Genomic DNA, 141,066 nt, shown 5'->3' with positions numbered 1-141,066 from the left:
ACTCCAAACAGCTCCATCAAATGGGTTTATGTTACAAAAGGGTTAATTTTGGTTGACTATCAAATAATAGGAATGCATCTTTCCCCAAAAGAAGGAAACTGAAGACTTCTCTTTTTATAACATTTGCCTATATACTCAAGCTGTCGAATCCTTTTGTGTCCAGGGTTCAAATTCTAAATTGGGAAGAATATTGGAGGCTGCATTCCAGCGGCTGATAGAAATAAGGATACAGCCAAGGATAAAAAAGGTAGTAACTGTTCCTACCAGGTCTGCAAACCAGAGTTTAATACTACATGCGTCTGCTGAGGAGTAAATCCCAATGCAACACATAGTGCAATTCCATGGAACAGCTACTTGGCTTGCAAAGCATAGCTCAGTTTCCTGGCCTGCAAAACACAGGTATGCAGCAACCCTCCTGGCCTGCAAAGCTTAGCTCAAGTCAACACAACACTCCTGTAAAGCACAACTCGGTTCCATGGCACTGCTTTCTGGCTTGCAAAGCACAGCTCCGTTCCACATAGCATGGATCAGTTTAATGCAACAACTTTCCCTCCTGTGAAGCATAGTTCGGTTTTTGTTCTGTTCTGCAGTACACAGTTCAGTTCTATGAAAGAGCTTCTTGGCTTGCAAAGCACAGCTCAGTTCCATGCAGCAGCTCTCCTGCCCTGCATAGCATGGATCAGTTATTCTCTGCAGCTTCTCCCTTGCAAAGCACAGCTCAGTTCCACCCTGAAGCTTGCCTGCCCTGCAAAACACAGCTCAGTTCCACGGAACAACTTTCTGGCTTGCAAAGCACAGCCTAATTCCACATTGTAGCTTTCCTGGCCTGAAAAGCATGAATCAGCTTCATGTGACACCTTTCCCCGTTGCAAGACATAGCTCACTTTCATTCAACAACTTTTCTATCTGACAACACATAGCTCAGTTCTACGAAACAGCTTCTTGGCTTGCAAAGCACAGCTCAGTCCCACACAGCAGTTTTCTGGGCCTGCAAAGCATGGATCAGTTCTACATAACCCTGCAAAGAACAGTTCAGTTCTACTCGGTAGCTTTTCCGCCCCACAAAATCCCAGCTTGGTTCAATGGAACAGCTTCCTGGCCTGCAAAGCATAGATCAGTTTCATATGGCAATTTCCCCTCCTACAAAACATAGCTCTCTTTCACCCAGTAGCTTCCCCGGTCCGCAAAGCATAGCGTATAGAATCGTAGAATCATAGAGTTCGAAGAGACAGCAAGGGCCATCCAGTCCAACCCCATTCTGCCATGCAGGAACTCTCAATCAAAGCATCCCCATTGACAGATGGCCATCCAGCCTCTGCTTAAAGACCTCCAAGGAAGGAGACCACCATAATCTCCGAGGAAGGAGTTTGTTCCACTGTCGAACAGCCCTTACTCTCAGGAAGGTCCTCCTAATGTTGAGGTGGAATCTCTTTTCCTGCAGCTTGCATCCATTGTTCCGGGTCCTGTTCTCTGGAGCAGCAGAAAACAAGCTTGCTCCCTCCTCAATATGACATCCCTTCAAATATTTAAACAGGGCTATCATATCACCTCTTAGCCTTCTCTTCTCCAGGCTAAACATCCCCAGCTCCCTAAGTCCTTCCTCATAGGGCATGGTTTCCAGACCCTTCACCATTTTAGTCGCCCTCCTTTGGACACATGGCTCCAGTTTCTCAATGTCCTTTCTGAATTGTGGCGCCCAGAACTGGACGCAAAATTCCAGGTGGATCCTGACCAAAGCAGAATAGAGTGGCACTATTACTTCCCTTGATCTAGACACTATACTTCTATTGATGCAGCCTAAAATCGCATTGGCCTTTTTAGCTGCTGTGTCGCACTGTTGACTCATGTTCAACTTGTGGTCTACCTGGACTCCCAGATCCCTTTCACACGTAGTTTCATTCAGCCAGGTGTCACCCATCCTATATCTGTGCATTTCATTTTTCTGCCCTAAGTGCAGTACCTTACATTTCTCCGTGTTGAAGTTCATTTTGTTAGCTTTGGCCCAGCTTTCTAGTCTATTCAGGTCATTTTGAATTTTGATCCTGTCCTCTGGAGTATTAGCTACTCCTCCTAATTTGGTGTCATCTGCAAATTTGCTAAGTATGCCCCAAATTCTTTCATCCAAGTCATTGATAAAGATGTTGAATAGCACTGGCCCCAGGACAGAGCCCTGTGGGACCCCACTGGTCACTTCTCTCCAGGATGAAAAGGAGCCATTGCTGAGCATCCTTTGGGTTCGGCCAGTCAACCAATTACAAATCCATGCAACAGTTGCCTTGTCTAGCCCACATTCTACAAGTTTGTTTGCAAGAATAACATTGCACCAGCACTTCCATGCTGCAACTTTCTCAACTTAAAACACACGCTTCAGTTCAATGGAACAGCTTCCTGGCCTACAAAGCACAGCTCAGCTCCACACATCAGCTTTCCAGGCTTGCAAAGCAAAGCCCAGCTCTATGCAACAAAGGTTTCTGGCTTCTGTGACCAACAATCCCCTTTTAAAAGATGGTCTAAACCCCTGCCCCATGTTTAATATAAAATGCGACACTGCTTTTGGCAGTCTATGTGACCCCAGGAGTCACAATTAAGGGGAACCGACAAATTGGAAAGGGCTGGGAGGTGAATTTATTGATGATGTTATTAATTCTGTTCTTTTATTAATGATATTATATAATTATCCCATAACCATTCTGAATAGTCATAGAATAGTCATAGAATCATAGAGCTGGAAGAGACCGCAAGGGCCATTCAATCCAACCTCCTGCCATGCAAGATATTATAGAATGCTATTATAGAATATTAATGATATTATAGATATTAATTATTTCTATTAACTTATTAATCGTAGTATTAAGGCTATAAATCGATTGATTAAATCATATTATTATGATTTATCAGTGATGTTACAAGCATCTCATTCTGTGAGAAAGGTGTAAATAAACTAATAAAGACTCTATTAATGTATTGATGTTATTACTAACCCTATTATTATATTAATTCTCTTATTTTATTAAGGCTGTTACCCATTCTGCTTTAATTAACTCTATCGATTTATTGATAATATTATTATTATATATTATATATTATTTATTCATTTATTTTTATCCCGTCTTTCTCCCAAAGTGGGACCCAAGGCAGCTAACAACGTATATAAACCATGACAATTAAACTTGTACAATTAAAATTGTACTATCTCTGTTCACTTATTTATTATCTCGTTTATGAATCCTTTGGTGGAAAGGACGTTATAAATGAACGTTGTTGTTGTTCTATTCGTTCTATATTATATTACTTGAGATCACATACCGTTTCTCTAAATGCACAAAGCGAATGAAGCACCTGCGTATGCGCCTCCCTTACGGAAGAAGTGCTGCTGCAATGTTATTTTTAATGTTTTAAAATGCAACGCAAAACGCACAGTGACCCCCACATACCTGGCCCTGGATCTCTGGAAATCTGTCCCTGCGCATGTCCTGATCACATGCCATGTCCATATACACACACATACACACATACACACATATGCAACACCCCTTCAGCAGAGTAGCAAAGACAGAGAGAAAATGAAGCAGAGAGAAATGCCATTATGCCAGGCTTCAGTGTAATGCAAGAGCCAAGCTTGCCAGGGGGCAGCAACTCTCCATGACAAACTGATCTCCAATCCAGGATCAATTAACCCCCTCCTGGCCATGGCTAAAGCAATCGCCTTTGAACCCTGTTGGGTCCAGATTGCATTGGTCTCAAGAAAGAGGGATTAGATTATATACAGACCAGACATCAAGACACAATGCAACTGCAAATACATGCACACACACATATACACTGCAAATTGCACTTGCAAATATATACTGTATATAGGGTCTAAATTGCATTGGCCTTAAGAAAGAGGGATTCATATATGGAGAGACCAGACATCAAGACATAATGCAATTGCAAATATATGCGCGCACACACATATATTGCAAATTGGAATTGGAATTGCATATATCTATATCTATATCTATATATATGTATAGGGTCTAAATTGCATTGGCCTCAAAGAAGAGGGATTAGTTTAGACAGGCATCAAGATATAAGATAATGGCAATACACACACACACACATTATTTATATATATGCTGGGTCTGGATTGCAAGGAAGAGGGATTCTTTTATATACAGATAGGCATCAAGACACAACACAATTGCAAACACACATACACATATATATATTGCAAACTGCATTTGCATATATGGGTCTAAATTGCACTGGCCTCAAAGAATATACAGAGAGAAATCAAGACATAACACAACTGCATATATATATATATATATATATATATACACATACACACACATACACACACACACACACACACACACACGTTAAGTCTAGATTGCATTGGGCTCAAGGAAAAAGGGTTAGTTTATATACAGACAGGCACCAAAACAGAACATAGTTGCAAACACACACACATATACATGTATGTATACACACACACACACACACACACACACACACACGCATGCATCTATAGCTAGAAAGACATGGCAATTGTTTCCCAGGGGGTTGAATCTTGCCCAGCTGTTGCTGTCAAAAGCCTTAAAAACACACAAACACACAAAATGGGGGTGGCAAAAGAAAGAAAGAAAGAAAGAAAGAAAGAAAGAAAGAAAGAAAAGAGATTGCCTGTAGGCCAGAGAAAGAAATTACAGCAATGAAAGGAGAGGAAGGATGGAGGAAATAGAAATCAAAAGGAGGAGAGGCCAATGGGGAAAGAAAGGACCAGGAAGAGAGAGGGAAGGAAGAATGGGCTGTATTTGCAACAAAGAAAGAACCCCCCCCCCCAATCCTTGATCCACCCCTTCATTTGCCATTGATGGGGAAAGGGAAGGGGAACAGAAAGGGAAGCCTTGGGGGGGGGGTGTTGTTGTGGCACATGGGAACTGCAGTAAAAGTTGGGGTGGGGATTGGAGGGGGAATCCCAACACAACTCTTTGTTGTGTGTAGGCAATGTATGTGTGTGTGTGGGGGGGGGGCGGTTGTAAGGATGAAAGGGGTGCAGGGTTCAAAGTTTGGGTGGGAAGAAAGAGAGAGAGGGAGAGAAGAAGGGAGGAATTAAAGGAAGAGAAAGGAAGTAGGAAGGGAAGAGAGGGAGGGAGGGAGAAGAGGAGGAAGGGAGGAAAGAGGGAGGAGGGAGAGAAAGAAGGGAGGGAGGGAGAGAGGGGAGAAAGAAAGGGAAGAGAGAGGGAGGAAGTAGGAAGGGAAGAAAGGGAAGGAGGGAGGAAGAAGAGGAGGGAGGGAGGGAGAAGAGGAGGAGGGAAGGAAAGAAGGAAGGAAGGAAGGAAGGAAGGGGGAGGAGGGAGAGAAAGAGGGAGGGAGAAGGGAGGGAGGGTAGGAAGAAAGGGAAGAGAGAGGGAGGAAGTAGGAATGGAAGAAAGGGAGGGAGGAAGGAGGGAGGGAAGGAAGGAAGGAAGGAAAAGAGGGAGGGGGAAGGGAAGAGGGAGGGAGGGAGAAAGAAAGAAAGAGAGAGAGGGAGGGAGGGAGGGAGGGAGGGAGGGAGGGAGGAGGGGAAAAGAGAAAAGGAGAGAAGGAAAGGTGGGAGGGAGCCAGGGGGGAGGAAGAGGAAAGGTAAGGGAGGGACCAAAGGGAGGAAGAAAGGGAAGAGAGAGGGAGGAAGTAGGAAAGAAAGGAAGGGAGGGGAGGGAGGACTAGATGGGGAGAGGGAGGGGAAAATGTAATGAAAAAAGGTGAACACACACACACACACACACACACACACACATGGCTTGTGGGAAAATATAGGTGGGAGGGTGGGGGAAAACGATTTAGTCTTGGAGTCCAAAGGAAGGGAGGCGAGCAAATGGTGTATCTGTATCATCATCATCATCATCATCATCCTTCTCCTGATGATTGTTGTTGTCGTGAAGAGGGTTGAGAGAGTGAAGACGAAGAGGGGGAGGGGGAGCCTGAGGAGGGAGGGGTCTTTCTTTTTTAAAAGGCAGCTGAGATATTTGGGGGGGAGGAGAGAGAAAAGGGGAGCATCTGGGGATGAAAAGAGGCGTTGGAAAGGGAAAGGGAGGCGGGGGTGAGGCTGGGGAGGGGGTGTTCAAGGGGGGTGTCTTGGACTTGGGGGGGAGGAGGAGAGCCTGGGGGGGGCTGACCTTTGTGCATGCCGGTGTAGCGGTCCTTGAGGACGGTGAGCTCGTAGATCTGCCCGAACTGCTCGAAGAGGGGCTTGAGGTCCTTCTCCTCGAGGTTGCGGGGGATCTGGCCCACGAAGAGCTTGATGGCGTCGAGATCCTTCATGCCCCCCTCGGGCTGTTCCCCTCCTCCGCCTCCTCCTCCGCCTCCTCCTCCTCCTCCGTTGCTCATAGGGGAGGCGCGGGGGGGCGGCTGGGGGGGCGGTTGGGGCTGGGCTGGGCGCCTGGGCGCGCTGGCCGGCAGTTTGGCCATGCCCCGGGGCCCCCGCGCAGGAAGGAGCCAGCCAGAGGAGGAGGCTCAGGCCGAGGAGGGATGCTGAGGATGCTGAGGATGCAGGCGAACAGCCCGTGATTGGCAGGCGGAGCAGCAACGGCGGCGGCAGCAGCAGCAGCAGCAGGAGGACCACAAAGGGAGGCTGCTCGGCAGCGACGCCGCCTGGCCAGGAACGAAACTGCAGGGAGGCTAACAGGGGAGAAGAAGAAGAAGAGTGTCTGGTGTGTGTCTGAGAGAGAGAAAGCATGAGTGTGTGTGTGAGAAAGTGTGTGTATGTTGTGTGTGTGTGTGTGTATGTGTGTGAAAGCATGTGTGTAAGAGAAAGTGTGTGTGTGTGCAAGAGTGTGTGTAAAAGTGTGCGTATTGTGTCTGTGAGAGTAACCATGTATGTGTATGCAAAAGGAAAAGTGTGTGTATTACGTGTGTGTGTGAGAGACAGAGAAAGTGTGTGTGTGCGAAAGAGAAAGTGTGTGTATTGTGTGTGTATGTGAGACAGAGAAAGTGTGTGTGTGAAAGAGAAAATGTGTCTTGTGTGTGAGAGAGAGAAAGCATGTAAGTGTGTGTGTGTGTGTGTGTGTGTAAAGGTGTGTCTGTGAAATAGTAACCATGTATGTGTATATGAAAGAGAAAGTGTGTGTATTGTGTATGTGAATGTGTGTGTGTGTGTGAGAGAGAGTAACCATGTATGTGTATATGAAAGAGAAAGTGTGTGTATTGTGTATGTGAGTGTGTGTGTGTGTGTGAGAGAGAGAGTAACCATGTATGTGTGTGTGAAAGAGAAAGTGTGTACTCTGTGAGAGGGAGGGAGGAAGAGAAAAAGTGTGTGTGTGAAAGAGAAAGCATGTGTGTGGGTAAATGAAAGTGTGTGTTTGTGTGTGTGAAAGAGGGAGTCTTTGTGAGAAAGAGAGGGAGGTGTGTGTGAGAGAGAGATAGTGTCTATGTGTGCATGTCTGTGTAAAAAGAGGGAGAGTAGGGGTGTGTGAAAGAAAGTATGTGAGGAAGTGTGTGTGCATGTGTCTGTGTGAGAGCGAATACCATCAGAACCAACCCACAATGGTATACCTTTAGTGACCATTGATGCAGCCAGTAGCAACAACAACAACAACAACAACAACTCCTTACTCGCATCTCCCAATAAGTCCCAGCCAGGAAAGCAATGCAACCATGTTCCAGGTATTTCCAAATTCTGGTAATGATCCATGGATTCATCGAAGAAAACCCCATGACAGGTCCACCTTAGAGTCGCCAAAAGTCAGAAATGAAGGCACACAATGATAACAAAATCAACACCATCAAACTATAGGGTTTGGGATATTTTTTAAAGAGTTCACCATTTTGGTCATCTAAGCTCCCACGGTTATAGACAACATTGTTGTCTAGTAGGCAGAGCGACATTCCCCTTAAAATTATCTTCAGCTCTGGACCTTAAAGGAATTTCTATTATAGGGGAAATGCTCCTATACATAGTTTCTCACACACCACACAGAAAACAACAAAACACTGGTAAGGTATCCCATAAGAAGCCAACCTGTTGCCATTGTGGCATTTCCAGATGCAATATCTGAACTGACCACTTGGGGGAACCTGAGAGCCAGCTCAGGAAGCTCCTCCTAATGTTGAGGTGGAATCTCTTTTCCTGGGGCTTGCATCCATTGCTCCATGCCCTTGTCTCTGGAGCAGCAGAAAACAAGCTTGCTCCATTCTCTCTCTTCTCCAGGCTAAACATAGCCAGCTCCATAAGATGCTCCTCATAACACTTTAGTTTCCAGACCTTTCAACATTTTGGTCACTCTCTTTGGGACGCTCTCAACCTTCTCAACATCCTTTTTGAATTGCGTTTCCTAGAACTGGACACAGGGTTATTCCAACTGAGGCCTCACCAAAGCAGAACAGAGTGGCACTATTACTTCCCTCGATCTAGACACTATACTTCTATCGATGCAGCCTAGAATCGTGTTGGCCTTTTTAGCTGCCACATCACACTGTTGACTCATGTTCAACTTGTCTACTAGGACTCCTAGATCCCTTTCACATGTCATCTTAAGCTAGGTGTCCCCCCATCCTCTGTGTGTGTGTGTGTGTGTGTGTGTGTGTGTGTGTATACACATTTCATTTTTGCTACCTAAGTGCAATACCTTACATTTCTCAGTGTTGAAATTCATTTTGTTAGTTTTGGCCCAGCTTCCTAATCTATTCAGGTCATTTTGAATCCTGATCCTCTCCTCCAGGGTATTAGTTACTCCTCCAGATTTGGTGTCATCTGCAAATTTGAAAAGCAGGACCTCTATTCCTTCATCCAAATCATTGCTAAAGATGTTGACTAGCCCTGGGCCCAGGAGAGAACCCCATTGGCACCTTTGCTTGAGCAGAAAACAAAACTCTGCTTCCGCTGATCCTACTAGTAGCTGTTTGAATCTGCTTACAACAAGCAACATGAAAAGCAACTACCTTTAGCATCCCTTACTGAACATGTGTGAAGTGCAAAACAGAAAGGGAGACCAAGCATGTTTAAAAAAAAGCTATAGACCTGTATGTTTTGGCCACCAAAAATAGAATAAAGGAAGCTCCAGCTTATCTGGTGGGTTAGTGACTGGATGGCTGTCATAAAGTGGAATTGGTTGAACAGTGGAACCCAGGTTTTTCAGCTTGCCAACAGTGTCTGGCCACTGAAAACATAAGCAACACACTATGGCCTGCAGCCTCACAAATTGGACATATTGGCCTGTTACAGACTGCCAAAATAAAGCTGCTTCGGGTCTCTTTGGAGATATGCTGTTTAAATGATGGATGCATCCTAAGAATCCGGAAGCTGCACCAAAAGCTGCACTCCAGTGCTTAGGAATGGAGTGTGGCTTTGGCACGACTTCCGGACTCTTAGGACCCATGCATCATTTAAACAGCATACCTCCAAAGAGACCCAAAGCAGCTTTATTTTGGCAGCCTGTAACAGGCCATTGGATTGCAAAGGAAGTATCTTTGTTGAGATGCAAATGGATGTTAAATTTCCTGGACTCTGAAAATCTCCCAGTTGCCCAAGAAATGGCTCTCCATACCATCTTAACTATCTCCTGCTTGATTCATCACACCTTTCATGGTGAAGAAGTGGCACAGTGGTTAAATGCCACAAGGTTGCGAGTTCAAGACCAGCAAAAGGGCCCAAGCTCGACTCAGGCTTGCATCCTTCCGAGGAGGGAGCTAAAATGAGGACCCAGAATGTTGGGGGCAAATTAGCTTACTTGCTAATTAGCTTACTTGCTGTTCACCGCTATGATCTTTGGAATAGCGGTATATAAATAAAACAAATTATTATTAATTAAGAAGCTGGCGAAGCTTCGGAAGCTTGCAACATGTTTATTGTGCATTTTGGTTGGCCCAATAAAAACATCACTGTTTGGTGAATTTTTGACTGAACACTATACATCAGTGATGTAGACTTGAGTTGACTGATTCGGACTCAAAGTCGCTTGTATGAATTGGACTCAATTCGATAACAAATGATTCATGAAAGGACTTGAGACTCAACGTTAAGACTCAGTGGCAGAGGCTTGGAGAAAAAGACTTGAATGCATCACTGACTTTTGAATGTGTGCAAAAGCAAAATTAGCATACTATATATATCTATATATGCAAAAGTGTGTGAGTGAGCCTTGTAGGCAAGAACCGGTGAAAGAGCGGAACCACTGTCAAATTAGTGGAACCTCTCTGCGATTTGCAAGCGTCAAAAAGTTGTCAGAAAGCTGATGAAAGGAAAAGTCATCCCTGGAAACCTTCAAGTCGTCTCAAGGAGATTGAAAACATTTTTGAGACCTGGCGTTTTCATTGCACACGGGCGCATGGTTAGTTTCAAAGGAAAATCTGGCTGAAACGTGTCGATCCGCTTTACTCTTCCGTGGAGGACTGTCAGAAAGTGGAACCGGTTGACAAGTGGACCCTCTCCCTATTTTTTCCATGTTACTTCTACCTTCGGTACAGACTCGTATTCTTCTTTGAGATCACCGATGGAGAGAACTACAACATTTTAGGTCGCCTTTTTAAAGCACGCATGCATGCAAACTCCAATTCTGGAATTGGTAGCTTTGTGAGATGTATAGCCTTCTCTTTCACAGAGCTCTGGTGCCATGGCAAACCAAACTTTGGGAGGATGCACTGTCCCAAGCGACACAGCAGCTAATAGCCATTGCCATTGGGATAAAAAGCTGCACAATAAATTAACTGAACGACAAACATTTTGCAAGGCCCTTTTTAAATCCTTTCCTACCCATTAGCAAATTTGATGAAAAATGAACCGGTATTTAAGAGTAGCCATTTTTGAGGGGGGGAAAAGGGCATCCAATTTGCTAATGGGAACCAGGATTTACGACGGTCGGCGTCCCACATTCTTCTTTTGGGCTCTTACAGACTTCCAAACATTGGTTTCGCTCCCCGGTTGAAATCCCTCCTCCCGGCTTTGGCTAAGTAGATATTAATACACTGCCCCATTTATTTATATTATCTGCACACAGCAGATAGCATGTGCTTTTTCTCTTTTTGCTGGAGGGGATGATTACAACTTTATATGGATTTGATCCAGAAATGCTAAAGGACAAACCTTTTCATTTATAGACTCAGAACCGGAAAATATATTTGCTGAACATGGATGTGTGTGTGTGTGTGTCATTTTATCAAGCTTTCATATAACTTATAAAATCACAATCTTTGAGTTTTGCAGGGCTTTGTATTATAACATGTTATAACTTATTATTATTATTATTATTATTATTATTATTATTATTATTATTATTATTATTATTATTATTATTATATTCATGCTCCAGGCTCGTATCTATCTCTACATTTGGAGCCATTACATCACATTGGTTCTCTGTGTTGTGAATATACTGGAATCATTTCCATTTGTAAGATGCCTCGAGTCTCAATCTTCAGGAAAAGGCAAGATACCATTATCATCATCATCATCATCATCGAGAAACCTGTGAAAATTCAGCAGGCAGCCATTCCTGAAGGTTGTTGTGTTCCTTCAAGTCATTTCTGACTTATGGCGACCTTACGGTGCACCTATCCTGGGGCTTTCTTGGCCAGTTTTTAGAGGACCTTTACCTATGCCTTCCTCTGAGGCTGAGAGAGCGTGACTTGCCCATTTCCATGGCTGAGCAGGGATTCGAACCCTGGTATCATAGAGTCCTAGTTGCAAACCGCTACACCACACTGACTCTTCCTGAAGGTGCCCACATAGAAACACAGCCCACTGGTTAATTCCCTGCCTCTCATTTGCCCGCCTGTGGGGCAAAATCCGTCTTAAAACACACAGAGAGAAACACACTTAAGCCAGGGTTCAGCCTGAACCAGAAGTCCTGAAATCAAAGCCCAACAAGTAGAAAGAGAAACCTCTTAGTAGTTCTCTTTAATTTACATGTGCATGTTTTGTTTTTAAAAAAAGAAACCCAAAACATAAACCAATACCTCCTTTTCAAGTTCTCCATTTGACAGGCGGGCCCCAAACCTTAAGACCATACCCCAGAGTTCCTGCTCACCCCCACCACAAAGCTATGGCACACATCGCTTGCTTCTTCAATAGCAGCTTTGCATTTATGGAAATGTCTTTGTCCAGAGAGGGGAAGGCGAAGGAGGAGGAGAGAGGAGAAAAGAAATCACCATCCATTGTTGGATTATTCTGGAAGGAGTGACAGGTACCTACGGTTCTGTCCCGAGGGAGGAGTGGAAAGAGAGATGCGGGTTTGCAAAAATGCCAGGGAGTTGAGTGTTGTTGTTCTTTAAAAAATTGCAGTGTTTGCTCCCCACTCCAGTGTAGCGAAACAGGGCAGGAACGGGGGAACCCAGGGCAGCAGCAGCCATTGCAAGGAGAACCAGGCAGCCTTGACAGACTCATTCCAGCAGCAGCTCTGCTTTTTCTTCTTTTCACTGCTGCTTGGATTTGAGAGATAACCGCTGCACCAGTTTATAGAGAAGACCAAAATGCTAAAACAAAAAGGCAGGAAGGAGGGGAGAAAGGAAGTAAAAATGTAAACGGAAGTTGTAGGATCTTAGCTGGTTTACCGTTGTGTACCTTCAAGCCATTTCTGACTTATGCCAACCCTATCATGGGCTTTATTCCCATGTTCCTTCAGAGAGGGTTTCTCATTTCCATCCTCTGAGGCTCAGAGAGTGTGACCTGTCTCCAGTGGGTTTACATGTCCGAGCTAGGATTCGAACCCTGGTCTCCAGAATCCTAGTCCTGCTTGTACTGCAGCCACTCACTCACAAACCATAAGGTTGCGAGTTCAGTACCAGCCAGGACTCAGGCTTGACTCAGGCTTTCATCCTTCTGAGATTGCTAAAATGAGTACCCAGCTTGTTGGGAGCAATTAGCTTACAGTTGTAAACTGCTTAGAGACTGCTTAGGTGGTATGGAGCGGTATATAATAGCTGCTGCTATTGCTAGTCCAATGCTCAAACCATGCACCACACTGTCTCTAGCTGGGTTCCACTGGACCACACTTTAAATCAGGGCTGCGAAGAGGACGCAGCCCCATAGGGCCAAAATAAAATAATCATCATCATCATTGTGGGCACTGCAGTCCCAAACTTTCTAGTAACTTCTGATCCCAAGCATTTCAGATACAGGAGATTCAGCCTGCATCATTTGTTTTCAACAAAGTTTTTTTTTTAAAATGTAGTAGGCTACCAATCTGTAGTAGGCTACCAACTCACTTGGACGGCAACGTAAGCCACCCCGAGGTATGCTGCTATGCAGAGAGCCAGGAGGAGGTCAAAGATGGCAGGCTTCACTCTGAAAGAACAAAAGCCACATTCACACATGCAAACACCTAACATTTGTTGCTGTAGCTGTTATGGGTCTTCAGGTCCAGTCTTACCTATATGCATTCATTATTTGCTTCAGCTGGTCGTAGAAAACGAACTCGGGATCCCTGTTTGTCATAAAGCAGAGAAACAAAACAAAATGAAAGCCTTCTCTTGGTGGTCAAAAACAATTTGGCATTTCTTGGGCAATCACACAAAGCAGCGGGCTACAAGGAACCTAGCATAGGCTGCCTTAGGCAGACAGACCTGGTGTGTCTGACTGAGCATTACTTTCTCGTTGAAGACTTCATACCAGCCTTCCTTCCTAGACTTTGTCTTGACTGACAAAAGGGAACTGAATCCAGATTCACAGAAGTATCTTTGTTGCATCCCTTAAAATTCCATCTCACAGAATCATAGAGTTGGAAGAGATCTCAAGGGCCATCGTCCAAATCACTGCCATGCAGGAAAACACAATCAAAGCACCCCCAAGAGATGCCCGTCCAGCCACTCACACCCTCTGGGTACCCCTGTTCTAAACCAACCTTGATCCTTGATTCACCAGCATGGTATACTAAGTCTTTCCTGGTGTGGCTAAAAAGAAACAATTCCCCATCAACAGCCCTCCTCCACCATCCTCACCGCTTGTCCGCCTTCACGTGATGCTGCTTGACATCTTTCAGGTAGCGGCTCATGTAATACTCTAGTGTGTTGATGAAAGTGCTGTCCCTGTCAATCAGCTGGGCAGCCCTTGGCTGGCTGGTGAGCCAGTCCATCACCGCCTCCATTTGCTCCTGCTGGATCTGCTGCAGAAGGAGAAATGCAGAGGCAGTTGGACCGTTCTGGGCAAGTCCAAGCCCACACTGCATTCCCTCTGTCTCCTTCCCACAGTGCCCAACCGACTCCCTCCTCTCTTGCTAGGCAACGCTTACCATCTGTTCTGTGAATATCTGGAGGCTGGCAGGCACTCCCTAGTGGAAAAAAGGGAAGACAGGAAGACAACAGTGAAGGCTGGAAATGATTCCCACATTTCTCTCTCCCCTTTTAAGTTTTCTAGGTGCTTCACAAAGACCTTCTGTGCCTCAGGGCTTAGAGTCAAACAAACACAACTCAGAGGGGAAAATGTAAGCAGAAGGAAAATTAAAACCAAACATACACTCAAGCATCCCTTCTTAAACCTCCACAGAGGGTCTTACCAGCAGGCCTGCAAAAAAATTGTTGCATGTATAGGAATGGGTCTATTTAGTGTTTCAACCAGCCAATGGAGGAGGACAGAACCTGCTCATGGCTAAGACTGGCACAGTCCCGGCTTACAATGTAAAGTGTTAAATGTTGCAAGATGCGCAGGAGTCATTCTTTTATATCTCCCGAGACATCAGATTCCATGGTTGTCTCCCAGTTTCTCTCTTATGTCAGCCTAAATCCTTTCCACAGGTTGCAGAAAGAAGTATCCAGCACCCTCTTGCACAAGACCTTTGCCTTTATATGAGCTAAAGTGCCCTGAGTGAAAGCTAGGCTACCTTCTTCCTTAGTGGTTCAGGAACAGCCAGGAGCCGAAGAGGCACATGTCATGTTCCTGTTGCCATTTGGACAGGGACAGCAAAGGGAGAATTGAGGTATTTTGCTTGCTGTGGAAAGGAGCAGCCTGTGGGACAATTTGGAGGGGGGAATTAGCCTCTTTCCCCTCACACAATTGCCCACTCCAATATACAATAATGAACAGGTTGGCCATAAGCCAAACTGGTCTCTTTACAAAGACAATGGAATAGGTCCTACAGTTTCACCTCTCCTTGAGCCTGAAGGGTCAACAGATGAGCATTTTGGGAAGGGAGGAACCAAAGAAGGCAACAGAGACCATCCCCCAATAAACCAGTACAAAGTGGCCAGGAAGACATTCATTTATTTACAGTATTTCTATCCAGCCCCATATCATTAGATCATAGAATCATAGAGTTGGAAGAGACCACAAGGGCCATCCAGTCCAACCCCATTCTGCCATGCAGGAAATCTCAATCAAAGCATCCCAGACAGATGGCCATTCAGCCTCTGCTTAAAGACCTCCAAAGAAGGAGACTCCATTACATTCCGAGGGAGATGTCTGGGAAGCTTACAATAACATTGTAATGTTGGGGAGGGGGGGATGTTACCTTCTCTGTTAGGTTGTAGATGACCCGCGTCAACGCTTCCACGATAATGCGGGTGTTGCGGGTTAGAATTTTGGGGTCAACTCTTGCCCTGTGAGGAAAGGGGAAAGGAGAGATAACAGCATGAGAACTATTTTTACAGATGACAGAAAGAGAGAGAGCGCGCGCAAAGATAATGCAACACAGCAGCATCTCGTCTCTTCTACATTATAGTATTTATTTAAAAATAATACGTATTATATTATACTATAATGCATATTACTGTACAGTGTATAATTTTGTTATGTGACTTCTTAGTCATTTGTGACTAATGGTAACCTTGGCACAATTTGCTCAGAGGAAGGGTTGCCTTTGCCATTCGCTGAAGCTGACAGAGTGGGATTTGCCCAAGGCCACCCACTGGATTTCCATGGCTGCGTGGGGATTTGAACCCTGATCTCCCAGCAACCTAGTTCAATACTCAACCCACTACACCACACAGGCTCCATAGTGTATACTATAATTCTATAATAGTATTATAATGTATAATATAATAACATAATGATCATAGGATATAAATTATAATTTGATGACAACAACAACAACACAGGATTAGACTAGAAGCAGAGGAACAGGGCCAAACTCTCCACCAGCAGACACCTACACGGCGCCCTTATCAGCACTCAAGTCCGTATCACAGCCTCCTCACCCAGAAGCTGACCTCACGTCCATGATGCTGTTGCGGAGGCTGTCTCGATGGCTCTCGAGGTGGGAGACGGTGAAGGAAGGAAGGCGGCGGATGGCAAAGCGTTCATGTTCCCATGCCAACATGTCCTCCGCCAGGTTGATTTTCTTGTGCACCATGGAGAACCTCACCTCTGGGAACTGACTGGCCACCACCTAGGGCAAACAAAATAAGAACATGACTGGCTCATCCTGTATAGACCTTCCTACCTTTTGCAGTCAAAGGTGTCTTCGACATCTAAAAATTTTGGAGACAGGTCTGGTCAGGATTAAGGAGAGGGCCTTCTCAGAGGCATCCCCTAGACTCTTCAATCCCTGAAGAAGACCAATCCCCTAGACTCTTCAATCCCTGAAGAAGACCAATCTCCCTTGTTAATAACTTTTGGAAACTGGGGTAGAACTTTCTTTTTCAGACGGACTTCAGTGAGTAATTTTACTTGCCATTTTAATTAATTTTACCTACTCTCTCCTGACAGGTCAATAAGCTGTGTTGGGACATGGGAGAGAGTGTGGTGGGAGGAGAGGAGGAGCAGTCCTTTAGCCAAAATGGGATGTGATGTTGGGGTGAGTCAACTTAATATTTATTTTGTGAGCAAAAACTTGCTTCAGTTGGTACCACATCAACCACAACCCCAAACCAACCCCCTGACGTACCTGTTCCAGTTCCTTCAGAAATGCATGCTGGAGGGTCCCTTCCTTTGGAGGCTTAGAGACATGCAGGTGAAGGCTCCTCCCCCTCCCCAAGGTGTCCAAACAGAGGACAAATGCCACATTGTCCTGCAGCAAACTGGAATCTGAAACAAGACACTGCCAAAGTGAGGAAATAACAATGGTCTGGAGGACTACCAGATCTTCTGGCAACCAGTAAATCTGAACATATAATAGGGAAATTCAAATGGTTTAGTTGGGAATTCCCCCAAGGGCAAAAAGACTGAACTAGAACAGTGATTCCCAAACTCTGGTCTTCCAGGTGTTTTGGGCTTCAGCTCCCAGAAGTCTCAGCCATCTTGGCCAATGGTATAGGATTCTGAGAGTTTAAATCTAAAACAGTTGGAAGGACAGCATTTGGACTTAAAATCCTTGCGGCCCAACTCCTGTGATTCTACAGTGAGAACAGAATGATGGATGGATAACAATGTGGTGTAGCGATCAGCAGACTAGGAAGGCCACAATTCAAACATTGGTTTGACTGCAAATACTGAATAGGTGAGCTTCGGTGAAAGTCTTTCTTTGCCTAAACTACCTCACAAGGTCTTTGATGGGGAGATGCAATGAAAACCAAGTATGTTGTTGCAAACTCTATGGAGAAAAGGTGGTGTGTGTGTGTGTATGCATAGATGAATATCTATCTATCTATCTATCTATCTATCTATCTCTATCTACATCCAAGAAATGCTTCAGAGGGTGATAAACTCTCCTGCTTTGGGGTCTTTAAACAGAGGTTGGACAGCCATCTGTTAGGAATGTTTATTCTTCCATGGCAGAATGGAGTTGGACTGGATAACTCTTGAGGTAACTTCCAATTCAGCTGAGAGGAAGATAATTTGGTTGGGGGCAAAACTATCACCCATTGCTCTCTCACGTTTCTTGAGCTCAGTCTCTGGAGTAACAGATGAAACTGAGCTTGTTTTTTGACACCAACTCTAGAGACTGGATGGTGATTTTTTGGGAGTGTTTCAGCTGTGTATTCCTGCCTGGCAGGGGGTTGGAGTAAGATAGCCCCTTGGGTACCTTTCCAAATTTATTTATTCCACAGTGTTATAGATCATGGAGAAGAAACTCGCTCCACATGTTTAAAAAAACTGTGTGGTTGTCAAGGCTAGGCAAGTCACAAGTCTGGTTAACTAGCTATTTATGTCATGAATCTGCAAGCATAGAATAAGTTTCACTCTCCTGGTGAAATCAACCTCTTATCTGACCTTCCCAACAACAGCCACTTTCTAAGCAAAGCCAACACCTGCACCTAAAACCTCCCCACCTAGCAAGAATGCCCTTGACTTCCACACCTGTGTGATCCAGGTTGTCTTCCAGCCACCGCTTGGTCCCTTGATAATTAAACTTGCCACCTCCAGAGGCAAAAAATAGCAGATTGTACCTGTGTCATTGGAACACAAAGGAGGAGTTATTTTTGTGAAGGCATAACCGTCTTGGGTAAGACGCTTCCAAGAAGAGAAAGTCCACTTTCTGCCTCCCCAACCAGACCTTTCTTACCCCGCGTGGGTCCGTTTGTAGGTGTAGAGACGGGAGAACAGCCTGGCCAGCTCCAAAAGCACAGCTACACCACTGCCATTGGAGTCAGCACCATGAGACAGCCACTGAAAGAAGATGACAAAGAGAGTCTAATGTTAGATTTTTCTTGTGTGTCGGTGCAATGTCCATTGTCAGGTTGTGGAGATTAAGGTGATGCTTGTGAGGTATTGTCCTGGCTGGTTTTCCTTTCCTTGTAATATTCCTTGAATTGTAGATGGTGGAGAAAAAGCCTTCAGACCACCACAGAACTGGATAATGTGTGCAGGTTTTGATGGGCCAAAGGATAGATGCTTCTGACTGACTTAATGTGTGGCTGGATAGGTTTACTGCATTATTGACCAAGTTCGTGATGCTTTTGTGTTGGTCTGTAGTAAGTAGTGGTGGTCTTGGTCTGTAGTAAGTGAGCCAGCATCTTTCTTTTTTTCCTTCAGAGAATCAAAGTGAGTCTTACAACTAACAGGGATGATTCTGCAAACTCAGCACCAAGAGAGAAGTGGAGGAGAGGAAATGAGAAATGTTGCAAATCCTGCTATATCATCCCCATACATCAAATGAACAGCCAGCGGGAAGTCAAAATGTCTGCTGCATCATGGCCACAAACGTTTGAAGTATTTATTTATATTACCAAAAATGGGAGATGGAATCTTTAAACAAAGGAATAGGAAGCAATCTGCCACAGAATACCAGATGCTGACGGTAAATGGTTACGAGGGTGCAGCTCTCTCTGCATGCCTTGCTGAGATCCCAAAAGCAAACCATTAGATCTAGCTGAATCAGAGGAACATTTAAGGGTCCCACTATATTCTGCACTAGTTGGGACTCACCTCGGGTATTGGTTCAGTTCTGGGGCCACATTTTAAAAAGGAAATAGACAAGTTGGAGCAAATTCAGAGAAGGGCAACAAGAATAAGAGGAATGGAGAACAAAACATAGGAGTAAAGATTGAGGGAGGTTGGTGTGTTCAGCTTGGTGAAGAGAAGATGGAGGGGTGGCATGATGATTCTTTAAATACCTCAAGGGGTGTCCCAGAGAGGAGGGGGAAGGTTTGTTCTCTGCTGCCTCAGAGGGTAGAACCAAGTCTAATGGTCTGAAGTTACAAGGGGGCAGATTTTGATTGTACTTCAAAAGATTAGAGCAGTTTGGCAATGGAAGAAAGCAATGACTTATAGAGGCGATGAGGGCTCTTTCTCCAAACATCTTCAAAAAGGGGCTGGATATCTACCTGCTGGAGATGCTCTAGCAGAATGCTCTAGAATCCCACTGTGGGAGAAAGTCAGGATATAAATCCTTGAAATAAATAAAATAATAGTTCTTGCACTGAGCAGGGGATTGGACTTTATGGGCAGGGGAGGCCTGCCACATGATTCTATGGGGCCCTTCAGATTTTGATGGACTGAAACCTGGAACAATGCACATGATCAAATAATGATGGAGGCCAACAGCTCCAGTCCAATAACCTTTGAACACATTCCCCTCCTCAAGTGCCCTGTGCTAGAACTGGGGAAAGAGGAAAAGGTAGTGAGACGAAGTACAAACCATTAGTAGCCATCACTTTCTAACAAAGGATGGAGTCTGCCTGCCTCTTTCTTTTACACTGTGGACTTTAAAGGAATTAGGTTACATACCACTTGGAAATACACCAACAGCCATACCAGAAGTGCAAGCCTACCCAAACTTACAGAGCAGATTAATATAAACTTCAGGTGCAAGGTGTACAAGAGGTAAAGACATGAGATGCTTTGCCAGCAGTAACTTACCGGAGCTACCCCAAAAGAATCATAGTGAGCTACTATGACAATAGTAGGCAAGTCCTCACCTCCCAGACCAGTCAGCCGCCCCTAGAGGGGAGAAGGAAATGCTAAAATTAAAGCAACTTCTATTGCCACACCACTTTCAAGCAAACCAACCCCTCTTATCTTCCATTAACACTTTGCTTCTCATTACTGCAAGCTGCTTTGAATAACCCAGAAAAGCAGTCCATCTGGAGACAAGAAGCCAGGAAACCACTGCTCCCATCATACTTTGCCAGTGACCAGGATGGGTGGGTTGATGAGAAACTGAGTATGTTTGATAAGCCACAGGTTCCTCAGACCTTCATTCATTGCAGTTATATATCTCCCCTGTCCCAGTCAGGAGCCCAAGGTGGTTCACAAACAATAAAACAAATGAAACAATATAAAATAATATAAAACCCAGATAAGGCAAAACTAAAGTACCCCCCTCCCCACAAGAAGGCTCCTTGCAAGCAATTTTTAAATAAAAGCTGCTTAAACAAGGTCTTCGCCTGATGGCAAAAGAAGAGCAGAGAAGGGGCCAGCAATAGCTTCCTGTGAATTGGAGCAGCCACTCAGAAGGGCATCTCCTATGTTCTCACCAAAGAGTCCTGTGGTAGTGGGTATAAGTTAAATAAGTAACTAAATAAGCCACATGTCACAATGGGACTGAGCAGAAGCTGGACATGAGCACAACATGCATATTCTTCCCTGCTGTTATTCCTGCCTCTGTTCCCCTCCCTCCGTCTCATTTCTGAGCCCCATTCTTAGAGAAAAGGCTGAATATAGACAAAGTGCTTATTTAATGCCCCAGGTTTAGATATTCAGCTCCATACACTTTTGTAAGGTGTCTAGAGGGCACCGTATAAATATACCCAATGAAGCAAAAAAAAAAAAAAAGGAAATGTACAGTATGAATCTGTCTTAGAGAAAGAAAATCAGACTAAGAAAGCCTGAAACCTTGAAACATAAACTAAGCACCTTAGCACCTTATTCATCCTGCCTCTTGATAAATTTGCAAATCTACAGAAAGCACAAATGACTCAGGGATAGAGATTCCATTTTTTATAACTGGTTATTATCTACCCCACATTTGCAACTAATTATCTGATTCAGTGATATGGTTTCTAATTGTCATATAAATACAGGTTGTGTCTCCCCTATCCAAAATTCTGAAATTCGAAATAATCCAAAAACCAAAACCTTTTTCATGGGTGGCCGACACCTTGACATTTTTGGTTTCTGACGGTTCAGTGTACACAAACGTTTCATGCCAAAAAAATATCAAATGTATTGTATAAAATTACCTTCATGCTAGGTCTATAAGGCGTATATGAAATATAAATTTATTTTGTGTTTAGATTCCCATCTCCAAGATATCTCACTATGTACGTATATGCAAATACAGGTATTCCAAAAGCTCCCCAAATCCCAAATATTTCTGGTCCCAGGCATTTCAGATAAGGGAGACTCAACAAGTATAACATGCCCGCGGGGAGAAGGATTAATTTGGATATGATTTTTTTAAAGGACAGCCTTTGCTCTCTGAGCCTAAGAACATTCCCTTTGGAAAGCACACCTTGGCTTGAAGTGCATCCAGACTCACCTCCACACTTGTGATGAGCCAGTCGCTGACTGCTTTGCTCTGTGACCCACTAGTCACCATCTGGAAGCCATTGGCAGTTGCAGTGTGCAACAGAACTAGACAGAGAACACAAAACTAGAGAGTGATCAGTCCTGTTATTTGTATACATATGGCTGTTAGTATTGGATCCTATTCACTATTCCTTCCTTGTCACAGTCTCCTTCCTTGGTGGTCTTTAAACAGAGGCTGGATGGCCATCTGTCGGGGATGCTTTGATTTGGATTTCCTGCATGGCAGGGGGTTGGACTGGATGGCCCTTGTGGTCTCTTCCAACTCTATGATTCTATGATTCCTGTTTTTAAAAAAGCCTCTCGTGGGACAAAATGTATGGCAAAGTTGCCTAACCAAAACATCTTAGAGAGCATTTGGAAACAAAAACAATTGTGAACCCCGGAGGCCCTAAAACTGGCCCACAGGCTGCACCCTGCCCACCCTTGTGACCAGGAGTATGTAAGCGTCAAGCAGCACCTATCTAGAACTATTTTGATTTATATCCTATACATTCAATACTATTGAACAAGGAGTTGAAAATGAAAAACAGCATTATATCAGAAAGCTTTCAGACTGAGCATAATTTAAGTCTGTATGTTATATGTCTTAAACTAATAAAAATATACAAAATGCATTGGGAATGTCACACACAAGGGTTTACAGAAGGAGGAAACCTTCCTGTTCGCTTACATTTTATGGATACATAATGGGGATTTTTTAATCAGAACTAATCTGAATATTGTCAAGAGACATATTATGGATACGTAGTAATTCTTTAGTATTTAGATATTGTTGTTAAAAAACATAGTGTTGAACAAAACAATTTAAAAATAACAATCAGCTAGAAGAACAAAGTAGTCAATGTCAATAAAAGCAGAGGTAAGACATCCAAGAGGACCAGCATGGTGCAGTGGTTTGAGTGTTGTGCTACTGCTCTGGAGACCAGGGTTCAAATCCTGCTCAGCCATGGATGAGGTTCATTGGGTGAACATGGGCAGGTCACACTCTCTCACCCTCAAAGTAAGACATGGGCAACGCCTCTATGAACCAATGTAAAAAAAAACCTATGATAGTTTTGCCTTAATGTCTCCATAAGCTGGAAACGACTTGAAGGCACACAACAAGAAAAGCAAAACCAAAGTGTGATGTAGTGGTTCAAGCGTTGAACTATCCTCCTTACAGTGAGGCACCTAAAACTGAATGCAGGACTTCAGATGAGGTCTGAGTAGTGCAGAATATAGTGCACTATGCTTCCCCTTGACTTGGAAACTATGGCCTGTTACAGACTGCCAAAATAAAGCTGCTTCGGGTCTCTTTGGAGGTATGCTGTTTAAATGATGCATGCACCCTAAGAATCCGGAAGCTGCACCAAAGCTGCACTCCGGTGCTTAGGAATGGAGTGTGGCTTTGGCGTGACCTCTGGACTCTTAAGACCCATGCATCATTTAAATAGCATACCTCCAAAGAGACCCAAAGCAGCTTTATTTTGGCAGTCTGTAACAGGCCTGATTCTATTAATGCAGGTTAAGATATGCCTTCTTTGCTTCAGCATCACAGTGCTGGCTCATGTCTAACTTTTGATCAACAATAACCTCGAGGTCAGATGTACCAAGTATCCAAGCTGAACTTGGGCCTGGCCAAGCTATGCTTGAGTTCTCATACCACCAACGTGCACAATGCATTTGGGGAACATCTGAAAGATCACAGAAACAATCTTTGTAGGTGCCCAAGTGTTTTTTAAAAACAGATCTACCTTCAGCAGCTGAGGCTGAGCCTTGTGAAGCAGAAGCAGCCTGCGTTTGCTCATAGATGGAGAGGAGCTCGTCGTCTTCCTCAGCAAAGTAGACTGGCACAATGGTTTCCATGGCCAGCATTTCTGGCTCAATTTCCATGAATTGCTGAGGAGGAAAGTGAAAGGGAAACTGAGGAGAAAGACTTGCAAAAAAGAAAACTGGGTGCAGGTGCTTTGGGAGAGTTTACATCTACCCTCTCAGTCAGGCTGGGAAAGATCTGACCTTCCAAGTGTTTCAGCTAAAAGCTCCCACAATGACCATGCTGGTAGAAGCTGATGGGAGCTGAGGGCCAAAGGTTTGCATCCCTGCTTTCCAGAATAACTTTCAATTTTAGGTTTGCCACACTTGTGTGATGTTTTCACATCCACTTCAGTGGGAGCAATACACAAGGTAGACTACTACTGAATCTGACCTGCCCATATGGCTAATGAAATATAGCCATCTCTCCACATTTTGCAGTTAAAGCATTCATAGATTTGACTACTCGCAGATCTGACCCCATAGCAAAAAAGTATGTCCTCTCTAGGCATTTGTAGATCCTCCAGTGCAATTCTCTGATCAACATCAGATGGAAGCTGACCGGAGATGCACTGGAGGACCTACATATGCCTATAAAAATGTAAACAAATATAGCAGGCCCATATTCTTTTTTTCATATGCACAGTCCATATTTTTCCACTTTTGCAGGAGAGAGAGGGCTCCATCCCTAGCCCTCACAAAAGTTGAGGTCCAAATGTATTATCTTTTGGATACACCGTAAGCAACTGGACCTCAACTCTTGCAGAAGTGCATTAGATGCAACAACACTGACTTGTTTTGAGCGCTCACTTCATCCTAGAGAACAATGGATGCACGCTACAGGAAAAGATACTCCACTTAAACCTTAAGGACTGTCCTGACAGTAAGGGCTGTTCGACAGTGGATTGCTTTCCCTCAGAGTGTGGTGGAGTCTCCTTCTTTGGAGGCCTTTAAACAGAGGCTGGATGGCCATCTGTTGGGGGTACTTTGATTGTAAGTTCTTGCATGGCAGAATGGGGTTGGACTGGATGAACCTTGGAGTCTCTTCCAACTCTATGATTCTATATTGCAGTCACCATACGAAGCCTGACACAAACTACTTTCCTCCTGACCTCAATGGGATGCTTACCCGGATGACGTCCTGAGGCACCGACGACATGCTCTGGGGCAGTATGATCACCACAGCGCCGGCCGACTGGCGGAGGGCCTTCTGGTACTGTTCATAGGAGAAATCCATCAGCCGCATCATCACGCAGCGGCGGCTCAGCACATCCGCCTCCACGGTGCGCGCTTCTGTGTTAAGCACAGCATTCCTAGTCCCTGCCGAGAGAGATAAGGAGAGAGAAGAGGGCTAGTAAGCAGCCAAGTCAACACTCTGGATCTAGAGATATGGAAACCTCCCTCTGTTCGACAAGAGAACTTTGATCCTTTACTGTTCCCTTAATCCAGGGATGGGCTTATTACAGGCCTACAAAATGCATTCTTCTCCTCACTATTAACCTGGTGCAAAACAAACACGGACTTAACACCATTTCAGTTAAAGTGGTGTCAAACTGTTTTATTTCTGTGGTGTGGAAGAAGTAAGAGACTGGCACATCATTATTCTTATATCCCTGTTCCCCCTGATGATGCACAAACTATTACTACTGCAATACAGAGATTCAAAACACACTGCAGAAATAATCCACTTTGAGACCACTCAGTGGCGGGGAATCCTGGGAACTGTAGTTTTGTGTGACATTCAGCCTTCTCTGTCAAAGATCTCCGGTGCCACAATAAAGTACCATCGCCAGGGTTCCCTAGCACTGAGCCAGGGCAGTTAAAGCGATCCTGAACTGGATGATTTCTGCAGTGTGTTTTGGACTACCCTTCGCCGCATTCTTCTAATCCCATTGCTCCGGCCGACAACATGTACATTACATTCATTACCGTCATTAGAACCAGAGAGGGAAAACTAATGCATCCTTATCACGGCTCCCTCTGAGAATACCTCAATTAGTACTTATAACCGGAGAAAGCCCAACACATTATTATTCTCGGCTCCCTCTGAGGACGCCTCAATTATGCATCGCTGTCATTATCGCTACAGAGACTGAGACGCCATTATAGGAACATCGCCGCTCCCTCTGGGAAAACATACATTTTAACCCGCTTTGTTGCAAAGCCCAACCGGCGCACGCTAGCATCGCCGCTCCCTCCGACCATACATAGCTTTGAAGCGGCATTATTGTCCTATAGGGAATCATAGAGTTGGAAGAGACCGCAAGGGACATCCAGTCCAACCCCTTTATTCCGCCATGCAGGAACTCTCCATCAAAGCATCCCCATTGACAGATGGCCCTCCAGCCTCTGTTTAAAGACAGCCTCCAAGGAAGGAGACTCCGCTCCGTGACTGTTTTATTCACCGACTTTCTCCTGAAGCAGACGACAGCCACGGACTTTCTGGGTCCATGGCAATCCCGCTTATCCTTTAGTTGATACTGGAGCGACGGCGTAACGTAGTGGTTTGAGCCTTGGACTCTGGGAGGCTAGGGTTCGAATCCAGGGGTGACCCTTGGGCGAGTCACACTCTCTCAGCCTCAGGGGAAGGCAATGGCTCTGGGCCATTGATTCCCTCTTTGGCTGCATCCAGACTGGATAAATAACCCGGTTTGGACCCGCTTTAACTTGTTGTCTGACTCTCTGCTATGGAATTCTGGGAGTTGGAGTTTGTTGTGGGCCCAGAGCGGAGCTCCGCTCCGCTCTGGGCCCACAACAAACTCCAACTCCCAGAATTCCATAGCCTTGAGCCAGAATAGTGTTAAAGCGGGCCCAAACCGGGTTACTTCCCCAGTCTTAGGCTCCCCTCCTTCCAGGGCCTCCCTGCGGAGACCCACCGTAGGGCTGCCCTCCGAGCTCGTACTGCTGCATGCGGTAGACGGTGAACTCGTGGGCGGCAGAGGCCGGCGGAGGCCCCAGGAGCAGCAGCAGCACGGCGGGCACGACGACCAAGAAGCTCAGCGGCAGGCAGGAGGCCTTCAGCAGCACCGAGCCCAGCACCTCCTCCCCGGCCTCCTCCAGCATCCTGCAAGGCTTCTTTCGGCCCCTCAAGGAAAGCGGCTCAAAGGAGGACGAGGCCCAGGGCACGCCGGGAAATGGAGTCCCGGCGGGTCTCGCTGGTTCACGTCTCGCGAGGGTTCGCCAGGGCTCCTTTCAAAACGCCTCAGTCTCGCGAGAATTCCCCTCACCGTTGAACAGAGAGGTTGAGCGCAAGGCACGCTGGGAAAAAATGTATTCTCGTCTCTCTTCTTCTCGCGAGAATTATACTTATTCTCGCGAGAGTGTCAGGGCCTTATTTCTCACCGATTAAGAATAAGACGCTTAAGCGTAAAACACGCTGGGAAACGGCCCTTCGCCTAGTCTCCTGAGATATATGCCTAACCTCGCGAGAGCTCTCACTAAATCCGCTTCTCACTTTAACAGAGAGAGGTTGAGCACAAGGCACGGGGGGAAACGGCCCTTCGCCTACTCTCGGGAGACATATACCTAGTCTCGCGAGAGTTCTCATTAGCTCCCCTTCTTACTCTTAAATAGATTGAGCGCAAGTCTCGCCTAGTCTCGCGAGAATTACACAGCCTCGCGAGAGTTGTTCCTAGGTCCGCTTCGGAGAGATTGAATAGAATAAAGATTGAACACAAGGCATGCTGGGAAACATGTTCCTTCACAAAGCAGGGCTGCACCAAGTCTCGCGAGAGTTGTCCCTCTACTCGCGAGAGTTAACACGCCTCCTCACATCTACACTGTATAAATCAAAGCAGTTTGACAGCGCTTAAAGTGCTGTGGCTCCATCCTATGGGAATCCTGGGATATGTAGTTCTACAAAGATCCAGAACACACTGCAGAAATAGTCGCCTTTGAGATCGCTTGAGCTGCCCTAGGGGATTCTGGGAATTGTAGTTTTGTGAGACATTTAGCCTTCTCTGTCAGAGATAGCTCTGGTGCCACAATAAACTACAATTCCCAGGATTCCCTAGCAATGAGCCAGGGCAGTTAAAGCAGTCTCAGACTGGATGATTTCTGCAGTGGGTTTTGGACCAAAGTCTTTCCAAACTAGAAATCCCAGGGCTCTGTAGGACGGAGCCAGGGCAGTTAAAGAGGTGTCAAAGTGGGTTATTTCTGCAGTGAAGATGCCTCACCTTGACTGAAGGGTCTCAGTGTCCCTAGTATATTTTACACCCGGTGGGGGATTGTTTTTAAGTGTGGCGTTGTGGTTTTGGACTCTGGAGACCAGGGTTTGAATGCCGGCTCGGCCATGGAAACCCACTGTGTGGCCTTAGGGCCGTGGTTCTCAACCTTTGGTCCTCCAGGTGTTTTGGACTTCAATTCCCAGAATTCCCAGTCAGTATGCTTATTGTTCAGGGATTCTGGGAGTTGAAGTCTCAAAAAAACATCTAGCGGCCCAAAGGTTGAGAACCACTTCCTTAGGGAAAGTCACGCTCTCTCAGCCTCAGAGGGCCCCAATGGTCAACCTCTTCTTCTGAAGAGCCTTGTCAAGTAGGGTCACTGTAAGTCAGAAATGACACACAACAACATAGAGTTGTGCAACAGAGTACCTAGAAGGCCTTAGAGAAAACGCTTCTCTAGGCATTTGTAGGTCCTCCAGCTTGACTCTATGGTCAAATTCTGGCAGATGTTGACCATAGAGTTGGACTGGAGGACCCAGAGATCCCTAGAGAGGTGTTCTCTTAGGTAAAAAGAATGTATTTATTTGCGGTTTTCCCACATTCAGGAGGTCCTTCACCCCTAACCCCAAGCGGCTGTGGAGGGACCACTGTAGAATAACACCCCAAATTCACAAAACTGATACTTTTATTGGAACAACCAAAATGCACAAAATACTTGCCGCAAGCTTTCGAAGCTCCGACGCCTTCTTCATCAGGCAAAGAAAATATGTATATATGATGATGTTAGTCACAAGGCTGCATTTTGTCAAGATGTACCCTATATAATCGACTATAAGTCGACCTCATGTATAAGTCGAGAGCAAATTTGGGGGCCAAAATTATGGATTTTGTTATGACCCATGGATCAGTCGAGGGCAAAACTTAAGTTCATGTAGCAAAGGAGGAAGCAAAGGAAAACGATGCCAAAGAACTTAGAAAATCCCAGCAGACATAAGTCTTTGTGCCTACTTTTAAGGCTGGGTGGATGAGAGAGTAAAGAGGGTCATTGCTTCCAGGACAGATTATAGTCTTCCCTTCCATCAGGAAATGGTTCCTTGTTTTAAATAAGAGTTAAGATACAGCCCTTGCATTGACCCATGGATAAGTCAAGCCAGGTATTGGGGTCAGTTTTTTAAACCTAAATTTAGAGACTTATACATGAGTATATACAGCAGCTGTTCTCAGTTCAGGTGTTGTCGGAGGGATATTCAGGCAGGCAGGCCCATCATCCTGGGCATGTGGATACTCCAGGAGATGAAATTTAAGGTATTGAAGAGTGGCATTTCTTCTAGTCCATGGCATGATGCAGAAAAGTGAAAACCTGTAGGACAATGCAGGGTATCAAAGTTTTAGATGAGAGTGATGAAGAATAGAGATTATAGTCGAGGAGAAGACAGGGAAGTGATCAGTTTCTGCTTCACAATTCTGGAGAGGAGTCACGATTTCAAGGAGGAGCATGATTTCAAGGAGGAGCATGATTTGAACCCTGGTCTCCAGAATCATAGTCCAATGCTCAGACCACTATGCCATGATGGCCCTCCCAGTCGACAACGCACCCTTCAGCATTTGTTGCTGTTGTTGCTGTGTGCCTCCAACTTATGGAGACCCTACCATGGAGTTTTCTTGGCGAATTTCTTCCGAGGGGGTTTGCCATTGCCATCCTCCGAGTCTAAGAGTGTGTGACTTGCCTAAGGTCACCCAAGTGGGTCTATATGGCCGAACTAGGATTCAAACCCTGGTTTCCAGAGTTGTAGTCCAAATCTCAAACCACTAAATCACACTGCCTCGCAATGCTTAATATCCTAGTTCAGAACATGGCACAGAGAAGTCAAGAGTTTGTGCAGAACGTAACACGGTCGATGCAGAAGAATCAAGACTGTAATCCATAGCGTGGCCCTTTGGGGTGGAGAAAAGTCTATGAATTCTCTGAAGATGCCAGCCACAGATGCGGGCAAAAAGTCCGGAATGAACTCTTCTAGAACATGCCCACATAGCCTGAAAAACCCACAAAAAAACTAATTCTATGATTCACCTCTGAATTTGGTTCTTCATCTATGAATTCTATGATTCATTGGGTTGGAGAAAAGTCAAGATTCTAGAAGAGTCCGGAAGTATCATCGGCCACCATAGTGCTCATCATGCTGGAATTACTGGAAAGGGGTTCTCGGCTTCTTCTGGCATGGGCCATAGGGCCACGGAAACTCTCCCGCAGCTTCAGCGAACTCTCCGTGGCCGTGGAAGAGTTCGTGACGATATCGGGGGCGACCCAACAACGCCACCCGGCCTTGATGCAACAACAGCAGACCAGCTCGGCAACAGCTGTCCTCACCTCTTTGCTCCCTAAAGAGTAGATGATGGGGTTGATGAAGGAGTTGGTCACCGCCAGCGTCAAGATCCAGCCAAAGATTTTGTGGAGCTGCCACGTCTCGTTGGCCCAAGCGTAGTCGATCACCAGGAGGACAAAGAGAGGTATCCAACAGACAAAGAAGGCAAAGAGGATGAGCGAGACGGTCTTCAGCAACCGCAATGACCTCTTGCGGCCGGACCTTGAGACGGCCTGCTGGGCACTCCTGTGGACCCAGCAGTAGATGGAAGCATACAGCCCCACGACGCCCACCAAGACCACACTGAAGATCACTACAGTGAAGAGGATGTAGTCCTTGGCATAAAGAGGCAGCAGGGTGGAGCAGCCGCTCACGTGGCAAAGACAGTTCCAACCCAGCAAGGGGAGCAGACCAATCAGGATGGCCAAGGCCCAACAGAAGATGATGAGGCTCCGCAAGCGGACGGTTTTGCTGGCCTCGTTCTCCGCGATGGGCCTCACCATGGCGCTGTAGCGTTCCACGGCCGTCACCAACAGACTGAAAGTGGAGGCAGCTAGGGCAACGAAAAGAATCCCCTCCCGGAGGAACCACATGGTGGGAGTCAACTGGAAAGTCCGGCTCCCGGACAAGCAGAGGTTGACCAAGTAGGCAACGCCAGCCAGCAGGTCACTGAGGGTAATGCTGGCCAAGCAAGAGTAGACCCACCGGCGGGCTCTCACTTTTCGGCCGATGGCCAGCAGCACCAGGAGATTCTCTAGGATGATGAGACAGCTGGCAGCGATGATGACCATCTTGAGAGCGCTCATTTTGTCCTCCTGGGGTCTCCGGTTGTTCATCCTCCCCGTGCGGTTGTAATGGTACAAAATGATGTTGCTTGTGGTATAGCAAAGCTCTGGGCCATGGACGGAGGCAATGTGGGGATCTGGGATGGACGTGGGAATCAATGTAGAAAGAGAGGAGGAGGGCAGTAAGAGTTCTTGGTCATCCATCTTTCAGAAGATTAGTTATGTAGGAAGATCAAGACATAAACAATTCAAAGGATAAGTAAAGAAGGATCAGTACAGAAATGGAGGGATAAGTATGGAAGGATAAGTACATAAATGGTTAGAAAGATAAATTTGGAAGGCTCAGTATGCAAACAGACAGAAAAATAAGTGTGGAAGGATCCATATGGGAACAGTTAGAGGCATAAGTGTGGAAGGATCAGTACATAAATGGTTCAAAGGATGAATACGGAGGGATCCTTACAGGAGCAGTTAGAGGGATAAATACAAAAGGATCAGTATACAAACAAACAGAAGAATAAATGTAAGAGGATCCGTATGGGACCAGTCAGAGGGATAAGTGCAGAGGGATCCGTATGTAAATGATCTGAAGGAGCAGTATGGAAACAGACAGAAGGATAAGTACAGAAGGATCTGTACAAGAAGCTAGAGGGATAAGTATGGAAGGATCAGGACTGGAAAAGTTAGAGGCATAAGTATGAAAGGATCATATAAATGGTTAGAAGAATAAGAATAAGAAGGATCAGTATGCAAATAGAAGGATAAGTATAGAAGGATCTGTATGGGAATAGTTAGATAAGCATGGAAGAATCAGGATGGAGGAATCACGACAGAAATGTTAGAGGGATAAGTGCAGAAGGATCAGTCTGTAAATGGTCAGAAGGATAGGTAAAGAAGAATCAGTGTACAAACAGACAGAAGGATAAGTATAGAAGGACCTTTACAGGAACAGTTAGAAAGAATAAAAGGAAGTGTATCTTTATGGTTAGATGGATCAGCACTGCCCTATTAAGGGGAGGACAGTGTGTTTGAGGGGAAATGGTCCATCAAAGCTGAATGTCTCTTGACATTTGATATGCCAGCTAGACCCTGGGATGTTCAGTGGTGCACATAGAACCAGAAGGATTCAAAGGTCTACGGGAGAAGAGACCATGGGTGTCCGATGACTACCATGGATTTGTCATCGGGGGTACACAAAAAAGAGGTTCACCTCGCAAACCCAAGGAAACAAGTGGCAGGAGCACTGGGATTCCTTGTGACCGTTACAAATGTCCAGCGGGAACAGTCTACAAGGGACGGTCAACCCAAAGGGAGCTCTGACGTTCCAAGATAGATGCCCCAAAGGCTCTGGGAAAAGAGAAAGAAGAAAGGTGAAGTCAACAAAAGGCAACTGTTGAAATCTGTGAGGGCATCAGAGGGCATCATTTCCTGTTGTTGAAAGTGGTTTTCCTGTTCTTTCAGAGCAAGGTTAATCTCTGCCATCATCTGCTCCTCTTTGGAGGGTGTGGCACTGTTTCGAAAACCATACACAACCAGCGTACGGGGTTTACCCTCGCTGCAATTGAGCATGACCAGAGCGGTTCTGGAGGAAAGTGGCACCCGGTGTTTCTAGTCTGTGATGAGTAGTAAAGAAGTGGTGTTCCAGATGTTGTTGGACTCCAGCTCCCATCACCCCCCGGGTGTACCTGGCTTGTGGGCAGGGATGGTGGAAGTTGCAGTCCAGCAACATCAGACCAAGCTTTGATTTTGGTTTCGAGCAAAGCTGGGAAATCGATGGCCCGCCACATCGTTGTTGGACTCCAACTCCCATCGTCCTTGCTGACCTGGTGGGAGTTAGAGTCCAACATCATCAACAGGACTGTTTTAGACCCCAAAAAGATTGTTGGAGGAAGAAGAGAGGGCAGAAAAGTCTTAAGTTTTAAAAATCTCCCACCAGTTTTGAAATGTGATTCTCCTTTTAACTGACACGGCAACATCCTAGGGAATCCTGGGATTTGTAGTTAAGGAAAAGATATATAGAATTCTCAGCCAGAGAGATCAAATGCCTCCTCACTACAAACCCCAGGATTCCATAGGTAGCTAAAGTGGAACCAGAGTGCTATAATGGTGTAGTGTGAATGGGCCCTCAGACGAAGGTTGCATCCACACGGTAGAAATAATGCAATTTGACCCCACTTGAATTACTGTGCCTCCATCCTACAGAATCTTGGGATTTGTAGTTTGGTGAGGCACCCGCACTCTTTGGCAGAGAAGGCTAAAAATCATGTAAAACTATAAATCCCAGGATTCCATAGGATTCCCCTGACACAGAAGGCACTGTCTGTGACTGAACAAGTCCCATTCACCAAATGGGTCTACTACTCGACTTGGGACTCACCATTAGATTTAGCCCACAATGTCATCTGCAACCTGTGGTCCCCTCAGTGATTTGGATTCCAGTTTTCATCATCCCCAACCACTGACCCTATTAACCAGGGATAATGGGGACTGTAGTCTACACTATCTGGAGGGCACCAGGATGGATGAAGAAATAGTAGCATCCTCTCCATTTGGGTGCTTTAAATCTTTTGCGACACAGAGGATACTGCAATTTGCAGAAATACAAAGAGAACACATTGTCTCTTCAGGTGTTGAATCATAAGAGGGGAAATCGTGAAGAAAATCCTCTCTCTTTCTTTGGACGGAAAGTAAGTTTTGTCATCGGTAGAAGAAGAAAGTTGAGAAATGCATTATGGTAAACATCCCCTGCCCTGTCTAGTGCTCTCTTCCAGTTAGTATAATGTCCAGCAAGGCTGGGAATGATGGGACTTGTAGTGTGAGACATCGAGAGGATGCGAGGCTGGGCAAGTAAAAAGAAAGGGGAAAGCAGGGAGAAGGGAAAATGGAGGGTTGGCACTGAATTAAATTTGGAGATAGATGATAGATTAGATGGTTTGATGGATGGATAGAAAGAGAGAGACAGAGATAGATAGATGATATAGATAGATAGATAGATAGATAGATAGATAGATAGATAGATAGATAGATAGATAGATAGAATTGATGGACTTGAATATGGCAGATGTGGCACTCCAAATGTTCCAGGTTTGTTCCCTGTTTAAAAGAGACCAGGAAGACCCTTCTTTGCTTGAGACCCAGGAGGGTAGCACTTCTGATGTAGATTGGACACTGCTGATACAGATCAGTCACTTCTGGTGCTTACTGGGCACTACCAATGTGCACTGGGCATCTGTGATATATATCAGGCACTTCTGACGTACTTTGGGCAGTTCTGATACATATCAATCACTTCTGATACAAACCAGCCACTTCTGATGTGCATTGGGCACTTGTGGTGCTCCCTGGGCACTCCTGATATACGGTATATCAGGCACTCCTGATATATATCAGGCACCTCTAATGTGCACTGAGCATTTCTAATGCTCACTGGCCACTTCTGATGTTCATTGGACACTTCTGATACATATCAGGTGCTTCTGATGCACACTGGGCACTTCTGATGCACATTGGGCAGTTCTGATACATATCAGCCACTTCTGATATCTATCAGGTGCTTCTGATGCACATTGGGCACTTCTGATACACATTAGGTTCTCCTTACACATATCAGGTACTCCTGACATGCACTGAGCACTTCTGATGCACATCAGCTACTTCTGCTATATCAGGCACATTGGGTACATCAACCATTTCTGATGCTTATCAGGCACTTCTGAGGACCACCGGGCAGCTCTGCTGTGCACTGAGCCCCTCTGAGCTGTATTGGGCATGTCTAATGTACATCGGGCACTCCTGATGTGCTCCAGCACTTCCTAACCAGATGCATTTCCGTGCCTGTCACGCCATGGTGTGCCAGTCACATGCCGTTGTGCAACGGAGGCCCATACATAGTAACATCACAGCGACCCTGGGGTGAACACAGATGTTGCAAAACTTCTCAGCTTTATTTCCCACACGCCTACATCCAATTCCGAAAGCAAATAAGCCCCACACTGAATTTCAAGAGCTTGTTATTTAGAGGAAGGAGCAATGCTCAGTGAGTAGAGCTCAGTGAGCGGAGCATCTGCTTTGTGGGCAAAATTCTGGCAATTAATCCCTGATATTTCCAGTTTAAAAGGAAGATGGAGGAAAGAGTCTTCTCTGTTGGATCCCTCAGAAAGAGTCTGTCAGAGCAGACTGCACTAGGTCAGGTTGAAAAGGCATCAACCAAATCTTCCGGTGCGTCTACACTGTGGATATAAAGCGGTTTGACACCACTTTAAGTGCTATAGTGTCATCCTATGGAATCCTGGGTTTGTAATTATGCAAGGTCTTGTGCCTTCTTTGCCAAAAAAATAGGACAGCCTCCCCAACTACATATCCCAGGATTCTGTAGGATGGAGCCACGGCAGTTCAAGCAGTGTCAAACTGCATTATTTCTACAGCGTAGACAATGCACTGTAAGTTAAAGAATATTTTAATGTCAACAGAACTTAGCAGATGAGGTTTTTTATCATCTAACTGCCCTTTGCCATTTGTGAAATTTTTACCATTTGGGGAGAGAAAGTGGGTTCCATATTCCCAGAATCATGAGGCCTAATATGGAACCCACTTTCTCTTCCCTAATCGTAATAATAATAATAATAATAATAATAATAATAATCCATGTTAAAGCTCTTCCTTTGCATCCAAAAGGTCCCAGGTTCAGTGAGGAGAAAAGATGGGAAATTGCACAATGAAAGGCAGCACCAGACACTGTCCACTTGGAAGCAAGGTTCCCAAGAGACCATCTAGTCCAACCCCACATTTGCTGACCAAGGAAGATGTTGTAAGAAAAGTGGGGTGGAAGGAGGCTTGTTGGGGAACCCATGGCTCCAAACCAGAATTTGTCCATTTGGATGCCTGCTGCCAGTTCCATAGAGGTGGGATGGGGATGATGGGAGTAGTAGTCTGAGATCAGGAGAGAGAGAGAGAGAGAGAGAGAGAAGTCTTAAGAAAAGGAGGCAGGTGGAAAACTCCATCATCATCCTTATAGCTGACATCCCCCCAAGACTGAGAAAAATCCAAGGTGGCTTACAAATTAATATAATTAAAAACATACAAATAGTCAACTTTGGAAATGGATTTGAATCATGAGCCATATCGAAACCCTTTGAAACAGAAACTTTCAAAGGGTTTTAAAAGCACCGTTTAAAAAGTACAACTTAAAACAAGGCAGTGCCTTCCATTGCAGCCCTTTCCTTAAAAGCCTTACATTCTAAAAGCCTGCCCTAATAATAATAATAATAATAATAATAATAATAATAATAATAATAATAATAATAAATAGTGTCTTCATTTATCAACAAAAAAACAGGAGGGAGACAGCTACTCTATACTCCCTGAGAAAGGAATCCCAGGATTCTGTAGCATTGAGTCATGGTAGTTAAAGTGGTGTCAAAACTGCATGATTTCTGCAGTGCGGACGCCGCTGATCCTTGCACCCACTTTCCCACCCAGACTCACCGATCCACTTCAACTCTTCACTGAATCTCTGCAGCCATTCTGCAGTGGACCAGGACACCGGGTGCAAATGACACAAACAAGTGTGATCGCACCTGCTTTTAGGCGGCAACATAACCCTGACGGTCTGTGCTTTTGAAAATTATTAATCCTGGGGAGGGGGGGGGGGGTGTTAAAAACCGCACACTAGTGACATTGGCCCTACCTTGCAAGAAAAGAAAAGAACGAAAAAAACAGCCCAGAGGAAGGGGATATTGCACCACACCCAAAAGGGAAGAAAAATAAAAAACCACAATTTTGGTCTTCGGCAGGATGGACCCACCCAAAGAACAGTTGACGGAGTCATCGGAAAAACAACCCAACATCCACCTTTGGTGCAACAGGCCTTCCTTCTTTTGATTTTTGTCAAGCTCAGCTGGTTTCTAACCCAGTGGGGTTGGATGGAGCAATGTAGGGGGGACAGTGAACCCCTAGATAGTAGGATCTGGGCCAGTAGTAGACGGATAAATTTAGAACTGGTTTGACATCTGGCGACCCTATCATGTGGTTTTCTTGGCAAGTTTCATTCAGTTTTGTTTCGCGAACCCCATCTTCTGAGGCTGAGAGAGGCTTGCCCAGGGTGACCCACTGGCTGAGCAGGGATTCGAACTCTGGTCTCCAAAGTCCAACACTCAAACCACTACACCACCCCAGCTCTCTGAACTGTAACCTCTGTGTTAAAATCTCCAATGAGGGAGGGTCCACCAACCTCAGAGACATATGTGAACGGACTACAGCTCCCATCATCCCCACCAGGGCTGTGAGGAGCCGATGGGCATTGGGAGTCCAAGGTTACCCACTGAGTTTCCATGGACAAGCAGGGATTCGAACCCTGGTCTCCAGGGTCACAGTCCAAGGCTCACACCACGACACCATGTGAGACCAGAGTTCAATTCCCCACTTGGCCATGGAAACCCATTGGTGACTTTGGTTGAGTAACACTCTCAGCCCCAGAAAAGCCCCACGATAGGTTTGCCTTAGGAATCATCCTGGAGCATGAATTGCACCCACGATTCACCTATTTTGGCCCATGCATCATTTAAACAGGTCAGTGCGGGAACAGAGTAGGGACATTTCTTTTCTTCTATTAAACAGGACCATACTTTCAAAAGGAGAATGCTTTGTGACAGACACACATAGCTGGCTATCCGTGTAAAGCAAGAGGTTTATCATGGCCTCGAGAAGCTCTAGAGGAGGCAACCGAAAGACCATACAGAGAGGGGAGAAAACCAGTTAAAGTCCCTTGAAGTTGAGAGTCCTGCAAAGCCATCGCCGCTTCCTCTTCTTCCTCTTCCTCCAAGGGCCCTCACTCGCAAGTGGTGGTCATCACATCGCAAAGGCAGCAGCAGCAGAGCGCCGCAAGGCAGGCTTGTAAGCAAGTGGTCAAACAGGAATCATCTCTCCTCCGTTCCTCCCTGATATACACCATGGTTCCGGGCCCATAGGCATATCCCGGAGCCCCATGATACGGGGGGTAGCTTTGGTATCCATGGGAAGGGTGGCCTTGATAAGGGCCATAGCCGTGGCCTCGATATGGCGGAGGGGGCCCTAGAACAGGGGTGGCATAGGTCGGAGGAACCATGGGATTCATGGTTTTATGCTCACATCACTCGTTCTTGGCTGTAGGTCTCCTTAGCTTTGTCTCTTCCGCAACAGCTACTTGGTCCTTCTGCTCTTTCTTGTCCAGGTCACTTTTGCAAGGGCTGCTCCTTCCTCCTGTACGTTCTTATCCGTGTCTCTTCTGCAACAACTTCTCAATCCTTCCACTCGTTCTTGTCTGGGGCACTTTCGCAATGGCCTCCTTCCTTTTGCTTGTTCTTGTCTGTGTCTCTTCCACAACAATCCCTCGGTCCTTCTGCTCGTTCTTGTCTGTGTCTCTTCAGCAACAGCTTCTTGGTTCTTCCGCTCGTTCTTGTCTGGGTCACTTTTGCATTGGCTGCTCCTTCCTTCTACTCGTTCTTATCTATGTGTCTTCTGCAACAGCTTCTCGGTGATTCCACTCATTCTTGTCTGGGTCACTTTTGCAATGGCTGCTGTTTCTGGTCGCTCTTGTCTGTATCTATTCCACAACAGCTACTCCGTCCTTCTACTCATGTAGATCTGTGTGTCTTCCACAATGGCTGCACCTTCCTTCTGCACACTCTTGTGTTTGTGTTTCTTCCACAACAGTTACACTGTCCTTCCGCTCATTCTTGTCTGTGGAAAGGTTCCTCAGTGGTTGCTTCCGCAATGGCTGCTCTTTTCTTTTGCTTCTTCTTGCCTGTGTCTTCTGCAATGGCTGCTCCTTTCTTTCTTTCTTTCACTCGTCTTTGTCTTTTCTCTTCTGCAATGGCTGCGCTGTCCTCCTGCTCATATTTATGTGTGTATTCCACAAGGGCTGCACCTTCCTTCCACACTTTCTTGGGTCTATCTCTTCTCCAAAGCAGGCTCCTTTCTTCTGCTTGTTCTTGTCTGTATCTTCTACAATGGCTTTGCTTTCTTCCACTCGTTGCAAAAGCTATACCGTCCTTCCACGCATAATTATTTGTGTGTCTTCTGCAGTAGACTCACCTTCCTTCCACACATCCTTGTCTGCACCACTTCTGCAATGGCTGCTCCTTTCTTCTCTTTGTTTTCTGTGTCGCTTCCACAGTGGATGGGCCTTTCTTCCACTTGTTCTTGGCTCTTTTTCATCCGCAACGGCTGCTCTTTCTTTCCACGCCTTGTTTCTGTCTCTTCCACACCTCCCTTCTGCTCCTACAGATGGATCAGTGGATGAAAAACATTTTATTTAAACTGAGAAAATGTTTCCTTCCAAAGAGATTCCAGCAATGGTAGCAATGCCAGGGTGAAATGATGACTGAGCAAATAAGGACTAATGAGAATTATAGTATGACCCCATTTCCGTAGGACCACTACTTTGATTTCACTTACTCACATCCAAAAATATCTAGTATCTCTAGGCATCTGGAGATCCCCCAGTGCAACTCTTTATGGTCAACTGCCAGCTGAAATTAATCATAGAGTTGCACTGGAGGTCCTCCAGATGCCTAGAGACAACACTCTTCTAGACATCCGGAGGTCTTCGAATGGACACCTCTTGTAAGAAGAGACACCTGTCAAACTAACTGCAACTCCTAGTAGCCTCAGCCAGCATAGCCAATGGTGAAGTATGCTGGGAGTTGCAGTCCAATAACGTATGGAGGGCCACATGGCTTCACCTCCAATTTTCCTTCCAGGGATCCTTGTTGTCAACCCAACTGCTGAGTAGACCCATTGAATCAATGGGAACTTGGTAAACAAAGTAAACCATGGCAAAATTTGTCAATGACAGAATCCTAGTCTTCGTAGATATTGATCACACCTGCCCCAAAAGGTGGCTTATTGTTTCTTTGTTGCTGTGTGCCTTCAAGTTGTTTCCAACTTATGGCAAGCCTATGGCAAACCTATCACGGGCTTTTCTTGGTAAGATTTGCTCAGAGGAGGTTTGCCATTGCCTTGCCCTGAGGCTGAGAGAGTGTGGCTTGCGCAAGGTCACCCAGTGGGTTTCCACAGCCAAATTGAGAATCAAACTCTGGTCTCCAGAGTCACAGTCCAAGACCCAAACAACTACACCATGCTGGAATGGTTACTCACAATGAAATACTGAGAGGGGCCGAGTCAAAGAGGAAAGAAAAAGTCACTTGGTAGGACCAGAAAGCACAGAAGAAAAGGGCTGGTTTTTAGTCTCTGGCCCTTCAAGGCAGCAGTGATAAGCTGCAAGTAGCTCATCTTTCCTTACCTGTCTTTTTGTGACATCATCTCAACCTGCAGCTGGAGTCCTGAGGGGATACGGCAGTTCACTTAAAAGCCAGTGGTGGCCGGTGTCCCATGTCGGTGGGGTGAAGAATCCGCTCCGGGTTTTGGCTAGTTTTAAAGGTGCTCTCCAAGGTGCTGAAGCTGTTCAGGAAGAGGGCTGAGCACCTAACAGAATGCCTTTAACGCCTGCATTAAGGCCTGGAGTGGATTCAAGGCCCCACTGACATGGCACCCACCTGTTGCCAGTGTTTTATCTCCCAACTACTGTGAGGATTGAGCGTTGGACTAAGACGTCAGAAGACCAGGATTCAAGTCCCCACTCGGCCATAGAAATCTGCTGGGTGGCCCTGGGCAAGTCACACTCTCTCAGCCTCAGGGGAAGGCAAAGGCAAACCTCCTCTGAACAACTCTTGTCAAGAAAACCCCATGGTAGGTTTACGACAGAGCCACCATAAGTCTAAAGGCAGCTGCAGAACTTGGTTTTGTGATACAGGCTGCGTGCGCACTGAAGAAATATTCCAGTTTGACGCCACTGTAACCACCGTGGCTCCTGGGATCTGTAGTTTGTTGAGGTCCCAGAGCTCTCTGACAGAGAAGGCTAAATAAGAAGAGAAAACTACAATTCCTAGAATGCCATGGCAGCTAAAGTGGTGTCAAAGTGGATTATTTCTGCAGCATGGATGGACTGACCCTAGCGCAGCTATTTCTTTTAAAACTGCTCTGATTTTTTAAACGGATTTCCAATGGGACTTCTAAAGAGGACCCATAATGCTTTAAATGTTTAAAAGGATATCGGTTTACAAGCCGGATTGCCAGCATCTGACGGTTAGAAACCACAAATGTGTGACCTGTAAAATGCGCCTGTGGCTGGATGACTATCGGCCATCTCTCCGGTTTCCAGCCACGATAACCAAGAGAAAAGAGTCACTTTGTGGAAGGATGTGGGGCCAGGGTCACCCAATGTCCTCAGGTCAAAATGTAGGACATTCAAGAAAAAATGGTTGACATTCCCAGCTAAATGCTAAAAACAAAGTAAATTCATGCTTCTTAGCGGACACTTTGGAATTGCATCTCAGACAAAAGGTTGACATGATGCTGCCCTGGAAAAAAAGGATCTCTGGTCATGGAAAAAGAGGCCTGTCGCATTTTAATGCTCACTTTGCACATTTTTAACTGTATCCTTTTACATTATAACCCCCATTGAGTCCCAGTTTTGGGGGTGAAAGACGAGATGCAGCCAGCCCTCCATATCCACCAATTCCTTATCCACAGATTCAACCATCCAACAGCCATGGGTTTTGGTATCCACGAAGGGTACTGGAAGCAAACCCCAGCGGATACCAAGGGCCCACTGTAGTAGTAATAATAATAATACTGTATTGTCCATGGATTTTGCTTTCTATGTGGGGGCCCACTGTATTAATAAATGTAAATAATAATAATAATAATAATAATAATAATAATAATAATAATAATAATTTTGTCTCCCATCCCATCTGAACCTGACATCAGAGAGCTCACGATTTCTTATCATGGCCTCCCACATGCTTTCCAAGAAAGGAGTTGGGTACCACTTTATCATCATCTCGAATGTTGGAGATGTCAGATAACGGATGATAGGGCAATTGTGCAACGTGGTTACTAACATTCTTGCCCGGTGTATAAAAGGCGCAAGGGGACAGAGCAAGTAAAAGCCCAATCTGATTTTGGATGCTCAAGAGGAAGAGTGGAAATGGAGCGTGGAGTCATCTTGGCTGTTTTCGCTCTCCTGTCTGCCCAGCTCAGCTTGGCTGGTGAGTACAAACTTTGTTTAATCTCAGCGTGCATCACTTCGAAAGCAACCATAGAGAAAATCCAGCCACTTGGACTGTGCATGGTTTGGTATTCATGATCGTAGTTACGAACGTGTAACCTCGAGTTAGGCTTGCCTTCCCAATGCATGCATTTTCAATAGGTCTAGGGATTGTGGAAGCCCCTTGGTCTTGCAAATCTTGTCTCCAAGTGCATCTGAGGAAGGAGACTGAAGTCTACGAAAGCTCCTGCTGCCAACTTCTTTCTTTCAGTTAATTTCAAATGGTGCGATGAGATCTCTTAACATACACTATGAGTAAAGGGGTCTCTTCCTTGAAGATCGGGGTGCATCAGGGTGAGATTTCCACTCCTTTTGTGGCCTTCCAATGTCACCAAATGTGGCCCATTCTTGCCGAATGAGTCCTACATTTCAACCTTCTGACCATGATGAAGTCCAAAATGTCCTCTATGTAGAGCAGTCATCCCCAAACTAGACTTTCTAGATTCCTAGATTTTCCTTGGTTTTCTGGTGCCTTGTCCTCCTTTGGGGTTAGGACATCTGATCACCCTGTTTCTGACCCTCCTCTAGTTGCCGATCCCATCATACATCTAGGTTGAGAAAAGGACAGCAACACCATGAGGCTGAGGATGGCAACTGCCTCAGGTGGCAGTTGTTGAGAGTTGGCAAGAAGAATATTGGGCGTTCAGCTGTCCTGTGGACCTCCAAATTACCCCAGTGACTAGGGGCCTCCATGTCAGTGGGGCTGCAAATCCACTCCGGGTTTTAGCCAAACTTTGAAGGAGCTCACCACATTCCTAAACGTCTCTAGAAACATCATTCTACAGATCTCCATAAAAGTTCTGGCCGAAACCTGGAGCAGGTTTGCCAACACATTCGCCTTCATTGGCCACTGCTGGCAGAACAAGATGGGTGTCATCTTGGTTTTAGCAACAGTATGTTGAGCTGGACCTTTTGGTTAACAAACCATATTCAGAATACAACAACAACACTTTCCAGAGACCCAGCAAGTTCAGATTCACAACATATAAGATAAATGAGGGACACAAGGAACCAGATTCAAAATATACTCAAGTTCAGGAAGAGTCTACTTCAAAGAGTAGCTCCTGGGAGTAAACTACAATGGGGAAAATAATTATTTTTGCTGCATGCAAGGAAAAGGTATGACCCACCCAGCTAGTCCAACCCCCAGCCATGCAGGAATACAAATCTAAAGCAGTCACAAGAAGTGGCCACCAAACTTCTGTTTAAATACTTCCACCAGCCTCTTAGGTAGTCTTTTCCCTGATCAAATAGGTCTTACAGAAATAGATATCCCATCCCTGATTGCAGCTGCCTATTGCCTGATTAGAGAAGTCTACCATCTAGTGACTGTGAATGGTACTGCAAGATGGAAACAGAATTGTAGAATCATAGCTTTCCAAGGACTCTGAGGGCCATCTATTCAAACCCTCTACCATACATGAATTGACAGCTAAACTCCTTGCCTTGCAGGCACTATGCGCCACCGGATTGTTGGTGGGCATGAAGCCAGGCCCCACTCGCGGCCGTACGCAGCGGCTCTGAAGAGAAATGGTCAGTTTGGCTGCGGGGGGTTCCTCATCGCTCCCCGCTGGGTGATGACTGCTGCCCACTGCAAAGGGTGAGTCATTCTTATGGGCCAAGGCAAGGGGCGACTCTTGGAAGGAGGGGACTATGATCCATACAATGCAAGTGGAGTATAAAGTTTCAAAACATACTTGCATAGGCTTCAGGATACTAGGGAGTGAAAATGGAGGTACCTAGCTGCCACTTCAACCTCTCCTGCACTCCTTCTCCTCCTCTTCCTTCCCCTTCCCCTTCTCTTTCTTGTTCTTTTTTCCCTTTCTCTTCTCTTTCTCCCTGTTCTTTTCTTTTCCCTTCCCTTCTTCTTAGTTTTCCTCTTTTCTCCTTCTCCTTCACCTGCTTGTTTTTCTTTTCTCCTTCCCCTTGATCTTCTTCTTTTCTTCTTCACCTTCTTATTGTACTGCTTATATTCTCCTTTACTTTCTTTTCATTCTTCTTCTTTTCTCCTCCTCCTTTTGCCTTCATTTACCATCCATCTCCTTCTCCTTGTTCTTCTTTTCGCCTTATTTTACTTTCATCTTCTCTTCCTTCTTCTTTTGTCCTCCTCCTCCTCCTCCTCCTCCTCCTCCATTTCTCCTGCTCTTTCAGCTTCTCCTCCTTGTTCTTCTTTTTTACTCCTTCATCTTCTTCTTTTACTCTTCTTTTCTCCTCCTCTCTTCCAGTTATAAAACCTTGGGAGAGAGTTGTAAAAGTGTCATGCTAAGCTGAAATAATCCGTTTGGCAAAAATGATGCTTTTACAAATGATCCCCATGCTTTTGCAACCTGAAGAGAATGAGAGTCATGCAGAGGAAAGGGGGGAAACACACATGTCTTTTCATTTATAATGCCATAAGGCTCAAAGTGAGGTCTGCTGTTAGCAGTGGGCGGAAGTGGCAAATTGCAGGTCTAGATTATAGCAAATTGCCAAAATTTGGAGCCCTGTTCATCGGTTTGGACAAGCGAACCACCAAGAGTGGTCCATCACTGTTTCTTTTCTCCTTTAAAGGGACATCTCAGTCATTCTGGGAGCTCATGATCTTAATGCCATTGAAGATACCACCCAAGTGTTGGGCGTGGAAAAGTACTACCAGCACCCAGGTTACAAACTCATCGGTGGGACTCCATTCCATGACATTCTTCTGCTCAAGGTAAGAGGAAAGGCCATCAAATGGGACTTCTCTCTCCACACCCAGTAAATCACCCCCATAAAGATATTTCATGCTGACAACCATCTGCTAAAGATGGGTTTTGCTCCCCACTTTGACAATACATGGCCTCAGAGGGCGGTGGAGTCTCTGTCTTTGGAGGTTCTTAAAGAGAGAATGGATGGAGGTGCTTGGGTTGTGTCTTCCTGCAAGGCAAAATGGGGTTGGATTGGATAGCTCTTGGGGTCTCGTCCAACTCTAGGATTCTATAGTCTCATTTACATTCAGGAAGCCTTTCCTATTCTTTCGTCAGAGTCCATTGGTTTGTGTCCTGATCTCCGAAGCAGCGCAAAGCAGGCTTTCTCCTACATTCCCTTGACAGGGCTTTGGATATTTTAAGATAGCTATCGTGTCACCTCTTGGTCATTTTATTCTCCAGGCTAAACATGCCCATCCCCCCCCCCCAAAAAAAAAGACCTTTCACTGCTGCAAAAAGGACAGGAAAATGTGAACCATCCTCCCCTCCTTGTGGCAGTGAGTTCCACAGTGTAGAAACAGCCACTGAGAAGACCCTGTCTCAGGTTTCCACCAGACCTCCCTGTGAAGACCAAGAGAAAGGTCTCTCCTTTAGGGCCTTGGCAGGATCCTATGGCAGAGAACAGCCCTTCCTATAATCTAGACCTAAATCATATAGGTATTTCTTGAAATCTGAAGTCTTCTCCACTCCGCTTCCTTTCTTACAGCTTGAGCGTGAGGCCCAGCTCAACAAGAACGTCCAAATCATCCCTCTGCCACAGACAGACAATGACCTGCCCAAGGACACACGTTGCTTCGTGGCCGGATGGGGTCGCATCGATGAGCGGTACATGCACTCTTCTAAGCTTTTTGAGACCAATGTCACCATCCCTGGACGCAGGAAGTGCCTCTTGTTCCTCCCAGAACTGACCGATGAGATGCTGTGCGCCGGCAGCCGCTCCGTAATCTCTGACGTCAGCAATGTGAGTGCTGCCATCTTGGGTCTCTTTCTGGAGCTTTTAGACTTTCTGTGGCCAGCAGACCCTTTCTCCTTTCTTCCTTCCCTTCTTAAGTGTTTGTTGGCTCTGCAAAGGGGGATGCAGGATCAGGCCTCATGTGGATCTCTCTCTCTCTCTCTCTCTCTCTCTCTCTCACACACACACACACACACACACACACACACACACACACACACAGAATCTCCAGCCTCAGAGGCCTCTTGGGAAAAAAAAATTAATTTCCTAAGCATGATTGCAGATTCCTCTTTCCTGGTTAGGAAAGTCTGCCACCTCATGACTCAGGATGGTATTTCAGGCTGAAGACTGATTTTGAATCATAGAATCATAAAATTGGAAGGGTTCTCAAAGGCTATCTAGTCGAACCCTCTGTCATGCAGGGGGGAAAAACAGCTAAAGCACACCTGAAAGATCCCTCTCCAGAGTCTCTTTAAAGACCTACAATGAAAAGGGTAAGATCTACTTTTTCCCTGCATGACAGAGGGTTGAAGTAGATGGCCCTTGAGAACCATTCCAATTTTATGATTCTATGATTCTAAATTGTGCTGGTCTGTAATAAAGATGAGCTGAACTGAACTGAACTGAACTATGATTATCAGTCTTCAGCCTGCAATACCATCCTAAGTCATGAGGTGGCAGTCTTCCCTAACCAGGGAAGAGGAAGCTGCAATAACACTTAGGAAATTCATGGTTTGAAGTTACAGGAGGATAGATTTCCATTGAACACCAGAAGGAACTTCTTGAGGGTAAAAATGGTGCAACAATGGTACCAATGACCTAGAAGAGGTGGTGGGGTTTCTTTCACTGGATGGTTTCACAAAAAGGCTGGGGATGCTCTAGCTGGAGTTCCTGCATTGAGCAGGGGGTTAGATTGGATAGTCTCTGGGGTGCCTTCCGACTCTAGGATTCAGTGTTCTTTGATTCTACGACAGCCATAGAGAGCACCAGGGTGGAAAACGGTCCTCACTCTCTCTGAAAATGCCAGCCTTATCTAAAATAGGCCCATTGAACCAATGGGATTTACCCATTGACTCACCGTTCAACCATTCAGTGGAGTGGATAGTTTTACTTTACTTGGGACTAACCAGCAGAATTGTGAAAATTTGTCTTTTTCATCTTATTAGATCTGGACCATAAACCCTAACCCATTGGGACACAATACTAGTGTACTAGCAACTGTGGGATGCAGTGCGTATATTTGCAGAATGCTAAAAGCATATTGGATTTTCTGTTTGCACAGGGAGTGGGAAAAGATGGGCGATGCAGTCAGAAAAGGGGAGGCTGCAAAGAGAATATCATCATCATCATCATCATCATCCAGACACCTCTCCTTAATAAAACATTATTTGAGCTAGGTTGGCTGCCCACTATGAGCCTTGGCTAGAAACAATGGCTACACCAATGTTACACATACTCAGCTATGTAATGGAGGCGCTAAGAAGCCCTCCTAATAAATTGTAAAAGTGTGTATCATGGTACTGGGAAGGTTGTCTTGATGTGCACCGGGTTCTCCCGATGGGAATCGCAATTCCCTTGCTGATGTCGTGATAAGCATTTAGCTCTATCGATGCGCAGCCAACAAAAATGTCCAACCACTTCTATAGAGCAACTTACCTGTGTAAAACTTGAGAGAATTCCAGCCGATAATATTTCATATCATTTTTCTCCTCCCTCCTCCGTGTTCAGGGCGATTCCGGAAGTGCGATGGTGTGCAACGGAGTGGCGCATGGAATCGTCTCCTACGGTTTCCAGATCCCTCCATCGGTTTACACCCGCGTCGCGGCCTACCTTCCATGGATCAAAGAGATAATGGGGTGAAGGAGCGACCATTAGGCACATGAATTTCATAAGCATTTGCGACGCACATGAAATAAACCAACCCTTGCAATTTTATGTTGTCTTCATTCTGGAGTTGTCCTCTTTTTTCTCCTACCACAAACACTGACCTTACCCGTCTCTGTCCCAGAGACGTTATGCTGCCTGAGACCTAAACCAAACTGGTGGCACCAATCTCCCCTTTCAGCCCTGGCAATGGGAAAGCAGCAAGCAAGTTTGGGTTAAGTATTGTAGGCTGGGCCTGCCACAGATCTTTCTCCTTGTTACCCCAAAGTCTAGCCTCCCTCCACACACACTCTTTCCAATATCAATTTGATATTAAAAGGATATTTTAGGTATGTAGCAGAGAGGACTGTGCAAGTGTAGGAAAAAAGCCATGATAAGAAGATCCAACCGGCTCAGCATGGAGGAAAGCTCAAAGCACATAGCCAAGATAGATCAATTAAGACTGGCATCCACATAATCCCTTCATTGATAGGAGTGATGGTGGGTGATAGATCGTGTGCTGAACTGAACAGAAATCCAAGTACGGTTGGCCCTCCACATCTGTGGCTTTGGCTTTTGCAGCTTTGATTGTTCATGGATTTGATCAATACGTGCTCTGTAGGAATCTCTAGATCCTCCAGTGCAATTCTGCCAGAACTTGACCATAGAGTTACACTGGAGATTCTGAGACAAAACACCTCTCTAGGCATTTGAAGGTCCTCCAACATGATTCTGTAGGTCCTCCAGGTGTCTTCCTTCCTCCACCAACTCAGCCAGTTTTATGTCACAACTGTTCAAAATAGGATTAGGACATTTTGAAAAGGGATCTGCTCTTAGCACACCTCTCAGGTTGATGGAGTCTGAGCAGCCTTGGGGGGGTCCCTAGATATTGAAGGACCGAGAATCACATCACTGCCCCAACCAATGGACTCTGAGCACAGCTGTGCTGTGCTTGAGACTGCAAGGCAGAAATGGAGAACTCGTTTGGCACCAGCTCCCACCATCCCCAGACAATGATCAGAGACAATGAGAAGTTAAGCTAGATAAGGGTAAAAAGAAAAAGGCAGCATGGTGTAGTGGTTTGAGTGTTGGACTAGAACTCCAGGAGACCAGGGTTACCAATCCCCACCATGGGAAACCCATCTGAGATAATACAATGGGGTCAGCACTATGGAGCATTCTTATAATACAGTAGGTTCAGCAGCTCTGAAAGCTCCTATGAAGTAGCCTAGTGGGTTCAGCCCCATGGAGAACGTCTCTGAGGTACTCCAATGGGTTCAAGCCCATGGAGAAGCCCTCTGAGATAACCCAATGGGTTCAGCCCCATGGAGAAGCCCTCTGAGATAATACAATATGTCCAGTGCCATCAAGAACTTCGCTGAGATAACCCAATGGTTTCAACGCCATGGAGAACCTCTCAGATAACCCAAGAACTCCTCTGAGACACAACAATAGGGCCAGCACCATGAAGAATACCTCTGAGATAACACAATGGGGGCAGCGCCATGGAGAACCCCTCTAAGATGATACAATAGGTTCAGCCCCTCACAGATAACCCAATGGGTTCAGCCCCATGAGGAAGCCTTATGAGATAACCTAATGGGTTCAGCCCCAAGGAGAACCCCTCTGAGATAATACAATATGTCCAGTGCCATGGAGAACCCCTGTGAAATAAGCCAATGGGTTCAGCACCATGGAGAACCTCTCAGATAACCTAAGAACCCCACTGAGATAACACAATAGGGTCAGCACCATGGAGAATTACTCTGAGATAACACAATGGAGTCAGTGCCATGGACAACTCCTCTGAGATGATACAATAGGTTCAGAACCATGGGGAACCCCTCAGAGATAACCCAGTGGGTTCAACATCATAGAGAACCTCTTTGAGATAACCATTCAACATTATGGGGAGCCCCTTGGAAATACAATAGGGTCAGCACCATGGAGAGCTAGCCTGGCACAATCCAATCAGTTAAGTCCCATGGAGACCACCATCTTTTTAGGGTTTCAAGTAAAGGTTCGATGGTCATCTATTGGGAATGCTTTTATTGTATGTCCCTGCCTGGCAAGGGTTGGACTGGATGAACTCTGGGGTCCCTTTCAACTTTATGTTTCTATTATTTAAAGCATGCAGTGGATTCACTACCCCAATAAATGGAAGCCGCTAGCCCCTGATGGTCTCTCATTGACTTCCATGGCTCAGTGAGGACCCTCCAAGTGCCAGCCTATCACTTTAACTATTATCCTGCTCTAGTTTAATCAATCCAGTACACATTTCCTCTTCTCCAATCCCTCTTTTAATCTAAACCCCAATCTTTGTATCTGCTTCTGAACCAACAGGATGGCACTGACCGTTAGGATTCCAGACAGATAGCACCAGTTAAAAAGTCATGCAATCTTTGATGTGTGAGTTTCCAAAGTTTATCGGGCGTGTGTGTCTCAGCTTTGTTATCTTTGTCATGCAGCTGCAACAGACATCTGCTCACCCTTTAGCCATTAAAACTGGCAATCTGATGGCCCAGGCTACCAGAATATAGTAGTGTAGAATTACGGACCCTGGGGAGAGCTTTGTGATCATCTAGCATGACCCCAGTTCAATGTGTAGCCACCTTGTTCTCCGGACCAGAAAAATCCACCAACCGGAACCTGATACACACATCTGTGCATGCACAGACACACAGAGATCATTTAAGAAACCCAGAAGATCATCCGCATATATGACTGCAGCAGCGAGACTATTATATGCACAGAAATGAAAGACTAAAGCTATTCTGGCATAAGATGGTTGTGTCAATGGTCCTGTGACTGTTCATCTCCAAATGCAGAAAGGTTTTGTGGAGTTCTTCTTCCAATTATGGGCTATCTGTGCTACATTTTATCTCCATTCTACCTTTTGAACAGTTTGATATTATTATAAATTATGGGTATGGTAACATGATAGTTCAGATCACTTTAAAAAAAACAACACACACGCACCACACATTTGTATTACCCAGGTTTTAAATGGTGACTTTGTCATAAGCAACCTAGGGTTCCCTGTTGGAAAAAAGATAACCACCCAATTATATTTATTTAGTTAATTAAATATAAAATGCAACCATGGCCCTCTGTTAAGAGTTGCTTATGCATCTTGCCTGTCATAGATTTAGTTGGGGGTAATGTATATTGGAAAGACTCAGCATGTTTTCATGTCAGACTATGACTCTGGAGACCAGGGTTCGAATCCCTGTTCAGCCATAAAAACCCCACTGGGTGACCTTAGACAAGTCACACTCTCTCAGCGTCAAGAGGGAGGCAAAGGCAAAAACCCCTCTGAACAAATCTTGCCAAGAAAACCCCATGATACGGGTGCCTTAGGGTCGCCGAAAGCTGGAAATGACTCGAAGGTATGTAGTGGGGGTTTTTTACAGAGAGGGCAAACACATTCATTTGTGCAAAAATAAGAGACGAGAGGACATTTGGTTTGAGAATACCCAAGGTCCATTTCACTGAGAAATAATCCAGGAGGCATGGCTGGGAACATGAAAGGAATGAGATTGCTTTGCTTTGGTAAGGAATGAGAAATTAGTTCCCGAACGATTCCAAATTTTGTGTGGTTTAAGCTTTCCTAATGCTTGTCTGACAGCGAATATCTCTGATATAAACTTTGTTACTGAATAAAGGTTTTCTGTTTTTAAACAGAGGCTGGATGGCCATCTCTCGAGAGGGCTTTGGTTATGTCTTCTTGCATAGAAGAATAGGGTTGGATGATCCCATTCCAACTCCCTAGTTTTTTGTGGGTTTTTCGGGCTAGAAGGCCGTGTTCCAGAAGCGTTTTTTCCCCTGACGTTTCACCAGCAGCTGTGGCTGGCATCATAGCCCCCAAAACCCACAAAAAACTATGGATGCCAGCCATGAAAGCCTTTGGCTTCATATTGGACTTTCCACCTCTTTGTTGCGTTCAAGTTGTGCCCGACTTACGGTGACCCTAAGCCTGTGAATCATGGGGTTTTCTTGGCAAGATTTGTTCAGAAGACGCTTGCCATTGCTTTCCCCTGAGGCTGAGAGTGTTTGACTTGCAGTGGGTTTCGTGGCCAAACTGGGACTCAAACCCTGGTCTCCAGAGCCATAGTCCAAACACTCAAACCGTTGCACCACGCTGGCTCTCCTTCCCTCTCCATGACTCTATGATTTTCCCCACTGAAGCCTGCAGTTTCTGAACTTCTGAACACCACTTTTGACACTTTCTCAGACCACATGCATTAACCAAGTGGTCCCTTGAGCCAAATCTATTTCTCTCATGCTCCACATCAAATCTTTCCTGGTGGCTGTTGTTCGGTGTCTCCAACCACTCCTTCCCATTGCCCAACAGACCCTTGCTTTCTCATCAGATTGCTGTTTGGAGAAGGTGGCGTCCCCTTGTCTTACAGGAAAGATGAGACCCAGTTAAGATCTGCTGAGATCAGATCTTCACAATGCACACACACACACACAACACAAAGCTCAGACTTTCCAGTTCCCCAGGGAGGGGTCTTCCAGTGGAAGATGGGCTATAAAAGCCACATGGCCGTGCGACCAAACAACCTAGAGCTGCCCTCCCGCAACATCCGAACATCAACATGAGGACTCTCCACCATGTTCTTCTTCTTCTGATGGTCTCCTTCGCCTCGCCTCTTCCTCGTAAGTTGTGCGTCTTTTGCAACTCTACACTAATTTCCTTCTCGGAAGAGTAATTTTCGCCATTAAAACCCACTGGGTGACCCTGGACAAGTCACACTCTCTCAGATGCAGGGAAAGGCAATGGCAAACCTCCTTGGAACAAATCTTGCCATGAAAACCTCAGGATAGGTTTGGTTTTTATCCCACCTATGTTCCAACTCACTGCTAGAATGCAGTCCCAGAGACCCTTCTCAGATTTGAATTTGGATCATAGATGATGGTAAAGAAGGTTCTCCAAACTACCTCAGTTGGCCATGAATGCTCCTTCAGCTGTAAGCCACACAACCAAAGTTGTTCCTACTTTCCTTTCCACTCCACTGCCCTTCCGTACTAGGATTACCATAAGTCAGAAATGACCTCAAGGCACACAACACCAAGTTTTAGCAGGAGAAGGTTGGTAGTCCTGCCATGGCACTGGCATAGACAGAAAACTGGTCTATCCTAGGGAAGCAGTTGCAGGTGAAAAGGAAGAGGAGGTACTGCACTCACTTGCCAATTTTTGGCAGTAAAAATGTTGGAGAAAAGAATCAAGGTAGATGCAAAATCTATTTCACAGCCTCTCATCCTTAGTCTCTCGGTGTCCTCTCCAAATGGAACATGGATTGATAATGCCAGCTTTGGACTGCCAATATTTACTTCCTTGTAATCATTAGCCTGGAGAAGAGAAGGTTAAGAAGTGATATGATAGCCCTGTTTAAATATTTGAAGGGATGTCATATTGAGGAGGGAGCAAGCTTGTTTTCTGCTGCTCCAGAGACTAGGACCCAGAGCAATGGAAGCAAGCTCCAGGAAAAGAGATTCCACCTCAACATTAGGAGGAACTTCCTGACAGTAAGGGCTGTTCGACAATGGAACAAACTCCCTTGGAGTGTAGTGGAGTCTCCTTCCTTGGAGGTCTTAAACAGAGACTGGATAGCCATCTGTCGGGGATGCTTTGATTGTGATTTCCTGCATGGCAGGGCGTTGGACTGGATGGCCCTTGAGGTCTCTTCCAACTCTACGATTCTACGATTCTATGATTTGGATTGGAAGGAGAGAATCAGAGTCCTCATCTGAAAAGGAAGCGGAAGGGAAGAGCAGGGACCCTTGTTGTTGTGTGCCTTTAAGTCATTCCTGATTTAGGGTGACTCTATCACAGGGTTTGCTCAAAGGCCGAGAGAGTGTGAGTTGCCCATGTGGGTTTCCACAGCCAAGTGGGTATTCGAACCCTGGTCTCCAGAGCTATAATCCAATGCTCAAAATACATCACCACGCTGGCTGTCAGGTTCACCTTAGGGTCATCATAAGTTGGAAATATCTTGAAGGCCCTCAACAACAAAGCTCTTGTACCATCAAGTCATCTTCAACTACTTGTTAAAGTTCTGTTTAATACATTATTCTTGTAATATACGCACAAACATGCCTCTGGGAATGGTATAGCACTGGAGTCGTGCTGACGTACCATTTCTGTGGTGGGACCAGTAGTCTAAGGATGATGGTAACCGGGGCACCATAGCTATGGGACAATTGGAGGTCTTCTTCCAGGTTTGCCCCAATAACCCAGTCCCAGCACCCTTCTTGCAGCTGTCTGACGGTGTTTGCAATACTTGTAGATCCCTTGCGGAGTCAGATCATCGGAGGCCATGAAGCCAAGCCTCATTCCCGACCGTACATCGCAGCCTTGAAAACTGGAGATGCTTTTGGTTGTGGCGGATTTCTAGTGGCCCCCCAATGGGTCATGACTGCAGCTCATTGTAGGGAGTAAGTATCCCTATTTCATCCCCAGCTTGGCTGGTTTTCTTCTCTCTGTTCACAGTGGGTGATGATCCCCTCTGGATTAGCCTGAACTTTACAAAGAAGCTCTCCAAGAGACTGAACTTGATTCCCTCCCAATAGATTCAGCACATTGGATGGATGGATGGAGAGAGGGAGAGAGAGAGAGAGATAGGATGGATGGATGGATGGGTGGGTGGGTGGATGGATAGATAGATAGATAGATAGATAGATAGATAGATAGATAGATATGATGGATAGGTGGATGAGTGGATGGATGGATAGATGGATGGATAGATAGATAATGTTACACATTAAATCTATTAAAATGTATTGACAACTATATACAAACCTTGACATGTGAATTGCAGAATCTAAAAGCCAAGCCTAATAGTAATACTCTAGTAGTAACAATACTACTACTACTACTAGAACTGCTAATGTATTTTGCCATGCCAACCCTGAAACTGAGAGACATCCCTCATCCTTGTGAACTTGCCTGCTGTCCTTCAGAACGTGAAATGCCCTGAGGCCATGCTGATACTTATGGCTTTTGTAACAGACTTTAAACTCTGCCCCATTCTCTCTTTCCAGTGATATTACTGTCGTTTTGGGGGCTCATGACCTGGATGTCCCTGAGGAGTCCCAGCAAGTGATTGGGGTCCAGTCTTACCATATGCACCCAGAGTATAGCCATGACACGTTTTCCAATGACATACTTCTGCTGAAGGTAAGTTGTAATATAGCACATCTGAACTGGCATTAATGTAAGGCCTCAGGCGGTGGATGTCAGAAGATGGCAACAAAATTTGGGTGGAGAGAGAGCTGTATGCTACACACATCCTGACAGATACCAACTGGACCAGCTTGCTCTCTTCAGGTTTGTTGGAAGGGTTGGTACAAGCTGAGGCTCTCTTATCCAAAACGCTTGGGACCAGAAGTGTTTGGGATTTTGGAATACCTATACATTGGGCACTCTATATTCGCTGGGTCTAGGGATGCAGGATCCTCCTGAAAAACCACAACCCACTTTTTTAAAAAATCTGAGCCCACACCTCTCAAGGAATCTCTAGGTCCTCCAGCACAACTCTATGGTCAACATCTGCAAGAAGGTGACCATACTTTCATGCTGGTTGGCCTACAGATTCCTAGAGAAGGGTTCTTTCTAGGAACCTCAAGGTCCTCCAGCGCAACGTATGGTGAAAACTGGCTAATAGAGTCATACTGAAGGACCTAGAGAGAATATTAATCCAATCTGCAAACAATCCAACCTGCAAAAGTCAAAGCTGCAAATGGGGAATGTTTGGCCTATCCTTTGTGTGGCTACAAACTGAGACCCTGAATTTCAGGCATCTCCTTTTGTGGCTCCAGACTAATTCCCTGAATGTTTGGTCTCTTCTTTGTGTGGGTCCAAGATGAAACCCTGAATTGCTGGCTTCTTCTTTCATAGCTCCACTGTTTGGCCTCTCCTTGGTTTGGGTCCAAACTGTAACCCTGAGTTGTTGGCATCACCTTTGTGCAAGTCCAAATTTAGATCATGAACTGTTGGCTTCTCCCTTCATAGCTCTAGATTGGATCCCTGAATGTTTGGCTTCTCCTTTTTTTGGGTCCAAACTGAGACCTTGAATCATTGGCTTCTCCCTTCATGGCTCCAAAGTGGCCTCCTGAATGTTTGGCTTCTCCTTTGTGTGGGTCCAAACTGAGACCCTGAATAGTCGGCTTCTCCTTTCATAGGTCTGGATTGGACCCCTGAATGTTTCGCTTCTCCTTTGTGGGCTCTTGCTCCCTGTCTGTCTTCATCTCTTTTGGCTCCAGATTGAATGAGGCAGTTAAGACGATCATCTAGTCTTTGAACTCATGTTCCTTGCTGCAGTGGGGAGAACATTAAATGCTTTGCCATTTCCTCTCCGTTTTCACAGCTGGATTTCAAGCCAATCCTGAACAAATACGTCCAAATTGTCCCCTTGCCAAAGTCTCGGAGTGATCTCCCCACCGGCACCCTTTGCAACATAGCCGGCTGGGGCCTGATCGATGAAAGCAAAGCCACCCCGAGACTCTTCGAGACCAACGTCACCATCTACAATCGCAGGAAATGCAGGATGGTCTACACTTGGTTGGATGATGGGATGATCTGCGCAGGAAGCCATAAGCAGCTTCTGGATACAAGCCAGGTAAGCTGGCAATGGAGAACCAGTGCGTGGTTTGGGAAACTTCAAAAAATTGGACCTTGCTTTGCAAATTTTAGAGTTTGGTCAAACTTTGGATTTAGAGCAACAGAGGAACCTTGGGTAAAGAGCACAATTTTCATTCCATCCCACAAAGCGTGAGTCCACAAGGGTCAACACAACAGCCCATATGGTTAAATGTATGAAATGTATGAAGTATTAAAATATTGTTTTAAAAATTTGGAGTGGAGCAGAGGGACCATCTAGGGCAGTGGTTCCCAAACTTTGGCCCTTCAGATGATTTGGACTTCAGTTCCCACATTCCTGATTGTTGGCCAAGCTAGCTGGGGCTTCTGGGAGTGGAAGCCCAAAATACCTGGAAAACCAAAGTTTGGGAATCGCTGGTCTTACTCTCATGGGGACCATTTTCACCATGATTTGGGAAGGTGATGGGCTTTTTTAGATGCAATGGAAGCCATTTTGCGCAACAAGAAGAGGCTGGAAGACCCGTCCTGTTCGCTCCTGGTTGTACCTCTTCTGGGCTTACAATGGTCCAGGGTTTGGGGGGGTGATAAGATATGACAAAAAAGCCCCCCACAACCCCTGGAGGACATTTAGGGGCAGAAAGGTTTAGAATAAAATTCAAAATTTGGTCCTAGAGTCCTTCAGGGCTGCAAAGCAGCACTACAAGAATGTCCAAGGATGTGCTATATCTCCCGTCTCCATAGCCCTCTGTTTTTTCCCCCACTGCAGGGGGACTCTGGAGGTCCGATGGTGTGCAACGGTGTGGTACATGGAGTTGTCTCCTTTGGCTACAGCGCCCCGCCGGGTGTTTATTCTCGCATCGCGCATTACCTCCCTTGGATCCAGAAGGTTATGGATTCGAATCTGTGAGAAGCAGCAGCTCTTGGGCCATTTTGTCACACTCTCCAGCCTGCTGTGTGTTCAAGTTTCCAATACACCAGGCCCTCTGCAACCTCTTCTTTTCCACAGAGCCTGTGTTTTAAAGAAATCAAGCAACTGGGAGAATGTTAGATCACAGCTACCTGTTTCTCAGATGTCTCCCAAATCTGTTCCCTTCTTGGCAAACCCCTCTTTCCTTCACTTGCTTCCCTTTCCCTCACCTGCTTCTTTCTTCTAGAGCTTGAATATAACACACAAGAAATAAAAGTGTTTTGCTACAAATAACAAGTTGTGGTCATTGCCGCCTTTCCCCATTGCTCTGAGCCTTGATGCAGGAGAACCTCCCTCCTTGTGCTATGCTTCCAGAGTCATTTTTGTAATTCCTGGTTATGACTACACTGTAGAAATAATGCAGTCTGACACCACTTTAAGGGCTGTCGCTCCATGCTACAGAATTCTGGGATTTGTAGTTTTGTGAGGCACCAGCACTCCTTGAAAGAGAAGGCTGAAGCCCTTCCAAAACTACAAATTCCAAGAGTCCAGAGGCTGGAGCCATAGCATTTAAAGTGGCGTCCAACTGCATTCTTTCTACAGTGTCCAATGTTTTCAAATATTATTTCCATCCCTAGTACAATGGGGTTTATATCCTTGTAAGTTGCACAGAGAAACAACTCAAGAGATTGCCATGGAGTAAAACGCTCTCCATTGGAAATCCTCTCTTTAAACCTGGGCCCTAAATCCAAAAGAGAGAGCAAGAAAGCCCAATATGGTGGTTCTTTTCCATGCATTGTCCATCACGTCAACCCCACAGCATACATTGGCAAACTCAGTCCTTCTCTTGAATTGTGAACATTTTATTTTCTGAATGAATTGCCTACAGAACATTCATTTGCATCACATAAACATAGGCGAGGAAGCGAGGAACTCAGTGCACTGGAATGTTCTGATGAAACAAAGCCGAGGCTGCATCCGCAATGCAGAAATAATCCAGTTTGACTCCACTTTAACTGCCATGGCTCAATGCTATGGAATTTGGGGATTTGTAGCCTGTTGTGGCACCAGAGCTTTCTGACAGAGAAGGCGAACTGTCTAACAAAACTACAGTTCCCAGACTTTTCTAGCATTGAGCCATGGCAGTTAAAGTGGTGTCAACCTGGATTATTTCTGCAATGCAGATGCAGCCCAAGATTCAGGGACAGGGAGTCCATAAAAAGATTATGAGCCATCTGGGCTAAAGCTGGGACATTAGAAAAAGCTCACAATGCTGAACAAGTGCAGTGATGTAGTGGTGAATTGTGAAGTGCAGACAACTTGTTACGATATTTAAAAGAGACGTACAAAAAACAGAGAAGGCTGTTTGTTGACCCATACCAACAAATGAGTTTGGGCAATTCCCATCTCCACTCAAAGCGGGTCTTTTGCAAAGCTAAGAGCTCTTGGTTGCTCACCCCTGAACAAACCACAAAAGACTTTGCATTGCAACAAGAATTTCTCCTAGCAACTTAATGTTGTCAAGGAACACCATCTACCACACCTTTTCCTGAGCTGTTATAAAACAGCTGCAGCTAAATATAGAGGATATCTTAACCAAGATAATAATATTGCCCCTGCAAATCGAACCATCTTGATGCTTCCACCTCAAGAACTATGTATCACCCAGCATATCAAAGGGTTCATTCACCAGTTCAGTTCTGGGGTAGCATCATGACATGGGACTTTTGGCAAAGGACCTCAGCATTTTGAAATCCTATTCATCGATTCTGCATTGGGGAAGCTAAACAGTATGTTGCTGTTGTGTGCCTTCGAGTCCTTTCTGACTTAACGGCAACCCGAATTTCACCCCAATGTATTTTTATTTCAATGCAGGAGTCCCCCCAAAAGATGGCTCCAACCACAGTTCTAGGTTTCCCAAAAGGATGCCCTCTTACACCAAAACTCAGCTCCGGAAACATTTCATCCAGAGTTAAATAGTAGACCTAGCTGAGATCAATGGCTTCCAGGTGAAAGACAGAATGGCCAGCCATCTTCCACCACAGCAATGCCATCTTAGTGGTTGCCGATCTGTTCTAAACCAGGTTGAACTCATCCAAGTAGCCGGCCAGGACGGCATCTTTAATGTCCTCGAAAACCGTGCCGATGTTCTGCGTGTCCGTGGCACATGTGTAGTGAGGGTAGAGGATCCTGGGTCTGGAGCTCTCTTTCAGAGGTCCTGCCCTGCAGATGCCATCAGAAACCGAGGACTGTCTAAAGACCTCTGTGTACATTTCGAGGATGAACCACTTCGCCGCCTCAGCGTCTTGCTTGGGACCTAGAAAGAGAGGCAAAGGAGCTTCCTAAATGGGCCAGCTTTCCCATACCTTTTGGTCGTGACTCCGCACCCAAAGCGGTGAAGGATCTGGAAACCATAAAGTCATGTGAAGAACAGCATAGGAAGCTAGGTATGCGTGGCCTGGAGAAGAGAAGGGTAACAGGTGATATGATAGCCCTGTTTAAATATTTGAAGGGGTGTCGTATTGAGGATGGAGCAAGCTTGTTTTCTGCTGCTCCAGAGACTCGGAGCAATGGATGCAAGCTCTAGGAATAGAGATTCCATCTGAACATTAGGAAGAATATCCTGACAGTAAGAGTTGTTCAGCAGTGGAACATACTCCCTTGGAGTGTGGTAGGGTCTCCTTCTTTGGAGGTTTTTTTAACAGAGGCTGGATGGCCATCTGCTGGGGATGCTTTGATGGTGTCTTCTCACATTGCAAAATGGGGTCAGACTGAATAGTCTTTGGAGTCTCTTCCAACTCTAGGGTTCTACTATTCTCTCTCTCTCTGTGATACAACTTGCAGCAGCTTTGAGACAAACAGAGAAAGAAGGTGGTAGCATAAGCTTCCATAGACTTAGGTCCAAACACACTGCAGAAATAGTACAGTTTGAAACCGCTTTAACTGCACTGGCTCAATGCTAAGGAATTCTAGGAACTGTAGTTTTATGAGACACTTAGCCTTCTCTGCCAGAGAGCTCTGGTGCCACGATAAACTACTATTCCCATGCTCCCCCAGCACTGAACCAAGGGGGTTAAAGCAGTCTCAAACTGGACTATTTTTGCAGTGTGTTTTGGACCTAAGTCTACTTCATCAGATGCATGGAGTGAAGTGTCTAGGAGCAGACCTTTATGGCTACGAATGAGCAGGTTGTGTGTGTGTGACTAGCCATAGAAATGCAAAACTTGTGGGTATGAGGTGATGAGTTTAGTTTTTGTTGGGGGACTTATCTTGTGTTAGAAAAAACACATCCTAGGGAGAGATGGCAAATGGTCCACCTGGAAATCCTACCCTACCGAGAATGGAATATTTCACCGGGATTTGAACTTCAGCATTAAAGCGTATCACCACACACTGTGGTCTCCCCTTTTAATTCCCCCTCCAATATATATGTGTGTACACACACACACACACACACACACACACAGAGTGACCCCTCCAAGTCCGTGGACTTGAAATCCTCAGAAGGGCAACCACCATTAACCCCACATGCACACGCCCCATTCAATCCTATGGGACTTGAATATGCATGATTTTTGGAACTCGCTGTGTGTGTGTGTATACACACACATACACACACAATATATATGTGTGTGTGTGTGTGTGTGTGTGTATACACACATACATGTATACACCTACATACATATATATCTCCCTGGCACAGTAGGTTAGCCTAGAAAGACGAGGAGGAAGAGTGAGGCTGCATCTAAACTAGAGAATGAATGCAATTTGACTCTGCTTTAACTGCCACGGCTCAAGGCTATGGAATTCTGGGATTTTCACAGAGCTATTGTCCAAGAATCTTGGTGCTCCAAGCAAGTACAAATCCCAGCATAGCACTGAGCCATGGCAATTAAAGCGGTGTCAGCAGCCAAGAAAAGAAGACATCTCCTCAGGTGAATTTGATGACCAGAGGATGATTTGAACCCAAGTCCTCTCACTCGTCTGTCTCTCATTCTAACCACTACTTCACACTGTTGGTATGGAACCGGAAAGGGTTACCTGGAAAACCGGGGAAGTAGGCAGCCAAGTCAGAGCTCATGATCTTCTCCTCCAAGATGTCCACTTTGTTGAGGAAGAGGATGATGGAGGCATTCAAGAACCAAGGCAGGTCCAGGATGGTTCGGAAGAGATCCAGGCTCTCCCGCATCCGGTTCTGACCCAAGGAAGGGGAGACAGAACGGCGTGAAAACACAACAGGCACTGCATTCAATGAAATGTAAGCAAAACAGATTGCAGAAAGCTGCTACACAGACTTTGAACCCTTTTTGAAAGACTGGAAACCATTTATGGGTTTTTGGAGCCAACTAACAATGTAATAATTTGCAGTTCTGACTATCGGTAACTCTAACAAGTTGACTTAGAGAAATCTCTAATGGCAGAACAATATAATTTATACATACCGGTTTTAATTTTCACCCATTACAGTTAATGGGAAAAAGGCCAGAGGTTTTTGTATGTGTGTTTTAGTTAGTTTAGGTTAATTTGTTAACTATGAGTCTATGATGCTAGGTAGGTCTGTGATAAAGCTCTTCCTTTATCCTTGATTATATATTTATTTCGATTACAAATTGGATCGTTTGGGTTAAAAATGAGTAAAAATTAATCTCTTTTAAAACAAATAATTTAACCACTGGTGGCGCAGTGGGTAAATGCCTGTACTGCAGCCATTCACTCAAAACCACAAGGTTGCGAGTTCAAGACCAGCAAAAGGGCCCAAGCTCGACTCAGGTTTGCATCCTTCCAAGGAGGGAGCTAAAATGAGGACCCAGACTGTTGGGGGCAAATGAGCTTACTTGCTAATTAGCTTACTTGCTGTTCACCGCTATGATCTTTGGAATAGCGGTATAAAAATAAAACAAATTATTATTATTATTATTATTATTATTATTATTATTATTATTTCTGCATGGGAACAAATGGCCAGCCATGAAAAATGCCACCCAAATCCTCACTTCGCTGCTGTTCTCCTCCAGGAATTGGTCGTATTCGCTGAGCGAAGCCAAGTAGATCAAAGCGATCACGTTTTCGAAACAGTGGATCCACTTCCGCCGCTCCGACTTCTGACCGCCAACATCGACAATCCTGGAAGCAAATGCAAGCAAATAAATAAAAAGTTAATATCCCAGTTTAAGGTTGTGTGAATTTTGTGTGGCAGATGTAGACTGATGTATCTAGATTGTGTGAAGATTGATGTATGTGTTGGGTTTTTTTATGTTATGTTATGTTATGTATTTATATGTGTTGTTTTATCTGACTTTATAAAATAAAGGTTATTTGAAGAAAAGGATATGTGGCCATTTTGCTTTTGGAAAGGGAGGTTAGGCACAGCATTGCCCATTTCTTGGGGAGATAGCGTTCGGTGGGACTTGATGCTGGCTGGCAGGATGTGCCGGAACATGCTTTGGTTTCTGAAACCATATACTGCAGCGATATCCAAACTCTGCCTCTCCAGTTGTTTTGGACTTCAGCTCCCAGAAGCCTCAGCCACCTTGGCCAATGGTTTAGGATACTGGGAGCTGAAGTCCAAAACACCTGGAGGGCCAGCGTTTGGACATCACTGATATGCTGGAACAGCGCTATGTATACATGTAGTATCTTTCCATGTACACACACACACACACACACATGAAGACAGATAGTGTAATAGGGAGATCGATAAAGGCACCTTTGTATGTGTATAAAGGTGGATAGATAAAAGAGATAGATTAAGGCACCTTTATATGTCTCCAGCCTACTCACAATCCTGACATAGATTGCCTTGTTGGGTTGGTTTAATTTTGCTTTAATGTCTCTTTAATATCGAAATTAGCCCCAGTGTGTGATAAACCCCTAGGGCTTCAACCTTGCAAACCCTGATACTATTACACCAATGTGACCAGCATGTGAAGTCAGACCAGAATAATATTCATGGCAACGAGAGCAATTCCTATAAAACTGGTGCAATATTGCCATATCGCATCCAGTTTAGGAAGAGTTTCCTAACCAGCAACACTAGTCTTAGCACTGAGGTGACCAGTGATGCTCAAAGGCATCCTCTCGCTGCAACTTGGCTCACCTTAGTGTTACCTTTTGGATCGAGAAACAGTACTCATTGATTCCCGTCGTCGGCACACGGGTCCTCAAGATGTCCTGAGCGCTTGGTACGTATCCATCTGCGGCGATGCGCTCCAGATTGGACAGGAAACTGGAAAGTGAGAGCAGCCAGAAAGCCAACTGACAGATACACCCCAATGACGCAAACCACAAGATACAAATCACTATGCATACAGCTTAAAACATTTCTTTCCTTTGAGCTTTGTGGCTGTTGTGTGCTTTCAAATCATTTCCGACTTACGACACAAGTCCAAGGCGAACCTATCGTAGGGTTTTCCTGGCAAGATTTGCTCAGAGGACAATTTGCGATGTATGGAAATTAGCAATTAATGATAAATTGACATGCAGATTGAAAGCGAAAAGGGGATTATGGGGGGAAAAGTGACTCAGATGGAATTTGGAAAGAATTCATTGAGAAAGTATTAAGAAAAGAAGATGGAAGATTACCTCCATGGGAGGCATTGAGATTTTGGACGGAATATAAGGGTGAAAATGGCTCTGGAGAAGGGGAGCACGGAGGGGGGATATAAATATACTTAGCCAAGTTGTAATAGAAGGCAAAAAATGTGTACAGTCAGCCCTCCATATCCATGGATTCTTTTATCCACGGATTCAAGCATCCACAGCTTGAAAATATTCCCAAAATATATAAATTCCAACAGGTAAGGCTTGGTTTTGCCACTTTAGGTAAGGCACAGCATTTTACTATGCCATTGCATTTAATGGTACTTGAGCATCCACGGATTTTGATATTCATGGAGGTTCTTGGAACCAAACCCCAACAGATACTAAGGGCCCACTGTATATGGAATTATGTATTGTATAAAATTTATATGTATGAAGTTTAATTTCAATTTTAAAAAAAGCATTGGACTATGACTCTGGAGACCAGGGTTCGATTCTCAGCTTGGCCATGGAACCCACTGGGCGACTTTGGGCAAGTCACACTCTCTCAGCCTCAGAGGAAGGCAATGGCAAACCTCCTCTGAACAAATCTAGTCAAGAAAACCTCGACTTAGGGTTGCCATAAATGGGAAATGACTTGAAGCCACACAATGGCAGCAACTTAAATGTCTCTTCCCTTGGGCCAGCCCTTAGAGCAGACTAGTGTTGGAGAGGTGACCGTTTTGGCCTCAATGGTTTGATAAAGTGCCAGGAACAGCTAAAGTAACATCACCGCTTGACTAGGGTAGATTCTCCTCCACCTTTTGGGACGGATGGATCATTCTTGGGACCAAGTGGATCCTAGTTTTGTAAAATCAGCCCGGAGGCCACAAAGAGCCCAACCCTACAACCAGAGTTCCCACCAACATTTCCAAACAATACAAGGGACCTTATCACACTTGTCAAATCTCGTTCAGATTTAAATCCTGTTTCTGAACAAGATTTCGCTAGTGTGATAAGGGCCATAGAAGCCCATCTTAATAAGCTTCTTATCTAATAAGTATTGCCATCCTGGCATTCACCTCTCTTGCCACTTGGGGGCGCCCTCCACCTGCATGAAAAACCATGCTCTGCTTGGCCAAATGTTGTCAACTCTTGCAGCCATCACTATCTTTCCATAGGTTTCAAAGTCAAGGCAGAGTGCATCCTTCTGGGTCAAAGATATATTCAAGGAGTGAGGTACAACACATTTCTGTCCTGCAAAACGTTACTGATAATTCAAAATACAACCTCTGTGGCCGCCAGGGAGGAAACAGCCAGTTTGGTATCAGCTAAAAATGCACCTAGTCCTCATTTTGCAATTTGAATCCAGAGACTCTGGGGAAGTGGCTGTCGGGGCCCTATCCTAACAATGTATTACCAAAGAATTTCCCAAATGGCCACGAAAACAATATTAAAGAGAGGGAAATAAGGGCAGTGGTTCTCTTGGGAATGAGGCAAGAAAATAGAGGGCATCACTAGTAAATTAGTAAATAGGAAAAGGGTTGGGTAGAGAAATGGGATCTTTGTACTTGTCTATGCAAAATGACATCAGGACCTTTGGGACGGATGCTCCGGTTGGAAGTTAACTTACTGCAATGTTTTACCTTTCTCCAAAGGCTGCAATGCAAGTCTTGGGTGTTTAAACTGACCCAAGCATGCATTTCAATGCAAGGCATCATTTGAGAGAATGCAGCACATAAAAGGGGACAGGGCTCTTTCTATTTCACCTTCCTATTCAGGTGAATAGAAGGAGCAAAAGCACTCACTAGGGAGTAGAGTCTAGTAGGTGATATTCTCGCCGCCTCAGGTAGCAGGTTCGAATCCCAGCATCCTTCCAGAGACTTTCAATCATCCTCGCATGGTGTGCTTCCAACACTGTTGTCTTGTAGACATCCACTTCCTTGAGCAACTGGGCATTTTGCTAGGAGAAATGCAACGGAATAAGAAATTTTAAGTACACCATTTTTCATTAAGCAGGTCATGTGAAATCCAAAACCTACCATGAATGTCGGCATCAAAGACTTGCATGATGAGATATCTGTCAAGGTACCTCCCTACAAGTATGGATTTGTGGATGAAAGACTCTTCAATCCATTTTTAAAAATGTGTGTGTGTGGCATGTACATTTGCTGTTGTGTGCGTTCACGTTGTTTCCGACTTATGGTGACCCTAAGGCCTATCATTGGGTTTTCTGGGGCTGAGAGTGTGTGACTAGCCCAAAGCCACCCAATGGGTTTTCATGGCCAAGTGGGGAATTGAACTCTGATCTCCACAGACGTAGTCCAATGCTCAAACCACTATACCATGTTGGCTCTCATGTGCATATTTATATGTGTGTAAACATTTTTATTGTGTGCATTTAAGTCATTTCCAATTTATGGCAACCCCAAGGCAGACCCATCATGGGATTTTCATGGCAAAATTTGTTCAGAGGGAGTTTGCCTTTGCCTTCCCTTGAGGCTGAGAGAGTGTGACTTGCCCATAGGTCACCCAGTGACTTTCCATGTCCAAGCAGAAATTCAAACCCTGGTCTCCGAAGTCGTAGTCCAACACCCAAACCACTACACCACACTGGTTCCCATTAGATTATATACAATAAAAGTATATTAAATATACTTTTATAACATGATATTAGTTTATTTCCACTGTCCAAGAAAGCAGTCGACAAAATTCCTTTTCAATTAAGTTACCTAGGCAGTGTCTCAAAATACAAGATGCCAAAGATGTTTCCTTGCACAGTCAGCCAAAAAGAGCCAAATGCCTTTGGAAGCCCAACATTATCTCCCCACCACCACACACACACAAACACACACACACAGAGTGTGTGTGTGTGTGTATCCAATTCCAAATCACAGTAAAATTGTTTATTTCTTTCCTTGCACCACATTTGAAGTTTTCTAGTCATTGCCGTACCTTATTATACTAGCTTGTTGTTGCAAGCTTATGTTCTGCTGCTCCAGAGACTAGGACCTGGAGCAATAGATGCAAATGGAAAAGCGATTCCAACTAAACAGTAGGAAGACCTTCCTGATGGTAAGATCTGTTCAACAATGGAAGACGCTCCCTCGGAGGGTGGTGGAGTCTCCTTCTTTGGAGGTCTTTAAATAGAGGCTCGGCTATCTGTCAGGAGTGTTTAGATTGCGTCTTCTTGCAGAGTAGAAGGGAGGTTGGACTGGATGACCCTTGGAGTACCTTCCAACTCTATGATGCTATGATTTTGTGAAAGATGTCCATCCATTGTCCTGTTTGAAGCCCTCCAAAGAAAGATAGTTTACCATCCTCTAAGGCACTCTATTTCAACACTTAAAGTCAAGAGGTTCTTCCTAACTGCCATTACGTTCAGTGTGATATAGGGGAATTACGACTTATGAATAACGTTAGTATAAAAGATATTTCTAAGGGTTCTGTAGAGTGTGGTATGGGAGGAGGTGAATGGCAGGAGGTGACACCTTGAGTTACTGCACTGGGTGATACCAATCCTAGGGATGCCACGGTGCAGTGAATTCACTCCAGGTTTTCTCTTCAGATGGTATAAAGGTCCCCAACATATTGCTGAAGCACATCTGTTACAATAGGTTCAGGACATTGGACAGAATACCCTGCAAATGTATCCCCTGGATTAGTACCTTGGAAAGCTCCTTTGGGACACACTAAAATAGGCCAAGCTTGGAGAGCTTTAAATCCAAGAATGAACTCAAAATATCAATTTTCCCCATGGTGGAGTTGGAGCTACTGGGAGGAAACTAGCCTCATCTCACTGGGAAGATGCCATAATCTGGGAGCAGCCACCAAGAATACCCTCCACCACCATGGTCCCCACCAAATGTACCTCTGAAGGTGACAGATCTGAAAGGAGAATCCTTCTTCCAGACCTTAAAACTTGGGCAGGTTCATAGAGCTGTGGAGTTAGAAAGAGCAACAAGTACCATCTTGTAGACTCCACCTCTGAGAAATGGACATCCAAATTCTGTTTATGCCCTCCAATGAAGGAGGTCCCATCACCTTCCAAGGTGGTCTACTCCATTATCAAAAAGCTCAGAAAGGTGGGTATCCTTATGTCCTCCAATGAAGGACAGTCCACCATTTTCTAAGGTGGACTTCACTATCAAAAGGATACCCACCTCTTTGAGCTCTTTGATAGTGAAGTAAACCACCTTAGAAGATAGTGGACCCTTCATGGGAGGACAAATGATACCCACCTCTCTGAGCTTTTTGATAATGGAGTAGACCACCTTGGAAGATGGTGGTCTGTCCTTTATTGTCCAATGAAGGACGGTCCACCATTTTCTAAGGTGGTCTACTGCACTATCAAAAAGCTCAGAGAGGTTGGTATCCTTATGCTCTCCAATGAAGGACGGTCCACCAACTTGCAAGCTGGTCTGTTCCTCTAACAAACAGCTCTTACCATCAAGAAGTTCTTCCTAAGATTTAGTTCGAATCCTGTAGCTATATCCCTGTCCCTTTCTTCTAATTCTTCCCATTCCATCGACTCAGGTCCCATCCTCTGGAGCAGCAGAAGACAAGCTCACACCATCTTCTGCACAGCATCCTTACTTAAAAGATGGACACCACATCAGTTCTCAGGCTGAGCATACCCAGATCCTTCAGATATTTCCTCCTAGAGCTTTGTTCCTGGATCCTTAACCATATTTGGTCAGCCTCCTCTGGAAACTGTCATATGGGGAGATATGGTCCTTCTGATAATCTTTCCCCCAGCCATATGGATCAAAACAAGCACTTCGCACTTTGCCTAGTAGGGTCATAGAAAACATAAGCATGGTATGCTTCTTCTGATGTTAGTTACTTACTGCGTTCTCCGGCTGGTCATAAGGAATCTGAAGGGTCTCCATAGCCTTGATCATGGCATGGATGGACATGAAGATGTTCTGATACACGACCTTGACAAACGCCTTCCGGTCCTCTTCGGTGTAGCCAACCCCATGGATAATCCTCATCTGTTTGATGAAGGTGCTTTTCCCACTCTCCCCGGTGCCTAAAGGGAAGCAAAAGTGAACCTCTTCATCAATTCCATTCCTGCAGCAAGAATCAAACCTTCCATTCCTTTTCCCTCTGCTGAGTAAAATCAGATTTGGAGTCCAAATCCCTGCTCAAGTCAGGCTCTCCAGTTTAAGCATCCCCAGCAGAGACATGTCCAACCTCTTTTAGAAGACCTCCAGAGAAAGAGACCCCACCACCTCTGTAGGCCATTGGTTCCATTACCAAACTCATCTTTCTATCAAGAAGTTCCTTCTAATGTTCAATAGAGATCTTCCATCCTGTAACTTGAAACCACTGAGGAGCTACTTTCTGGGGCAGCAGAGAACAAACTTGCCCTCTCCTCTCTGAGACAGCCCTTGGGGTATTTAAAGAGGGCAATCCTGTCACCTCTCATTTTCTCTTCACCAGGCTAAACATACCCAACCTCCTTCAACCTCTTCAACCTTTTGTTCTCCATGCTTCTTAACCTCCTTGTTGCCCTTCTCTGAGGCCACTCCAACTTGTCTCTATCCTTCTGAAAAGGCCTTGTGGAAGGAAGTTCCAGGGACTAAGGGCAGCTACTGAGAAAGCTCTTGTTTCTGTCTCACGATCCTCACAGGTACATCTGGTGGGAACATGGGAGACAGAGCCTTCTCAGTGGCTGCCCCAGATTCTGGAACTCCCTTTCCACTGGCATCTTCCCTACTTTCTTTTTGCAGAAGAGCACAGTAAAATCAGAGGAGGAAGGAAGGGAACAGAAAAAGAGAGAATACTGATTCTTCCTACTCTTGCTGTCATGCATTCTGCTGGATAGAGAGGCCCATCATCCATGCCTCTAGCCTCTCCTGGTTAGCAAGCACTGAGCTCTTCCTAGCACTTTGTTTTTTGTTAAGAAGTAATGTATGTGTGTGTGTGTATTAGTAGCGAAAAATAATATTAGTAATAAGGAGAAGGGGAGGAAGAGAAGGGAGAGGAAGAGGAGGAAGCAAAGGATAAGAAAAAGAAGAGGAGGAGGAAAAGGAAAGAGAAAGAAAAAGGGACGCTGCTTGGACCAGGTTGCATTATCCAGAGGTGCCTCACTGATGCCTTGATTCTTGGACAGAACCAGAATCATTGATGGTCCAATACTCCACTCTGTCGGATCTGAGAGACTGTGAAACCAAGATAATAAAGACAGGTATGGAATCTGCAAGCCTCCTAGGCTGTGAAACAGAGAGATACAAACTCCAAATAGGAACTGATGATGTATAGTCACAAATGGAACCACAATCATACCATTGCAAAAAGTGACACAACCTGGTACATGCCGCATCATCCATCAATACCTCCCTGCTGCCTAGATTTTCGGATAAACTCTAAACAATTGAAGGTCTAAAATGCAGTCAGGACCATTAGATAAATGGTGAAACCCAAGATACTAACAGCGGCTGGCATTCTGCTTGGGACTTGCATAGATTGTGATGCAGGATCTCAGCTAGTAATTATAACGCCGGCCTTCAATGGAAAAACTTTTTACAATATCGTAGCTGTTTTTAACGTATCTGTTGGTGCCGAATTAGAAAAACATGATAAAAACATTACACTGCACATAGACCTTTCACAAGTTTGATATTCAGTTGGCACTCAGCTTTGGTTAAGTGCAGACACTGATGTTTCGGTGCAATTCCTATTGGTACTTTTGAATAAGTTTTTGAGTTGCATATCAGCAAATTAAAGTATTTTAAAAGCCTGTAAGCACTCCTTGTGGCATAATTCTTTTCCGGTCCATTTCATTCCACCATATTTTACAAGTTACAACAAAAGAATCGCCAAAGCAAGTTGGGGGGGGGGAACCTTTTTATGACCCTCAGTTTTGCAAGCCTGTGTAATAATCTGAAACACTCACCAAGCAAAAGGAGTTTCAGTTCCCATCGATTCTTCTTCTTTTGCTCCTGGAGAAGGCGGTTGATTTCTCTGTCAATCGCAACTGCTTTTTTCTCGTCCTCCGACAAAAGGCAAAAGCACCAGAACATTATGGCACCAAAATCTCAACGCCCTCTGTTCACTGCCTTGAGGATCAGGGATAAATCCAGAGCAAGAGTATAAAACGGACACATCCAAGGAAGATGTCCAATGCAAAAAGCTCTCAGTGAGGGGATTTTTTAGTTCCAAATGCCCAGTCCAACCGCATCAGCGTCTACCCCACCCTGGAAGGAGGTGCCCACCACCAGCGCTGTTCCTTCCAAGATCAGATTTCACCAGAATAAAGAATCTGGAGAATTGTTTGCAGAACTGGGCAAAAGATCTAGCACTGAAACAGGGAGGAATCTCACCAGAGCGAAGGCACGTTGCTTGGGCAAAACAGCCAATGCTGATGGTGAAAAGGGACCCATCTCTTGGCTGAGATCGGACATGCTGGCAACCTCCTGGGTTTCTTTGCAAACGTTTCTTCTGCCCTCCGTCTGCGTCAGTTCTGTTCCTCTCCTTGCAACTGCTCACTGCATTTTGTCCTGCTTTGCAGAATCATGATCCTATCCTGAGCCAACCAGTCAATCAAGGTGTGTCTTAAAGCATGAAACCCTCAAACCAGGCCTTTGACCGCTCCCTTGTTGAAGATGGGGAAGAGAAAGGCAAAAATCAGGTGAAAATTACACACTACGTGCTAAATTATGCACTACACACCCTCCAACATTTCACAGGTGAAAACGTTTAACTTTTGCAATATCGTTTTATATTTATTGCCATCCAACTTGGATCCCAGTGCATAAAGGGTATAAAGTCAAGAAATAAACCAATGCAAAAGATTGCATAGTTATGGGGACATAACTAGTTATTTGCAACCAGTTCCTAGTAACCAGAGCATTGCACAGCAGAAGGGAACTAACTGGTTGTTTGTAACTAGTTCCTGCTAACCATGGAAAGGCAGAGTTGAAAGGGAGAATAAAGGGAAGCATAACTCCTTGTAATCATAGAACTGGGAAGTTGAAAGAAAGTAACCAGTTGTTTGTAACAAGTTCCCTGATGGGAAGTAACTAGTTACTGGTAACTAATTCCTTTTAAGCATGGATTTACAGTGTTATGGGGAAATAATGTTGTTTTTGTTGTTATGTATCATCAAATTGTTTCTCATCTATGGTGACCTAACATGGGGTTTCCTTGGCAAGTGTCTTCAGAGAGGGGTTGCCATGGCCATCCTTGGAGGCTGAGAGAGTGTGTCTTGCCCAAGGTTACTCAGTGGGTTTTCACAGCCAAGCAGGGATTCAAACCCTGGCCTCCAGTCTTAGTCCAATGCTCAAACCACTACACCACACTGAAACTAGTTACATGTAACTAATTCCTTACAATGACAGGATTGCAAAGTCGAAAGGAACTAACTAACTGCTTGTAACCAGTTCATTATAAATACGAGATTGCAGAGTTGAAGGGAAATAATGAAAGGAAAGTTATAGTCCCACTATATTCTGCATTGGTCAGGCTTCATTTGGAGTCCTGAGTCCAGTCCTGGGTATCTTATTTTAAAAAGGATAGAGACAAGTTGGAGCAGATTCAGAGAAGGCCAACAAGGATGATAAGATGGATGGCGAACAAAACCTAGGAGGAAAGGTTAAAGGAGCTGGGCATGTTCAGCCTGGTGAAGAGAAGATGGAGAGGTGATAGGATCACACTCTTTAAATATCTCAAGGACTGTCCAAGAAAGGAGAGGGAAGACCTCCTTTGCTGCCCCAGAGGGAGTACCAGGTCTAATGGTTTCAAGTTATAGGAGGGTAGATTTTGGCTGAACATTACGAGGAACATCTTGAGAACATTAGGAGGAACATCTTGAGAACTTTAGAAGGAACATCTTGCGAACACTAGAAGAAACATCCGGAGTCTTGAGAGTGAGAAGGGTTTGGAAATGGACCCAGTGGCTTGGAGAGGTAGTGGGATTTCAGAGAATCATAGCATTGGAAGAGACCGCAAGGACCATCCAGTCCAACCCCATTCTGCCATGCAGGAACTCTCAGTCAAAGCATCCCTGACAGATGGCCATCCAGCCTCTGTTTAAAGACCTCCAAGGAAGGAGAGTCCACCATCCTCCAAGGGAGTTTGTTCCACTGTCGAACAGCCCTTACTGTCAGGAAGTTGAGGTGGAATCTCTTTTCCTGAAGCTTGCATCCATTGTTCCGGATCCTGTTCTCTGGAGCAGCAGAAAACAAGCTTCCTTCCTTCCTTGGACATCTTTCAAAAGAGACTGGACAGCTCCCTGGTGGGGATGTTTTAGCTGGAGATCCTGCACTGAGCAGCGGGTTGGACTCCACAGCCTTTAGGCCCCTTCCAACCCAATGATCCTACTTTTTGAGTCATTGTTATTTTTAAAATAAAATTATCTCATTTATTTATTCGACTGTTGCTGTTGGTTGCATCAACAGTAATGCCCAGACTGAAGGAAGCAACATTCAACATGGATTCATAGCAGGGTTTGTAAAAAGGAAGTAGAGATCTTGGCAAAACCGCAAGCTGAACGTGAGTCAACAGGGCGATGTAGCAGCCAAAAAAGCTAAATCAATTCTGGGCTACATCAACAGGAGCATAATGTCCAGACTGAGGGAAGTCAAAATAATGATAAATCAGGGTAGAGGAGAACAGTGTCTAGATCGAAGGAATAGTACTCTACTCTGCTTTGGTCAGACGTCACTTGGAATACTGCGTCCAGTTCTGGGCACCAGGATTCAAGAAGGATGTGGACAAGATGGAGTTTAGTCCAGAGGAGGGTGACCAAAATGGTGGAAGGTCTGGAAACCACCAAGTCCTATGAGGAGCACCCTGAGAGATGGCTATGTTTAGCCCAAAGAAGAGAAGATTAAGAGGTGACATGATAGCCAGGTCTAAAAATTTGGAAGGATATCCTATTAAGGGTGGAGCAAACTTGTTTTCTGCTGCTCCAGAGACTAGGACATGGAGCAATGGAGTCAAGTGACAAGAAAAGAGATTCCACCTAAACCTTAGGAAGAACTTATCAGCTGGAAGAAGTGTTTGACAGTGAAATAGACTCTGTCAAAGTCTATTTTAATATATTGGCTCCAAGACAGGATGGTGGACCTCTTTCTTTGGAGGTCTTTAAACAGAGGTGAAAAGCCACATGATGTAATGGTTTGAGCATTTGACTCTGGAAACCAGATTCGAATCTCTACTCAGCCGTGGAAACTCACTGCATGATCTTGGGTGAGTCACACACTCTCAGCTTCAGAAGGAGGTCAAGGCAAATCCTCTCTGAAGAAATCTTGCCAAGAAAACCCTATGACAGGTTTGCCTTAGGGTTGCCATAAGTTGGGAACGACTTGAAGGCACCCAACCATGATAGATGATCAACGTTCTCGAAACCAAGCCTTAGATTCAAGGGGCAAAAAAGGAGAGGTGATGTGACAGCTGTCTTTAAGTATTGCTGGAAGGATGTCAAGTAGAAGATGCAATGAACTTATTTTCTGCTGCCCCAGAGATTAGAATGAGAAACAGTGGATTCTAATGTCATGAAAAGAGATTCCACTAAAGAGTAAGAGCTGTTTGACAGTGGAATAAATTGTCTTGTAGGATCACTGTCTCTTCTTTGGAGGTCTTCAATAAAGGATGGGTGGCCATCTCTAAACATTGTATTCCTGCACCGCAGGGGTTCCTTCCAATTCTATGGGTCTATTCTTATTATCCTGCCTTTTCTACAAAACTAGGATGCAAGGTGGCTTACAAATTGTTGTTGCTGTTATTGCTGTGCGCCCAAGTCATTTCTGACTCATGGTGACCCTATCACAGGGCTTTCTTGGCAAGTTTCTTCAGAGATCATAGAGTCCTAGAGTTGGAAGAGACCCCAAGGACCATCCAGTCCAACCCCATTCTGCCATGCAGAAACCCTCCAAGGAGGGAGACTCCACTACTTTCCAAGGAGTGTGTTCCACTGTCGAACAGCCCTTACTGTCAGGAAGTTCCTCCTAATGTTGAGGTGGAATCTCTTTTCCTGTACAGTGGTACCCTGGGATACGAATTGATCGCGTTACGAAATTTCCGGGGTACGAAAAAGTTAGATTGGAAAAAACTGTTCCGGGTAACGAAAGATTTTTCGGGTTACGAAATTCATTTCGGCGCGTTTCGGCGCGAAATTCAAATGCAAAGCGCGGCTAGCGGCTTTCCAGCGCTAACGGAAAGCCTTTTCGGGTTGCGAAATGTATCGGGTTACGAACGGCGCCGCGGAACGAATTAATTTCGTAACCCGAGGTAGCACTGTACTTTGCATCCATTGCTCCATTGTGACCTATTCTCTGGAGCAGCAGAAAACAAGCTTGCTCCCTCCTCAATATGACATCCCTTCAAGTATTTAAACAGGGCTATCATATCACCTCTTAACCTTCTCTTCTCCAGGCTAAACATCCCTAGTTCCCTGAGTTGTTCCTCATAGGACATGGTTTCCAGACCCTTCATCATTTTAGTCACCCTCCTTTGGACACATGGCTCCAGTTTCTCAATGTCCTTTTTGAATTGTGGTGCCCAGAACTGGACACAATATTCCAGGTGGGGCCTGACCAGAGCAGAATAGAGTGGTAGTATTACTTCCCTTGATCTACATGGGTGTTGCCACTGCCATCCTCTGAGGCTGAGAGCATGTGACTTGCCCAAGATCACCCAGTGGGTTCCCATGGCTGAGCTGGGATCGTCGAAGGGAAGAAATACAGCACACCAGCGCACCCAAACTGCTGCTACGTAACTGAGATCTCAAAGGCCTGCCTGCAATAAAAAGTTATTCACCTGTCGGCAGAAGGAGAGCAGGAAGGGAGCAAAGTGGCATGGAGTTCCACAGCTCCAAAGCAGAGACGGAGGTTTTCTCGTCTGCGGTTTCACGAAATGCGCCAATGACAGTGATGGGACATGTAGAAAGTCCTCCGCTACCAAACTTAAAACTTGAGATGGGCTTATATCTGCAAAGCCGGAGACTTTGGGTTGGCTTCTGCTGAGAAGAGATATCGAGCTGCTTTCTCTGCACCAAAGGAGTAGTGGTTAGTCTCCTCCCAGGCCTCTATCCTGTTTGCTCACCCAATGTACCAACACAATGCAAACTTCCTCCCCCTCTCTTCTTTTCTCACCCCCAGCAAATCAAGACATTTACGTTTTTCAAAATATCTCCTTCCTCCTTTCGAACCTTGCAAAACCTCCAAAGCTGCACGGGTTTTTTTATTTCTCCCTTGCTTCGACCCCTCACTGTTCACTGGAAAAACAAGCAGATTGAAACACGGGTGACTCTGGAAAGGGTTTTGTTTTTGCAAGATCTTTCCCTCCACCCTGGTAAAAAAATTTAAACAGTTTTATCTTTTTAATAATAATAATAATAATAATACAGTAGGCCTTCCATTCTCTGGAGTTCGGGGCACAGGACCCCCATGAAAGTGGAAACACTGCAAATTTAAAAAAACAGTATTTTTTACTGGAAAAAATACTTCTCTGTGTATCTCTGAGTCCTCTTTATGGTCAACATCTGCCAGAAGTTGACTTCAGAATCATGCTGAAAGACCTACAAATGCCTAGAGAAGTGTTTTCTCTAGTAATTTCTAAGTCCTCCAGTACAACTCTATGGTCAGTTTCCAGCAGAACTGTGCTGGAGGACCTAGAGATTCCTAAAGAGAACATATTAATCAAAGCCGCAAATGCGGAGGGCCAACTGTAACAATGCTGTTGGCAGATGGAGGGAATAGATGGAAATAATATTTTTTTCTCCATTGTTGGTTTCCCAATTGAAAAACTGGTTTCCCATGTGTTTGTTGTGTACCTTCAAGTCATTTCCAACTTATGGCAACCATAACATGTGGTTATGGTTTGCTTGGTGTGGAAGTTTGCTATTGCCTTCCCCTGAGGCTGAGAGTGTGACTTGCCCATGCTCAGCCAGTGGATTTCATGGCTGAGCTGGCAATCGAACCCTGGTCTCCAAAGTTATGATGGTTTCCCATACCCACCAATGTTTCACAGATGAAAAACAGTACAGGTGTGGCCAAAGCAACCTCAGCAGGTGGCCAAGATGGTAAAAGTTTTTAATGATGAATAACAGACAAGCTAAGACAGGCCGCAACAGTTTGTTTTTGCCGGAGCCGACTGGGAAGGGTAAGATTTGCCCCTCTCTTCTCCAAACTCGGGAGGATTCAGATTCTCCTTGCCAAATCAGGACAGTTGGCAGATGTAGGTGAGAAATTTACCAGGCGAGGGGCAGACATTTTGTTGGAGGGGCAATGCTCTCCTTTCGCCCACCACCACCAGCTACAGCCCTGGTTGGATCAAGGCATCAGTCCAGTTTTTAACATAGATCTTTTTTAAAAGGGGTGCCAACAATCAAACATGGACATATACGGCCAAAAATTTAGAAGTTGACCCAATTGGCTGAGGGTGGAAACTGGTCTTGAATCCCGAGACTAATGGCCCGGGCGAAGCGGAAAGTTTTGAAGTGTGTTGACACGACGGAGGCATACAAAATTATGAAGGGTATACAGAGAGAACGATGTCTTCTCCTGCGATGCTAGAGCTGCCCATGGCGAAATAGGGACCACAAGGGCCATCTAACCCAACCCTTGTGCAAGCTGGGCAATTGGGTGCAAGAAAAACCCAAAGAGATCCAGCAAAGCTGAACTCAAAGGACAGTCAGACAAGAGAGACCCCCGTGGTCCAAATCTGGGTGGCCCAAATGTTTAGCCTTCTGGCCGGCTTTGTTCTCAGGAATCTGCCAGCTTAAGAGGCGTGATGGATGGCAAGGTCTGGATATCCTCTTTCCGTTCTTCCCTCGGAGCTGTCAACCAAGTACGCCAGTTCTCTAAACAAGAAGGCCTTCTTATAAACACCCAGCGTGTGGAGCCGACAATGGTAGGCTTCAAGCTGCCAAGACTATGCTGCGCCTCCGTCTCCTATTGAAAGGAAACATTTTCCTTCCATTTTTGCGGCTACTGGCTGGGTCCCTTCGCTTGGGCTCGAGCCGAGAAGACTTGGCCATGAAGAGATTGTGTCAGGGTTTTTGTTGAACGTGTTTAATTCTTCCCTTCTGAGGAAATGGCTCAAGCCTCAAGCAGCTGTTATGGGGCATTTCATAGGATGATAGAGTTGGAAGGGACCCCAAAGGTCTTCCAATCCAACCCACTTCTGCCATGCAGGAACACAGAATCAATGCACTCCCAACAGATAGCCACCCAGCTTCTGTTGAAAAACCTCCAGAGGAGACTTTGGAGGTTTAAAAACGGACTGGATGGCCATCTGTTGGGAGTGCTTTCGATACAATTCTGTTGTAGGTGGACCGGTTTTAGGTTTGACTCGGAGAAATGTGGTTGCCATAAAGTCATCTTGGACCTCTGTCCAGACCTTCCATCAGCCTCTCACCTGCAAACTGAAGGAAGATGGACGATCCAACAAGAATGAATCCTCCCTGCATCAATTTCAAAGGAGGAAATCTTCCTCCAAAGGCCAGTCTTTCAATGATGAACCCATATTACAAGCTTGTAAAAGGTGGGCTAGACAATGCAACCATTAGGTGGATTTGTAATTGGTTGATCGACCGAACCCAAAGGGTGCTCCAGCAATGGCTCCTCTTCATCCTGGAGAGAAGTGACCACCAGTGGGGTCCCACACAGCTCTGTCCTGGGCCCAGTGCTATTCAACATCTTTATCAATGATTTGGATGAAGGAATAGAGGGCTGCTTATGAGGTTTGCAGATGACACCAAATTAGGAGGAGTAGCTAATACCCCAGAGAGCAGGATCAGGATTCAAAATGACCTTAATATATTAGAAAGTTGGGCCAAATCTAATGAACAAAATGAACTTCAACACAGAGAAATGTAAGATACTAGACTTAGGCAGAAACAATGAAATGCACTGATATAGGATGGGGGACACCTGGCTTGGCAAGACAACATGTGAAAGAGATCTAGGAGTCCTAGTAGACCACAAGCTGAACATGAGCCACCAGTGTGAGGCAGAAGCTAAAAAGATCAATGCAATTCTAGGCTGCGTCAATAGAAGTATAGTGTCTAGATCGAGGGAAGTAATAGTGCCACTCTATTCTGCTTTGGTTAAGCCTCATCTGGAATAATCTGTCCAGTTCTGGGAAACACAATTCAAAAGGGATGTTGAGAAGCTAGAGCGTGTCCAGAGGAGGGTGACCAAAATTGGGAAGGGGTCTTGAAATCATGCCTTATGAGGAGAGATTTAGGGAGCTAGGTATGCTTAGCTTGAAAAGAAGGTTAAGAGGTGATATGATAGTCTTGTTTAAGTATTTGAAGGGATGTCACATTGAGGAGGGAGCAAGCTTGTTGTCTGATGCTCCAGAGAATAGGGCCTGGAACAATGCGTGCAAGCTACAGGAAAAAGATATTCCAGCTCAACATTATGAGGAACGTCCTGATAGTAAGGGCTGTTCGACAGTGGAATAAACTGCCTCAGAGAATGGTGGAGTCCACTTCTTTGGTGGTCTTTAAACAGAGGATGGATGGCCATCTGTCAGGGTGCTTTGATTCTGTGTTTCTGCATGGCAGAATGAGGCTAGAGTGGATGGCCCTTGAGGTCTCTTCCTACTCTATGATTCCACTCAGTTACTCAACCCATATGACTCAAACGTTGTGAGTAACTTGCCATATTTGTCCTCGGAGATTAGCAGGTGAACTTTTCCTCATTGTAACTCTTCCTTAGGGTGCAGCTGCACTGCAGAATGGAAGCAGTTTGACACCACTTTAACTACTTTTGCACTCTGAACTCATCTTGCAGCAATGGAAGTAAGCTGAGGACTAAGCGGAAGGCAGAGGAGCCAGGACATTTTAAAAGCAGCTGAGAAAGTGGGACAGCACTCTCCCAACCAAGTTAGGACATCCTTGATACAGGGATTACAAGGGAACATATTTGAGGAATGCCTCAACAATTTTGGGTGCATCTTTTATGTCCCTAGAGGCAAGCTGGGGTTGGGAGGGAGAGAAATAAACCAGAGCTCTGACCCTTTTGGTCAAGACTAGGACGAGGTGGAACTCAGGTAGGAGAAAGAAAATGGAAAAGGTGCTGTTCATTTCCACATTTTGTCACTGTGAAAATCAATGAAGCAGAGTTTCTCATGCAAAGGGAACATTCCCATAGCCCAAGTTGAAGTTTAATTTTAGAAAGTGGATCCCAGCAACAACAGCCTCAGGAATCACAGAAATGCAGAGATAGATGGGAAATCAAGGGCTATCTAGTTCAACCCCAACAAACACAGGTTAACCAACCTGTTTTAAAATGAGAAGCTACCGCCTTCTCTTCCCATTTCAGCTTGTCAGGATTTTAAGACATAGGGTTGAACAGGGGTAGCCCTTCAACAGTTGATGCGCTGCAACTCCCACAAAGCAGAGACAACTCATGGATCATGGGATCTGTAGTCCCAACCACAGCTGAAGGAGACTCATGCTCTCTTGGCTTAAGTAGGTGCACACTGGGAGCATAAATGGGGTAACTTGCAATACTTTGTGTATGTGTCCATGTGCCTTCAAGTTGCCTGTCAACCCTATGAATTTTATAGGGCTTTCTTAGGCAAGGAGGACACAGAGGTAGTTTTGCCAGTTCCTTCCTCTGAAACATCACCTCCAGCACACGGTATTCCTTGGCAGTCTCCCATCCAAGTACTAACCAAGGCTGACCCTGCTTAGTTTCCAAGATCAGATGAGATCTGGTGCCTTTAGGGTCTTTAGGCCCTTTGCTGTGTGCCTTCAAGTCTTTCCCAACTTACAGAGACCCTAAGGCAAACTTAGCATGGGGTTTTCGTGGCAAGATTTGTCCAGAGGGGGTTTTGTCATGGCTTCCCTCTGAGGTTGGTGACTCTGCCCAAAATCACCCAGTGGGTTTCCATGGCTGAGGGAGGATTTGAACCCTGGCCTCCAGAGTCATAGTCCAACACTGAAACCACCACACCGGCTCTCTCAGATTAATTCAAAAAAGAATGAGTGTTCTCTGGTGACATCTAGTGGTTTGCTCAAAGCCACTAATACCCAGCAGTTGTGTGCCTTCAAGTTGTTTTCAACTTATGGCGACCCTAAGGCAAACCGATCATGGGGCTTTCAGGGGGTTTGTCACTGCCATCTGCTGAGGCAGAGTAAAGCTTTCCCAGGATCACCAGTAGGTTTCCATGGCCAAACTGGGATTTCAACCCTGGTCTCCGGAGTCATCGTCCAATGCTCAAACCACTACACCACGTTAATTCTTCTGTGGGAGGATATGGTCCTTCAAATAACATGGACCTGAGCCTAAATACAGGATTATCAAACTACCCTCTACCAAACTAAACACGGACTGGGACCACCTCTATCCTCAGCATTTCATTTGGCACAATGATGCATGTCTGAATGGAAGAGGACTCAAGTTTGTGTTGGTGTCACTGACTTCCCCACCTGGAATACTCCAACTCAACAACCTCTCAAACTCTCTCCCCCACATCTATGGGTTTGTAGGGGGTCCACTCGCAAGCTATTTGGGAACGACAACCGCTGGATACCCATAAAGACAAGAGGTGACCAAAAACCAACTGCAACTGTCTTACTTACCAGAACATCATTGCCTCTCACAATGCCCAAGCCAAGAATCCAAAGGTTCTTCTCCAAGTCTTCAAAGGTATGACCCAGCCTTTGCCAACTTCCTCGCTAGACATTCAGAGAATGAGGTTACTTTTGGAGTCAGATGCATTGCTTGTCTGTGGCACAATATCAATTACAAATGTTCAGGCAGTACTTAGCCACCAATGGTCCCCCAGGCATTTTCTTCAGCTGCCCCTAAACTGTGGAATGACCTGCCGCAAGAGATTCGACAGCTGGATGCACTGTCCGAATTTAAAACAGCATTGAAAAACAGTCATTTCTGGAATGCTTATCCAGATTTTTAAATTGTGAATTTTAAATGAGGGATTTTAAATGTCAATTGTTTTAATACGCGTATATGTTATTTGTAGTTTAAAACTGATGTGTATTTTAACTGATGTGTTTTAATTGATGTTGTTTACCTGTTCGTCGTTGTTGTTCTTTGATTATTCACAGATCTGAGTAGGAATATTTAGGAACCATAGTATGACTGCTGGTGAGTTGCAATGCAGGAATTAGATTCTTAGAGAAAAAACATTTGTCCCTCCATATTCGCTAGGGTTAGGGGCACAAGACCCCCGTGAATATGGAAAAACTGCAAATAACAAAAACACTCTAGGAATCTCTAGGTCAGTGATGGCGAACCTATGGCACGCGTGCCAGAGGTGGCACTCAGAGCCCTCTCTGTGGGCACATGTGCCATCGCCCCAGCACAGAAAGTTTGCCAGAGTTTGTTACTAGAAAGCCAGAGGGACACGGTACTTTGCAATAAATAAGTAGGTCTTGGGTTGCAGTTTTGGGCACTCGGCCTTTAAAAGGTTCACCATCACTGCTCTAGGTCCTCCGGCCACCTCTGTGGTCAACGTCTGACCGACACTGACCATAGAGTTGCACTGGAGGAACTACAAATGCCTAGTGGAGTATCCTCTCTAGGAATCTCTAGGTCTTTTAGTGCAACTTTTAGTTAAAGTTGACCATAGAGTTGCACCGGAGGACCTAAATCTGTGAATAATCAAAGCCGCAAATATGGAGGGATGGGTGTTCTTCTCTAGACATTTGTCAGTCCTCCAGCACAATTCTATGGTCAGCTTCTAGTGTAAATGTTGACGATAGAGATGCTCTAGAGGAGGACCTAGAGAGTCCTAGACTCTCTCAGGTTAAAAAAGTAGTGGTATTTTATGTTTGCCGTTTTTCCATTTCCATGAGGGTCCTGCACCCCCAAACCCCAGCAAAAGTGGAGGACCTCCTTTAATTCAAGACGGTAGCCAAATTGTCAAACAAAAGGGAAGGGGGGGAAAAAAACCAAGTCAGATTTCTTTCTTTCTTGTTTTTTTTAAAGGAATGAATTTTATTCCAATTTCAAACAATTTATTTCAGGAGAAAGATATGAAAATCAATTATATTTTTTTTCCCCATCAGGTATTTCTAAACATTGAGGGTTAGCACCCAGACGACGAGAGAACTTCGAGTGTTTTCCGAGAAACCCCCCCATTTCTGCCTCGCGGGCTAAAAAAAAGAGACGAGAACATGGGCCCAAAAGGAGAAAATAAAGAGAATCTGTCCCAGGCCACGTAATTCTAGATCCCCTTCCCGTCCCCCCCCCACCCTCGCGCATTAAAACACCACATGCAATTTCAAAATGACAAAAAAGGAGGTTTTTCTTTCTTTAAAAAAAACATCATTTATATAGTAGTTTGCATTCTCTCTTTTAAATAGGTTAAATGTTTAAACATTTCTTGTTTTACTTCTTTCCCCTTACCACCCACCCCCCCAAAAAAATCTGGATCTTTTATTATAATATACAAGTTATATAACCAAAGAAATTATTTTTTTTCCCACCACACTGGTTATTCGTAAAAAGAGTCTCTGGTACTGAAGAAAAGAACGGGGCCATTGGCACAAACCATATAACGCTTTAAAAAAAATTACACGCACGCGCACACGCACAAAGAGAGAGATAGAGAGAGAGAACGGACTGAAAATACAGACTTTTAACTTTTGCAAGGGGCTCGAACGGCCTTCGCTTTTCGGTGAAGCACAATACAGTTAATGGTCAGCGCACAAGCCAACGAAAGAGGGAAAATAAACACATTTTTGAAGTGGTTTATAAAACATGTTTGGGGGGGATTAATAACAACCCCACACACATTCTTGCACAGAACTGAAGGCAATTGACAAAGCCAAGAATTCATTTCGGGGGGGGGGGGGGGGGGAGGGAAGACACGGCTGAAAGTAAAGGGGGAAAAAAGAAGGGAACGGGGCAGTCATTTTTTTGTGCAGCCGGTCATGTTGAAGCTCGACAAGGAAATGGAATGATGCGCTTTAAAACTCCCCTTCCTGCGTATGGTTAAGATGAAGGGCAGGTGAGAGCAGGCTGGTTGAGCCTTCAGTATGTCCTTCTTTATATATATATATATATACATACATATATAAAGTGCACTATGAACAGAACTTGGTCGAATTGCTCCTTCGTCTCGACTTGCTCCATCTTGATTTTTCACGTTTATCCCCGCACTTGCAACCATGGCTGGATTGATCTCCATGAATCCCACATCCTCAGAACAGGAGAGCTTGAAACCTCTGAGCAGCTCCCATCAGCACGACCAGGAAGGAGAAAGAGAGAACATTGACTGAGTTTGGCACATTTAAGGACAAGGAGAAGGGGAAGTGTCCGCCACGAAACCCAATCTGTGTTAAGCCAGACCTGCAAGGCCATTGGACATCATTTGCAAGAAAGCGCATCTTCTCCACAAGTAGGCCTTCAACTCTGCCCCGCTCCTCCTCCAAAACCAAGTTTCTTCGCAGGACCGACAGTCCGCTGGGCAAAACAAGGGTGGGTTGGACATCAAACATGTGGGCCAGGCCAGGCGGCCCAGCGCAAAAAAAGGTTGCCCATTCTAAATTGGGTTTCCAGCTCTGGAATCCCATCACTACACGTCCAGTGCCTGCAGTGGACACTCTCGGGCAAAGCACGCAAGAGAAAGAAGAGGAATGGGAGGTTGGTTTCATAGAAAGGTACTCTGGGTGATTGGCTTTGAGAAGCTGTGGCACATAAGTGAGAACAGACCATCCTCCCGGACCGTTTGGCAAAAACGCAACATCTGACGTCAAGCCATTCTGACCTGGGTGGTAAGCCCTCCTATCACTATCATCCTTAAAACACTCAAGGTGAGAAATATATATATAGGGAGAAAGATATCAGGAATGTTGGTTAATCTGGAAATCAGTGACCCACCCAACCTCAACTCCCATCAACCCAATGGCACCTCATGTGTAGGATTTCTACTACTGGTTGGTTGGCTCCCCCCCCCCCCAATGTTAACAATAGATTGTGTGTGAGTTGCGAGACGTGCAACAGCGCTGGGAATCTCTTTAAAAAGTGGCTCCCTGTTTGTAGTGTTGTGTTGAGGACCAAGGCTGGAAAAACTGGAGGTATCCAATCTTTCCTGTCCTCCCATCCCTGACTTTGAAACGACGCAGGCATCCAATTGTGCAATTTTGGATTTTAGTGTTCAGACCAAGCTACATCCAAGGTAAAAGGTAAACCCCATCACGTCTGGTGCAAGGAAGTTCAACTAGTGTTGCCCTGCGCAACGGGAAGAGCGTTATTTGATGCCCCCCTTCGCCAATCTCAGCTTCCTTTGCTTTCTAAAATGAACCCAAAAAGACACAGGCCGGCTTCGATAGCATCTTGGAAACAGGCCATTCTGTGGTTCTGAAGTCACATTAGTGTTGCTGATACTTCACAAGTCCATAATAATAATAATAATACAATAAAAGCCCTCCTGGGTCACTCACTGAAGTCCCATGGCAATTCTCCTTTCAGAAATACGTTAAGATTGTCTGGTTTTTTGGCACCATCTCCCATTTGGCTTCAAGCAGGTTTTTGGAGGATCACATTTGGCACTGATAATCCAGACCTGGAAGCTTTTTTTCTTGGCCACTTTTAAAGTCAACTCCACGTCTTGGCTGCTCCTTCTGATTCCTAAGTCAAATCAGTCGGTTCTGGTTTGGGTCTCCTGTGGGCCTTTCACAGAAGCATGCCCTGTGTGCGTGCACACACATCTGGTAAATACTTGTGCAAAGACTTCTTTGTTTTTAAAAGCCTTTTGAAGCTGAAAAGGAACAGGGAGCTCAGTAACATCTGCCATTCACACAAGCCTTGACACTGCAGTTCAAAACTGGGTCCTTGCTCAGCCAAAGGCAAGCAGAGCGCTTATGGCCCATTCCTCAATGTTTTTTAGAGGCTGCTGTAAGCTGCCTTCTGCACAAGAGAGGTGCTCAGAAATCCTTCATTGCTTGTCTCTTTCCTCAAAGGTGTCCCATATGGGTGGGTGTCTAAGAAACCCAAGGGATGGATGGTAGAACACACACACATATACACACATGCATACAAGTGATATCAAGATAATGGAACTGGAACATCAGGTCTTCCTTCAGGTGCCAAACATGGTGTTCCAGGATTTGAACTCATCACCCCTTGAGATACCTCTAAGCTCACAATGGTTGGGAAGGTCCTCGCTCTCTCTAAAGTGAGCAACCTTTTCCTCTTAAAAAACAACAACAAACCTTAAAAAAAAACCCAACAACCTATACACACTACAACAACACACTCAGGCACTTCCCCCAGGCTTGTTAGCTATTGCTTGGTTGGTAGTCTATGGAGGAAAAAAAAAATACAGCATATGTAGCAAACTATATATAGGACAATAATTTAAAAAAAATCACAGTCTCAATATAACTTTCATAATTGATAAGGAAAATATATATATATATTTATATAGACTAAAAATGGTACAAATGAAGGAATGAATGGGTGGCTTGGTTTGCGCAGTAGTTAAGAGGGCACTTGATCCTCCCAAGAGAGCATGCGAGTGGGACGCATGTCCTTTAAGGAAAGATGCGCAGGGAGAATTTGGAGCGGGGGAAGCTAACCAGTGCAAGCGATTTACACTACAGGCATTGTATGGCACACGGTGAAGTCACCAGTAGCATTCACACTTCCACAGCTGAGTGAGCACACCGTCTCTGGACCTGGAAGCCTAAGCTTCCATCTGTGGTTGGAACCAAAAGGGGGAAAGCGAGGATGGGCTAACGCAGCACAAGAGTCCAAGAGGAAGCCATCCTGAATTTGGGCAAGAAAACAGGACATGAACAAGGGAGACAGAGAGAGAGAAAGAGAGAGAAAGACAGAGAGAGAAAGAGAAAGAGAGAGAGAGGAGTCTAACATCCCCCATTACATTTGGAAACTGGATATTTTTAAAAAGCAAATTCATTTTCCTCTTCCTTTTTTTTAAAAAAAAGATCAATTATTTTGTGGGACAGACATGAGACTCCAAGATAACAGTGAGCACTATGATTATATATCTATATCTATATATATAATCATAAACCCCCAAAACAAAACCCCTTGCCACTCCACAGATCAGACAATTTGCAATCATTACATCATTAAAAATTAAGATTGTTTGCTTCTTTTCCTGTACAATTTTTGCTTATATTCATGGGGTTCTCTCGTCTTACTTTCTTCACGACAAAAAAAAAAAGGGGGGGGGGAGAGAAGGGAGGAAAGCGGGCCAGCCAACTCAAGGTCAGACTAGGTTATATTCCTTCAAGTTGAGCTGCAGGATCGTGTCCTTGACAGCAGCAAAGACAAACCGGATGTTCTCCGTATCTGTGGCACATGTGAAGTGAGAGTAGATAATTTTGTCGCTGTCAGGGTTGAGATCCACAAACATCTTGAGGATGAACTCCCGAGCTGCTTGAGCATCTCTCTGAGGGCCTGGAAACAAGAGGAGAGGAGAGATAAAGAGACCACTGTTACAATCCGAAGACTCACACAGCAGATGGCTTTTTAATGGAAGATGGAAAGGAAAGGCCTGGCTTTGTTACCTAGCTTGAAACAACATTAGCTCAGATGTTGTTCTCCCAAGTCAGGGGTTTCCTACCAGCAGTCGCTCAATCTACCCTATCTGGTTATTAACTGATAGTGAAGCTCCCAAGAGCAAGTAGCTCACAGCTTTAACATATGCTGCTGTTGCTATTTTTCTCCCAGAATGCCCTGGAAATCAATTCAAAGCTAAATATTCTGGGAGAAAACCATCAGCAGGCCAACTACTCCCATGGTTAGGATGAGGGGAAAAGTAGACTGTCAGCGTGGAGCAAGACAGAGGGACTTTCTGCTTTGCTCAGTCTTTGCTCACAGGCAACTCCAATGTGCTTCCTGCTGTTATAGTGCCAACCTCTGGAAAGGCAAAACAGTCACCAGAAGCAAGCTTCCAGAGTCAAGACAACTGAGGCCATCAGCTTTAAGGGGCTCTTTGCACAGTTTAGCCTCAGCTCTCCAGGATTTGTGGTGGGAGGCTCAACAAGCTCTGGGGATTTAAGACACGCAAAGCAGCTATTCTGCCCACTGAGCCACGGTCTTTGCCCATCACTTGAGTTTTTTGGCTTGGGCTTTTACACAGGCATACTTCAGTTAATAAAGCCTCTGACACAGGAGCTCCTTTTCACAAAGGTTTTTACTTCTTCCCAATCTCTCAGACTTTCCTTCTTATCCCTTCTAGGTGGCTTTTTTTTTTTTTTAGGAACATCAGCACTGAAAGATGGTGAGGGAGAGCTAGAGAAATTTACGACTTTCAGTATCAGATTACAGCAGCTTATCTACAGTAATAAAGCCAATAAAGCCTAGGTTGGAAAAGAGTGGGATTCGATTCCAGTGGATTGTATTGTAGCTATGTGTGACTGACTACAACAGACTAGGTAAGCAGCAGCTGCCTAAAAAAAGCATAGATTTCACTACCAAAATCTAGTGAAAGAAAAAATATACCATCCCTGGATGCATTCTGAAAAACACTTCCAAGTAATTTCTAGAAAGGCTGTTTCATTTCATCAGTGTTAGGTTTGAATAAAAAGTTGAAATGTGTTGAATTGCTCTTCTTTTTTGTGGTGTAGGCACTTCTCCCTATTCTTTTCATGTTCATTTCTGTCTTTGGTAACAAATTTTCTGCTAAAGAAGTGCCTAGGAACACACTGACTTTGTTAACGGAGGCATACCTGTGCCAGTGACAGCAAGGGATGAGAGGAGGAAGAGGTTCACCTCTTATCAATGTGCGCCACTCACAGAGTGCTGCTTTAAAACAACTGTAAGCTATGTTTGATTCTTTTTTCTTAAAAATAAAAGCAGTTGCTTACCATCAAACTCTGGGAAATAATCCACGAGGTGAGAGTACATTATCTTGTCTTCCAACAGATCTTTCTTATTCAGGAAGAGAATGACGGAGGAGTTCTGGAACCAGGGGTAGGTGATTATGGTCCGGAAAAGGGCTTTGCTTTCCTCCATTCGATTCTGTCAGAAGAAAGAGGGTTTCTAGGTCTCAAAGTTGAAAAGCGTATAAAATAAATATATCAAAGGAAAGTGAATGCACACAGGAAGGCCGGGGCAAGTCCCTGATTTAGATGCAGGCAGCAGAGGGTCAAGAAGAAGCAGAGCTCTGGCCGATTCTAACCAAGGAAAGCTTCCCAAAATTTGACAGGCTGCCTTCCTTTTCTCTCTTCCTGACTATTTCTGGCAGCTAGAATGAGAAAGCCAATACTCCATGGAGGAAGGAGGGCAGGTGGAGTGGGAAACATACATCAGCTAGCTTGATACTTTTAAAGGTGGTGGTGGTGGTGGTGGGGGTGATCCTAAAGGGATTCCTGACCCATTTCTTCATGCATCCCAGCATGTTTTACCAAGCAGTTTCAGTGTTCGCAAACCAAGTTCTATGGTGTGGCTTTATGTCACCTCCAGAGCATGTTGTAAAGGGTGTTTTTAAAAGTAAATCCCAATTCTCGTTGCAACGTTCCAGATGTAATACACAGCCATTATCTTTCCGCAATGCCCAGCATGTTAATCCGCTGCCTTGCCATTGCAGCTGGTAAGACAGTGAGAGAAAATCTGAAAAATTACTACAGGCTGAGTATCCTTCATCGAGAATTCCAAAATACTCGAAAATCCAAAACTGTCCACATGGGTGGCTGAGACAGTGCTTTCTGATGATTCATTGTAAACAAACCATGTTTCATGCACAAAATTATTTTTAAAATAGTGTGTATAAAATTACCTTCAGACTATGTACAGATGTATATGAAACATAAATAAATTTCATGTTTAGACTTGGGTCCCACCATTATGAGATATCATTATGCCTATGAAATATTTCAAGATCTGGGGGGAAAATCCAAAATCCAAACAACCTCTAGTCCCAAGCATTCTGGATAAGGGAGACTCAACTTGTATAAAAGGAATCTGTTAAATCCCCACTTGTTGCCTTACTTCTGAAATGTAATTCTGTCACTCCCCTTATTACCAAAAAAGTAACTCACTGCAGGCAAATTACACCAAGTTACTTCCATGCTCAAATCCCTTTGCCCCTACTGGGACTACAAACAGAACCATGTTATTTCCCACCACAAATAACCACACTTACCTCATTATCAGACTCCACCAGGACTTGGTCATATTCACTAAGGGCTACTAAGAACATGATGGAGGTCACATTTTCAAAGCAGTGTATCCATTTCCTCCGTTCTGACCTCTGACCTCCAACATCCACCATTCTGAAATGGGGAGAGGAAGGAAGAAAGCAGATCTTGAGCAGTCCATGTTTATCCCATTGCATTTCAAGCCCTCCCATTTTAAATACAGCTATACCTCAGCTAACAAAGACTCTGACAAAGAAGCTCCTTTTATCACTCCACTTTTACCCCTCATTCCCTTTCTAGCTGGAAGTTTTAGCAGCATTGGCAATAGAAGGATGCTACAGGAAGGCTGGAGAAACATACTGTCAGTCCTCAGTTGCAATACAGCCACTGATAAACAATGCAATAAAACTTCAACTGAGAAAGTGTAGGATTCTGCTCAATACGAGGCTAATACAGCTGCATATGCCTGCCTACAAAAGGCAAGGTAAACAGCAGAAACCATTGCTGATCATATGCAAACAGCAAAGCAGGGAGGAAAGGGGAAAGCAGATAAGCCGGCCTCTCTAGCTACTACACCCAGATTATTTTTTTAAAAGTACAGATCTGAAAATTAGACCACCAATGTGGAAATCATAGGAACATTGTAGGCCGGTAAAAGGAAAAGTTATCCCTGGATGTGTTGTGGAAGAAGCCTTCAAATGGTCTCTTGGGAAGTTTCAAAGTGTTTTTGTTACTTATACAAGGCTTACCTGACTTGGTCCTTTCATTTGACACCACGGGCACATTATTAATTTTCAATAAAAGGTTTACTGAAAAATATTATACAGTTTTTAGTTTTTGTGGTGTAAGAACCTACACACACACACCCATGTTATCTCCGCCTCTGGACCCAACTTCTCTGTTAAAGAAATAACATCCATAAACCCAGCTGCTTTAATAGAAAATTTGGTACCAGAGGCAGAGACAACACTGAAAGAATAGGGATAGTTGATATCCAGGAACGCTTAAGTGAAGTATACCTGTAAATGCAATGACAAAACTCCACTGGAAATCTATAAGGAAACCATGGCAGGTAGAGCTACCACACTGGCTATCCCTGAACTAAAGCAAATAATCCTGTGTTCTCTTTAGACCCCTGCTCGCCTTTTCCAGCAAGTCTTTCAATTCACTGTAAGTAAGCCAGAGGATGTGTGTTTCTCACCCTGATTGCCACCACCCCACATCCCCCTTCCTTTGTCCTCTCTGGTGGACATTACCTGAAAATAATGTTCTCTAGGTCAAAGGGGTATTCTATGATCCCAGTTGTCGGAACTCTGACCCGCAGGACGTCTTGTTGGGTGGGGAGGTACCCTGGGGTGGCGATACGATCCACATCAGTAAGGTAGCTGTAAAAAGCATGTGCAGGAGGGGAAGGGGAGGGAAAGACGAAGGCAGCTTGAGTGTGCTGGCCAGGTGTGGCACCACAACCCCAAGAACGGCAGGATTTCTGAAAACAGACCCCACTATTTTGCAACTGGCTCTACTTCTGCTACACACGAGAGTGGGGAGAAAAGAGAGAGAGAAACAAAGAACTCCAGAGAGTGCCTGCTCTCTCACAGGAAATGGTGAGATTGCCAGGGTTTGTTCTTTCAACCAAATAAGCCCTTTAATTTAATAAATCTGCATTTTGCTTATTTCTTTTGCTATTCTTAGCATGACATGGACCATACTGCAGCTTCTCCAGCCCTGAACACCCCATGTTGCCATTTCTTTTGAAGATCTCTTATCAAAAATAAATCAAGTTCCATTCATTTCAATGGCACAGCTATGCCTAGCATGACATGGACCACATTGCAGCCTCTCCAGCCCTGAACACCCATTGTAGCCGTTCCTTCAATCCTTCTCCCCACTTCTCTTACAATCTAACACATGGGCATGGGAAACCTATGGTCCTTCAGCCAGTGGGGGACAATGCAAGTTCCTGCCCACATCTGGAAAGCCACAGGTTCACCACCCCTGACCTAAGACTAACAGATGGAGCAGATTTACCACAAGATTTACCAACAATACAGGCTATTTTCCTCCAAGCGGGGAGTTAGATAAGGGATTGCTTACTTCCAAATGACTCCCCATGTTTAAAATTTCACCTCATGGCGTAGCCATTCTGCAAGTTCAGCAAGAGCAAGATATAAAATCAAGTATTTATTAACTTATCACAATGGTGGACTCAAGGAGCCCACAAGACAGGTAGAAAAGCAAAGGCAATGAAGAGCACATGAAACACATCTGAAAAGGTCCCATCATCAAGGACAACCATCCCCAGGCCCTTTAATGCACCTCAAGAAAATTTAATGGCCAGATCTAGATGATTACGTGATATTTCCAGTCTTTCCCCCACAAACCCTCCTCCCACGTTTTCTTAAAGGATTGGGCAGCCCAGTAAACTGGAGTGTTGCAACAACAGTGCCTGCATCCAGTAACTGGACACAGAAACCATGTCTGCTTACTATTTAGCCGAGTCGGAGAGCTGGTACTCTCGCCGCCGGTCGTAACACTCTTGGATGCCAGGGTCGTTCCACAATGTTTTAATTGCACTTACATAGGGCTGTTCAAAGGAGCAGACCTTTTCAACGTCCACTTCCCGGATCAGCAGTGCGTTTGCCTACAGTTTAGGGTGGAGAGAAAGCAGAATGAGGTTGAGGGGCTTATCTGAAGGCCACTTTCCTCCTGTCCTACTACTTCTTTGATTGCTACTAGAAATAGCTCAAGATCCAGTCAGCTATCAGTTAATATAGTGCTTCTTAAGCTATCTGAAGTTTGGAACTGGCTATTCTACCCCCCGCCCCCCAATGTGCCAGGAACCAACAATGTATTGGACTAGGACTCTGTTCCTTAACATCATAATGGTTTGAGTGTTCAAATAGGGCTTGCAGAGGCCAGGGTTCAAATCCCTATTCAGCCATGGAAACGTATTGTTATTGCCTTCGGCTGAGGCTGAGTGTGGGACTTGCCCACTGTGTGACTCTAGGAAAGGCAATAACAGCTTGCCAAGAAAAAAGCTTGTCAAGAAAACCCAGTGATAGGGCCGCCATATGTTGGAAATGACATGAAGGCACACAAAAAGGCTTTTGAGACAGAGGATACCCAGAGTCTTGCAGATCCAACCATTAACAATAACAGAACTTCAGAGAGATGTGGTTGCAAAACCTCAGCTACACATACTAGGCAAATAGTTGCTAAGGAGGCCACAGGACAGAAATGGAAGGAAGAGATGTATGATCATGCAGGTGTGTGCATTGGGGACCCACCTTGTTCTGTTCATACTTGTACAGGATCTTTAAAGTCTCCATGGCCCTGATCATTGACTGCATGGCAGTGAAGATATTCTGGTACACCAGCTTGGTGAAACCCTTCTTGTCTTCCTCGGAGTAGCCCGAGCCGTGGATTATCCGCATCTGCTTGATGAACGTGCTCTTCCCGCTCTCTCCTGTGCCTGAAAAACAAAAGTGGGAAGAAGGTGAGGAGATAATGAAGACAATATAATGATCTACTTACATCTCTTTATATTTATGTAAGAACAAGATAGTGATTTACTCATTCACACAATTATATAGCACTTCCCTGCTATATAATTGCCCTGGTGGCGCAGTGGTTAAATGCCTGTACTGCAGCCATTCACTCGAAACCACAAGGTTGCGAGTTCAAGACCAGCAAAAGGGCCCAAGCTCGACTCAGGCTTGCATCCTTCCGAGGTCGCTAAAATGAGTACCCAGACTGTTGGGGGGAAATTAGCTTACTTGCTAATTAGCTTACTTGCTGTTCACCGCTATGATCTTTGGAATAGCGGTATATAAATAAAACAAATTATTATTATTATTCCCTACCACTTTAACCTCCCTGACTGTACAGAATCCTGGGATTTGTAGTTTACTGAGATGTTTAGAATTCTCTACCAGAGAGATCCAGCACCTCCTTTACAATCCCCAGCGTACAACCACGGCAGTTAAATAAGGATAAAAGTGTTGTAACTATGTAGTATGGAAAGTACTATTCTATTGAGCCTGGGTGAATTGTTTTTATTTTCTCTGCTGCCAGCGAGAAGTGTTAGTCTGCAATGTTCCCTTTTGTTTGCATTACTACAGTTTGTGTGCCACCTAAAACACATTCAAGTTACTTACTTGCTGCACTTCTTTATCTCACCTTTCTGCTAAAAATAATGCACAAGGAAGCTAAGAGGGTTCCAGCAGAAACACAATGCACACACATTAAAACAAGAGTGGGAACCTGTTGGAGGTCAGGGGGGGCCACACTATCACCCTAAAAGATTTTGGGGGACCATATACCCCTACTGCACCTCCCATTGCAACTCTCCCAATACACCCAATTCATTTGCCCCCAAATGCCCTCCAACACTCTCTAGGAAGGGCATCTTTTTCCAAAACAGGAAGTGAAGCAAAATAATCTCTGGCTTTATAAAAGGCCTTTTGGGGGTCCTCAAATGGCTCAGGGGAGGCTAAAATGGGATAAAAAGAGCCCCCACAGGCCCTAACAGACATCTGGGGACATTTTGGGACCAAAAAATTGAGTACTTTTTTTATCCCAGGGGGCCACAAAAACAGCCCTGCAACCTTTTGCTGCAGCCCCTGGCTTAAAAGGGCATTAATAAAGAGGAACTGCAGCACCCAACCAGTCTAAACCCTTCCAACAGCAGTGCAGCTTAAACATCACAGACTAGTCTGAAATAATAATAATAATAATAATAATAATAATAATAATAATAATAATAATAATAGATCTTTACTTGCTGGCAGAAGCACAGAGGGAAAACCAATCTAAACTTCTCTTAGCAGGGAGCTCTCAAGCCTGAAGGAAGCCGTTCCTTGTTTGCCAAATGTCACAATAATACCATGATCAGGCAGCTTATACAAAGATATGGTGAATTAGGCAGCCTATGCAGCTGCCTTGGTGACATTTGATCTGGTAGTTTTTGAAGATACAGCCACATTAAGCTGCCTCTCTCTGGCAATCTAAAGATTTGAGAGATTCGTTTTAGCCTGAGCTTTCATGGATTATGACCCGTGCCTCTTTTAAACCAGCAGGCAACCTAGCTCCACAATGAACATCGAACGGTACTAGCACCTCACTTCTGTACTGTTCATATGACTACAGCAGCAGTGGATGGAGCCATCCGCTGGTACGCCTGCTGTTATTTCCACTGCTTCAGGCTACAAAGAGTCTGAGAAGCAGCTAGCGTGTATTTCCTTCCCTTGAGGAAAGAAGTGCGGAGATAGAAGCCATTCATTCTTAAATAAGGCTGTTGCCATGGAGGCTTTTCCATTGGGGGGGTGCTTCCTGCTCACGCTCATTGATATATTGGTTATAGCTGCTGAGATAAACATCACCACTAGAGATCAGTTCTGGGGGCCTGGCATTGTATATGCATGCCTTCAAGTCTCCTGCCCACTTATGGCCACCTCATTGATTTCTTAAGATCTTCATAAGCAAGGAATCTTCAAGAGGTGGTTTTGCCTGTTCCTTGCTCTGAAATATAAACTACTGACCCATTGAGGATTCAGAGTCAGTTACAGTCATTCAAACAAACAAGTATGAAGGCTCAATGCAGGATGTCCAGCTAAAGCATTTCCATCCTCTTTTGGAAGACATCCAGAGGAGGAGACCTGAGCACCTTTCTAGGAAGTTGCTTCCATTACTGAACTGCTCTGTCAACAAGTTCCTTCTAATGGTCAATCAAAATATGCCCTTCTGTAACTTCAACCCCTGCATGGTAGCCCACTCCTCATTTCGACCTAAACATGAACCATGCCCTATGAGGAGCGGTTTAGGAAACTGGGTATGTTTAGCCTGGAGAAGAGAAAGTTAAAAGGTGAAATGATAGCCCTGTTTAAACATTGGAAGGGGTGCCATATTGAGGATGGCGCAAGCTTGTTTTCAGCTGCTCCAGAGAACAGGACCTAAAGCAGTGGATGCAGACTACAGAAAAGGAGATTCCACCTCAACATTAGGAAGAACTTCCTGACAGTAAGAGCTGGCCGACTGTGGAAGACGCCACCTTGGAAAGTGGTGGGGTCTCCTTCACTGACACTTTTAAACAGAGGCTGGATGGCCATCTGTCAGGAGTGTTATGATTATATATCCCTGCATGGCAGAATGGGACCGCGCTGGATGGCCCTTGAGGTTTCTTCCAACTCTTATTGATTTGCTGCTGCTGTTTCCAGAATGTTTGCAGAACGTCCTCTCATAGAATCATAGAGCTGGAAGAGACCACAAGGACCATCCAGTCCAACCCCCTGCCATGCAGGAAATCCAGATCAAAGCATCCCCGACAGATGGCCATCCAGCCTCTGTTTAAAGACCTCCAAGGAGGGAGACTCCACTACACTTCGAGGAAGGAGCGTGTTCCACTGTCGAACAGCCCTTACTCTCAGGAAGTTCCTCCTAATGTTGAGGTGGAATCTCTTTTCCTGCAGCTTGCATCCATTGCTCCGGGTCCTAGTCTCTGGAGCAGCAGAAAACAAGCTTGCTCCCTCCTCAATATGACATCCTTTCAAATATTTAAACAGGAACGTTGGGTACTTACCGTGACACGTTCATTTCCTGCAGAGAAGGGTCCTGGCATCCTTATCCAACTGGCCCTTATCATATCACCTCTTAACCCTCTTTTCTCCAGGCTAAACATCCCCAGCTCCCTAAGGCGTTCCTCGTAGGGCATGGTTTCCAGACCCTTCACCATTTTAGTCGCCCTCCTTTGGACACGCTCCAGTTTCTCAATGTCCTTTTTGAAGTTTCTCAATGTCCTTTATATCATTCGGACCTGGATGAGGGCGAGGCAAAATTGCAGAGAATTGCTGAGCCCAGTTATAGTACACCTGTGTACACGGTCTACTACAGGTACCACCTTGGACTATTAACTGGAAAATAATCCCAATCCTTGCTTTCAAATATGACCGTTAATACATTCCCCGTATTTTTACCGCTCACCTGGGAGCCACAAGGCAACCAGCTATTATTCCCTGCAGGCAAAAAAGGGGCATACCTCTCCATGGGGACCCTGCCCACTTTGATAGTAATACACTGATCTGGAGGAATGGGCTGGTAGTTATCTTGAATTATACAGGCATGCTTATTGTTTTATAGCTTCTAAGTCTTCTGGGGAGGCTCTTCTCCGGCCCTGACACATTTATGGTTTAATTTGTGCCCCAGCACCACTCCGAGGCTTGTTACTGCCAAGACTGAGTGTTGGAAGGCAAAGTAGACGCAAGACTTTGTCCATGTACAATCTTTTCTTACCACAAACAGACTATCACACTGACAAGGAGTCAGGAGCAAAGCTTTCCGGACAAAAAGGTCCTTCCTTTCAATATTAAGCAAGGAACCCTGCTTTATTTTTACTAGATATTTTAAAATAGGTTTTATATTCTGCTAACACAGTCCTCTTCAGAAGAACGGAGGGTTATAAAATGAGGAAGAGACGGGCACAGCTCTCCTTCTTCCAGAGGGGTTATTTCAGGTTAATAAATGGGTTGAGCGCAGAGCGGAAAGGAGGCCTGCCACTTTGCAAACCTAAAAAGCAAGGGCAGGAGAGCTCTACAACAGAGCAAGATGCATTTAAATCACCGCAGGGCTTCCCAGGGTCATAGTAGCCAAACATGCAGAAGAAGTAGAGAAGCTAGGGCTCTTAACCGGGAGACATCTAGGAACAGATTTGAGTATTTACTCACTGTCTGAAGCATATTCATCTATTTTCAGGGCGGACTAGGTGAGCACTTCATACCTGAAAGGTAACACTTTTATACTGCCACTGTACCTTTAGGATTGTAAATGCTGTTTCCCAATCCACAATTTCATATTTAGGACAGGATAGAGAAGGCAGTCAGGGAGGATATTTGAAACATTCCCAACAAAAGCTCATGGCAAGTTCGATCGCAAACCAATAAGAGGTACGGTGGCTTAAAACAACAGTGGATATACATAGCTTCTGAGATGCTGCTGATCCACAAGTCCCATCAACCCCAGCCAGCAAAAGCAATGGTAAAGAATCATGGGAGTTGCAGTTTGCCACCCGAAGAGACCCGCTTTCCTCACGTGAAGACTGGCATAACAAGAAGACGGGAGTTTGCAACAGGAACTAAGGCTGGACCTTGGGGTTCCTAGACGGGAAGGAGCCACGCTTTTTTAAAGAGGGCAGGCAAGGGGAAAGGGTGGGAGGAGAAGAGTACCAATGCCTTCGATTTTATGTCTTTGGGAGGCAGGCAAACACATTCCACGCAGAGACGGAGGCATGTAGGAAAACGAGGGGGAGTCTTTAGCAGAGCGAGGACTATCAGGAAGAAGAGCCAGTGAGAGATTATTTAGGCAAGGAACAGGATCTTGAAAAACAGAGACGTGAACAACAGAGGATGAAACTGTAAGGAAGTGTGGTATCTGTAAGCAGGCCAACACCTTACATTCTCTGCCTGGGGAACAAGAGGCGTCTCTCTCCCCCTGGAATATGGCAAATATGAGCAGGGAAGGAGGTCAGTTCTTAAGCAGAAGAACTCCCCTGGCAGCCTTATCGCCCAGGGAAGGGAACATGAATCCTAGAATGGCTGGATTACATAACATAACTGGAAGAGATTTATAACCTGCTCCTTAGCTGATGAGCCATTCTTCTCAATACCTGTTCGTCCCCCACCCAACCTGCTCTGAGCAACCGATTCCTAGCTTCTTTAACCATTCCTTTGACAACTGCACCCACTGATTTTTCACCCTCAAGGCTCCTCTACTGTTTCCTAACCCATGCTCCTACAGGTCGGTTTCTGTGTCCACCTACCCCCTGTACCCCATGACTCTCATCTTGTTGCCAGGGAAGAGCAAAAATGCATCTGAGGAAGTAGATTTTAGTCTATGAAAGCTCGCACTGCCAACTTCTTTCTTTCAGTTAGTCCCAAAGGTGCTACAAGATCTCTCTACATACCGAAATTGCCACCAAGCCAGACCAGCAATAAAATGTTGCACTTGTCCTCCATTATCATCATCATCGCCACTACTATTACCACCATCACTACTATCATTATCATCCACCCTTTCCCCCTAGGAACCGCTTACATTCCCTTGTATGAAAGCCAACTAGCCATCTGCTCTTCAGTACACTATAAAGGCCTTGTTCTCAGTTTTTGGCTTTGCAGATGCTGTTGGACTTCAGGTCTCAGAAGCCCCAACCAACTTGGCCAATGCTCAGGGATCCTGAGAGCGGAAGCCCTTGAACGTCTGGAAAACCAAAGGTGGAGAACCATACAAATCAATATTGCTGTCCATGCACCTTCAAGTCAACTCTGACTTACAACAGCCCTCTCCTTGGGTTTGGCAAGATCAAAGTTTGCCATTACCTTCCTCCAAGGGGGAAAAGAGTGGGATTTTCTCCAAAGTTGGTTTCCACAGCTCAGCAAAGATCCCAACCCTGGTCTCCCAGAGCGCTACTCCAACACTCAAACCACGACATCGCATTAGTTCCTTGCGCACTACAAACTCCAGGCTGCAAGCTAGACACCAAGGCCTTCTATTGCAGACTACCAGGCTTTAAACTTGAGTGAGCCCTCGACGCCTGCTTGGGTTAGGGGCACAGGACCCCCTTGAAAGTGGGGAAAATGCAAATTAAAACAACCACGATGTTTTTATCCCTCTAGGTCAGTGGTTCCCAACCTTCCTAACGCCACGACCCTTTCATACAGTTTCTCATGTTGTGGTGACCCCCAACCACAACATTACTTTCATCGCTACATGCAAATGTGTGTTTTCCAATGGTCTTAAGTGACCCCTGTGAAAGAAAGGGTCATTCGACCCCCCAGAGGGGTCCCGACCCACAGGTTGGGAACCACTGCTCTAGGTCTTCCAGTGCAATTCTAGGGTCAACATCCGCCAGAGGTTGAGACTGGAGGACTTACAAATGCCTAGAGAAGCGTTTTCTCTAGCAACCTCTTAAGTCCTCCAGCACAACTCTATGGTCAATTTACAGCAGAGTTTTGCTGGAGGACCAAGAGATTCCTAGAGAGAACGTATCAATCAAATCAACAAATAATCTGCAAAGATATTATATATATATATATATATATATACACACACACACACACACACACACACACTTGTGAACACGTGTAATTGTTTACTGTTTTAAATTAATTTTATTGTAAGTTGCCCAGAGACCTTCAGATAAAGAACAGGATATGATATGATATAAATATTTAAATAAAGAAACAGTGATGGACGGAGCGAGACACGTCTATTAAAAAGCAGGTGAGAAATTTATATACCAGAAATCAATGAAAAACATGAAATGAGAACGAAGAGAAGCATATGAAGACAGGGCAGGAGACAAACCGACGCGGAGGAAAGAAAATGAATTCCGTTTTGGAAGAAAGGCAGGATATAAATCCAGTAAATGAATATAAATAAAAGAAAACCACCTTAAGATATGGTACAGAAATGGGAAAAGAGAGAGATTGTATGCATATAGAGTACATAGGAAATGGGAAAATGTACATAACAGGAATCAATAATAAAAGCAAGCAAGGATAAGGACTTTTAAAAAGGAGTATATATGAATATATATATATGTATGGCACACATATACAGCACAAATCCAACTACTTGTCCCAACTAACTCCATTGAATCAACTGCTGAATGGAATCAACTGAATGTAAATCTCATTCGTTCAATGGGTCTACTCTAACTGGCCCTAACAACTGGGTTTAGATGTGTGTGTGTTTAACGAAATTAGGCAAAGCAAGGAAACGGCTAATGAAACGGATGAAAAACAAGTCAATAGGAAAACAGGCCTCTGTCATAAACAATCAGAGGCATTCACAAATAAGAATTTAAAAGGCAGAGAGGGAAAGCGAATTATAAAAGGATGATATATAAATAAAAACAGCTATCTAAACATATACTGTAAACAGGAAGTGTAAGAAAACACGACACAAGAATCAATGAGAGAAAGAAAAAGCGCACAAGCATTTGACATAATGGATAAGAAAGCCAGGAAGGAAGAGAGAGAGAGGAAATAAATGAAGGAATATGAACGTGAACCATGAACAAGGAAGTACAAAGGCATGAAAACAGACAGCCTATATAAGTGTGAAACCAACATCCACGTATTTACTAATACTGTAAGTATCATGGCAAGACGTTTCAGCTTCTGTCTCCTTTGGGCAGCCTTTGAAGAAACCTAAAAGGAAAGCCAAGGTTCATTCGCAAGAAGGCAGAAGCGGAAGCACCTCTCCGTAACGTTCAAACTGAACCGTTTTTAGGTACTACCTGGATTGCACAGGGACAATATAAACTTGGAGTACATCAAACAACGTGATCGAAAACTGTGTTTATAGAAAGCATCGGTTATATAAACTGAGCGCGCACGGATTTTGTTATCCACGGGGAACCAAACCCCAGCGGATACCAAGGGCCCAATATATATACATATATGTCTGTATATATGGTGCTGTAACACTGGAATAATTGTGGTCCTTGTTAACAAGTGGTCCTTGTTAATCGAGGTAAGTATCTGCATGGTTCTGGGATCCAGAAGAGGTATGAACCGCAAGCGTTTTGGTTCCTCTTAAACAAAGCGCCCAGATAGAAAGAGCATTAGAGGGTCAGAATCACAAAACCTTAAGAGGTGGAAGAAGAGTTAAGAGCCACGCAGTCAAGCCTCCTCCATATAGGGAAACACAACTGAGGCCCTAAATAGAAACAATCTCGTTTGAGACCGCTTTAACGGCCCTGGGTCAGTGCCAGGGAATCCTGGGAACTGTAGTTTTGTGGGACGTTAAGCCTTCTCTGTCAGAGAGAGCTCTGGTGCCACAATGGACTACAACTCCCAGGATTCCCTAGCACTGAGCCAGGGCAGTTAAAGCGGCCTCAAACTGGGTTATTTCTGCAGTGGGTTTTGGACCTGAATCACTCCTGAAGGATGGATAGGGCCACCCAGCCTCAGTTTAAAGATGGAAAGCCCACCATTTTCCACTGGGGGGAAAAAGGTAAAGAAAGGGGGGCAGAAAAGTACCATCTTTAGGAAGAACCTTGGTTCCAGAGAGAGAAGGCAAACTGGGAGCAGGTCTAAGAGAGCCATTGAAAATGCTGCCTGTGAGAAGCACCAGCCCTGTGTGCATGAATATATGTTATGTATGCAGATACATACATATATATATACTGTATATACAAACACATAGAAGACTGACATATACACCTAAGAAAGGAGGGCAGCGGAGAGATGGGACGGACTCAGCCGCTTTCCTTTGCCGCTCTGTTTAATGGGACTTGAGCATGGGATCCTGGGTCCAAACCCCAGAGAACACCAAGGGCCCACTGTTCAAATAGTATACAAATAGATACAGACATCACTGTATGTATTCACTTCTATATCGATAGTGGTGGGATTGCTAGAGAGGATACGCCGCTGTTTGTCCTTTACTATATACTCTACTACATATATACGCATGTATGTATGTATACATGTGTGTGTGTGTATATATATATATGTTTATATGTGTGCAAGATATCTGAGGAGCAACAGCAAACATTCCCATCGCAATCACTGGGGTTATTAACCGACCCCAATATTATGGCCACCGCCATTCATTCCCCCTGTGGCCCCAGCCTCCTATGTGAGCAGCGACAGCTATTAGGATCACTATTAGTAATAGCATTAGTATTGTTTACTCCCAGGGCCCTTTTTTAACCCAGCCCTCCACCTCAGCCTCCTTTAGCTACTACTATTATTAACTTCTCCTCAACAGCCCCTTTTCCCGCTCCTTGGGCTCCTCAGCTTCGTATCTGAGTACAGTAGTAATAGCAACTAGCATCATCATCTTCATCATCAATTTCCCTCCCATGGCCTTTTTCCCTCTCAGCCCTGGGAGCCTTAGCCTCAGATCTATATACTAATATCAACTGTTATTGTTATCGTTGTTATTAATACCCACTCGGTGGCCTTTCTTCTTCTGGTCCTAAGCAATGGGTGCCTCAGCCTCGCATCCATATATTAATATCAACCATTATTATTAACGTTATGATTAGTTTCTCCTCGGTGGCCCCTTTTTCTTCTTCTGCCCCTTCTGTCCTGGGAGCCTCAGATCCATATCCTAATACCAACTATCACTATTATTATTATTGTCACTATTAATTTCCCACTCAGTGGCCCTTTTTCTTCCCCCTTGGGAGCCTCAGATCCATATCCTAACACCAACCATTATTATGACTGTTGTTGTTGTTATATTAGTTTCCTACTCAGTGTCCCTTTCCCTTCTTCCCTGGGAGCCTCAGATCCATATACTAATATCAATCATCATCATCATTATTATTATCATCATCATCATCATCAATCTCCCCAGGAGCTCTTTTTCTTCTCTATCTATTCTGCCTGGGAGCCTCAGGTCCATATCATACTACCAACTGTTATTATTATTACTACTCTCATTATCAATTTCCCACTCAGTGGCCCTTTTTCTTCTCCCTTGGGAGCCTCAGAGCCATATCCTAACACCAACTATTACTATTATTACTATTACTATTGTCATTGTCAATTTCCCACTCAGTGGCCCTTTTCCTTCTTCTTCCCTGGTCCATTTACGAACACCAACCATTACTATTACTACTAGTATTACTATTCTCATTGTCAATTTCCCACTCAGTGGCCCTTTTTCTTCTTCTTCCCTGGTCCATATAATACTACCAACCATTACTATTACTACTAATATTACTACTCTCATTATCAATTTCTTCTTCCCTGGGAGCCTCAGGTCCATATCCTAACATCAACCATTACTATTACTAGTATTACTATTCTCCTGTACCTTTTCCTTCCCCTTGGGAGCCTCAGGTCCATATCCTAACACCAACTATTACTATTATTATTGTTGTTATTATTAATTTCCCACTCAGTGGCCCCTTTTCCTTCTTCTTCCCTGGTCCATTTACTAACACCAACCATTACTATTACTACTAGTATCACTATTCTCCTGCACCTTTTCCTTCCCCCTTGGAGCCTCAGGTCCATATCCTAACACCATCTACTACTATTGTTATTGTGACTGCTATTAATTCCCTTAAGACTTCCCTGGGAGCCTGAGGTCCATATAATACTACCTACCGTTATTATTATTACTATTACTACTACTAGTATTACTATTCTCATTATCAATTTCCCACTCAGTGGCCCCTTCTTCTTCTTCTTCTTCTTCCCTGGTCCATATACTACCACCAACCATTACCATTACTACTAGTGTCACTATTCTCCTGCACCTTTTCCTTCCCCTTGGAGCCTCAGAGCCATATCCTAACACCATCTACTACTATTGTTATTACTGTGCCTGCTATTAATTCCCTCAAGGCTTCCCTGGGAGCCTGAGGTCCATCTCTGCTCCTAGCAGCCATTGTTACTGTTACTCTCCCTTCTCCCCGTCCGCTTCCTGACCGAGCAAGAGCAGCTTGAGCTCCCTGCGGGCGTCGCGCTTGTCCCTCCGCAGCTGCTTCTCGATCTCGGCGTTGATGCGCTTCGACTCCTTCACCTCGTCGCTCAGGCAACAGGCCATCATAGACTCCAGCGTCATGGCGGCGGAGGAGGAGGCGGAGGAGGCGGAGGTGATGGCCGCCCAGCCACCAGCGGCAGCGGAGGAAGAGGCGGCAGGGAAGGCCTCTCTCCAGGCCTGGGCCTCGCAAACGGCCGCCGACACCGCCCCCGGCCAACCGAACTTCCTCCCCGCCTCCGCCGCCTCCCTCCCTCACGCGCAACCCAACCCGCCTGCTAGCCACAGCCAATCGCCTCCCCCGCGAGGAGCACCCTGGGAAAATCCGATTGGCCGCTCCTCCGCACAGACCCCGCCTCCCGCTCCCTCGGGCCAATCGGAGAACGAGTTGCCTCAGGCGAGCGACAAACAGAGAGAGGAAAAAAAAGGGAGGGGGAGTAAAAAAAAATGGGCGGGTCCCCCCTTCCTAGCGCGAGCGCTGACGCAAAGGCGGGATTGGGCGCTCCCAAAGCGCTGCCGGCCAATCAGGGAGAGGCAGGAGGGTGGGGCTTCGGAAGGAAGGGAGAAAGTGTGTTGCTGAGGGAGGAGGAAGGAACTGGACGGTGAGGGGAAGGGGGCCGAGTGGAGTGCGCATGCGCCTCGGGCGCGCAAGGCATTGTGGGACGGTGGAGGACTCAGGGGAGCGAGAGGGAGGGCTAGAGAGGACCCAATGCCTATATACAGTCTATATGTATATGTGTATTAAATTAAATATATGTATATACTATATATATGTATGTGTGTATATATATATATATATATACACATGTGTGTGTGATATGAAAGTGCCATATAGATATAGATATGTAATTATGTATGTCTATATATGTGTGTGTGTGAGTTTGTGTGTATATATATATATATATATGTATATATATATATATATAGTATAAATTATGTATATACATGTGTGTGTGTTAAATGAAAAGCCCATAGAAATATATATATATATTATATGTGTGTGTGTGATATGAAAGGGCCATATAGATATAGATATGTAATTATGTATGTCTGTATATATGTGTGTGTGTGAGTTTGTGTGTGTGTGTGTATGTGTATATATATATATATATATATATATAGTATAAATTATGTATATACATGTGTGTGTGTTAAATGAAAAGCCCATATAAATATATATATATTATATGTGTGTGTGTGTGATATGAAAGGGCCATATAGATATATAATTATGTGTGTGTGTATATATATGTGTGTGTGTGTATATATATATAGTATAAATTATATACATGTGTGTGTGTGTGTGAAGTGAAAGGCCCATATAAATACAGATATATAATTACATGTATATATGTGTGTGTGAGAGAGAGAGAGAGTATATATACATAATAATTTGTAATTTATACTAAATATATAAATATAAATTATATTTATACACGTGTTTGTGTGAAATGAAAGGCCCATATATATATATATATACACACACACACACACACACACACATATATATATATTTACATAAATATAAATTATATATATCTATATACACACACACACACGTGTGTGTGTGTGAAATGAAAGGCCCATATAAATATAGACATATAATTATATGTGTGTGTATGTGTGTCTGTATATGTACAATATATATATGTGTGTGTATGTGCATATACCTATACATATATATATATAGTTACATAAATATAAATTATATATATATGCATGTGTGTGTGTGACATGAAAGGCCCATGTAGATATATATATATACAGTAATTACATATATGTATATATGTTTGTAAATATATAATGGTATTATAACATAGGTAGATTATGTGATATTATACTATAATATAGTATAATATAGGTAGATTATACATATAGATTATAATATAGATAGATAAGGATTACAATTCTGAGAGTTCTCTCACCTATGGACTATGACTCTGGAGACCAGGGTTCAAATTCTGGCTCAGCCATAGAAACCCATTGAATGACGTTGGGCAAGAAGTCACACTCTCTCAGCCTCAAGGGAAGGCAATGGCAAAGACCCTCTGAACAAATGTGGACAAGAAAACCCCAGGACAGGGTTGCCTTTTGTTTCTGACGTATGGCCACCCTGAAGCGATCCTATATTGGGGTCTTCTTGGCAAGATTGGCTCAGAGGAGCTTTGCATTTATGGGCCGTTCGTGGGAGATTCAGGCGACTATAAGAAACGAGTGCCAAAGATCTTAATTGTAATCATATTACTCTTATCTGCCCTGCAGGGTTCAAACTCCAAAGCTCAAGGGAAAATGGGTTTCTTATTCAGTTTAAGTAACAAGAAGTGTAAGGACGCATCCAAACGGATTGTGAACTCCCAGATTTTGTTCCTATTCATTCATGTGTTGTGTGCCTTCACATCCTTTCCGACTTATGGCGACCCTAAAGCGAACTGTTCATGGGGTTTTCTTGGCAAGGTTTGTTCAGAGGAGGTTTGCCATGGCTTTCCCCTGAGGCTAAGAAAGTGCGACTCGCCCAAGGTCTCCCAATGGGTCTCATGGCCAAGGTGGGATTCGAACCCTGACCTCCAGTGTTGTAGTCCAACACTCAAACCACTGGCACCACGCTGGGTTTTCTTGAGAGAGCACCTCTCTAGGAATCTCTAGGTCCTCCAGTGCAACTCTGTGGTCAACATCTGCTGGACGTTGACCATTGAATTGACTTGGAGGACTACAAACACCTAGAGAAGTGTTCTCTCTAGGAAGCTCTAGGTCCTCCAGTGCAACTCTGTGGTCAACGTCTGCTGGAGTAGCCATCCAGTCCAACCCCCTGCCATGCAGGAATACACAATCAAAGCACCCCTGACACACGGCCATCTGGTCTCTATTCCTCTATGTTGATTCCTGCATGGCAGGAGGATAAATAAGATTGGACTGGATGACTTTTGGGGTCTCTTTCAACTCTGTGATCCCGTGGTTTTCATGGCATCAGGGGTTTGAGTGTTGGACTATGACACTGGAGCCCAAGGTTCAATTCTCCCGCTTGGCCATGAAACCCACTTTGGGCAAGTCACACTCTCTCAGCCTCAGGGGAAGAAATCCTCTGAACCAATCTGGCCAAGAAAGCCCCACTATAGGTTCACCTTAGGGTTGGCTTTATGTCGGAAACCACTTGAAGGCACACAACAGCAACAACAAATGACAACTTATGGTTTGATGATAGGATTCTTCACGCACTTTCTTTTCTCTCTCTTGCCAGCAGACGGCGCTGTCGTCCTTTGCTTCTGAGTCTGATGCAGAAATGCTTCAAAAGCTCTTAGAAGATATTTCAATTAAATCTCATATCCCTCCAAATCAGGCCTTATAAGGGTTTTGAAGCTCCCATTGCAATTTGCAAAGCCATGCCAGATTGAGGAATAACTCCCATTTCAGTAGCGGTAATGACTCTGCTCTGGGTTTTAGTCCGAATATTCCATGGCTTATCCAAAGTGCTGAACCTATCTGGAGGATGTGGATTGGACCAGGATTCGAATCCCCGCTCAACCATGGAAACCCTCTGAGTTTGGGAAGTCACACTCTCTCAGCCTCAGGGGAAGGCAATGGCAAGCCTCCCCTGAACAAATCTTGCCAAGAAAATCCCATAATAGGGTCAACTTTGGGGTTTCCCCCATATCTTGAGGTTTTCTTGCCAAGATTTGTTCAGAGGAGGTTTGCTGTTGCCTTTCGCTAGGCTGAGAGCATATGTCATCCAGTGGGTTTCCATGTCGGAACGGGGATTCGAACCCTGGTCCCTCATCCAACACTTAAACCATTACACCTTGCCTGAAAGTACATGCCAACTTTAATTCTGCCACTTTGCAGGCTGAAAATACATTTGTTGTTCTGGGGTTTGTCGATTTTGAGACATTTAGCCTTCTCCCTCAGAGAGCTCTGGTGCCACAACAAACTACAAACTCCCTGATTGCGTAGCACTGGACCATAGCAGTTAAAGTGGCATCAAACTGGATTATTTCCGCAGTTTGGATGCACCCCAAGTGTTCAGTTTTCCCCTGGTTGAGTACTTAGGTTTGATAGCAAACTAGGGTAAAAAGAAATACCCCTCTTGTAAATATTCTTCATCTCCTTTCTCCCCAAGGTGACCAGATGTCCTAACTGGAAAGGAAGACAAGGCACTGCAAAATGTAGGACATTCAAGGGAAATGTTGGACATTCTAAAATCAAAGCTTGACGCACTCATATAAATCAGAAATTCATGCTTCTTGGTCACGCTCATAATGGAGGACAGTTTGGGATTCCTCCTGGACAGGAGCTTGAAAGGTAGGATATGTCCTGGAAAAGGAGGACACCTAGTCATCACCCTGGACTCAATGGGCTTCATAGTCATGCTCTACATGGAAGATATTTTGGGATTTCACAGTGACAGAAAGTTGAAAGGTAGGACATGGCTGGGAAAAGTAAGACGCCTTAGTGGGCTTCTTAGTCATGCTCTACGCGGAAGACATTTTGGGATTCCTCCTGGACAGAAGACAGAAATGTCAGACACGTCTGGGAAAAGCAGGATGCCTTCTACCCAATAGGCTTCTTAGTCATACTCTCCATGAAAGACATTTTGGGATTCCTCCTGGACAGAAGGTTGAAAGGTAGGACATGTCTGGGAAAAGCAGGACACCTTCTACTCATTGGGGTTCTTAGTCATGCTCTATGTGGAGGACATTTTGGGATTCCTCCTGGACTGAAGGCGGAAATGTCGGACATGTCTGGGGAAAAGAGGACACCTGGTCACCCTGTACTCATTGGGCTTCTTAGTAATGCTCTGCATGGAGGACAGTTTGCAATTCCTCCTGGCCAGAAGGCTGAAAGGTAGGACATGTCTGGGGAAAGGAGGACACCTGGTCACCCTATTCCCTCCCTCACTTTGGGCATGAGATAAACCTACAAAGCCAGGGATGCCGAGAAAGAGATGTTTGCTTTCCCCCACGCTGACTTCCTTTCTTCTTCTTCCCTTGTTTTTTTTTTGCAGGAATGGAAATTGGAGCATGGTGTGCGAGAGCTCCATATCAAAGAGAGAGCAAAGGCGTCCCTTTTCTAACTAGGGATTTCGCTTCCAGGACCAGACTTAGCAGGCCGAACGTGATCTAAAAAGCAGAGGGCCTCCGGGAAGACGCGGCGCACGGTTTGATGCTTACTCTTGGGCCATGAAAGGTGGACCGGTTGCGCTTTGATGGAACACGCGGTGCTCAGGGTGGCACGCGGAGCAGGGAAATTAAAGCCAGCCTGCGTATTTTTGAAACAAGGAGCGATAGAGTCGAACTCGGACCCAGTGCTTTCAGAAGGCCTACAGGCAAGAATTATTAAAGTCGGTGGCGTACTTTGTGAAGTCAGAATGGCTGGATTAAAATGGAATGCTGGGACTGGTTTGACACCAATTTAACCGCCATGGCTGAATGCTATTATGTTTATATTCCACCCTTCTCCCAGGACTGGGACTCAGGTCGGCTTACTGGGAATGGTAGTTTGCCCCAACAAATTCCACTTGTCACCATTCCTAGGATTCCATAGCACTGAGCGATGATAGCTAAAGCGGTGCGAAGCTGGATTATTTCTGCAGTGTGGATGGACTCCTAGGTCCAAAACACACTGCAGACATAATCCGATTTGAGACCGCTTTAACTGCCCTGGCTCAGTGCTAGGGAATCCTGAGAACTGTACTTTTGTAAGACATTTAGCCTCCTCTTGTCAGAGAGCTCTGGCACCACAATGAACTATGGCCCCATACAGACTGCCAAAATAAAGCTGCTTCGGGTCACTTTGGAGATATGCTGTTTAAATGATGCATGCATCCTAAGAGCCTGGAAGTCGCGCCAAAGCTGCACTCCATTCCTTAGGACTGGATCGTAGCTTTGGCACAGCTTCCGGACTGTTAGGACACATGCATCATTTAAACAGCATACCTCCAAAGTGACCCGAAGCAGCTTTATTTTGGCAGTCTGTATGGGGCCATAGTTAAAACCGGGGCAGTTAAAGCAGTCTCAAACTAGAAACTCAAACTGCAATTGCAACAAGGGAGTTTGTGTCACCTCTGCAAGCTCCTTCCAGCGGCAGTTTGACACCGCTTTAACCGCCATGGCTCCACGCTGGGATTTCTCACTTTGTGAAATAGTTCGTCTTCGTTGGCCTCATTCCCACTACCTTTTAAATCGGATCGTGAATTGGTTTGAACTGCTGCGAACGACCCTGGTTCCAACTTAATCTGAATCTGTGAAGTGATTAAAAGGGGACTATGCTCTAGATCCATTTAAGCCCCATCTTTTTGATGCTGATTTTTCCACTTCTTTTTTGATAAATCGAAAATATTTATTTTAGGGTTTTTGGGGGGTGTGTGTGTTTAATTTAGGTTAGAAGATAATGTAAGCACATGTGGGTGATATCTGAGGGGTTATTACTACTATCATCATCATCATTATTAATTTTGCTGTGTCTGTCTATGTAGTTATTTGCATGTGATCTGTTTATGTATATTAATGTATGTCTTTAGACGTTAATAGAAATTATAAGTTAAAAAAAGATAAATCGATTCCGCTCAACTGTGAACCACAAGCGGATCGGAATTGATTCCAATTTCCCCTTCGGCCGGCTGGGACCAAATCATTTTGAATCGATTCATTCATGAATGGGAACCACAAGTGGGTTATTTTGGTGCCGCAAAATGCGATCTGGGCAAGTGTAGTGTGAGCTACGATCCGATGTCGAATCGATCCATCGATTCGGATCGCACACCAATGTATCTGTAAGTGGAAATGACGCCTTTGTCCGACAGCATTGCTTCCCCGACAGACTACAAATCCCAGCATTCCATAGCAGGGAGCGATGGCAGTTCAAGCGGTGTCAAACTGGATTGCTTCTACAGTGCAGATGACACCGGGGAAAAGCAACAGCTATTCCATTTCCAAACAAATCGAGTGTTTTCCTGCCAGATAGGAGAAATATTCCTCGCATCTCAAGCAGTAAATGGGTGATAATTACACCTTAATGAAAATATATCAAAAAGGAGGGAGGAAAGAAGGAGAAATTGGAAAAGAGGGAGGGGAGAAGGAAATCCTTTGCCACCCAAGACTTAATAGCGTTTAATTATTTCAAGGGCTGAAGGAAACGGTTTGTCCATTTATCCTCCTGTCAAGGCTTTCCTCTTCCTTCGCTCTCGCCTTTCCAATTTCTCTCTGTCCACCCACGGATGCCTTTTCCAGCTGCTTCAGATGGGTGCAAAGTACTCACCCATGGGTGGGTTTTAAATTAGAGAACACCCCCCCCCAAAAAAAACCCCACAATTGCAATGCCTGCGATTTACTTTGCCTAGCGCAAAGGCGAGCCTTATTTACTGATCTCTGCAATAAAAACAAAACGGTACTTAGGCACAAAAGGGCTTCGACCCAGTCTTTTGCAGGCCATTATTAATCAATTAAGCATTGGAAATGGAAAGAGCGGCGAGGAGAAAAAAGCAATTGGAGGAAGGAGGTGTGGGTTGGGTTTTTTAGCTGCTATTATTATTAATATTATTATTAAACTTTATTTATGAATGCTGCAGGTTTACACAGTGCTGTACAAAAGACAGAATACACTTGTCCCTCCATATTCGCTAGGGTTAGGGGCACAAGACTCCTGTGAATATGGAAAAAAACGCAAATAACAAAAACGCCATGATTTTACACCTCTCTAGGAATCTCTAGGTCCTCCAGTGAAACTCTGTGGTCAACGTCCGACAGACACTGACCATAGAACTGTACTGGAGGAGCTACAAAGGCCTAGTAGAGTGTCCTCTCTAGGAATCTCTAGGTCCTCTAGTGAAACTCTGTGGTCAACGTCCAACAGATATCAACCATAGAACTGCGCCGGAGGAGCTACAAAGGCCTAGTAGAGTGTTCTATCTAGGAATCTCTAGGTCCTCCAGCACAACTCCATGGTCAACGTCCGACAGACACTGACTATAGAACTGCGCTGGAGGAGCTACAAAGGCTTGTAGAGTATTCTCTCTAGGAACCTCTAGGTCTTTCAGTGCAGCTTTTTGTTAAAGTTGACCATAGAGTTGCGCCGGAGGATCTAGATATTCCTAGAGAGAACATATTAATCGAATCTGTGAGTGATCAAAGCCGCAAGTATCAATGCCGCAACTATGGAAGGATGAGTGTAAAATAGGGCAGACCTGCCAGTGGCGTACATTCTAGAAAATGGAATATAATACAAAATTGATGCACGGTGACATTCAACAAAAAATATACAACCAACAGATTACAATAAACATCAAATAACAATCTGGGAACGCTTCCCTGCGCAGAATGGCCTTTAACCTATCTCAATTTAAATCTCTACTACCCCTTACTGGAAGATGCAAGGTAATTACGATTGATATCGGCCTTGGGCAAGTCACACTCTCTCAGCCACAGAGGACGGCCATGGCAAACCCCTTCTGCACAAATCTTGCCAAGAAAACCCCAGGATAGGTTTGTCTTAGGGGCTCCATATGGCGGAGACACGCAACCACAACAATTTAGATTTCCCATCCAGAGAGATGTAGCGCCACGTCAGACTACAGCTTGGATCTCCCTTATTCGAAATGCTCCGGACCAGAAGTACTTTGGATTTTGGATTTTTTTCCAGATTTTGGAATATTTGCATCGACGTTGTGAACAATCTTGGAGAGGGGACCCCAGTCTAAACATTAGATTAATTTGTGTTTCGTATACACTTTAGACGTGTAGATTTGAGGGTAATTTATTATACAATATTTCGAACTGGCTCAATGCTAGGCAGTTCTGGGAACTGTAGTTTTGCAAGACGTTTAGCCTTCTCTGGTAGAGAGTTCTGGTGCCACAGCAAAGTACAGTTCCCAGGATTCCCTAGCATTGAGCCAGGGCAGTTAAAGTGGTCTCAAACTGGATTATTTCTGCAGTATGTTTTGGACCATAGAGTCTTTGCAAGTTGCAACACAGAGTCTTTGCAAGTTGCAACAAGAAATTGATCAATCCTTGCAGTCTGCGGGAAACCGATTGCTTTTCTAGGTGAGTTGGAGATCTGCATCCAGACCTTTCTTCGTGCTTTGATTTAGATTTCCTGCATGGCAGGGGGTTGGACTGGATGGCCCTTGCAGTCTCTTCCAACTCTATGATTCCATGATTCAAAACAAGAATTTGCTTTCTCATCTCCAGCCTGGCGATGGAGATGTCCATGAAAACTGCAGAGATCTGAGATGTGGCAGCCCTATGGATGGTGCAGTCCCCCTTGCGTATGGATGACATAATGCTGTCAACGTTACACAGATCCCTTCCTATAGAGAAAGAGAAAAATGCCCCCCTCAAACCCCTTATGCAGGATGCAAAAGAGGAGAGAGAAGGGGGGGGGATCTGAATAATTCACAAAGGCACTTCATTAAAAGGGATTTATTTTTGGCAGCTTCCTCAGACTCCCTTTTAGCAACAAAGAGCCTCCTTTGGAGGGGGCCTCCGGCAGCCCAGGAATTTAACCCTCTCCCTGGTTTAAATTGATGAAATTCAAGAGCAACGCAGAAGAGGCTGAATATAAGGAAGGTCTAAATAAATTGAGGCATCCCAAATGGGTCATTTACCCATACCTGAAGTTAAGATGCCGGGTTTAGAGCAGTAACTACCACCAGGGACTCCTAGGCCTTTTTGAAAGTGCAACAGGGTCAACTGGGGCTGGGTCCGCAATGCAGAAGTGATCCAGTTTGACACCACTTTAACCCCCGTTCGATTCTGGGAAGTGTCGTTTTGTGAGACCTTTCTGTCAAGAGAGCTCTGGTGCCACAACAAACTACATTCCCCAGCTTTCCATAGCAATGAGCCATGGCAGTTAAAGCGGTGTCAGACTGGATTGTTTCTGCAGTGCGGATGCAGAAGTTAGATTAATACTCCACCGTCTCACTTTTCAGGTGCTTTTAAAATGTCCCGTTTTCGCTCCCTTCCTTCTTCCTTTGTCCTCATCTTACTTCAGTTGCTGCAAACTGAGTCGAAAGTGCAGAAATAGTTTGCACTCAACTAACTCAACGAAAGGAAAAGGAAGAACCTTGCCGTTCCCAACAAGCTCAGGCAAAAGCAAACTGCAAACTTGTCTGTTCTTCCTTGTTCATAACTTTTTCATCTCGAACACATTCTCGTCTCACTTGCTCACTCGCACCCTGGTTTTTAATCTGTGAAATATTAATGTCTTGGGTTTTATCCGTGGAAAGGCATGTGACTACACCACCAGCAACGAGAGGCTTCCTTCTTTTTACATCTGTATTCTCATTTATCCATTCATTTAAAAATAACCTCTGAGCCTCCTTGTCTCTCAGAGAGGCCACTTTTAACCCTGGAGAGCCGTAAGCCATCTATAAGAAATGGTATAGAAATCACATGAGGCAAACGTAAGACAGATGGGGCTGCAAACAGGCATTTTAAGCATCTTCAGTCTTTCCAAAACCTAGGAAAGGTGGGACCAAGCTGATATTTTTTCCTTCAGAAAATGATTATATCGTTTTGCCATGGTCGTCCCCTGAGACAGTGTGACTTGCCCAAGGTTACCCAGTGCTTTTCCATGGCTGAGCGAAGACTCGAATCCTGGTCTCCCAAAGAGTCGTAGGCCAATACTGAAACCACTACACCATACTGTCTTTGTTACTGTGTCTCTTCAAGTCAATGCCAACTTTGGGCAATCTACCTTTGGGTTTTCTAGGCTGGTTTTCGTCAGAGATTTGCCATTGTCTTCCTCTGAGGCTGAGAGAATGTGACTTGTCCAAGGTCTTCCAGTAGGATTCTAACCTGGGCCTCTCGGAGTCCCAGCCCAACCACTTCACCACATTGGCTCTCTTACTATGTGCCTTTCGCTTATGCCGACCAACCCTCTCTTAGGGCTTCCTTGGCCACATTTGTTCAGGAGACGTTTGCCATTGCCTTCTGCTGAGGTTGAGAGGGTGTGACGTGCCCAAGGTGGGTTTCAGGGCCAGGATTCGAAAACTGGTTTCCCAGTGTCCTAGTCCGATGCCCAAGCCACTACACCACACTGGCCCCTGGTATTATTATTGCACTCCTTCATTGCTGCCCCTTCCTAGCAGAAATGGGCAATTTCCCCAGGTCTTGGAACCATGCATCACAGTTTGCTGCAACTGAGGGAGGAAAGCAAGAGGAGGAAATCGGGACATTTAAAAGCATTTTAAATTAAGAGGGCCTTCCTCTGCCAAACTAGGGACAGTCAGAGGATTTGCACTTGGAGCTGAATTTGCTGCAATTGGGGTTGAAAGTGGGAGGAGGAAACCAGGACATTTTAAAAGCAGGTGGGAAAGTGGGAAGGCAAAGAATTAATGGGGCTTTCCTCTGCCAAAGTAGGGACATTTGGAGAGTTTGGACTTGGAGCTGAGTTTGCTGCAATTGGGAAAAATTAGAGGAATCCAGGACATGTTAAAAGCAGGTGGGAAAGTGGGAAGGCAGAGAATTAATGGGGCTTTCCTCTGCCAAAGTAGGGACATTTGCAGAGTTTGGACTTGGAGCTGAGTTTGCTGCAATTGGGGAAAATTAGAGGAATCCAGGACATGTTAAAAGCAGGTGGGAAAGTGGGAAGGCAGAGAATTAATGGGGCTTGCTCCTGCCAAACTGGGGACGTAGCTGGTTTGCTTGTTTTTCTATTGTGTTTATATCCTGCCCTTCTCCCGAAATGGGATTCAAGGCAGCTTCCAATAATTTAAAACGGCTATAATGTGGAATGGAGTTGGCTGCAATTGAGGGGTGGAAATGGGAGGAAGCCAGGGCATTTTAAAAGCATCTGAGAAAATGGGAAGGCAGAGGAATAATAGGTCCTGCCTCTACCAAACTGGAGACAGTCATAGGGTTTTCACTTGGGGCTGAGGTGCCTGCAACTGAAGGGAAAAGTCGAAGGAGAAGGAAACCAGGATGTCTGAAAAGCATTTCATGGAGCCTGCTCCTGGCAAACTGAGGACAGTTGCAGAGTTCGCACTTGGAACTGAGTTTGCTGCAATTGTGGGGGGAAGCAGGAGGAGGAAACCGGGACGTTTTTAAAGCAATTGATAGAGTGGCATGAAAGAGGATGAATGGGGCCTGGAGTGTGGCGCAGCGGTTTGGGTATTGGACTATGACTCCGGAGAGCAGGGTTCGATTCCCAGCTCTGCAAGTCATGCTCTCTCAGCCTTAAGGGAAAGCCATGGCAAAGCTCCTCTGAACCAATCTTGCCAAGAAAACCCCATGAATGGTTCGCCTAAGAGTCGTCATAAGTCAGAAAGGACTTGAAGGCACACAACAGCGACAAGCTCCTGTCAAACTGGGATAGTTGGTGGGTTTGTGCTTGGAATTGCATTTGCTGCAACTGAAGGGGAAAAGCGGAATGAGAAGGAAACCAGGACCTTTTAAAAGCATTTGAGAAAGTGGGCAGGCATATAAGAGACATTTTTACTGGAGAAAGGAAAACCCAGGAGGTTGCGCTGCCTAGTGGTTTGAGCGACTGGAGACCAGGGTTTGATTCCCAGCTGGGCTATTGAAACCCAGTGAGTGGCCTTGGTGGAGTCACACTCTCTCAGCCTCAGGGGAAAGCTCCTCTGCACAAATCTTGCCCAGGAGAGGTTCCCCACAGTGTCTGTGAAGGCCCCCAGGGCTGGAGAGGAGGAAAGGGAGCATGCAAAAAATGAAAGGGAAGGAGGAGGGGGAAAGAGGAAAAAAAGGAGGAGTGGAAAAAAGAGAAAGAGGGAGGAGAGAGGAGCAGGCAACCCAGGGCTTGGGAAATGCGGTAGCAGAGCAGCAGGTGGTGCTACTGCGAAGAAAGCCGCAGGAGAGGCCGCCATTAAACAATAGGAGAGAAGAAGGGAAGGAGGGAAAGGAGGAGGAATAGAAAGAGAGAGAGGGAAGGAAGGAAGGAAAGAAAAAAAGGCAGGCATTGCCTGGCAGGCCTAAGAGGCCAGAGGGGCGGTGGACTTCCTCCAAGGAGAAGGAGGGCTTGCAAATAGCAAATAAACAGCTAGGTCTTGCAACAGGGTTGCAATTTTGCACATATATATATATATATATATATATATGCAATTGGTTTGCAAAGGCGTTGCAAGGCCTCCTGCTTCCCTTGCTTGCTTCCTCCCTCCTCTTTGGTTATTTTGTTGCCCCTTCGCTGCCTTGATCTGCTTCCTCTGGGACTGAAGGGAAAGGGCCCTGGGCCTGCCTTGCTTTGGGACTAGGCCGGCTGCCGCAGTCTCTGGATCCGGAGCCCAAGAGGAGCAGCAGCAGCAGCAGCAGCAGGCAAGGCAAGGCAAGGCAAGGCAGGCAGGCGCCGCGGGACATGATGTTTCCTCAAAGCCGGCACTCGGTAAGGCACAAAAGAGGGGCATCGGGGAGCTTTAGGGGTCAAAGGAGGGCTTGGGGGGCTATAGGGGAAGGGGGGCAAGGGGAAGGAGATTGGGGTGCAAAGGAAAGATTGGGGGGCCAAGAGGGAAAGGGTTTGGGGTTCAGGGGAAGGGTTGGGGGGGCTAGGAAGGAAGGGAATGGGGGTTCAGAGGAAGGAGATTGGGGTGCAAAGAAAAGAAGTTGGGGTGCAAAGGAAAGATTGGGGGCCAGGAGAAAAGGGGAGTGGGGTACAGAGCAAGGAGACTGGGGTGCAAAGGAGGGATTGGGGGGTACTAGAAGGAAGGGAATAGGGGTGCAAAGGAAAGAAATTGGGGTGTAAAGATTGGGAGGCCAAGAGGAATGGGGATTGGGGTACAAAGGAGGGATTGGGGGGCTATAGGGGAAGGGGATGGGGGGCCAAGAGCAAATGGGATTGAGGTACAGAGGAAAGATGTTGGGGTGCAGGGCAAGGGTTGGGAGGCTAAGAAGGAAGGTAATGGGGGTGCAGAGGAAGGATTGGGGAGCAAGAGGAAAGGATTGGGGTGCAAATGAAAGATTAGGGGGGCAAGAGGAAAGGGGATTGGGGTATAGAGGAAGGGCTGGGGGGCTAAGAAGGAAGGAGATTATGATGGAAGGAAGGGTTGAGGGGGCCTAGATGGAAGGAAATTGAGGTGCAAAGAAAAGAAATTGGGGTGTAGAGGAAAGATTGGGGAGCAAAGGGGATTAGGGTGCAAAGGTGGGATGGGGGGCTATAAGGGAAGGGGATAGGGGCCCAAGAGGAAGAGCTGGGGGCCAGGGAGGAAGGGCATGGGGTGCAGAGGAAGGATTGGGGGGGGGGGTTATAAGAAAGGATATTGGGCTGCAAATGAAAGAAACCGGGAAGAAGGGTTGAGTACCAAAGGAAGAAGGAAATGGAGGAAGGAAATTGGGGTTCAGAAGAAGAGATGGGGGGCCATGAGCAAAGGCGATTGGGGTACAGAGGAAGTGTTGGGAGGCCAAGAGGGAAGGACGTTGGGGTTTAAAGGAAAGAAACTGGGGTGCAGATGATTGACTGGGGTACCAAGATAAAGGGGCCTGGGGTGCAAAGAAAGGATTGGGATGCTATGAGGGAAGGAAATTGGGGTGCAGAGGAAATATTGGGGGACTAAGACAAAAAATTGAGCTACAGAGGAAAAATTGGGGTGCAGAGGAAGGGTTGAGGGGCTAAGAAGGAAAGAAATAGGGGTTCATAAGAAGAAGATTGAGGCGCAAAGGAAGTATTGGGAGCCAAAAAGGAAAGAGACTGGGTGCAGAGGAAAGAAACTGGGGTGCAGAGGAAGGGTTGGGAGCCAAGAAGGGAGGAAATGGAGGTGCAAGGGGTGGATAGGGGTGCAGAGAAAGGGTTGAGGCACCAAGAGTAAATGGGGATTGGAGTGCAGAGGAAAGAAATGGGGTTGGTGAGGAAGGAGATTGGGGAGGCAAAAGAAAGAAATTGGGGTGCAGAGGAAGTGTTGGAGGGACAAGAACAAAGAGTTTTGGGGTACAGAGGAAGGAGATTGGGGTGCACAGGAGGGGTTGGGGCCAAGAGGGAAGAAGATTCGGGTGCAGAGGAAGAACTGAGATGCAGGGGAAAGACTGGGATACCAAGAGCAAAGGGGATTGGGGTGCAGAGGAAGAGTTGGGAAGCCAAGGAAATGGGGGTGCAGTGGAAGGAGATTGGGGTGTAAAGGAGAGCTTGGGGGTCCAAGAGGGAAGGAGTTTGGGGTGCAGAGGAAGAATTGCAGTGTAGAGGAAAGATTGGGGGTACCAAGGGGAAAAGAGATTGAGGTGCAGAGGAAGAGTTGGGAGGCCAAGAGAGAAAGAGATTGGGGTTCATAGGAAGAATTGGGGGGGCAACAAGGTAGGAAATGGGGAGCAGAGGAAGAAGATTGGGCCGAAGGGCCTGAGGTCAAGAGGAAAGGAAAGTGGGGTGCAGGGGAAGGGTTGGGGTGCCACAAAGGAAAGAAAGTGAGGTGCAGGAGTTTGGGGTGCCAAACAAATTGTAGGTACAATCTGGGGGAAGGGTGCAAAGCAATTGTGGGTGCCAAAGAAATTGTGGGAGCAGTTTTGGGTGCAAAACAAATTTTGGGAGGCATTGGGGGTGCCAAACAAATTGCGGGAGCAATTTCATGGCTGAAAAAGAAATTGTGGGAGTAACTGGGGCACAGAACAAATTGTGGGAGCCATTGGGGATGTCCAACAGTGAAAGAATAGGAAAAGCAATCCTAACCAGTTGGTCTGGGGGAGGGGGTCCTGGGGGATGATGGGCACTGAAGTCCAAAACATCTGCGGGGAGAGAGAGGAAAGATCGGGGGTTTGGCATTGCCAAGCTGAGGCTGAGAGAGTGTGCCTTGTCCAGGGTCACCCAGTGGGTTTTTATGGCTGAGCAGGGATTCGAACCCCGGCCTCCTGAGTTGTCGTCTGACGTTCAAACCACTATGCCATAGATATACTGATATTTGTATACAATTTTAATCTGTACTAGTTTTAATGATTTCTGGCCTAACGTTTGCAAAGCTTGGAGCAGAAAAATGAATTAGGAGTTTGTTCCTCATGGAGGAATTCCTGCAACTTTGTCTAACTGTTAGAACAGAGAAATAAATGAGAACATAGGAGTTGGAGACGCATTTATTTATACGTTTTAAAAGATAACAACAAGTTCTGTATTTCCCCTTCCGCTGGCATGAGTTCTAGATGGCCTCTTTTTGATTTTAAAAATATGATTTTATTCATTTTCACTTATAAATCCAATGCTAAGTTGCAAGTGCAGCAGCAGATCCCTTCAGCCGATGGATGGATCGATGGTAAATCGATATTTTATTATGATGAATCAGCCTGGTGTAGTGGTTAGAGCATTGGGCTATGGTTCTGGGAGACCAGGGTTTGCATTGCGCTTTGACCGTGGAAACCCAGCGGGTGAGTTTGGGCAAGTCACACTGTCTCAGCCTCAGAGGAAGGCAATGGCAATCCTCCTCTAAACAAAACTTCCTAAGAAACCCAGCCTTGTATATCTCTACTCCTCCTTTGGGGCAGTTGGAGATCTGGGGTAGAAAATATTCTATGGGGGGAAAATATCAAATGCCGTATTCTTCCCATGGAAAATGGTCCCCACCATCTGTCTGTTTATCCATTGTGCTGCAATCGATCGTGTTGGATGTGCTAAATATAGGATACGAACCTGTTAGTCATTCTGCGCAGGAAATGAGCATTGACAAGCTCTGGAGCACTGTTGACCATGAAAACAAAAATCACATTTGAGCACCTCTTCCTGCGCACCATGCATCGCATCCTAGTGTTATAGTTACTAGTATATTTAATTATATCTTGCTTTCCCCCTAAAGAAATTGAGAGACAAAGCGGCTTACCAATTAAAACAGTGCTGTTCAAAGCATATGAAAGTGCGCATTAAAAGTAGTATGTTAAAAAACAGAATTAAAATTCATCCTTGTAATAGGATTAATTAAAAATCTTATAGCTGGAAGAGGCTGCAAGAGCCATGTAGTATTGGAGGATTTTGAGATTCCTGTTCTCTAGGCGTTACAGTCATCCCTTCCCATTTGCGGCTTTGACTTTTGCGGCTTTGATTATTCACGGATTGGATTCCTGTGTCCTCTCTAGGACTCTCTGGTTCCTCCAGCGCAACTCTATGGTCAACCTCTGCCAGACGTCGCACTGGAGGATGTAGCGATTCCTAGAGAGAAGACTTCTCTAGGCCTTTGTAGGTCCTCCAACGCAATTATATGGTCACCCTCTGGCAGATGTTGACCATAGAGTTGCACTGGAAGACTTAGAGATTCCTAGAGAGGTATACTCTCAGGTTAAAAAAATAGTAGTGCTTCTGGTGGACTCTATGGTCAACTTCTGCTAGAAGCATAGAGCCATAGAATTGCACTGGGAGGACCTACAAAATATCTAGAGATAACATTTCATTCATTTTGAGTGATAAAAAAAGGGTTCCAGATTGTTGCGCTGGAGGACCTAGAGTCCTATTCTCTAGGCATTTCTGGGTCTTCCAGTGTGACTCTATGGTCAATTTTTCAGGGATGTAGCCAGGATTTTAGGAAGGGGGGGTCCAGACGAAGTGCCACCATTATAATGGGGCTTGGGCGCGGCGGTGCAGCAGCATGCACCATTCATTTTTCTAATGGAAGGGGGGGTCCGGACCCCAAGAACCCCCCCCCCTTGGCTACGTCCCTGAATTTCTGGTGGACACATAGAACCATAGAATCACACTGGGAGGATCTAGAAAATATCTTGAGAGAACATTTCGTTGTTGAGTAAGAAAAAAAAAAGGGTCCCAAATTATATACGAAAATGGTTCTGCGCAAAGGGTCCCGGAACAGATCTCTAGTAATATGTGTGCCAAATGTAATAAGTAAAATGCAGCTGACACTCAGCACTGTCCTTGTCCTTTAGCGATGGCTAAGATATATCGGTTTGTCCTTCTCTCTGGTGCGCTAGGGTTCCTCTCATCTGCCACAGCAGCTGAAGTTCACAACGTCAGATTCTTGCGACCGGATCAAAGACGAGTTCCAGCTCCTTCAGGCTCAATACCATAGGCAAGTTTTCCTTGTGATCCCCCTTTCCCCAAACTTTTCTATTCATTTTCCCCTTCTAGTAGAAAATCATAGCTGGAAGGTCTAGTCCAACGCTCTGCCCATGCAGGAATACACAACTGAAGCATTCTGGAAAGACAGCCACTTAACGTTTTAAAGACCCCCCCAAAGAAGGATATTGCAAATGCATGCAAAAACAGGCTTCCTCCAAGGAAACATTTGCACCCATTTTCAATCGGACAGGATTATAGGGGAGAGATTTGCAATCCAAAGTAGAAGTGGGAGGAGGGAATGGAGGAAAGGTCTGACCTGAAGTCAGATCAAGTGTGCAAATTTGCCTAGCGGTAGTGCTAGATTTGATCCCAAAAAAGCAACAAGAGTTTTCAAGAAGTGTGCATTTTTCTAAGTGTCAAAACCTGCTGCAGAAATAATCCAGTTTGACACTGCTTTAAGTGCTTTGGCTCAATGACACGGAATTCTGGGACTTGTAGTTTTGTGAGATATTTGGCGTTCTCTGTCAGAGAGCTCCTGTGTCACAAGAAACTACATTTCCCAGGATTCCCTAGCACTGAGCCAGGGCAGTTAAAGTACTGTCAAACTGGATTATTTGGACCTAAAACTGTTTGCAGCCTGGGATTATTTACTCTGCGCCAGGCTCACGGATGGTGCATTTGCACAGAAAACAGCATTGTGCAGCAAACAGGTGAACTATTATTGCTGTTTTCTGTGCAGAAATATTATTATTATTATTATTATTATTATTATTATTATTAACCTTTATTTATGAAGCGCTGTAAATTTACACAGCGCTGTACATACAATCTTATTTTCATTGCCGAAAATGGGCATTTTACATTTTAAAAGTAATAATTTTTAATATTCTTTCTATCCCTACCTAACGCTGACAAATACCTTAAGTGATTTTCGAATGGGAACTAGAAAAATTGATGGAGAATAAAGCTTTTGATAGACCTAAATAGCTTAAAGCAGTGGTCCCCAAACTGTGTTCTTTAAGGGATTTTGGACTTCAGCTCCCAGAATCCCATACTACTTGCCAACATGGCTGAGGCTTCTGGGAGCTGAAGTCCATAATCTCTTAAAGGGCACAGCTTGGGGACTACTGCCTTAAAGGCACCAGGTCCCATCTGATCTTGGAAGCTAAGCAAGGTCAGCCTTGGTTAATACTTGGATGGGAGACTGCCAGTGAACATCAAGCTCTATTTCAGTGGAAGGAACTGGCAAAACCACCTTGGATGAGAGTCCTTGCCAAAGAAAACCCTATGACGTTCATGCGGTCACCATAAGTCAACAAGTGACTTTAAAGGCATGCGCACATGCATGCACACATACACACAGGTTTTGATGAGTTCAAAAATCTGGGGAGGGGGCCATGTAGTTGCTAGGGCCACATTTGATTCACAGATTGCAATATACCTCTGAGTATCAATTGCTGGGAAACCTGAAGTAGAAAACTGAGTTGCTGAATTTTTAGGAAGAGGCATTCCCTCTTGTGAGGGAATGCCTCTTCTCAGATGATGTTTGCTGTAAAACATGCAGGCATTATCCTGTGTTGTTGCATTGCCTTCATGTCGTTCCCAATTTATGGGGACCTTAAGGCGAACCTATCATGGGGGTTTTCTTGGCCAGTTTCTTTAGAGGTGGTTTGCCCTTGCCATCCTTTGAGGCTGAGAGAGTGTGACTTGCAATGGTCACCCAGTGGGTTTGCATGGCTGAGTAGGGATTCAAGCCCTGCTCTCCAGGGCCATAGCCCAATGCTCACACCACTACAGTGCCGGAAAGTACTGGCACAATGAAACAGTATTCCTTCCTTTGAGGGAATGGGAAGCTGGAATGCCTCTTCTCAAACAATGCAAACAAATTTGTGTGATTTTTCATCTGGACAGTGGCAGTGATTTTCTTCCTCTCTCTCTCTCTCTCTTTTGTCCCTGTGCGTTGCTGGTCCTCCACCATCCCATCCGTCGGCCATAATCTCTGTTCCTCCAGCCTGAAGTTGGAATGCGATAAACTTGCAAGTGAGAAGTCAGAAATGCAGCGCCATTACGTGATGGTAAGTTTCGCACTCGAGATAGAAAGAGGGAGGGTTGGGCTTGGTGAGAATGACAGGGAACAAACTGAAGGCTTGGGTTGTTGCTTCTCCTTGCCTTAAGGACTCGAAACGTAAGGCTGAAAGCTCAGTTCCACCCTCTGTATGTGTATGTCTCTGTGTTTGAATGACAAGCTGTGAGCATGTGTGGTTGGTACTAAATTGTATGCCTTCATGTCATTCCCAATTTATGGGAACCCTAAGGCGAACCTGTCATGGGAGTTTTCTTGGCAAGTTTCTTCAGAGGGTTTTTTGCCATTGCCATCCTCTGAGGCTGGGAGAGTGTGACTTGCCCAAGGTCTCCCAGTAGGTTTCTGGGTTTTGAACCTGGTCTCCAAAGTCATAGTCCAACGCTGAAACCACTACACTACGCTGGCTGGTAAAATGGTGCCCCTTATTTAAAATGACAAACTCAGGGTTTGCTTTTTGGAAGGCAGATATTTTAAAAAACATTTTCAAGCCATAGATGCTTGATTCCGTGGATAAGGAATCTGTGGATACAGAGGGCTGACAGTAGTACCACTAGTAGTACTGGTGGTAGTCGTAATAGCAGTAACTGCTTTGGGGCCTAATTTTGGGAGAAAAGTATATAATAAATAAAGAAATAGTAATACAGTGGGCCCTTGTTATCTGCTGGGGTTTGGTTCCAGGACCCCTATGGATCCCAAAATGTGTGGGTGCTCAAGCCCCATGAAATGCAGTGGCAGAGTAAAATGATGTCCCTTGTATAAAATGGCATAATCAAGGTTTGCTTTTGAGAATGTATACCTTTTTAAAATGTTGTCAAACCGTGCATGCTTGAATCCAAGAAAATCCATGGATACGGAGTGCTGGCTGTAGTAGTAATACAAGGGCCCTTCCCTTACGCAGCGGATGCGTTCCAGATTCCCCCACGTAATGGGGATTCTGCGTATGCTCATGCCCCATTGCAAACAAAGGGGCCCATGTTCATGGCGCGGCATGTACGCCAGGGGAACATGTGCCATTTGATTAATTGTCGCATGGCTTCACGTAGGGTGTTGGCGCACTGTAATACTACTTTGCTTGGATTGTCTCTTCCAGCATGCCAGATCGGGGTTGGAATGGATGTCCTCTGGGGGTCCCTTCCAACTCTAGGATTCTATGATTCTAATAGGGGGAACTTCAGGACTAAAATGTTATCAGTTCCCTCGAATTTCTGCAAAATGCATTAAGAATTGGTGTGCCATTTTTATATAGAGAATTGCAGAGGGTTGGGCTTTTGACCGGCACGGGTCTGGCTGATGCTCCGTTTGGCACAAAACCCGGTTGGTTTTGAACCCAACGAGCGCAGTGCGGCCATGTTCCAGGTGGAGTGCGCCGCTGTCTCCTTGGAGGTCGCCGGCTGTGTTTGTCACAGCTGAGAGGCTCCAGCTTGATGGATTTTTATTTTCCGCCATCAAGGAGTCATTAGCGCTGACGAGAAAAGATTTCTCCAGCTGTAGCGAGGCAGGCCTCCCCTGGAGAGAGGAGATAAGAGCGAAGGGAAAATGGATGGTTCCTATCTCTCAGAGGAGTGCCAGCTTCAGAAAATAAGAAATAAAGGACAAACACCCAATGGGATGCCTTCTCTATCCGTTTCTTCTCCGATGTCATTTTTGGATTGTGTGGGTATACCTCTTTCGGAGTTCTCTGGTTGTTGCAGTTGTTGTTGCATGCCTTCAAGTTGTTTCCGACTTATGGCGACCCTATCATGGGGTTTTCATGGCACGTTTCTTTAGAGGGGGTTTGCCATTGCCTTCCTCTGAGGCTGAGAGAGTGTGACTTGCAGTGGTCACCCAGTGGGTTTCCATGGCCGAGCCAGGAATCGAATGCTGGTCTCCAGAGTTGTAGCCCATTACTCAAACCACTACACCACCCTACGACTTGAAGGCACACAACAATAACAAAATACTAATAGTTGGAAACAACAATAAGTCTTTACGAATGTGACAGTAACCCTATGGCACGACTCGGCTCAGAAGGAAAGAAAAACCTTCCTTTTTCCAATCTTAAGATCTTCCATGGTTGGGTAGAGAAAAGGAGTTGTGTTGTTGTTGTTGTGTGCCTGACTTATGGGGGCCCCTAAGACGGACTTATTACAATGGGAAGCATTGCCCTGGGCCAAAGTTGAGACAAACATAAATGTGGCCAAAATGTCCCCCCTTATCACTATAGGACACTTTGGAGCAACTCCTGGTGGGCCACAAATATAATGCTAGGGAGCCACATACTATTATTCTTATTAATTGCATTTCTACCCTACTCTTCACATACGGCCCGCAGGCTGCGTTTTGCATTTTGTATGGATGTGATCTGGCAAGCTGTAATCTTATATTGTTGATTCTCCTTCTTCTTTCCTTTCCTTTGTCTCTTTTGAAATCTATGATTCCTTCTCCTTTCCCAGTACTATGAGATGTCCTACGGGCTCAACATCGAAATGCACAAACAGGTGAGATCTCGCTGGGTAATTTGTCTTGACGGGGTTGCCTTGTTGAACGAAGCCGCCTCGAGGAGCGTGACCGACAGCAAACCCGCTTCCCGGTTGGCGGCTGGTTGCTGCTATGCCAGGGGGAGGGGGAATCCGTTCCGGGTTGTAGTCCAAACTTTTCAGGGGCTGCTGAAGGCATTAATCCCCGTCTCCTCCTTACCAGCAGCATCTGACACTGTCTGCAAAGTAGGTTCATCATCTCAGATAGTTCCTGTAAAGATTTACCATTCTTCCCTGTGGCGCCCACCCAACCATTTCCTTCTCTGCTTGTTTTTCTGCGATTGGGCTGAATTCTACATTGTATGTTCTTTGGGGCAAAGACTCAGTTCTCCGTCAAGCCAAAAGGATGCCCTATTGGTGCAATATAAATCAATATAGTAAGAACGTCCTTGGGATTGGCGTCTTCTGCCTTCCTGTCTGCACTTTTTAAGTTGTGACCTCCATCCTTGCTAAGGATCAGGGAGCGGCTGTTAACCTCAACATGAGAAAGGGAACCCACTTCTTCATTACCACTTTAATTTCCCAATATGTGCATGGTTGTGGGGGCCACCCCAAGGCAGGCCCTTACAGGTTTGTTGGTGGAAAATGATCACCAGCTCACACAAGAGTGTGGCTTCTATGTGTCTTCGGATATTGGATTGCATTTCCCGTCATTGCTTGCCATTGCTGGGAGTTGCATCCCAACAACGTCTGAAAGGGTGCATGATTTATCACCCCTAGCCTAGTTTCAAACCCTTGGCTTGTCTTTCCCCAACAGGATAGTGGACTATATTTTTAAAAATTACTTCATTTATTTATTTCAAGGATTTATATCCCGCCTTTCTCCCACAATGGGATTTACTGTGCAGATGGGAGTTCCACTACCCTTGGAGAAGCATGATATGGGGGAGATGTTTGTTCTCTGTCTTGCTTACTCCATTACAAGAGTTACAATTCTTGGTTTAAAAAAGAACATCAGAATAGGATGCCTTTAAAAACTATTTTAAAAGCTCTGGGTGCCCTTTGGACAGAACCTGTAATGCAACTGTGGTTGCAAAATGCGAACTTTGCCCTTTTCTCTCCATTTTAAGTCTTGTTGTTTCCTTTCCCCCCTCCTTAAAAGTACTCCGGCTTATTGCTTGGCATATTCTAAAAAAAGATTCCAAGCAGAAGAATGGATATGTTCTCATATATATATATATATATATATATATATATATATATGTGCATGCGTGCACACAAGCTAATTTAGATCACCATTCCCCGAGAAAGGGTTGAAGTGTCCCCAATCTCCAAATAGTACATTTGCAAAACTATGTTGGCATCTTTCCAACTGGCGCTCTCTGTCTCTTCCCTTTTCAGGCTGAAATTGTCAAGCGGTTAAATGGAATCTGTGCCCAGGTCTTGCCCTACCTTTCGCAAGAGGTAACCTTTTGTCTGTGTTATTTTTCACCTCCCCGGTTGGGAACGTTCAGGGACTGGAAGAGGGTTGTTTTCCTAACTAAATGGGGGGGAATTAAGAGGGGATCTTTATTGGATCCCTTCGGTATTCATCTTGATCTCCCCAGTAACCTTGTTTTGCAACTTGGTGTACCAACCTGGCACCCTCCTGATGTGGCGATAAGGCCCACACAACTCACTACGTCCCTGATTCCTGGTCTGTTCCCCCCTTCGCCAGATCTTTCCCCTTGTAGCAAATCCTCCACCGGTGTTTCTACCTGAGAAGATACAAACACTAGTACAGTGGGCCCTTAGTATCCACTGGAGTTTGGTTCCAGAACCCACCATGGATACCAAAATCCATGGATGCTCAAGTCCCATTAAGAACAATGGCATAGTGAAATGGTAGCTCTTATATAAAATGGCAAAATCAAGGTATGCAACACTGTGGATGGTTGAATCTATGGATAAAAAAAATCCATGGATATGGAGGACCAACTCTATACCAGACATGTGAGACCTTATGATGTGTCATTTCCTAAGATCCCTTAACATTTGAGTGACTTGGGAACTCTACTTGCTCCATCTTCTCAATGACACCCTTTCAGAAATTTAAAGATTGCTACCATGCCACCACTCAGTCTTCTCTTTTCGAAGCTAAACATGCCCAGCTACTCATAAGGCTTGATTTCCAGACTTTTGATCATCTTGGGTCACCATTTTCTGGACATGCTCCATCTTGTCAATATCAGTTTCATATGTGGTGCCCAGAACTGGACATAGTATTCTAGGTGAGAGTTGACCAAAGCAGAATAGGGTGGTACTATTACTGCACTCCTTACTATACTCCTATTGATGCAGCCTAGAATTATATTGGCCTTTTTTGGGCACTGCATCACACTGCCAGCTCTCTTCTATTTTTTTGGTCATCTTTTATATTTTTCATATTTACCTTGGTACGGAAACATGGTAAAAAAAATCAATTTGCAGAGAAAAAGACACCCCTTTGCTTATTCAGTCCTCCCCCGCCACACTCTCCTCCTGCTTTCCCCCCAGCGTGCACACAACCCAGTATTGCATTGTCTTTCTTTCTCTGTCTGCAGCACCAACAACAGGTCCTGGGAGCCATCGAGCGAGCCAAGCAAGTGACCGCACCAGAGCTGAACTCCATTATCCGGGTTAGTGATTCTCCTTATGGGAATTGGTTAGTGGCTGTGGTGTGAAGCCGAGGTGTCCCTAGGGGAGTGTGGGAGGTTCAGAGTTCAGACAGCACTGTGATGACACCTCAGTCGGGTGCAGCATTCGGTTATGAGACCCTCATGGTCTGCTATCCTTTGAAACCCAAGGGGCATCTGCTGTCCATCAACTACAGCCTCTGGTGGGGTATTCTTACCGATGATATCCCATGGGCATGCCAACCCCCTTCCAAAGAAATCTGGCCAAGAAACCCCCTTGATTGCTTCATTGTTGGGTTGTTATAAGATGGAAATGACTTGGGAGGTACACAACAGCGAGTCCTATCCATGCGCAAAACAGGATCAGTCAATTGATTGTCTTTGGAGGTTTTTAGGCCATCTGTTGGTTGGTTGGGGTGCTTTGATTGGTGTTCCTGCATGGCAGAATGGGGGTTGGACTCTATAACCTTGTGGTCTCTTCCAACTCTTATGCTTCTGTGATTCTAAAATGCAGCAAATTGATTTTTCTCTGCCATGGACATCTGCCACTCACTCGGCCCTCTTTTCTCGCCTCTTTCTCTCTCCTCCTCGTTTTCCTACAGCAGCAGCTTCAGGCTCACCAGCTCTCCCAGCTCCAAGCTCTCGCTCTTCCCTTGACTCCACTGCCAGTGGGATTGCAGCCTCCATCTCTCCCCGCCGTCAGCGCAAGCACCGGGCTCCTCTCTCTCTCTGCCCTGGGCTCCCAAGCCCACCTGTCCAAGGAGGACAAGAATGGCCATGACGGCGACGCTCACCAAGACGACGACGGAGAGAAGTCAGATTAGGGCGGAGTGGCCAGGGTGGGATGGGACGGGGTGGGGAATCGGGATCTGGGGTGGGGCAGCGAAGAGGAAAACATGCGGTATTTGCTCTGGCGGGTGCTCGTCGGAACTGCGAATGGTGTTTGGCGAGGCGGCGAAGGGGGAGGAGCCTCCCCAGTGATGCCCCTCCCCTTCCACCATCTGAATGGGGTGCCAGTTGCCTTACCCCACCCACCATTGCAGCAATAACATTTTGGCCCCTCTCCCCTCTCCACCCGCACGCGAGCGATAACCTCCAGGATATTTCGTTGCACTGCAGGTTGTCCATGTATAGTTTTGTGTTTCCGGGGGGTGTGGGGTGGGGGGTACAGGATGACGACTGAGCTTGCCCTCTTCCTCGTTTCTCCCCGATTTCCATCTTTTAAGTTCCATGTTTGAATATGGGTGTTGGTATCCCGACCGTAACGTTTTAGCGATAGCTCCGGTCTTGCGGTGATTCTCCTCTGGAACAGTATGCTGTGTGGTAACCCGGAGACTTTTGACCCCTACTTTGGTGTGCTTGTAACTCAGTGTTTGTACAAAAAATTTAAAAAGGAGGGGCATAGGTTGAAGGGGGACTTGTGTAAGGGGGAAGAGGATGTGGTGTTCTTACTTAGCAGTCCCGATTCAAATGGAACCATAGGAGAGAGAAAGAGATCCGTGCGGATTCCAACTTTCCCCCAAAATCCCACAGAAATGTCCCGCTGGCATGTTCAGCTTGGCAAGCACTCGACAGAAATGATGGGTAGAAAGTGGGCTGGGATTCATCGGTTGATAGGGGAAGGTTTTATAGCAGCTCAACAAACTCGTTTGATTCCCGATTGCCAATTAAACCCCATTTTACTGACTTTTTAAAACAATGCTATCCATATATACCCAATCTGTAATACCTTGGACCGTTCCCATCCACAGGGATTCGGTTCCCCACCACCACAGATGGTAAAAACACAGATGGTTGTACCTTGTATTTTTCAGCGGTTGCAACTTGCGTGCAGATGCATCCGCACATCCGCATACATGCACTGCCATTGAATAATAAACGGTGTGGCAGTTCACAAGTGGTCAAATCCATGGATGGGCAACCTGCCGATAAAAAAGCATCCATTGAGTTTAGGAATGTTGCCATTTTGGATTACTACTACTAGAATGCTTCCTCACCAGCGTAGCTCCATATTGGTGGGAAGCATTCTGGGAGTTGTATTCCAAAAAAGTGAACGTTGCTCACTCTCCAGGCAGACACAGATTTGGACATGTCATGGTAGTTGTATTCCTGAGAAGTGAACTTTTCCAGGCAGACATAAATTTGGACAGGTCCACGTCCTAATTATCTCAAGGCGCCACTCATGGGGTGGAGTCAGTCATTGGCCCATCCCCTGAGTTGATGATTGACATCTAGCATCTCCCCTACCCCAGCTAACGCACTACTTTGCATCTGATTGATGGACTTTGGAGTTTCAGTTTTTCAAAAACGAAGTAGATACGCTTGTTTTGTCCGTTTGCCTGTGAGTTGCAATGTTCAGCTCTGGACATGGTCACACAGAGAGCGGCTGCGTTCCCAGAGGCCTTTTATTCAGCCTCCCTCTAGTACTGGGATGGGGAACCTTGTGTCGTTTTGGACTCCCAGCGCCCATCTTTACAGCCCTGGTGAGGATGATAAGAGCTGTTGTCCAGGCACATGTGAAGGACTGTTTCCGAAGTTGGTGAAGATCTTGAGACAGGCGGTTCAATTTGAATCGTAACGATTGTGTTGTGCAAATGGGTGCCAGTATTTGCATCTAGTAAATTGTGCAAATGGGTCCCGGTATTTGCGTCAGTGTGCAATTCCATCAGCTCGCTCTTTGCTCCACCTATTTATGGGGTGGGGGTTTAGTTTGCAGAAACAGAAGCTTGAAAAATGGTGTGTCGGGGTGGTTGGTTGTCCATCACAGAGCGTACTCACTGTTCTCCCTACCTTTCTCCCTCAAAGATAAGTTATCCTCTCTCTTAACCAGTGATGTAGTGGGAAATGTTGAAGGCAATCATCATGACAGACCCTATAGTTGCTCATGAAAGTCAGCCAGGATGAACAATATCCGGCTTAGGGATGGAAAGGCCCTTCAAAAATGTTCAAGCAGTTGTCAAAAACCATTTTTCAAATGTCGAAAACCCCACGGAGAATAATCTTGGACCGATGGGAATCTTAGCAGTTTGGGACAAATTCTGCACAAAACTCACAGGAAACTGAATTTTCTGTGCAAGGAATGCTATGTCTGTGCAGAAAATGCTGTAATTGGGGACTTATTCTGCACAAAATTGGCACAAGGGGGGGAGGTTCCTTAGAAAACAGTTTTATCTGCGCAAGGACCAGCTTTTTCTGTACAGGCAGTTATGCACAGAATAAACCCCTAATTCAAAACAGGCTTTGAAATCTGCATAGTTAGAAGAAAATTGCTCAGTTTGCTCATTATTTCCTTCAAGACGAAACGAATTTAGCGAAGAATTACATCCACGTTCTAGTCTAAGCCACCATATAGAGTGTAGGGTATGTTTCCCGTCCCCACCAGACTCCCCCATGGGCTATACTTCCTCCACAGCAGATCAATGGCCTCTCTTTTTCTTCGCAGTCCCTCTCAAAATGGCATTGTTCTACTTCCTGCCGCCATTTTGAGAGGGACTGCAAAGAAAAACAGAGGCATTGAAGGGTAGTATGGGGTACTGGTGCGGGGTTATTTTGTGTGTTTTGATACATGTGGGGGCTTTCAGTGTGGTTTGGGGCAAAATTTGCCTGGAAAACGGGATACTGATTCAAGGTCCAAAGTTTGCCTACCCCTGATATATGTGTGTGTGTGTGTGTGCGTGTATACGTATATATAAACATACATACACATACACATATATACACATAGGTAACTGATTGGGGACCATGGTGCAGTGTCCCTTCCTGACTCTGTTTTTAGAGGGGAAATTGAAGCATCTGAGGAATATGGGGGTTCTGGCATGCTTTTTGGGGTTGGGAAGGCCTCTTTTGGTGCATTAATAAGTTCTGGGGGATTGGAGTGATTTTCAGGTGGAAACTAACTGAGATTCAGACCAGGAAAAAAAACCACATTAATTATGTATGTATGTATCAATCAGTTACTAGTGATACTCATCCTCATCAGGGGGGTGATCTTTTGTAAAGCTAATGGCTCTTCCCAACTCAAGACCAAAAGCCTTTTCATACGACACGGTTGTACAATTCCACTTTAGCTGCCATGGCACCATCTTGGGGGACCCTGGGATTTGCAGTTTACAGAGAGGGGTTCAGACTTCTTGCCCGGAGAGCTCTAGTGCCTCCCAGTCTCCAATTTTCAAGGCTCAGATGCTGCCGTGGCAGTTGAAACCGGTTCAAAAGTGCTGTGACTTTGGTTGTGCAGGAGGGCACAACGTGATTTTGGGTTACAACAGGGATAGCTCGTCGTAATATGTGGCTGGGCGACCCGTTTCTATTTCCTGCCATTGTATTCATAGCAGCTAAAAATAGAGGGGAAAGAGGAGTCCAAGGAGGGGTACAAGTGATGTCCTGGATCCTGTTCATCCAAAAGGTCCTAGGGCTTTGACCCACAGAGCCCTGGCTCCATTACACTACTGCATTCATTCTCAGAAATTGATCCGGTTTGACTCCAAATTGTCAGTCCCTATCCTGACCCCTTCCTTCCTTGCTTCTCGCATAAAATTTCTGCAGTATCTCTCATGGGGTTCTGGAAGTGGTCCTAGTCCACCCCCTTTTACGCTGCGGCGGATGTTGGCTCTCCTATCAGCGGTGAATCCACACCAGGTTGTAGCCTCTTCTTTAAAGGAGTTTACCCTTAAGCCATGGGTGGCCAACTGCGGAAAGCTAGGGGGGCACACCAAGGTCCAAGAGACCTTGAGGGGCCGCACCCCCACATTGCAGCTGGTCCCACAAAAATAAAAATTGACATTTTATTTTTGCCTCCAAACACTTTCTTAGGGGAGGTGGCAGGGAGAGGCATTTCCACCTTGTTTGGGGACCAGGGCTTTTTGTTTGTTTGTTTCAAAAATAGCCTCTCCTGGGCATAAATTAGCCAGGGTGGGAGGCAAACATACTTATACAGTAGACCCTTACCATTTGCTGGGGTTAGGGGCTCAGGACTATCATGAATGTGGAAAAAATGCAAATTAAAAACAACCACTATTTTATACCTCTCTAGGAATTTCTAGGTCCTCCAGCGCAACTCTATGGTGAACGTCCTCCAGCGGTTGACCATAGAATTATCCTTGGAGGTACTTACAAATGCCCAGAGGAGTGTTTTCTAGGAACCTCTCGGTCCTCCAGCATGACTCTACGGTCTGCCTCTGGGGGATGTTGACCATAATGGAGTCGCGCAGGAGGACTTAGAGATCCCTAGAGATAACATGTTGATCAAATTCGTGAATAGCCAAAGCCGCAAATGTGAAGGGCCAACGGTAGTTGCTCCTACATCCCATACACAGCATTTTGGGGCCAGAAAATCTGAAACATTTTGCAAAAAGTTTAGGGTATTGAGATGTGACAAATGTGGGGGAAATGCCCTTCAAGCCTCTTCTAAGAGAGCATTTTGGAAGGAAAAAAATGCCCCTCGGGGGTCATAAAAATGGTTTACATGTCCAGCGGGCTGACACAAGTGGTGGCAATGCCCCATAAACCTCCTTAGGGGGGATTCTGGAGGGGAAAAAATGCCCCGTGCGGGTCATACAAATGGCTCCGCGCTTTCCTCGCCCCTGTCCTACGCAGATTCTAGGCTTTCAAAAGTCTCGAACCTTATCCCTAAATATTATTCCAATTCCAGGGTCCTGAACTCTATTCCTAAATAGGTTCGGCACTCGGGGAAGCAATGGAAAGCCTGGGACGGATTTATCGCCCCGCTGGAGTGGAAGCCGCCACTGCTGCCCTTCCGTAAGCCCCCCTCGCTGCCTCTTTCCTCCCCGCCAGCACCGTTTCCGATGGCGAGCACCTTTGTCATTATGCATGTATCTTGTTTTTAAAGTAGCACAGAAGCAAAAATTTTATATATATATATAAATATATAAATATATTAGATCTGTAACCCTCCCACCCGCCCCGCTTTCCTGGTAAAGCTCTCGACGGTGTGTCATTTTCACTCCCTTGCTTCCTATCTCTTCCCAACCGTCCCTGAATTTCCTGGTAAATCTGGAATTTTTCTAATGTAACAATGGCTAAATATCCCCCCCTTTTTTCCCAATATGCCTTTTGAGTTTCTTGTGCGGGAAGGGGAACGGCGAAGGATGAAGCTGAAGACATTCTCCCACCTTCTTCTTCTCTTTATTAGAAGTCCATATTGACGTTCCTTTTGGTTTAATTTTCGAACGAGGATCCTGCGGCTTAGCCCTTCTCTTTCTGTACGCTCGCTTGACTTTCTTTTTTTCCCCCCGTCCCCATTTAAGAAAAGAAACTTTACGACGGAATAAAAAAGAGAGAGAATTTTTTGTGTTTGTATATATTCCTTTAGAAAGAAAGAGAGAGAGAGAGAAAAGAAAGATCTTGTTTGCTTCATGTGTTTATTAATCATTTGACCTATATTAAGAGGAACTGAGACAAAAAAATTCTGTATTGAGGATGTAATAGCTGTGCCTTTTCAAATAAAGAAATCAGATGGTTGGTTATACTGTGACCGTTTTCGTCCTTTTTTTCCCTCTGCCTCTTTTGCTTCCGTGTCTTTTATTTATTAATTTGGGAGCGTCGTTTTGAAATTTTCTTTAAAAACATCGCATCTTAACCGAATTTTCACTTTAACCACCTGGAACTATGACTGTGTACATTTGGCCCTCCGTAACCACAGATAAGTCTTCATCCACAGATTCAAGCATCCATATACACACACACACACACACACCCCAAAAAGGAAACCTTGATTTTGCCATTTTATGCAAGGGACACCCTTGTACTGCCCCATTGTAATTTTGGTATCCACAGTGGGTCCTGGAACCAAACCCCAGCGGATACCAATATGGACTGTAAATACCTTCAGGATGTGTATGATATTGCAATTTAACGACAGTCTTCTAATTTTGCTAGTTATTTATGACATAACTGTTGCTATTACATTCAGTGATATGTGAAAATTATTATTTACAAATAGCATTAGTGGGGGGGAAACATTACTAAGGGTTCTGTACGGTGTGCTATGGGAGGAGGTCAGTGGGGATGGGGTGACACCATGGGTTACCGCACCGGGTGATGCCACCCCTAGTGCCTCCTTTGCTTCCCAAACTTTGTGTGTCCTGGACAGAGAAAGATGAGGTTGCTTGGAGTAGCTGCCAACTCCACCTAAGGGGGTAGGGGGAGGAGAGTAGGAAAGCTTATAGGACCCTGGCCTCTGGCAGTGCCCATCCCAAGTCACCATCATTGCCACTTCTGCCCGTCCGTCCCATTGTTGCCTTGGTTCTTGAGATGAGACGTCACTTTATCCTCCAACAGTATGCTTGCTCCATGCAGAACAGCCTAAGCACACAGCGACCAAAGGAGGACCAGCATTTGGGATGGTCCTTGGTGGCATCTCTTCCTTAAGCCACCACATTGAAACCCACTGGACACCTTGGAGGCAGGAAAGAAGCAACTCCTGAATGGCACTACCAAGGAGGAGGAGCTGTGCAAGCATGCCAAGCCCTGCCACCCGTCGGAGCAGAACATGGATCTGCTGCTGCTGCCTGTGCTGCCCCTACCTCCGCTTTTGTGGCTGGAAACTCCTACTCACAGACGGAGGTGCACAACAAACTGTTCCCTTGGTCCAGTAATAATAATACAGTACTCCCTCCACATTTACTGGAGTTCAGGGTGAAGGACCTCTGTGAATATGGAAAAACTGCAAATAACAAAACACTATTTTTACCTAAGAGAATGCCTCTCTGGCAATCTCCAAGTCCTCCAGTACAACATCTGCTAGAAATTGATCATAGAGAATCATGCTGGAGGACCTGCAAATGCCTAGAGAAGTGTTTTCTAGGTTCTCCAGCACAACTCTATGGTCAACTTCTGATAGGGTTGCACTGGGAACCTAGAGATTCCTAGAGAGAATGTATTAATCAAAACCACAAATAATCAGATCCTCAAAAGTCAAAGCTGCGAATGTGGAGGGCCAAGTGTAATACAGCCTGCCCTCCCCATCTGCAGGTTTGCCATCTGTGGATTTAAGCGTCCGCAGATGGCAAGCCCTACTGCTCCTCATGCCCCCATTGCAAATTGTAGGGCTTGACCCCTGCAGATAAGAAGAGCCCACTGTAGTAGTAGTAGTAGTAGTAGTAGTAGTAATAATATTTATCTGGATAAGCCTGCTGTTAGATGGGCGGCCAAGCAGCTGAGAGGGGTGAGGATTGGGCAGGGACTATGGAGAGAGGAAACAAACCAAGTGGCCTTTGGGCCGTCATTACAGTGGCCAAAGATTTGGGGGGGCCAACAGAACCCACTTCCAAGATGCCCCATTTTTCGATCCTTGCACCAAATTTTCTTGTGTATACTCGTTCTCGCTCACGCTTTTTCACACTGTTTCTCTCCCTCTTTTTCTGTCACACGCTCACTTTCAAAAGGGTTTGTTCTCACTAATTCTCTGACCCGCTGACCCATTTCTCTGGGAGGCATTTCTTTCCGTCTCAAACGCCGTCCATAGGAATCCTTTATCTGAAGTCGAAGGCTTTCATGGCCAGCATCCATAGTTTTTTGTGGGTTTTTCGGTTTATGTGGCCATGTGCTAGAAGAGTTTATTCCTGACGTTTCACCAGCGTCTGTGGCTGGCACCTTCAGAGAAATCTTTTATCTCTTTGTTGGTGCCATACACAAATCTCTCACTGGCTCACAAACACACACATACAGATGCATGCTTTTTTGGTGCTTGCTTTCTCCTTTGCACCTTCTTAGCTGGTTAATTCTTACACACACACACACACACACTTCATGGCCTCTCTCTCCCTCTTGCACACACACACACACCGTTTCGCACACATTCTCAAACTCTCGCACACTGTGACACTATCCATCACGCTCACATTAATTCTCTCGCACGTAGTAAAGCTCTTTTTCTGATTCCCTCGGACGCGTTCATCCCCACTCAGTCTCACACGCGCAAAAACTCTGTCGCACACTTCCGTCTCTTTTTTTGCATACTCTCACAAGCATTCAATCACACAAGAGTATGAATTTTTCCATGTAATTGCGTGTGAGGGAGTAATGGAGTTATGTGTGAGAGTGGGGGAAAAGAATGGATTGAGTGTGTCTGTCGCTGCGCATTGGTGTGAATGTGGCGATATTTAAGATTTACCCATGGGTTGAGTTAGGTAGTGAATTTATTTGAATAAAACAGTTCTAATTTGAATGATGTTAGGCCCTTACCAAAAAATAATGTTAAAATATGGATATACAGCTAGTGCTCCACATGCGCGCCTTTGACTTTTGCGGACTTGATTATTAGTGGAAAAATGTGCACATAAAAACACACACGTTAAACAAAATATTTTTGTTTGTGCACTATGTCAAGGAGTATGGGGGCTCAAGATCCACAGGTCAAAAGGTCCTGGGGTAAACCTTTGTTTTCTGTGTCAATACAGCTGTTTGTCCACAAGGGGGAGCTACTGTCTTGCTAATGGCCTCTCTGGAGCACTCCTGGTGGCAGACAGTGGTATTACAGCTTTTATATAATTTATATACAATGATCCCTCCATATTTGCATAGGGTTAGGGGCACAGGACCCTTGTGAATGTGGAAAAACCACAAATAACAACTATGTTTTTACCTGAGAGAACACCTCTCTAGGAATCTCTAGGTCCTCCAGCGCAACTCTATGGTCAACATCTGCCAGACATTGACCATAGACTTGCGCTGGAGGAGCTAAAAATGCTTAGCGGAGTGATCTCTCTAGGAATCTCTAGGTCCTCCAGTGCAACTCTGTGGTCAACAACTGCCAGACATTGACCATAGACTTGCACTGGAGGAGCTAAAAATGCTTAGCGGAGTGGTCTCTCTAGGAATCTCTAGGTCCTCCAGTGCAACTCTATGGTCAACATCTGCCAGACATTGACCATAGACTTGCGCTGGAGGAGCTAAAAATGCTTAGCGGAGTGGTCTCTCTAGGAATCTCTAGGTCCTTCAGTGTGACTTTTGGTTAAAGTTGACCATAGAGTTGCACTGGAGGACCTAGATATTCCTAGAGAGAACATATTGATAAAATCCATGAATAATCAAAGCCGCAAAGCAAAGCTGCAAATGTGGAGGGACAAGTGTACTTTAATAATAAATAAGATAATAATAATAATAATAATAATAATAATATAGTAATATTATATAGTAATATATTTATGTATGTTAGGAAGGATGAAAGCCAGCATGACATAGTGATCTGAGTGTTGGACAATGACTCTGGAGACCAGGGTTCAAATCCTGGCTCTGCCATAGAAACCCACTGGACAAGTCACACTCTTTTGGCCCAGAGCAAAGTAATGGCAAACTCTCTCTGAAGAAACTTGCCAAGAAAACGGCATGATAGGGTTGCCTTGGGTTTAGGATTTTCCATGCCTTAATATTTTCTCTTTCTATGTACAGTTGTGAAAGCTGGGCAGTAAAGAAAGCCGATAGGAAGAACATCTGAGGAAGGAGTTTATTAGACAAGGGAAATTGGAAGTATAATCCAATAGCAATCTGAACGCAATCATGGGGTTTAACGTTATTGCGTGATAGACTACCACACGCAATTTCGGCAATGGGAAGTCAGTCCGAACGCAACCATGGGGTTTCACGTTATTGCATGAGGGGTGATCACATGCAATTTTGGGCAATGGCAAGCTATTTTCGGGCAATGAGAAGTCAGTTCAAAAGCAATTCGAATTCATGTAAATTCGCTGAATTAGCAAATTCACGTGAATGCGTTCTGGCCCCACTTTCTTTTCATTCGAAATTAAGAGAAATTCCTCCTGTGTTATAATCTCCAGAGTAGCCTTAAGTCTAGGAAAGCTGATGCTGCCAGTTAGTCTCAAAGGTGATACACGATCTCTCTATATACTGATCCAGACTAACACAGCTATATTTTTGAATTCCTTAGAAATGTGGTGCTGGAGAAGAATTCTACAGATATTGTAAATGACTTTAAAAAGACCCAATAAATGGGTCTTAAAGCAAATCAAGCTTTAAGATGATTAAACTGAGACTGCCATACTTTGGATGTATCATGAAAAGACTAGAAAAAGCAATGATGCTTGGTAAGGTTGGAGTAAAAGAGGAAGATGGCATTCAAGATGAATAGACTCCATCAGGGAAGCCACAGCCCTGAGTTTGCAAGACCTGAGGTCTGTTCATAATAGTTTTCAACTTGGAAAGATCCTGAGTTTGCAAGACTTGAGAAGGTCTGTTCATAATAGTTTGCAAGTTGGAAAGATCCTGAGTTTGCAAGACATGAGAAGGTCTGTTCATAATAGTTTGCAAGTTGGAAAGATCCTGAGTTTGCAAGACATGAGAAGGTCTGTTCATAATAGTTTGCAAGTTGGAAAGATCCTGAGTTTGCAAGACATGAGGAGGTCTGTTCATAATAGTTTGCAAGTTGGAAAGATCCTGAGTTTGCAAGACCTGAGGTCTGTTCATAATAGTTTGCAAGTTGGAAAGATCCTGAGTTTGCAAGACATGAGAAGGTCTGTTCATAATAGTTTACAAGTTGGAAAGATCCTGAGTTTGCAAGACATGAGAAGGTCTGTTCATAATAGTTTGCAAGTTGGAAAGATCCTGAGTTTGCAAGACATGAGAAGGTCTGTTCATAATAGTTTGCAAGTTGGAAAGATCCTGAGTTTGCAAGACATGAGGAAGTTTGTTCATAATAGTTTGCAAGTTGGAAAGATCCTGAGTTTGCCAAACCTGAGAAGGTCTGTTCATAATAGTTTGCAAGTTGGAAAGATCCTGAGTTTGCAAGACCTGAGAAGGTCTGTTTATAATAGGTAGCAAGATTCAGAGTT

General features: G+C 45.1%; 8 protein-coding genes across 21 annotated transcripts in view; 3 read left to right on the top strand and 5 right to left on the bottom strand.

Moving 5' to 3' along the window:
• Nucleotides 1-6,519, bottom strand: part of LOC149308439 (CUGBP Elav-like family member 5) — a 45,158-nt gene extending 38,639 nt beyond the window's left edge. For 2 of the 3 annotated variants that reach the window (XM_089535799.1, XM_089535800.1), the window contains exon 1: nt 6,144-6,519. In XM_089535799.1, coding sequence (XP_089391925.1) covers nt 6,144-6,435 — 292 coding nt within the window. In that variant the 5' untranslated portion in view covers nt 6,436-6,519. The remainder of the gene's footprint in view (nt 1-6,143) is intronic. The other variant, XM_089535801.1, reaches the window with a different exon arrangement.
• Nucleotides 6,520-11,838: 5,319 nt separating this feature from the next.
• Nucleotides 11,839-26,781, bottom strand: NCLN (nicalin). 4 transcript variants are annotated; one of them, XM_089535794.1, is made up of 15 exons: nt 26,467-26,781; nt 24,720-24,910; nt 23,533-23,677; nt 21,750-21,844; nt 20,129-20,209; nt 18,333-18,436; nt 18,128-18,216; nt 16,776-16,915; nt 16,087-16,277; nt 15,402-15,489; nt 14,187-14,225; nt 13,897-14,060; nt 13,329-13,382; nt 13,165-13,243; nt 11,839-12,432 (listed from the first exon to the last, which is right to left on the bottom strand). In XM_089535794.1, exons 1-15 carry the CDS (start codon nt 26,651-26,653, stop codon nt 12,373-12,375), a joined length of 1,707 nt encoding a protein of 568 aa, XP_089391920.1. In that variant the 5' UTR covers nt 26,654-26,781; the 3' UTR covers nt 11,839-12,372. The 4 variants fall into 4 exon arrangements, with proteins under 4 accessions (XP_089391920.1, XP_089391922.1, XP_089391923.1 ...); XM_089535796.1 differs by having other exon boundaries at nt 13,897-14,057; XM_089535797.1 differs by having other exon boundaries at nt 16,099-16,277.
• A 1,639-nt stretch (nt 26,782-28,420) lies between these two features.
• On the bottom strand, nt 28,421-32,106 carry LOC149308437 (sphingosine 1-phosphate receptor 4-like). Its single transcript, XM_089537069.1, has 2 exons — nt 28,931-32,106; nt 28,421-28,846 (listed from the first exon to the last, which is right to left on the bottom strand). Exon 1 carries the CDS (start codon nt 31,103-31,105, stop codon nt 29,888-29,890), a length of 1,218 nt encoding a protein of 405 aa, XP_089393195.1. The 5' UTR covers nt 31,106-32,106; the 3' UTR covers nt 28,421-28,846; nt 28,931-29,887.
• A 9,772-nt stretch (nt 32,107-41,878) lies between these two features.
• LOC149308436 (mast cell protease 1-like) lies at nt 41,879-47,663 on the top strand. Its single transcript, XM_089537068.1, has 5 exons — nt 41,879-41,991; nt 43,503-43,650; nt 44,601-44,742; nt 45,483-45,737; nt 47,457-47,663. The coding sequence occupies exons 1-5, from the start codon at nt 41,931-41,933 to the stop codon at nt 47,586-47,588; spliced, it is 738 nt and encodes a 245-aa protein (XP_089393194.1). The 5' UTR covers nt 41,879-41,930; the 3' UTR covers nt 47,589-47,663.
• Nucleotides 47,664-52,171: 4,508 nt separating this feature from the next.
• Nucleotides 52,172-57,400, top strand: LOC149308435 (granzyme G-like). The gene is made up of 5 exons (XM_089537067.1): nt 52,172-52,253; nt 53,885-54,032; nt 54,639-54,774; nt 55,964-56,215; nt 56,963-57,400. Exons 1-5 carry the CDS (start codon nt 52,193-52,195, stop codon nt 57,101-57,103), a joined length of 738 nt encoding a protein of 245 aa, XP_089393193.1. The 5' UTR covers nt 52,172-52,192; the 3' UTR covers nt 57,104-57,400.
• Nucleotides 57,401-57,955: 555 nt separating this feature from the next.
• Nucleotides 57,956-81,518, bottom strand: LOC149308434 (guanine nucleotide-binding protein subunit alpha-15-like). Of its 4 annotated transcripts, none has more exons than XM_089535791.1 (9): nt 81,171-81,518; nt 75,392-75,620; nt 70,527-71,225; nt 68,473-68,657; nt 65,431-65,585; nt 63,201-63,329; nt 62,098-62,227; nt 61,145-61,298; nt 57,956-59,420 (listed from the first exon to the last, which is right to left on the bottom strand). In XM_089535791.1, the coding sequence occupies exons 3-9, from the start codon at nt 70,651-70,653 to the stop codon at nt 59,179-59,181; spliced, it is 1,122 nt and encodes a 373-aa protein (XP_089391917.1). In that variant the 5' UTR covers nt 70,654-71,225; nt 75,392-75,620; nt 81,171-81,518; the 3' UTR covers nt 57,956-59,178. The 4 variants fall into 4 exon arrangements, with proteins under 4 accessions (XP_089391917.1, XP_089391918.1, XP_089391919.1 ...); XM_089535792.1 differs by having other exon boundaries at nt 75,392-75,590; XM_089535793.1 differs by lacking the exon at nt 81,171-81,518 and having other exon boundaries at nt 70,527-70,689; nt 70,954-71,225; nt 75,392-75,910.
• A 1,009-nt stretch (nt 81,519-82,527) lies between these two features.
• On the bottom strand, nt 82,528-104,418 carry LOC149308433 (guanine nucleotide-binding protein subunit alpha-11). Its single transcript, XM_089535789.1, has 7 exons — nt 104,111-104,418; nt 92,954-93,138; nt 92,153-92,307; nt 90,923-91,051; nt 89,672-89,801; nt 88,395-88,548; nt 82,528-86,982 (listed from the first exon to the last, which is right to left on the bottom strand). Exons 1-7 carry the CDS (start codon nt 104,244-104,246, stop codon nt 86,792-86,794), a joined length of 1,080 nt encoding a protein of 359 aa, XP_089391915.1. The 5' UTR covers nt 104,247-104,418; the 3' UTR covers nt 82,528-86,791.
• A 305-nt stretch (nt 104,419-104,723) lies between these two features.
• Nucleotides 104,724-130,095, top strand: TLE5 (TLE family member 5, transcriptional modulator). 6 transcript variants are annotated; one of them, XM_089537061.1, is made up of 9 exons: nt 104,724-104,764; nt 108,274-108,455; nt 109,159-109,479; nt 121,982-122,079; nt 124,081-124,144; nt 126,585-126,629; nt 128,010-128,072; nt 129,191-129,265; nt 129,865-130,095. In XM_089537061.1, exons 3-9 carry the CDS (start codon nt 109,360-109,362, stop codon nt 130,084-130,086), a joined length of 687 nt encoding a protein of 228 aa, XP_089393187.1. In that variant the 5' UTR covers nt 104,724-104,764; nt 108,274-108,455; nt 109,159-109,359; the 3' UTR covers nt 130,087-130,095. The 6 variants fall into 6 exon arrangements, with proteins under 6 accessions (XP_089393187.1, XP_089393186.1, XP_089393188.1 ...); XM_089537060.1 differs by having other exon boundaries at nt 108,274-108,778; XM_089537062.1 differs by having other exon boundaries at nt 108,274-108,998; nt 129,868-130,095.
• The last annotated feature ends 10,971 nt before the right edge of the window (nt 130,096-141,066 follow it).

The sequence above is a fragment of the Sceloporus occidentalis genome, unplaced genomic scaffold, assembly GCF_023333645.1.
Source record: "Sceloporus occidentalis isolate IW3139 unplaced genomic scaffold, rSceOcc1.0.p SCAF_8, whole genome shotgun sequence".
NCBI lineage: Eukaryota > Metazoa > Chordata > Lepidosauria > Squamata > Phrynosomatidae > Sceloporus > Sceloporus occidentalis.
This window is presented reverse-complemented; position numbering and strand designations above follow the sequence as displayed.

What these genes read in the sequence shown, in the direction of transcription:
- LOC149308433 (XM_089535789.1), bottom strand. Translation starts at nt 104,246, where the DNA reads ATGACGCTGGAGTCTATGATGGCCTGTTGCCTGAGCGACGAGGTGAAG. An exon ending in CTCTCCGACTCGGCTAAATA is followed by an intron (nt 91,052 to 92,152) that starts GTAAGCAGACAT and finishes TGCTTTTTACAG; the next exon opens with CTACCTTACTGATGTGGATC. An exon ending in TGGTGGAGTCTGATAATGAG is followed by an intron (nt 88,549 to 89,671) that starts GTAAGTGTGGTT and finishes TTCTTCTGACAG; the next exon opens with AATCGAATGGAGGAAAGCAA.
- LOC149308437 (XM_089537069.1), bottom strand. Translation starts at nt 31,105, where the DNA reads ATGGATGACCAAGAACTCTTACTGCCCTCCTCCTCTCTTTCTACATTG.
- LOC149308434 (XM_089535791.1), bottom strand. Translation starts at nt 70,653, where the DNA reads ATGTTCTGGTGCTTTTGCCTTTTGTCGGAGGACGAGAAAAAAGCAGTT. An exon ending in ATCCAAAAGGTAACACTAAG is followed by an intron (nt 62,228 to 63,200) that starts GTGAGCCAAGTT and finishes ATTTGCTTCCAG; the next exon opens with GATTGTCGATGTTGGCGGTC. An exon ending in TGGAGGAGAACAGCAGCGAA is followed by an intron (nt 61,299 to 62,097) that starts GTGAGGATTTGG and finishes TCCTTGGGTCAG; the next exon opens with AACCGGATGCGGGAGAGCCT.
- LOC149308435 (XM_089537067.1), top strand. Translation starts at nt 52,193, where the DNA reads ATGAGGACTCTCCACCATGTTCTTCTTCTTCTGATGGTCTCCTTCGCC. An exon ending in ATGACATACTTCTGCTGAAG is followed by an intron (nt 54,775 to 55,963) that starts GTAAGTTGTAAT and finishes CCGTTTTCACAG; the next exon opens with CTGGATTTCAAGCCAATCCT. An exon ending in AGCTTCTGGATACAAGCCAG is followed by an intron (nt 56,216 to 56,962) that starts GTAAGCTGGCAA and finishes CCCCCACTGCAG; the next exon opens with GGGGACTCTGGAGGTCCGAT.
- LOC149308436 (XM_089537068.1), top strand. Translation starts at nt 41,931, where the DNA reads ATGGAGCGTGGAGTCATCTTGGCTGTTTTCGCTCTCCTGTCTGCCCAG. An exon ending in TGCCCAGCTCAGCTTGGCTG is followed by an intron (nt 41,992 to 43,502) that starts GTGAGTACAAAC and finishes CTTGCCTTGCAG; the next exon opens with GCACTATGCGCCACCGGATT. An exon ending in ATGACATTCTTCTGCTCAAG is followed by an intron (nt 44,743 to 45,482) that starts GTAAGAGGAAAG and finishes CCTTTCTTACAG; the next exon opens with CTTGAGCGTGAGGCCCAGCT.
- NCLN (XM_089535794.1), bottom strand. Translation starts at nt 26,653, where the DNA reads ATGCTGGAGGAGGCCGGGGAGGAGGTGCTGGGCTCGGTGCTGCTGAAG. An exon ending in CTCAGCCTCAGCTGCTGAAG is followed by an intron (nt 21,845 to 23,532) that starts GTAGATCTGTTT and finishes TTCTCTGTCTAG; the next exon opens with TTCTGTTGCACACTGCAACT. An exon ending in AGATATTCACAGAACAGATG is followed by an intron (nt 14,061 to 14,186) that starts GTAAGCGTTGCC and finishes CTCCTTCTGCAG; the next exon opens with CAGATCCAGCAGGAGCAAAT.
- TLE5 (XM_089537061.1), top strand. Translation starts at nt 109,360, where the DNA reads ATGGAACACGCGGTGCTCAGGGTGGCACGCGGAGCAGGGAAATTAAAG. An exon ending in CTTCAGGCTCAATACCATAG is followed by an intron (nt 122,080 to 124,080) that starts GCAAGTTTTCCT and finishes CTGTTCCTCCAG; the next exon opens with CCTGAAGTTGGAATGCGATA. An exon ending in TGCCCTACCTTTCGCAAGAG is followed by an intron (nt 128,073 to 129,190) that starts GTAACCTTTTGT and finishes CTCTGTCTGCAG; the next exon opens with CACCAACAACAGGTCCTGGG.